General features: G+C 36.1%; 7 protein-coding genes across 11 annotated transcripts in view; 4 read left to right on the top strand and 3 right to left on the bottom strand.

The window, feature by feature from the left end:
• Window positions 1-12,631: 12,631 nt before the first annotated feature.
• Window positions 12,632-26,786, top strand: jam3a (junctional adhesion molecule 3a). Its single transcript, XM_048160102.1, has 9 exons — window positions 12,632-12,804; window positions 19,711-19,779; window positions 19,863-19,976; window positions 20,078-20,230; window positions 21,109-21,311; window positions 24,752-24,851; window positions 25,107-25,236; window positions 25,368-25,419; window positions 25,749-26,786. Exons 1-9 carry the CDS (start codon window positions 12,756-12,758, stop codon window positions 25,782-25,784), a joined length of 906 nt encoding a protein of 301 aa, XP_048016059.1. The 5' UTR covers window positions 12,632-12,755; the 3' UTR covers window positions 25,785-26,786.
• Window positions 26,787-28,230: 1,444 nt separating this feature from the next.
• On the top strand, window positions 28,231-33,031 carry vps26b (VPS26, retromer complex component B). The gene is made up of 6 exons (XM_048160101.1): window positions 28,231-28,802; window positions 28,886-29,042; window positions 29,254-29,418; window positions 31,450-31,625; window positions 31,752-31,894; window positions 31,991-33,031. The coding sequence occupies exons 1-6, from the start codon at window positions 28,580-28,582 to the stop codon at window positions 32,120-32,122; spliced, it is 996 nt and encodes a 331-aa protein (XP_048016058.1). The 5' UTR covers window positions 28,231-28,579; the 3' UTR covers window positions 32,123-33,031.
• Window positions 33,032-33,137: 106 nt separating this feature from the next.
• On the bottom strand, window positions 33,138-37,544 carry thyn1 (thymocyte nuclear protein 1). The gene is made up of 7 exons (XM_048160104.1): window positions 37,339-37,544; window positions 37,052-37,245; window positions 35,465-35,533; window positions 35,290-35,382; window positions 35,119-35,214; window positions 34,887-35,037; window positions 33,138-33,349 (listed from the first exon to the last, which is right to left on the bottom strand). The coding sequence occupies exons 1-7, from the start codon at window positions 37,385-37,387 to the stop codon at window positions 33,303-33,305; spliced, it is 699 nt and encodes a 232-aa protein (XP_048016061.1). The 5' UTR covers window positions 37,388-37,544; the 3' UTR covers window positions 33,138-33,302.
• A 146-nt stretch (window positions 37,545-37,690) lies between these two features.
• Window positions 37,691-42,442, top strand: acad8 (acyl-CoA dehydrogenase family, member 8). The gene is made up of 11 exons (XM_048160100.1): window positions 37,691-37,848; window positions 38,526-38,626; window positions 38,732-38,901; window positions 39,100-39,209; window positions 40,415-40,491; window positions 40,568-40,705; window positions 40,872-41,007; window positions 41,107-41,204; window positions 41,286-41,438; window positions 41,518-41,620; window positions 41,880-42,442. Exons 1-11 carry the CDS (start codon window positions 37,731-37,733, stop codon window positions 41,933-41,935), a joined length of 1,260 nt encoding a protein of 419 aa, XP_048016057.1. The 5' UTR covers window positions 37,691-37,730; the 3' UTR covers window positions 41,936-42,442.
• A 1,222-nt stretch (window positions 42,443-43,664) lies between these two features.
• Window positions 43,665-49,010, bottom strand: LOC125249265 (V-set and immunoglobulin domain-containing protein 2-like). The gene is made up of 7 exons (XM_048161524.1): window positions 48,794-49,010; window positions 48,006-48,169; window positions 47,727-47,931; window positions 46,755-46,913; window positions 44,237-44,356; window positions 44,024-44,162; window positions 43,665-43,947 (listed from the first exon to the last, which is right to left on the bottom strand). The coding sequence occupies exons 1-7, from the start codon at window positions 48,843-48,845 to the stop codon at window positions 43,830-43,832; spliced, it is 957 nt and encodes a 318-aa protein (XP_048017481.1). The 5' UTR covers window positions 48,846-49,010; the 3' UTR covers window positions 43,665-43,829.
• Window positions 49,011-51,304: 2,294 nt separating this feature from the next.
• On the bottom strand, window positions 51,305-95,896 carry esamb (endothelial cell adhesion molecule b). Of its 3 annotated transcripts, none has more exons than XM_048161860.1 (8): window positions 95,417-95,896; window positions 66,577-66,722; window positions 62,570-62,771; window positions 62,331-62,486; window positions 58,637-58,681; window positions 54,099-54,221; window positions 53,874-54,003; window positions 51,305-52,401 (listed from the first exon to the last, which is right to left on the bottom strand). In XM_048161860.1, exons 1-8 carry the CDS (start codon window positions 95,481-95,483, stop codon window positions 51,918-51,920), a joined length of 1,353 nt encoding a protein of 450 aa, XP_048017817.1. In that variant the 5' UTR covers window positions 95,484-95,896; the 3' UTR covers window positions 51,305-51,917. The 3 variants fall into 3 exon arrangements, with proteins under 3 accessions (XP_048017817.1, XP_048017818.1, XP_048017819.1); XM_048161861.1 differs by having other exon boundaries at window positions 62,609-62,771; XM_048161862.1 differs by lacking the exon at window positions 58,637-58,681.
• Window positions 95,897-104,899: 9,003 nt separating this feature from the next.
• zgc:77784 (uncharacterized protein LOC402947 homolog) overlaps window positions 104,900-115,518 on the top strand; it is an 83,298-nt gene continuing 72,679 nt past the window's right edge. The window contains exon 1 of one of the 3 annotated variants that reach the window (XM_048161475.1): window positions 104,900-105,312. In XM_048161475.1, coding sequence (XP_048017432.1) covers window positions 105,177-105,312 — 136 coding nt within the window. In that variant the 5' untranslated portion in view covers window positions 104,900-105,176. Of the gene's footprint in view, window positions 105,313-113,290; window positions 113,787-115,518 lie in introns of those variants that run through there. The other 2 variants (XM_048161474.1, XM_048161476.1) reach the window with 2 other exon arrangements.

Raw genomic sequence — 115,518 nt, 5'->3', positions numbered from 1 at the left:
ACTTTAATGTCAATTAATAGGTCATTTTCATTGCCATTAAAGTGAAATAACTGAACATAAACATACAAGCTTGATAAAAATGCTCATTTCTTCAATATATAAGAAGTCTTCAGATATATATATATATATATATATATATATATATATATATATATATATATATATATATATATATTTTTTTTTTTTTTTTTTTTTTTTTTTTTTTGACACTTCAGGAGGTCAGGCCTTTTTATTAATTTAATCTGACTTTTTTATTCACTATTCATTTGATATGACTCTTGTACTTAGGTATTATGCAATTTTCGCATATATTGTGCAATAAATGTTAAGATAAACACAAAAATGTTGATATCACTGTCTTTCCATCATACCCGTAGGAAGTTTAATATTATTTCTTGGTTGTCAAGAAAAAAGCAGTTAAAAAACAACTAAATCACAGAATAAAATCAACAAATGTTCATTATTTAAAAAAAAAAAGAAAATGTATATATATATATATATATATATATATATATATATATATATATATATATGCCAAAAAAAATATTACATTGTATGGTTTTATTTATTGTAATTTTCTGCTAGGTTAATTTTATGTATGATAATATTTTATCAATCATATCTAATAGGTCTCACAAAAAACAGGATTTTTGCTTTTAATGCTTTAAGACACATGGAAAGATACATGAACAGTCTCTGCAGTGATGTTCTTATGTCAGGCTGAGAAAATATACATGAGTTTATGATTATGGTCTAACATTATCAAAAAATAGAATTCTAACTCATGCCAGTCATTAAATCATGACATCATTAATCATCAGGACCCAGATTTTAGTTTTGATCTGTCTTGCCCTTGCCAATGTCACGTTTTCTATTGTCAGGGGACACTGACTGCAGGCAGAGAGTTAACAACCCACTTTTCATTTTTAAGCTGAACCAAAACTTTATGTACAGACAGAATGTAAACTTTTATTTTCTGAGACAGTTGTCCTTTGTGGTCTGCTCAGCTCACAAGGAAACAAAATTGTCCCATGAGAAAGCAATTATCTAGGATAATGAATGCTTTGAACCAGAAAATACAGCCTATAAACTGCCCTCTCTGCGCTTGTGTTTGACAATCATTCTGCTTGGAGGCACCACACGTATCTGCATGTGAGCCTTAACTACACATCAGATTAATCACTCCTAATTGCTGAGGTTTATTCAACAATATGAAGATTATATATTTGCCACAAACAAGTAACAAGATTTAAAAAAAAATCTCCATCATAACATACCTTATGTCTCTATTTTTTTAAGTCAATCATCTCTGACTTAACATAATGATACTTCTTCTCTTTATTGTTTTCAAAGCACGTTGATTGTAGGTTTATATTCCAAACAAGTGTACAAAAGTATCTGAAAATATTGGTATTCAACCAGATATGGTGTTATGAATATGGTTAGGACTGTATAATTTGATCCAGGGCTATGCAAATACAAAGTTCTGTCCTGAAACTCTAGATGGCGCAGGCTGATAGGTCCTTAACTTTTTACAGAGTTAAATTCTCCAAGCTTTAATGGATTCCATCAATGATTTTGCACCCAACAATAAAGTGCCACTTCTCACCCTATAGCCTATTCCTTAATCACTTTTTTGACTTTTGAAGAGCTGGCATCACCTAATCATTGCATTTTCACTGAGAGAAAACAAGTTATTGATAGATACATGCCTAATTTTTACTGTAGCCTATCCAAATTTATTCAGTCAGCTCTTTGGGACAGGAAATAATGCACAGTACTTCAAATTAGGTTAAAAAGACATCTTTAAACATGTTTGAATGGATGTGGCACTGCTGTCTTGGTCCAACTATCTGCTTTTGGGCTTCATCCGCCATGGATAAAGTGCCAAAATGCAATGGCTGTAATGTGCGTAATCCTTTCTCTCACGTGATTCCTACAAGAGGAATTAAACAGCCTTTCCTGAATGCTTACAGTGATGCTTTCCCAACAGATGCTTTTCCTAAGCAAGGACATGAAAATCCAACATGCTGCAATGAAGTTGAATCAGTTATCTATCGGATGGTTCAGTGACTTGATCATAATAAAGATACACAGCAATTAGTATAAGCCCTGATTTGGATATGCCCAATATTTTTGATATCACTCTTATAAATAAAGGTTCTTTATTGGCATTGATTGTTCCATGAAGAACATCCTTAGCACCTTTTCCATTACATCAAAAAAGGTTCTTGAAAAAAAATGTTTTTCAAATGTTCCAAACCTGTATGAATTTCTTTCTTCTGCTGAACACAAAAGAAGATATTTTGAAGAATGTCAGTAACCAAACAGTTTATGAGCCCCATTGACTTCCATAGTAATTTTTTTTTTATATATACTACGGAAGTCAATGGGGCCCATCAACTTTGTGGTCATCCATATTCTTCAAAATATCTTCTTTTGTGTTCAGCAGAAGAAAGAAATTCATACAGGTTTGGAACAACTTGAGAGTGAGTAAATGATGACAGAATTTTCTTTTTTGGGTGAACTGTCCCTTTAAGAACTGTTTACTGAAAGGTTCTTAGGGGAAACAAAAATGTTTTTTCTTTGGTGTCATTGCGAAACCCCCCTTTTGGAGCCTTTATTTTTTTAAGAGTGTATCAGAATATTTAAAGGTCAGATTGTTAGGAAAATTCCCCCCTAAAACAATCAAATTTAATTTAATTTTTGCCAATAAATACAGTTTTAATCAATTAAATAAAACAGTAAAACCTGCAATTATTATTATTTTTATTATTTTTTTTTAACATATATTTATAGTGTTCTGAATGAATGTGAAAAAAAAGAATATTAAATAAATATATTTTTTTATATTCATTATTTTATTATGTTGTCACATGACATGATTTCATTGTGAATCTGTCAAGTTCCATCAAGCTCCCTCAATCCATTTTTGGGAAAGATATAATAGGAATGTCATTTTGCCCTTAATGTCAGCAAAAATGGTTTAGTATTTTTACCCTAGTGTATTTATTGTTGAAGCTTGAGCCCTTGACGCATTCTGTTTCTATAGGAATGTGAGGTTGCCAAGTAATACCAAGAAAAGACTAACTCTTGGCAACTGCAATGTGTCATGGCCCTTGCTACTGATTCTGAGCAGAGCAGACATTTTTCCTTCAACTTCATTTGTCCATTTAAAAGAGTGGGTGTAAGTATGTAAGCGTGAACTGTGCATGGTGTACTTCCACTAATGTGGCAAGAGAGCATGTTTTCATGCTCCCAGTTCAGGCATGAAATTGCAATGATATGGCTGTTTTGTCAGAAAAATATGCATGATTTCAGACATGTAGCTGTTAAAAGGTTTTACATTAACTTCGCTGTGAATTTTTAAGCTGCTGAAAGTGCACTTGTATGCTGCATCTAAAACTATAGTGCACATGCTGTGCTGGAAATCACTGAAGCTATCAACAGTGTATTTTTGGATTGTTTCTGATATCACAGTGGAACAGAAAACAATGTTTTGCTGATACCTTATAAGGATATACAGTGGTGGTCAGAATTATTGGCACCCTAGGTAAATATGATTAAAGATGACTGTAAAAATAAATCTGCATTGTTTATCCTTTTGATGTTTAATTCATAAAATTAGCAAAAATCTAACCTTTCATTCAGGAAAAAGAATTGAAAGTGGGGGGGAAAATCACATTATGAAATGTTTTTCTCCAAAACATGTTGGCCACAATTATTGGCACCCTTTTATTCAATACTTTTTGCAACCTCCTTTTGCTAAGATAACAGCTTTGAGTCTTCACCTATAATGCCTGATGAGTTTGGAGATCACCTGACAAGAGATCAGAGACCATTCCTTCATGCAGAATCTCTCCAGATCCTTCAGATTCCAGCTCCATGTTGGTGCTGCTTCTTTTCAGTTCACTCCACTCATTTTCTTTAGGGTTTAGGTCTGGGATGGGATGGGACTGGGATGGTCATGGCAGAGGCTTCATTTTGTGCTCAGTGACACATTTTTGTGTTGGTTTTGATGTTTGTTTTGGATCATTGTCCTGATGGAAGATCCAACCACGGCCCATTATTGGATTTCTAGCAGAAGCAGTCAGGTTTTGAATTTTTATCTGTTGGTATTTGATAGAATCCATGATGCGATATATCTGAACAAGATGTCCAGGACCTCCAGCAGAAAAATAGGCCCACAACATTAAAGATCCAGCAGTATATTTAACAGTGGGCATCGGGTACTTTTTATCCATGTGTGCACCAAACCCATCTGGTGGGTTTGCTGCCAAAAAGCTCTTTTTTTAGTTTAATCTGACCATAGAAGCCGGTCCCGTTTGAAGTTCCAGTCTTGTCTGACAACTGAATATGCTGGAGATTGTTTCTGGATGAGAGAAGAGGATTTTTCTTGAAACCCTCCCGAACAACTTGTGGGGATGTAGGTGCTGTTTGATCAATTTTTTTATGAACCTAAGAATATGTTTATATTTATATTTATATATTTATATTATGATTTATATTCATATTTATATGCAGAACTATCTAAATATAGTTATACAGTTATGCTTATAATATATTTATATTACTATTCATAACCTTAATTGTATCCTTTGCTGAAACACTTTTTGACACACACAAAGCAAAAATAATTGGTGAATTAATTTCTTTATGAACAAAAAATTTAATCAATAGACGTGCTTCAAATATTATACACATTTTGTTGAGATCAATAAATTACCCCTAAGCCTTATTTATGAAATATGATACTTATACATATACACAACTTTACAATCTATTACTTCTATTAATCAGATCTAAATAGATTTTTAAGTGTGTGTGTGTGTGTGTGTGTGTGTGTGTATATATATATATATATATATATATATATATATATATATATATATATATATAATTATTTCTGAAGGATTGTGTGACACTGAAGACTGGATTAATGATGAAAATTCAGCTTTGCATCACAGAAATAAATTATATTTACGTATATTAAAATAGAAAACCATGATTTTAAATTGTAATATTTCACAATATTACTGTTTTTTTTTTTCTGTATTTTTGATCAAATAAGAGCAGGCTTGATGAGCATAAGAGACTTTTTTCAAAATCATTGAAAATAGTAATTTGTCAAAACTTTTGACCGGTACTGTATATATATATGCATTTAATATTTTTGTCTGTCTCAAAAAATACAAAAATATTGATCTTGTACTCAAGTGGTGAGTCCAAATGTTTGTCTAATCAAATGATCTCTAGGATGAGAATGTCCCTCTTACTATAATACCACCTGCAACTGACTAGCAATGAGAATATTTCCAACAGAAATCAGGAATAAAAGCCATTTGATATTTTAGCTATTCAGTGTTTTACAGTCAGGGCAAATCAATCAATCAATCAACCTAGTTCTATGATAAGCTGCTGACCAACCATCTCTTTGGTCTCTTTGGCAGTTCTCCATTATCATGCTACTGCCAGACTGATTCTGTTGGTTGGTTTTAGTGTATTCCCTAACACTCTGAGCTGCCATCTGTGTACTGAAATCTAGTTAAAAACCATTCAAGCCACCAATGTTATGAAAAATGCATATGGTGATAACTGTAATGCATCACAGTAGCTGCAAACAATATATATATATATATATATATATATATAATATAAACTGTTGCAGACTTCATGCTGTGTAATTACTGCTTATTACGTAATTATTAGAGTGCATCGTACTAATGATGTCAGAGATTGAACTCAAATGGGAACTGCCGCGTATCCACCACAATCAGAGAGAGCGCCATAAGTTGAGCCTTGGCGAAAATCCACTGTTACCAAGCAACCAAACACACCATGAAACATAAGAAACGTGCTGTCAGGAAGGTGTGTGAACTGCCTAATGCAATTGTAGTGTGATGGAGGTGACCTAATGGCATGACATTAGACGAAGACCATGAAAAGATTATATACATTTTTTATATATTAGATACAAATGTAAAAGCCAGACAAAGCGTCCATTTGTGAGGTATTTATATGTGTAATTCTGTCCACTGCAAAATCCTCCCATATAGGGATAGAAAAAAAAACAAATACCCATGACTAAATCTATAATCCACTTTATCCTGTAATGATGTGTTCATAATAAGCCAGCTATGGTAGTGGTACTGTCCAGACATGCTCAGGAGGTCCACACTAAAGCATCCGGCATGTGATTTAGGCAATATAAGCTGGAGCTACAGAATACTGAAGTTTTTTAAGTGTTGATTTTCTAGCTCCCTATTTAATCTTAGAGTTTTGAAAATATTTTTCAACCAAAATCTTTACCACAATGTAAATTTAAACCACAGTAATGACATAGTAATTCTGTCTGAAATCCGAGACGTTACTAATTGAAACTAAAGCCTTTATTTCTCAATAATGTCACTTAAATGGCTGCTAATTAAATTTGGAAGATATTAAAGTAACAGACTCTTTTACAACAAGCTATTTTTCACTTAAAGTCAGCATGAAATCAAAATTGATAATTCATTTTTATGGAAAATTGCAGTTCTGTCATGAAACTCTAGATGGCACAGGCTGATGTGTTCTTAACGCAATATGCTGACAGTTACATTGTTAAGTACTTGCCACAAGCTGATTTGTTCCTGTTGCATCCGCAGCCAATGAGCTTACTGCTCAACATTTAAATAGTTGGTCAGTGTTTGCTGTAGCAGTTTGCATGATGCTTTCATAGTTCCTCTGAAACCCTTCACCTTCCCCAGCTTCATCTGTATAGATCTGCTACAGGTAATTTCATATATGCTATTGCAGCAGCAATAACAGCAGCAGCAATAATCAGCAGCAGCAGCAGCAATAATCAACAGCAGCAACAATATCAGCAGCAGCAATAATCAACAGCAGCAATATCATCAGCAGCAGCAATAACAGCAGCAATATCAGCAGCAGCAGAAATAACGGCAGCAGTAATATCAGCAGTAGCAGCAATAAAAGCAGCAGCATTAATCAACAGCAGCAGCAACAATAGCAGCAGCAGGAATAACAGCAACAGTAATATCAGCAGTAGCAGCAATAATCAACAACAGCAACAATATCAGCAGCAGCAGGAATAACAGCAGCAGCAATAATCATCATCAGCAGCAACAATAACAGCAGGAGCAGCAATAATCAACAGCAGCAGCAATATCAGCAGCAGCAGAAATAACAGCAGCAATAAAAGCAGCAGCAATAACAGCAGCAGCAGCAGCAGCAGAAATAACAGCAGCAGCAACAAAACCAGCAGAAATAACAGCAGCAGCAGCAATAATCAACTGCAGCAGCAATAATAGCAGCACCAATAATCAACAGCAGCAGCAATATCAGCAGCAGCAGAAATAACAGCTGCAGCAGCAATAATCAACTGCAGCAGCAATAACAGCAGCAACAATAATCAACAGCAGGAAGCAATATCAGCAGCAGCAACAATACCAGCAGCAACAGCAATAATCAACAGCAGTAGCAATTTCAGTAGCAGCAACAATACCAGCAGCAATGATCGACAGCAGTAGCAATTTCAGCAGCAGCAATAACAGCAGCAACAATAATCAACAGCAGCAGCAGCAATATCAGCAGCAGCAGAAATAACAGCTGCAGCAGCAATAATCAACTGCAGCAGCAATTACAGCAGCAACAATCATCAACAGGAGGAAGCAATATCAGCAGCAGCAACAATAACAGCAGCAGCAGCAATAATCAACTGTATCAGCAATAATAGCAGCAACAATAATCAACAGCAGCAGCAATATCAGCAGCAGCAGAAATAACAGCTGCAGCACTAATAATCAACTGCAGCAGCAATAACAGCAGCAACAGTAATCAACAGCAGGAAGCAATATCAGCAGCAGCAACAATAACAGCAGCAGCAGCAATAATCAACAGCAGTAGCAATATCATCAGCAGCAATAATCAACAGCAGTAGCAATATCAGCAGCAGCAATAATCAACTGCAGCAGCAATAACAGCAGCAACAATAATCAACAGCAGCAGCAATATCAACAGCAGCAGAAATAACAGCTGCAGCAACAATAATCAACAGCAGCAGCAATATCAGCAGCAGCAGAAATAACAGCTGCAGAAGCAATAATCAACTGCAGCAGCAATAACAGCAGCAACAATAATCAACAGCAGCAATATCAGCAGCAGCAACAATAACTGCAGCAGCAGCAGCAGCAATAATCAACAGCAGTAGCAATATCAGCAGCAGCAGAAATAACAGCTGCAGCAGCAATAATCAACAGCAGTAGCAATATCAGCAGCAGCAATAATCAACTGCAGCAGCAATAACAGCAGCAACAATAATCAACAGCAGCAGCAATATCAACAGCAGCAGAAATAACAGCTGCAGCAACAATAATCAACAGCAGCAGCAATATCAGCAGCAGCAGAAATAACAGCTGCAGCAGCAATAATCAACTGCAGCAGCAATAACAGCAGCAACAATAATCAACAGCAGCAATATCAGCAGCAGCAACAATAACTGCAGCAGCAGCAGCAGCAGCAATAATCAACAGCAGTAGCAATATCAGCAGCAGCAGCAATAACAGCAGCAACAATAATCAACAGCAGCAGCAATATCAGCAGCAGCAGAAATAACAGCTGCAGCAGCAATAATCAACTGCAGCAGCAATAACAGCAGCAACAATAATCAACAGCAGCAGAAATAACAGCTGCAGCAGCAATAATCAACTGCAGCAGCAATAACAGCAGCAACAATAATCAACAGCAGCAGCAATATCAGCAGCAGCAGAAATAACAGCTGCAGCAGCAATAATCAACTGCAGCAGCAATAACAGCAGCAACAATAATCAACAGCAGCAATATCAGCAGCAGCAACAATAACTGCAGCAGCAGCAGCAATAATCAACAGCAGTAGCAATATCAGCAGCAGAAATAACAGCAGCAGCAGTAACAGCAGCAGCAGAAATAACAGCAGCAATAACAGCAGCAACAATAATCAACAGCAGCAGCAATATCAGCAGCAGCAGAAATAACAGCTGCATCAGCAATCAAGCATATCTATTCTGCAAAGACCAAATACATTAACAGTGTCATGTCCATTACCATGCTAAACTCTTCAGAGAGCTGTCATGATAGAAAAAATACTATCACAACTTCCGTTTCATGCAGACTGCAAGACAATGTACTGTATCTTCATTGATGCTGTTACGACCGTCTAGGGTCAGCCCAAACATCAACTTACAATAAAAGTAATAGATTTGTTTACTTTAAAAGAAGGGAGTCAGCTTTAGGAGTGAATCACAACAAACAAAAGCAGCTAAATCAAAACCCTCTAATTGACCTGAACAGAAAAAACACTACGAAAGAAAATAAAAATAAACTTCCTTAACTCCCTATACAAAAAAAAAAAAAAAAATTAGAACAAACAGTGAGAAAGAAAGGATGTCACCCTCCCTACTTCCCTTTTAACAATATTTACCGGCTGACCCACTGTGTTGAGTTTGCATGTTCTCCCTGTGTCTGCATGGGTTTCCTCTGGGTTATCTACATGCAGTATAGGTGAACTGGAGATGCTAAATCGTTCTTAGGTGTGAATGTGTGTGCCATGTAATGGGGAGGGTTGGGGAAAGTGACTATTATTTAAACCCCTTACTGGCGTGTAAATGAACATCAGACATTTCAGAATCTTTAGACTTTTCATCTGCGACAACCAATAATATTGTGATTAATAATTTTTGTGAATTGCTTACTCTTAGAACAAAATTAACCATCATTTAAATCCCTTAATAGAACAATACAGACCAATATTCTCTTAATATCTAATATCTGACTAATATCTCTTAATTACTTTTGAAGGATCAGAAGTGTGTCCAAGTCACTGCGGCATTGATGTATGTGCTCAGACAACACTATATATTGTGAAAAGAGCTTTACAAATAAATTTTACTCAACTTAACTTATCTTGCTAGGTGAGAAAATAGCACATATCACTTCAACACTTTATCTAAATGACCTTAGTATCTTCTCCACGCATCTCTCCACGTGTTTGCAAGGTGTAACACCATTTAACACTAATGCAGGCTTGTGAAATACATTCCTCTGGCCTTGTTTCCAGCTTGCCAGAGCACCTGAGATGGTTGCCATGGTTTCCTGGTCACGTATGTTCTGATGATGCAGATCAAGTAGCTGTTGAAATGATCTTCAGATTCATGTGCACCATTGGATGATTCCATCCAGGAAGGCATTTCATTGCACACACAAACATGCATGTGAATGTGTATTCAAGACATCATGCATCATATATAAATAAATATATACTTTACCAAGCCAAGAATAAATGAAGCTCTAAAGGTGCCGTTGTTCTCTAGAGGACTAAAGCGTTAGTGTTCAAACACTCTGAGCAAACGCAGCAGGCGCTGATAGAGCTGGACAGTTTGGTCGCAGTGTGTGCAAACATAGTGTAACAGTGGCAAGAGGGGGTGTGATTGCAGGCTGTCTATTCGGCTGTGCTCCAGTGGCACGAACGTGTCGCTAAATGCAAAAAGGGATCATTTAAGAATAAAATCCTTAATGTAGATAATGAAATAAAGCCTGCAATTTGGCACAAATGAATAAACATCCTATGTTTTTCTTTAATAAAGACTAATACAAAGTTCTGTCATGAAACTCTAGATGGCGCAGGCTGATAGGTCCTTGCAATCATATCTTTCTCTATAGGGCACGTTTGATTGGTTCCTGCTGTATCAGTAGCCAATGAGCTCGCTGCTCAACTTTCAAATAATTGGTCAGCATTTGCTATAGCAGTTGCAGCATGCTTTCAAAAACCCTCCCCCTTCCCCAGCTCCACCTGTATAGATCTGCTACAGGTAATTAAGTATGCTATACTGTACAGCAGCAGCATGTCTTACTTGCTCACAGCAGCGTGTCGTGTTTGTATTGGCAGTAGCAAGTGTAGCAGATCTATTCCACCAAGACCAAACATATCAGCATTGTCATCCATTACCATGCCAAACACGACAGAAATAAGATTCATTGCCTAATTAAAGAACCATTTAATTACTGATTATCTTAGTTTGCTTTTATGAACAGTATTGTACAACTAAGTCCCTTGTTGTACACAGTGTGATTCAAACCTAAAATATGTGAATAATGCATTTAAATTATAACATGATGTAAATTTGAAAAAAAATAATGCATTGACGAGGGAAATAATACATACAGTACATTCATACAAAAACAATACAAACATTGTTAAAGACATCCACTGCATTAAAAGCCAACATGGGTGATAACCTTTATAATCTGTAATCGCCATGTTAAATGTGTGTGTGTGTGTGTGTGTGTGTGTGTGTGTGTGTGTGTATCCCCACAAGGATGGCAATACCAGAAATCTTTGATCTTGTGGGGAAATTGTTTTGGTCCACATGAGGAAAACAGCTTATAAATCCTATTATATGATATTTTTTTCCCCCAGAAAGTTTAGAGGTAGGGTTAGAATATAGTTTGTATGGTATATAAATAATTGTCTATGGAAAGATCCCATAAAACATAAAAACCCAATGTGTGTGTGTGTGTGTGTGTGTGTGTGTGTGTGTGTGTGTGTGTGTGTGTGTGTGTGTTTAAGATAACATAACATAAATAACATAAATTAAAAGAGAATGATGAAATTGTTTTAATAAATATTTAATAAATATTTCTATCAGCAGTGTGCAGATTCTATTTCTTATCATTTTCTCTAAAAATAATTGGGAAAGTTTATATTCTTGATTTGAAGTTAAAAAAAAATTCATTGTAATTAAATATTTCATTAGCATTTAAGACAAAAAAAGGAAAATGGTGTAATCAGGTATGAGGTGAAGTTGCTCAGTTGGGTTGCAAGCAATATATTTTATGTTGATATTTTTATCAAGAATTTTTTTTTTAAATGCTTAAAATACTGTATCACACACTTCTTATACATTCTTGCTACAGTAATCACCACAACAATATATGAACCTTTTGGTAATTTAATTTTAGAAAGCATTTAAACAACTGATTTAGCAACTTGAATGAGAGGTGCAGTGTCTTACTATAATAAAAAATACAAATTTATATAATATGCAATTACAAAATATTTAGCATAATTATTACAAAATTTGAACAAACGGTGTTTGTACTGTGTGACATAAAAAAAGAACGATAAATTATACTCTTTTTTTTTTTTTTACCGATAAATAAATAAATTGAACTATGTGTCATAAAAATGACCAATTTGTTAATAAGTAAAGATATTTACATGTACTGGCCTAATATTCTCTTTATCCTTTCTAACACTGCCATCTGCTGTTGAGATTAGAAAATGATTCTAGACGCATTAACTCCTAGAAAACGGATAATTTTAATCTAAATATAATCGTTATGTGTTCACTCTGCCCACTGAATCCCCATTTAGCCTAAACTATTGAAAGCCCGAGTTGACATGTAATGAAAATACTTCTTATGCTAATTATCAAAAAAACAACAACAAAAAAATGGCATAGGAGCCTATATCTCGATTTAGAACTCAAAAACGCTTAAGTACAGATTAAAACCCTCTCTCATTTAATTCATATATGTGTTTTTATAATTAATGTTCATCATCAACCGGAAGTCAACGAGTGCTGTCTCAGCCCCTCCTCTCTCTTCCGCTCAGATGTCCTTGTAGCTATGGAAACTCATCAGCGGCAGCATCCTCCAGATTGTCCACCCCTTCGACTGGACAGCTAAGCGAAATTTGCACGTAAAACAATCGACTCAAAATGGCGATCTGGCGTCAAACGCTTTTCTTGGTGCTCTTTTCCTGTCTGAGTGAGTAACATTTCTTAAATCGCTGTGAATGAGTGAGTAGTTCTTGTTGAATAGGCAGTCGTGTATCCGTGTGATGGCATTCTCGCGCTGACCCCTGCTGCTGCTGCTTTACTACCGTTAGCCATTTAACGCCACGCTCAATTTTAGTGTAAACACTGTTCGCGGACTTCTAGTAAGGTGGTAATTTTATTCGCTATTGGAGTAATTGTTTTTATATCTCCCAGCAGTGGAGCACAACGGCTGTGTCTCAAAGCACAACGAGCTGCCTGCTCTGACAGCGTTTATGGGTGCGTTCGAATATGAAAATAATCTGTTTGAGAATGCTGTCTAAGTAGGCAGCTCACTAGGTGTTGAGACAGCTCTAGTTTGTATTCCTCAGCATGCTTCTCAAGCTTGTGTGATGTCTATTTATAGCCCAATAGAGTCGTTTTAATTTGATTATCCTTGTGAAAAAGAAGTACACTTTAGCATACTGAGTACTTATTGTGGAAATTACTTACTTTAAAAGAATTAAGTGCTAACTGAATGATATGTTTTCAGATACTATAGTAGTTTAAATGTATATTAAATGCAATTAGATGAACTTAAGAGTGCTTTTTGACATACTTTATCTTCTTTATATGTAATTTTACTTATTGAAATATGTGTACTGCCGAATGACAAGTATTTATGGTAAACTAAAATTTAATTTCTGTTGAAATGTGTAGGTGTAAATTTAAATGTATTTGTAATTCATTACACATTTGTAATTGTGAAGTTGCAATTAAGTAGATTTAAAATATATTTACTTTAAATGTAATAATGCTTTAGTCAACGAATCAAATTAAGTGTACCTCTTTAAACAGGACAAATGAGTATTAAATCAATGATTTAAAAGTAAAACTTTTAATTTGACATTACAAAGTGCACTCTTTAAAGGATTAGTCCATTTTTGAATAACATTTTCCTGATAATTTACTCACCCCCATGTCATCCAAGATGTGCATGTCTTTCTTTCGTCAGTTGAAAAGAAATTAAGGTTTTTGATGAAAACATTCCAGGATAATTCTCCTTATAGTGGACTTCAATGGACCCCAAATGGCTGAAGGTCGAAATTACAGTTTCAGTGCAGCTTCAAAGAGCTTTAAACGATACCAGACAAGGAATAACTGTCTTATCTTACGAAACGGTCATTTTCGAAAAAAATACAACTGTATATGCTTTATAAACACAAAATATCGGCTTGCACATACTTCCGCTTTCCGCATTCTTCAAAACGCTTACGCTGTATGTCCTACGCCTTCCCTATTCTACTTACGGAAAAAACGAAACTGGCGCTGCGTTCGTTCCGTAAGTAGAATTGGGAAGGCGTAGGACATAGTTGTATTTTTTCCGAAAATGACCAATCTTTTCGCTAGATAAGACCCTTATTACTCATCTGGTATCGTTTAAAGCCCTTTGAAGCTGCACTGAAACTGTAATTTTGACCTTCAACCGTCTGGAGGCCATTGAAGTCCACTATAAGGAGAATAATCCTGGAATGTTTTCATCAAAAACCTTAATTTCTTTGACGAAAGAAAGACATGAACATTTTGGATGACATGGGGGTGAGTAAATTATCAGGAAAATTGTATTTAAAAGTGGACTAATCCTTTAAGCCAGTGGCCTTTTATTTCATTAATATTATCTGCAAATTGTTTTTTTTTTAAATATACTTTTGAGATTTGAAGTACACCGCAAGTGCAAAATTAAGCACACTTCTTTTTCACAAGGGTAGCAAATAAACATTTTAAGTTTGGTTGAATTATTCATTGTTGAATTGTTTTGCTTTAGCTCATATGTTGTTGAGGTATTGCAGGTCACATTTTATACTGAACTCAACCAGATCTTTTTATTTTCATCTCAGCACAATGTGCCTTTATGTAAGATGTGTGAAGAGGTGTAGCTACATTCATCTGTTCTTTGAATTCTCAAAGCTGCAACTGTTGGCCAAAGTGCCCTGAATACCAAACTACTTTAAAAAAGCGCTCAACTTCAGCCTAATTTCACTTTGTCCAGTGACAGGGGTCTTTGTAAGTTAGTAAGTGCTGTCAGAACTGTGGAGAAGAGTTTTTGTAAACAGTCATGTGATAAAGAATGTCTCAAGTCAAAGATCACACCACCACCCCCTTCTCTCCAACTCTTTCATTTTAGTTCGCTTCTTTGTAAAGTCTGGAATAGCACTTTTAGTTAGCCCATACAGTATGTCATTTGAAATGCTATAACAATCAGCTATTGTTGTGTTGGAGTAATTAACCACAAAATATGCATTCAAAACAACGGTCATAATTAACAAAAATTTTAAAAAGGGGGCTTTTGTTATGTTGTTTAGAATAGGAAACACAGAAATGTGTGCATGATGATTTTGCATAGACGTCAAACATCAACAACACAACATATGCAATATATATTTAATGAAAACAAAACTAAATTTGTTTTGTACACTTACTTTTCCAAGCCTTAAAAGTTGTTGGTTGAAAAAAATAATCTTATATTTATGCATAAACATTCTTTTGTTTGATGTAAATAGGGACCTTTCTAAAATGTCGCTTCCATACAGTGACCGCATGCTTCTCAGTGGTAGATAATGTAGCTTGTCTGATCGGGAAATGTCAACAGCAGATGTAAAAATAGACTATGATGCATGCGATGGGAAAGTCAGACTTGGAAACGTCACCGGAAACCTTGAAGTCCTCCAGCTGTGGCAATATGACTCTTTGCTCTATAGTCTCCCATAAAGTGCCTCTTTAATGCGGCAGTATTCAGAACCGTCCCATGCTTAGCTATTCCTCGAGCTGACAGTCTAGGTGATGATAAAATGACACAGATGTTTGGCTTTGGTAACTGTTTCATGCTTTGTAGAAGTCCATATGGTAAGATTTTAATCTGATGCTAAAGCCACAGATTATCACATATGGATCACAGTAAATACACTCTGTGGATTTCATGAGATTATGCAAAAGTGGAAAATGCATCTGGAAATAGCAAATGCCCTAAACCCCAAATTGTTTTCTCATGAGTGAAGTCTATCGGGACTGTCAGGCTTTGCCAAATAGTTTGTTTCATATTTGCCTTTTCATTATGTCACATTGTCTGGCTTTTTTTTTTTTTTTTTGAGTTGGTGCGGACAGACTGACACTGAAAAAACACACAGGCTCTTCTAAATCTGTCCATAAACAGAAATTTGTTCAGATCTGGGTGGGTCATTCTCACGAAACCATCAAAGCACCATGGCGCTAATGATTTTAAATATTAAACATTTAATGAAGTAATATAAAAACCTTGCATAAATAGTAATTTCAACATAGGAATGAATTATTTTTGTATTTTACTGCATGAAATGAGAATAATTTCATGAATTAAAAAAAAAAGGATGTTCTACTAGATGTTTTCAAATGACAGAAAAATTATTAACTGAATATTCATCTATTATAATAATGAAAAAAATAGTTTTGTGAAACGATTCATTCGATTCATCTCCCCCAAAATACTTTCAGAGTTTATTCTTCCATTATGCTTTCCATAAACATTACAAAAAGTTCAAAAGATGATTCAGAGAAAGTATGTTGAAATTCAGAAGGTTTTTTCTTTGATGACATTAGAATGGAAGGAAAAATCAACTATCTTTGAAATATAATAAATTCAATTATTATAATAAGTTTATCTGGAGGAAAGCGGAGGAAGTGTAAATAAATCTCACAAAAACATGTCTGGGACTGGGTCATATCTGGTATTAATTCTCAATAATGATTCACATTATATTCTCATTACTGTAGTACAGTAATAAAATATTATCCTGTCCAATTGTATGTATTAAAATCAGCGTAAATTAAAGCCAGAACAATAAATATTACAATGGAAACAGTTTTATAGGGCTATCAATAATGTGGGAAAAATTCTCACAGTAATGTCTTTATTTACTTTTTTTTTTTACATAAATATTAATATATGTGATGTCAATGTGTAACAGTAGATGGCTGGATTAAAGCGCACGACAACAGAGTAGCAAAATAAACAGACTTTAATAAAGATTCCTGGAACACTCTGGGAATTTATAACCAAACAACCATGTAATACAAACACGACAATCAACACCGAACAAAGAACTGTGAGAACCGAAGGCTTAAAGTCCCCCTGAGGTGAAAATCAAGATTTTAATTTTGTTTATATGTATATGTGGTGTTTTTAATATGCTTTAAGACAAGCCATGTGCAAATTCATAAGTCAACACTATTGCTGAGTCTTTCCTCCTTAAAACTGCAGTGAAAAAAAGACAGTCTCAAAAAACGCAGTTTGAAATCGCTGGTGTTTCTGACATCATAAACTACCTTGTAACCAATCATGTCAACGAGTGGATCTCTGAACGAGTGGAGGCGGGGCTAATTTGCATATTCATAGAACCGCGTATACTAAATGAGGCAAGGGTGTAGAGTTACATTCAAGCTATTTTAAGGCATGAAGAAATTTTTTTCAAGGAAAAAACTTTTAAATATGTCATTTTGGTGATCAAAGATGAGTTTTAAGGGATACAATTATTGACTACGGGGGTAATACACAAGGGAACAGAAACTGAAATGGGTGCGTAACATAATCTGTAACCAAGAAAACTAACTAGTGGCAGGAAAAATGGGAACAAAAAAAACAGGTGCTAAACTAAAACAGAACATACACATGACACAATGCTGACGATTCATTATTTAGCATACTCTACATTTAATTTATGGGTTGTTTACAAGACGGAAAACTTTTTATGCGTTTTGGACAGTCATTTACATGGCAACAGCATTTTGGGGGCTTGGAAATGCAAGCTTTTGAAAACAGGTTTCAAAGTGCAATTTTTTGAAAACAATACCATTATCGTCACCATGTAAACAACAAAAACGCAAATTTGTTGAAACAGAGAAGTCATGCATATTACCCATTCAGACAATAGGTGTGTAGTATTTTTTTACAAAGTGACATTGCCAACTACTGGCCTGGCAGCATAATACAGCGTTTACGAATCCATGTGAATGGAGATCGTTTTGACATTGATAAACACAAAGGAAAAACTTTTCCATTTTTAGTACGTCGTTGTCGTGTAAACGTACCCTTAATTTTAATTTAAAATGTTTGTGATTGACAGCTGTACAATTTAAATAAGATATCATTTTTCCTGCATTGAATAGGAGGAGAAGAATTATCATAATGTCACAATGCAAAAAATCTTAATTTAACAAAAATAAGCTTAATTTACAGTACAAACCCGATTCCAAAAAAGTTGGGACAAATTGTGAATAAAAACAGAATGCAATGATGTGGAAGTTTCAAATTTCAATATTTTATTCAGAATACAACATAGATGAGATATCAAATGTTTAATCTGAGAAAATGTATCATTTTAAGGGAAAGATAAGTTGGTTTTAAATTTCATGGCATCAACACAGCTCAAAAAAGTTGGGACAAGGCCATGTTTACCACTGTGTGGCATCCCCTCTTCTTTTTATAACAGTCTGCAAACATCTGAGGACTGAGGAGACAAGTTGCTCAAGTTTAGGAATAGGAATGTTGTCCCATTCTTGTCTAATACAGGCTTCTAGTTGCTCAACTGTCTTAGGTCTTCTTTGTCGCATCTTCCTCTTTATGATGCGCCAAATGTTTTCTATGGGTGAAAGATCTGGACTTCAGTCTGGCCATTTCAGTACCCGGATCCTTCTTCTACGCAGTCATGAAGTTGTAATTGATGCAGTATGTGGTCTGGCATTGTCATGTTGAAAAATGCAAGGTCTTCCCTGAAAGAGAAGACGTCTGGATGGGAGCATATGTTGTTCTAGAACTTGGATATACCTTTCAGCATTGATGGTGCCTTTCCAGATGTGTAAGCTGCCCATGTCACACACACTCATGCAACCCCATATTATCAGAGATGCAGGCTTCTGAACTGAGCGCTGATAACAACTTGGGTTGTCCTTGTCCTCTTTAGTCCGGATGACATGGCGTCCCAGTTTTCCAAAAAGAACTTCAAATTTTGATTCGTCTGACCACAGAACAGTTTTCCACTTTGCCACAGTCCATTTTAAATGAGCCTTGGCCCAGAGAAAACGCCTGCGCTTCTGGATCATGTTTAGACATGGCTTCTTTTTTGACCTAATTTTAGCCAGCAACAGCAAATGGCAAGGTGGATTGTGTTCACCGACAATGTTTTCTGGAAGTATTCCTGAGCCCATGTTGTGATTTCCATTACAGTAACAGTATGTGATGCAGTGCCGTCTAAGGGCCCGAAGATCACGGGCATCCAGTATGGTATTCCGGCCTTGACCCTTACGCACAGAGATTGTTCCAGATTCTCTGAATCTTTGGATGATATTATGCACTGTACATGATGATAACTTCAAACTCTTTGCAGTTTTTCTCTGAGAAACTCCTTTCTGATATTGCTCCACTATTTTTCGCCGCAGCATTGGGGGAATTGGTGATCCTCTGCCCATCTTGGCTTCTGAGAGACACTGCCACTCTGAGAGGCTCTTTTTATACCCAATCATGTTGCCAGTTGACCTAATAAGTTGCAAATTGGTCCTCCAGCTGTTCCTTATATGTACATTTAACTTTTCCGGTCTCTCATTGCTACATGTCCCAACTTTTTTGGAATGTGTAGCTCTCATGAAATCCCAAATGAGCCAATATTTGGCATGACATTTCAAAATGTCTCACTTTCAACATTTGATATGTTATCTATATTCTATTGTGAATAAAATATAAGTTTATGAGATTTGTAAATTATTGCATTCCTTTTTTATTCACAATTTGTACAGTGTCCCAACTTTTTTGGAATCGGGTTTGTACATTTGTGCATATTAAAATTTCTTATTTTTTGACAGTTATTGACAGACTTTCTGTTTTCTGTTGCAGGTAACAGTACAGCTTTTGCTGTAATACTCCGAACAACTGAAAAATCTGTGTGGGCAAATGAATTTGAGTGTAAGTCTCATATGATGCGGTTTATTTAGATTCCATCATTAATGTGTGCATAAATTGATTATTTATATCTTGTTTCTTTAAAGCAATTGAATTGACCTGCTTGATAGAGTCCATTTCTACAAACAATCCCAGAATTGAATGGAAGAAAATTAAAAATGGTGTACCCAGCTATGTGTATTTCCAAAATAAAATTTCAGGTAACATATTACTTCCCTCATTTATTATCATTTATTTGTTGATAGCATTTAACCCTTCCGTAAGCTAAGTCAAACTGAACTAAGCTGCTTTATGTTCTCAGGTGACTTGGAGCACAGAGCTTTGCTGAGAGAGCCTGCAAACCTTCTGATCTTGAACACCAGCAGATCAGATACAGCACAGTATCGCTGTGAAGTGGCGGCCATCGACGACCAGAAGCCCTTTGATGAAATACTAATCAGTCTCGCTGTAAGAGGTACTGTTGGAAGAGTGTCTATTCCGAGTTTTAATCCATGGATATAGTTCTAAGTGATGTTGCATTGAAGTGCCTCTTGAAAACACTGATTGGACTGTCCAGACATAGAGGTTTCAGTGGACCTGAAGGCAGGATGAATCTGTTGAGCTGATCAAAATGATTTCTCTGGATTCACAGAAATGTCTGAGATTATAATCACGGTCTTGCTGTTTGGAACATAAAGCCGAGAGTGAATTTAATGCCATGCAGCATTAGGTTTAATGCGAATGCTGTTTTTGTTCTGCAGCTCTCTTAAACCTTACTTACAGTCAGCTTGAAATGAAAACTCACCCTATCTATTTTTTAAATGCATATTATAGATGTTATTGAAAACCTTTTTCAAGGTTTGACTTTATAATGTTATAAATAACTGGATCTGCCTTGGTGAAAATGTCAAATTTCTCTCAGGTGATGTATGCAGGACTTCTCCAATCATTTAGCCTGCTTAAGGTCTGTGGTTAACACAAGCTATTTTTCCATGGCATATGGCAAGTGATTTTTTTAAAGATTTGCTTGTCTTTAAAAAAGTGATTGCTATCAAGTGGTTAAATGAGACTACAGAGGTTGTCGGCGACATGCATTTAACCACAAACTTATTCAAAAAACCCATTGACTTGGAGAAGATGGAACCGGAAGTGCTAAAATGCTAACTCGTTTCCGTGGTTTGGCCTACAAAAATACGTCATCTCTGCAGCACTCTATACGGAAGAAAAGATCTGCTGCTACTACCGTTTCATTGCCACTTTTAGCCATTGGTCTCTCCCTTTCTTATTTTGGAAAGGGTTTTAGTAATGAAAAATGGAAAAAAAAGCTGCTGTTTTGTTGTGGATGTGTTGCAGTGAAGCCGGTGATGCCCAGGTGTAGTGTGCCAGAGGCAGTTACGGTGGGTTCAAGCCCTGAACTGCGCTGTATTGAGAACGAAGGCTTTCCGCAGTCACAGTACCAGTGGTTCAAAAACAACGAGGAGCTGCCAGAGGACCCAAAAACCAGCAGCAAGTTCTACAATTCTACATACACCATGAACACTGAGACTGGTTCGCTGGTAAGTGTTTTGTGCTGTCATGCTAGTAAAAACATCTCATATTTCATATTTCCTTTTTTCAAAACCAGAAGCTTAGATTATGCTCTGTGCAAACAGCATCGCCAAAAGGAATTGCAAAAATAATGATTGATTTCACTTCAGGTTCTGGAGCTCTTCCCCTTCAAAACTGATAGAGTCCATGCTATTGTTTGATATTGTTGCTATGTTGGGCTAGTCAGGATACAGACTGAGCACTTTTTTTATAGCATCAGAGAGTCTACACACTTTTTAAAGGGGTCATGATTTTTTAAAATTATTTTAATATGTTCCTTGAGGTTCACTTATAATGTTAATAAAGGTGTGGCACCTTTAAGTCTTGTCAGTAAACGACCACTGTTATGATTGGTTAACATCATTGCATAGGAAACAATGCCAACGGCCCACTCACTTGAAAACATTTTCTATATAAAACCATAATTTACAGACAAAGCATTATGAAATCATGTACTTGCGGTTTTGTGATGCAACTGCTGTCAGATCCAATACAGTTGACTGCTTTACATCTTCCAACAAAAGTTTCTTTACAAACTCTCTGTTACACTGTGCTCAAAAAAATGCTCTGAGCAAGGACATTAAAATACGCCATTCACTTGTTTCTGACACTGGGATGCTTCTGAAGTCTGGACAGAGCTGTTTAAACTGGACGCGTCAAAGCGAAGATTCTTCTTTCACTCTTCCATTTGTCCTGCTGTCAACAGACTCAAGTGGAGTACGTCAGAAACAGAACGGGCATCTGTATACTGTATCCAGTGTAGACAGCATCAGTGATTATTATGGGTTCTATTTGCTTTTGACGCAACACTTACATCCAGTGTAGGCAAATATCAGCAGTTAAGCGAATGAATGCCAGTGGGCGGGGCCTATGGTGCGATAATGTATAACAATTCGTTGATATTTTGCTTGTCATATGCAAATGGATTTGCCCGTGTGACGTCACAGATACCACGATATATAACAAGCCTTTTTTGGAGCTTGATTTAAAGGTGCTCTAGGTGATGTCACATGTTTCTAGGCCAAAACATTTTTTGTCACATACAGCAAACATCTCCTCACTATCCGCTAGCTCCCTGTCCCCTGAACACACTGTAAAAAAACGCGGTCTCTGTAGTCGCCACAAGCTCCGAAAACGGCAATAAAAACAAACTGGTGCAGCCTGGACCACGAAACATAATAAACATGCTCCAGCCAATAACCGACAAGAATGATTTTAAATGCGCGTTCATGACTGTTTCAGGAAGCACGGAGGGGAGGGGGAGGAGGAGGAGGAGGGAGGGTCTAGCTAGCCTCTGTTTTGTTTGACAACACTTCGAACGTCAACAGGAAGTTACTCCACCCAGGATCGCTTAGAGAACCTTTAAATAAATTCTTTGTTTATAATGAGGAGGACATTTTAAGCTATGAAACTTGCAGGATTTTTTTTATGTTACAAGGACATCTTATATTTACAAAGATCAAGACAAATTTGATTTCAAAAGTCATGATGCGTTTAAAGCCACAATATGTAATTTTTCGCCACTAGAGGTCACTTATTCAAAACAAAGGCATTGCTTGATTGATTTTGCGGAATCATGGGAGTTGTTGTCTTCAAGTCTAAGAATCCGACGGGACTCGGGAAGAAATCATTTTCATGGATCAGCTAATGTGTTAAAGATTTATTAACAGTACAGTAGTATGAAGCAGGGTGTGGCTGGAACCCGTTGGAGCGGAACGAGGCCGCTGGAGCGATTGCTAATGAGAGAAAAATGTGACACACGGCTCAAGAGCTGTGGAGCATTTATTATGCCGCAGATGAGCGCTTCCGTTTCTTCCGGTCATGTGTATGTGTGGTAACGCAGTGCTGTTTATCATATTAGATACATTTGTGTGTTAAAAGTTGTTATAATGCTATAATGCTCTGTGGGCCCTATTTTAACGCTCTAAACGCAAAGTGTAAAGCGCACGGCGCAGGTGCACTCAGGGCGTGTCCAAATACACTTTTGCTATTTTAACGACGGAAAAACGGTCCGTGCGCCGGGGCGCATTTTTGAAATGGGTTGTCCCTATTCTCTTAATGAGATATGGGCGTAACGTTCAATAAACCAATCAGAGTGTCATCTCCCATTCCCTTTAAGAACGAGATGCGCTCGCGCCATGGCGGATTGCTATTTACATGGCGGAATTTGTTGGTGGAAAAGCTGAATGCTTTTCAAGCGAAGAAACCGATCTGCTCGTGCGCGAAGTTAAACGTTTAGTTAGAAGTTAAACGAAGTTACATTTTTATATTTATGTAGCCTACACAATAATATTCTTTTACACTGTAATCCTTTTGTTTTTAATATTTGGCATGTTTGTGTGATGCTCATCCCTGTGTGTAATAAGCAAAGTCAATGCTCACTGTGGACGCGCCCAGAGGCGCAGTTTCTACCAACGCACTCTAACAAAAAAATATTGCGCCACTGACTTTAGACTTTAGACCAGGTTTGAGTTGGTCTATGGCGCAGTCTATTTTCATCTCCTTAAAATAGCAATGCGCCGGCAATGCGCCTGAACACACCTCTTTTTTAGACCAGCACGCCCCCGGGGGGGGAACTAACTGGCGCAAATGCATTTACTAATTTAAGGACGTGGCGCTGAACGGGAAAACGCGAACGGCGCCGGACGCAAACTAGCAAACACACTTGCACTGCGCCTTGCGTCGCATTGCGCCGGGTGTATTATAGGGCCCTGTGTGTTTGCTCAGCGGCTTTGTTGCATGCTGCAGTAGGCTAGATCGATATTAGGCATGGTAAAACATGGTATCCATGGTAAATCAAGAAAACGAGACTTACAGTTTTCTGTCGATGAATGTATCCAAACAGTTGCTCACATCATGCGTAATAAAACACAATATATATTAAAGCATCTTTGGTGTTTCAATGGTTTCTACAAAATAAAAATCAAGAAATCAAGGGTAACCTTGGTATGATGTTATTGACGGTCCGTGTCCTGGTTAAAATTGCTTATTTCTCTGGATTTAAACATTGACAAGAAAAAACATTGACAGCAAAATATATAACATTGTTCTAGTGTTTTTTTGGATATTTTAATCAAAAAATCTTTCATATTGTGCCTTTAAGAAAATCAGCCTGTGAATGACTTACATTTATTTAAAGCACCAAACTGGGGTAGGAGAAAGTAATTTAATACTTAAAAAAAATAAATAAATAAATAACTTTGGCTTTAAATAAAATAATTAAAAAAATAAATAAATAAATAAATATATTTTTTTTAAATAAATACAAGTAGCTTAGATTAATTGTTTTTGTGTGCAATTCATCAGATTTTTTAAAGGTTTGTTTTCTTTTTACAATTATGTTATATTTTACTAGTTTTTACATTTAACTGTGCTTTTGCTAATTATGTGACTCACGTTTGATCCACAGAAATTCCGGTCGGTGAAGAAAGAGGACGCGGGTGAATATTATTGCCAGGCTAGAAATGAGGCAGGATGGTCAAAATGCAGTCCACAGCCCATGGAAGTGTGTAAGTGTGGCCCTTTAAATATGCTGGTCAATAGTTGCACTAGTGATTGAGCTTTTAATAGTACAAATATTAATTCACAATAGCACAACTCTTTATATTATAGTGACTTTACAGTTATAGTGACTGTATCTATCAAGCTTTAAGTAAACATCAAGTATAAGCAAAATATGAAAGTTTTAAAAATAGTCAGCAATTTGCAGAAGACATTGAATTTAGCTCACAAGTAAGCTATTTAAGCACATAATTTCTTTCCAGATGATCTGGACATTGTGGGAATATTCCTGAAGGTGTTAGGTGGAGTGGCAGCATTTATTTTTGTCATTGTGGGGATCTGTCAAATTCAGAAAAGTGGCTACTGTTCCTGCAAGGATCACAGAGAAACCAAGTAAGTAAAAACCATAACCACAAAATGAATGCACCAGCATCACCATAAATGCACTAGAAAGATCATGCGCCATCTGATTTGATCTGGCATATCGTACATTTTTGTTAAGATTACTGCTCTGTTTCATACAGTTACAAAGTACCCCAACATGACAATAGGATGGACTACGCCAGTCCAGATGAGGTGAGTCTTTGTGGATTTGTGAGATAATAAACCATCGCATATATCATTTTCATGCATTAATGCATGTTTAGAAGCTGTACTTAACACTTTGTAGTGATCTTACAAGGATGGATGGAATATCATCCATGATTTGGTTGTGTCTATCTTCTCAGATTACACTGCAGCGTTTCTCTCACTGCAGATATTTTTGTTTTTTATTAATGCTAGCAAAGCTCAAAGTGATATTAGTGCAATCCTCAAAATAATCTCTACATGGAAAATATATTCGACTGGATTTATGGTTTTGCTTCTATAGTGCCACATTTTGACTGCTCACTGTTTTTCTTCAGGGACATTTTCGCCACAAGTCCTCCTTTGTCATATAAAATCAAAGATGAGGAGACGAGCGCTTCAGCTGTGAAGGCCCTGTGAGCTGACTTTGAACTGTCAAACTGTGCATTTTATGCAGAGGTGCGACTTGAGCTTCATGGCTTGCCAAAGTTATTACAAAATCGAAAACTACTGTGTTAAACAGGGAATTTTTACTCCCCTTATTTTGATTTAAACAGACAGGAATCAAACAGTTTTACTTACAACTCCACAGTTTATATATAAAAATTACATTTTCAACTGATCAGTGCTCAGATTTATAACTATTACATGCATCTTGTCAAGTAAGCAAATCAAAAAAGACTGAACTTAAAAGATGAGTTTGTTGAGTCTTTCCAAACACTTGTGAATTTCTGAATGTCAGTGACAGTCTTGAAATGAGGCTAATGAAGTTTTTCGTTATTGTAGCAAGGCCTAAATTGCATCCAGGTGCTGCTGTATGTTTGCCCAGAGTAGTCAACACATAATACCAGTGCAAGATTTACATGTCTTAAGGGTAAATATTATATTTCCCACTGGAAATATAGTGTGTGACTATATGAAAAACCCTGTCAGTGTAAATGTGTACAATGCCATGCCAAGACTGTTTTATCACTTTTGACAAGAGGATTTTATGTGTTAGTGTTTTAGTAGTAGTTATTTAGTTCATGAACTATACATTTGTAGCATTTTAGTTTGAGATTTAATCAAACATCTCTGTGAAGTCAGTAGACTTGGTTGTGCAAGATGATTCATTTACTTAGTTTCATTTTTGAAATATTCCTCTAGATACAGATTATGCACTTGTGGTTTTTTCAGAGTGCCATTTCTGTGTTTAAGTGACCTTCAATACTTTATAATTGTTTTATACATTTTGGACATATTGTCCAGGATTTTTGACTCAGTGTTATTGTTTTAATCTATTTATAATATCTGCGTACATTGTAGTTCACTCCAGAGTAGTAGTTAGTTAGACTGTGGGCCGTGTCACAAGAATAAAAATGATTATGTGGAAGCAATCAACATTGTCTTTCCTTTCATTTTTTTAAAACATGTAACTATATATATATATATATATATATATATATATATATATATATATATATATATGTATATATAATTGGACCATCAAATTTACTTTGTATTTTAATATTTGCAGTGGAACTGAGTTATTAGCTTGAATTAAACACATTATTTTCAGCTTTCTTCCACTTTTTATAAGTAATTTGAATTGACGCACTATGACACTATATATTAGTCTTCCTCATGGCATGTCCCACTGTCAAAAACAACAGACTGTTTATAGAAAAACAAACGAAAAAGAGAGCCTGGGTTCTATCATTGTACTTTATATGTGATGCAGATGAACTTAGTAAAATAGTCTAATTTAATGAATAGATAAAATGTAATGGATATGCCTATATGCAAATTATCTGTCCTGTCAGAGCTGATTGGTGCCAGATACTGTATATTCCAATATGTAAACCAATGTAAAGACAGTATCTCCTATCAAATTATTCAAAGTGTTTGATGGCAAGACATTTCAATGTACCTTTATTTTTAAGAACACTATTGTACTTCTTCTTCTTTTTTTTTTTTTAACGTATTCATACTATTGGGTGCCAGTCAATGGGCAGACAGAATCTGATTAGGTGGGTGTAGTTACTCGGTCAATAATAAACCCAGGTGATGCTCAGACACAGTGTTTCCAAATAATTCTGTATTTGACTTTATACTATAAAAAATAACATAGAATGAAATATCTGACATTCCAGCTATGATTAGATGTTGAATGTATATCCTTACTATTTAAAATTACACTGCAAAAAATAAAAATTCTTAATCAGTATTTTTAAAATAGTTTTTTTCTTGGCATTGGCTAAATGTCTTGTTTTAAACACGAAAGCGCAGGTTTATGCATAAAAAAGCCAAGAATTATTTGCAAATTGCAAATATAATTCAGGAAAACAAGTCTTACACAGTTTTGCTTGTCAAGTAAATGTATCTTGCTTTAAGGATGTTTACTGTGATTTTTTCTTATTGTAAAACAAGAGAAAAATACTGATTAAGATTATTTTTTTTTTCGCAGTGTATGTTATTATAAGAAAATTTGTCACGTTAAACTGGTGTCCAATTATTTTTGTAATGTGTGGTTTGTGTGATGTGAAATAATAACACATTATTAGAGATGAAATGCCATTTGAATAGCATTACCACTGAGATGTTTAATTCTCTATGCTAATACACTATTGTACTATCAATAATTAATCCATTATATAATGCTTAGATTATAATATTCTCAGGTACAGTTAAAGGAAGTGACCATGTATGTATACAGTTAATGTGGTCATGTTTCATTTTATTATTGTTATTTAATAATAAAGAAATTCTTATATTAATTAATCTCATCATTGTTGTTTCCCCTATTAGACTTTTATTATGAAATAAACCCAAACTTTTATTTTGAAAATACACCTAGAGGAAGATCCAGGAAGTGCGGGAGTTATTTTATGGCCAAATATCCTTCCTGACTGCTGTCCTGCTGTAAATTGAGCTATTATAATTAAACCAGGCGAAAATATGCGTCTGATTTTGAGCTCAGTATATTGATATTTGGATTTAATCGCGAAAATTAAACAGTCAAATAGCGTATGCACTTGTTTTTGAAGGCCACTTGGTAAAAGGTATCGGAGCGATAGAGAATCGCACAGCCACCTGTAGCTGAGCGCAGCAGCAGCAGCTGTCAATCAGGTGATCTATGATCGCACAGCAGTGACAGCAAACGCGCCTACCTGACACTCGTCCATCAGACATGAGCTTCTTCGGCTTCGGACAGACCGCTGAGATCGACATCGTGCTGAATGACGCCGAGACCAGGAAGAAAGCTGAGCACAAGACTGAAGATGGGAAAAAGGACAAATATTTCCTTTTCTATGACGGTGAAACTGTAAGTGGGAAAGTTAATGTGACTCTCAAAATTCCTGGAAAGAGGCTGGAGCACTATGGGATCAAAATCGAGTTTGTCGGGCAGATTGGTGAGTTTTTTCGGTTTGTGAATGGACGTTTAGAAACAGTCCTAGTGTTATGTATATGTGTCAACATGTCCTGTGATTCACAGAGCTGTACTATGACAGAGGGAACCACCATGAGTTTGTGTCATTGGTGAAGGATCTTGCACGACCTGGTGAGCTTTCACAGTCTCAGACCTTTGACTTTGAGTTCACCCATGTGGAAAAGCCCTATGAATCTTACACTGGCCAGAATGTCAAACTAAGGTAAATCTATCAATTGCTTCCTTACTAAAGTTACTGATCTATCAGAAACCCTTTGGTGATTCATATTGTGATCATGACAGTAAACACAAAACATTATGGAATATATTACCATACACAATATGAATGGTATATGTACATGTGTATGTGTGTGTAAAGCATAGTGTCCTGTTTGGAGGAACAGAATATACTTGAATTTCTTGGTTCTGTTTAGATACTTTCTGAGAGCGACAATCAGCAGAAGACTCAATGATATCAGTAAAGAGATGGATATTGTAGTGCAGACGCTGTGCACATACCCAGAGCTCAACTCCTCCATCAAGATGGAAGTTGGAATTGAAGATTGTCTCCATATTGAGTTTGAATACAACAAATCCAAGTAAGAATCCATGCCATCCATGCTTTGGTGAATTTCACTGATTCATATAACTAACCCCTAAAAATATAATATATATACAGTATGTATATATATATATATATATATATATATATATATATTACAGATAGATAGATAGATAATTATGATATATATATATATATATATATATATATATATATATATATATATATAAACATTGAAAATGAAGCTTGCACAATGTGCTTTATATAATATTTAGCACATTTTATTATAGAATTATGGTACAATTTACAATAGAATTATATTTTTATTATTGTATTTTGTAAAATAATAATATATGAGCGTCATCTATATTATATTTTGTCTAGCAATTAACCCTCTGGTTCTGCTTGCATGGTGGTCAAAAATGAATGATTTTTTATTATTATTTCAATTAAATGAATGTACTATTGGTGAGTTCAATAATGTTTTTTATTTAATATTTTATGGAATTTTATGGTACTAAATTATATTTATGGAATAGTTACGATCCATTTATTACCTGTTAATCACTTTTTTGAGCATAGACCAGAAAATCTAAATCTTGAATGCTTTAAGTTTGGTCCCTTTTTAAAGATACTTGGATTATTATTGCTGAAGTGAAAAAAAGTTTAAAAAAAAAAAGTGAAATTTAAAAAAAAAAAGTTATAGAAGTTTATGATGATAAATGCACAAAAATACTATTTTTAAATTTAATGTGAAATATATATTTTCCATAACATATTTTGTTCTAAAACCATGATAAAATCAAAGCCATAAATCTTAACAAGTTGTGTTCCAAATTTGAGGTTTATATCTCAAAAAATGAGCCATCAGTAAGATTTTGTTTGGGCGCAGTACCAAATGCTTCCACTAGATGAAATTCATCTCCCATTCATTTCCAATGCGGTCAATAGAGTACCTCAGGGATGACGTGTTTTGTATGCAAAACCCGGAAGTGAGTTAGCATTTAAGACTTCCGGTTCCATCGCTCTAAAGTCTATGGGTTTTTTGAATGGGGTTTTGCTAAATCGCCTGAAATAAGATCTGTGGTTAACAAAGCCTCTAAATATTTTCAGGTTTTTATCTATGACATAAAACACACCAGTTATAAACCGCTTGTGATTTTTTATTTTTTTAAACCTTTATTGTGTCTTAAAAATGGCGGTTGCGAACAAGTTGCTAAAAGGGACTACTTCCTTTGGATGTCATCATGACAAACAGGACATTTGAACAGCATTTCTCATGAAAAAGTGGATAAGTATTCATTCACAGCGCAGATCATAATCAGTGAGTATGTTTTTAAATAAAGTTTGAGGACGCTTGGTGGTGGCGACGTTGATCCGCGACCATGGTGTGCTGTAGTCCGTTTATAGCCTACTGTTAGCTTTTTATATTTTACGACTTTATTTAGGCTTCAAAATGTATAAATGTTGTGTTAACTTGTAAAGATTATCGTGACAGACAAAACGTGTAAGTGTCATAACCCTTTGTTAAACACAGAGCTTATTTTTTGTGATTTTCCAAAAGTCTATGGGAAAAATGCATAGGTTTTCGATCGAGGGAACCAGTGCACCGCTAACTTCCGGGTTGGCCTACAAAAACACGTCATCCCTGAGGTACTCTATTTTGACCGCGAACAATACATCTATTTTTTCAAATCATGTCCTTGAAGTGTGTGTGTGTGTGTGTGTGTGTGTGTGTGTGTGTGTGTGTGTGTGTGTGTGTGTGTTTACATAGCAAGTGCCAAAACCTTTACCAAGTTTAGTACTATTCCATTGAAGTAAAAACCAAACGTAAAATTTTTCGGTCAAAAATGACTGAACAGCACAATAGGGTTAAAATGAAGCTTAATATGTTCTTGTCACAATGCAAAAAAAAAAAAAAAAATGTCCTAAAAGGGGCTGTTTTTTATTCAAAATATATTAGTTTGTCTTTTATTTAATGAATATGTACAGAAATAATTAGAAAAGTCTTTCTTCACTGAATATGAAGGAATGTTCCAGTTCCATGTTCCAAATCTGTCCCGTTTAGGTACCACCTGAGGGATGTTATCGTAGGGAAGATTTATTTCCTTCTTGTGAGGATAAAGATTAAGCACATGGAAATCGATATAATAAAACGGGAAACAACTGGAACAGGACCCAGTGTGTACCATGAAAATGACACCATCGCCAAATATGAGATCATGGATGGGGCACCTGTGAGAGGTAAAGCTGAAGTTTTGATCTGTATTATGATAACATACAATCATCTTTTGTGTCTTCTATTCGAACACTTTTATCAAATGTATTACTTTCATATACACTAAGGCTTTACTCCCTTATTCTTTCCAGGCGAGTCGATCCCCATCCGCTTATTTCTCGCTGGATATGAGTTAACTCCCACCATGAGGGACATCAACAAGAAGTTCTCTGTGCGCTACTACCTGAACCTAGTCCTTATAGATGAAGAAGAGCGACGATACTTCAAACAACAGGTCCGGGGTTCCACATAATGTAACATATTACACATTTCTTCCATCCGTCCTGAAGGATGAGTAAAATATGATCACATTCCTGTTCATTCCCAACAGGAGATCACACTCTGGAGGAAAGGAGACATTGTGAGAAGAAGTATGTCCCAACAGGCCACCATTGCCGCCCAAAGGTTCGAGGGATCGAACTCTGAATCTGCATCAGCACAAGCCAAAGAGGAGAATAACTAAACACAAGACGCTGTACGTTCCCTCAACAATTCAAACGAACCTTGTTACGTCAAAATAATGTTTTATAAGTCTTGAAGGGATCAATGTGACGGGTGACATTTGTTGAAATATGAGAATCATGGCTTCATGAGATCAAAAATAAGAATTAAGCTTGTAAAAGGCAGTTTAACTACTTAAATGTGTATAGATTACAAAATATTTTTTTATTTCGATTTCCAATACTGCGTACATTTTTGTTACACAATAGTGACCAATAGTTTTGAAATGCCAGAAATGATCTTTTCATGTGTTTTCAGCCTCAATACATTCCTCTTGTTATGCTCAAATTTTGCTTAAGTCTAGTGCACTGAAGAGTCTGAATCTAGCTTCTATACTTTGTCCTGTTTAATGAGCCCAAAATGAGATTTACTGTGATCTTTTGTTGCAAATCTAGCGCTTCATCTAGAGCTCTGCACAGTATTATTCTGTCATTTAGGGTTTTACAAATGAAGGCCTCCATAGAAATGTGCAACAAGGGAACGTCTTGTCAACTACTAACTTATGCAAGGCAACACCTTTTGTCTTTTTCATGAATATTTTTATTGTTGAGATTTTTTTTGATCCGTGATCTTAAGTGTTTATTTCCTATTAAAATGAATCAATCATCATCACGGCAGCACGAGGTTCCAGTATTCTCGACATTGCATTCAAATGCAGTAATAGAGAAAGTCCTTTTTGTGATTGTTTGCTACGCATTTTTAAGGTGAATTTTCCATTATTACACGTGTATGTCATTGTATTATACTAAATATTTGTTTAAAAGCATATTAGCTGTTCAGGTGATGAGGTATGACTATTAACCGTAAATAAAACTTCTGCAAAAGGCTCATTTAATCAGCCCTATTGTAATAAAATTTACTAACCTCTGCATCCAAGGTGACTTCCTTTTTTTTTTTTTTTATTATTAAAATAACCTGTCATAACCAACCACTCAAAACTGTAACTAAATCTATTATTAATTGTTCTGTAGGAGACAAAAGAACAAATATTTTATTAACAAAATACTTGGAATGGTTTATTATTTACTCATTTGGTCACATTGAAATAGGTTACATAAAGAAATAACTGACTATAAAACTTTAAAGTTTTAAAGAAGTGAGAGAATCATAAGACTGGATGAAACAGACTTTCATGATGATCTTCATATTGGATCTTCATTCTCCAAACTCAGGACAAAGTCAAATTCCTCTGAAAATAAGGCAAAATTACATATAAATTATGAGCTAACAATTATATGAAAGCTACTTTCCACAAATCCATATAGCTCAACTACGGAAGAGGATTAGAGCCAAGCAATAATAAAAAAATAAAACCATCTCGAGATTAAAGTTGTTAAATTTAGAGAAAAAACTCGTTAAATTTCGAGAACAAAATCGTTAGATTATGAGAAAAATGTCGTTACATTTCGAGAAAAAAGTCGAGATAAAATGTTGAGAATAAAGTCATTAAATTATGAGAAAAATTTCGAGATAAAATGTTGAGAATAAACTCGTTAAATTACGAGAAAAAACTCGTTAAATTTCGAGAACAAATTCGTTAAATTATGAGAAAAATGTCGTTAAATTTCGAGAAAAAAGTCGAGATAAAATCTTGAGAATAAAGTCATTAAATTATGAGAAAAAAGTCGTTAAATTACGAGAACAAATTCATTAAATTTCGAGAAAAAAGTTGAGATAAAATTGAGAATAAACTCGTTAAATTACGAGAAAAAACTCGTTAAATTTCGAGAACAAATTCGTTAAATTATGAGAAAAATGTCGTTAAATTTCGAGAAAAAAGTCGAGATAAAATGTTGAGAATAAAGTCATTAAATTATGAGAAAAAAGTCGTTAAATTACGAGAACAAATTCATTAAATTTCGAGAAAAAAGTCGAGATAAAATGTTGAGAATAAACTCGTTAAATTACGAGAAAAAAATTAAATTTCGAGAAAAGTCGAGATAAAATGTTGAGAATAAACTCGTTAAATTACGAGAAAAAACTTGTTAAATTTCGAGAACAAATTCGTTAAATAATGAGAAAAATGTCGTTAAATTTCGAGAAAAAAGTCGAGATAAAATGTTGAGAATAAAGTCATTAAATTATGGGAAAAGTCGTTAAATTACGAGAACAAATTCGTTAAATTACGAATTTGTTCTCAAAATTTAACTACTTTTTTCTCATAATTTAATGACTTTATTCTCATAATTTAATGACTTTATTCTCAACATTTTATCTCGACTTTTTTCTCGAAATTTAACGAATTTGTTTTCGTAATTTAACTACTTTTTTCTCGTAATTTAACGAGTTTATTCTCAACATTTTATCTCGACTTTTTTCTCGAAATTTAACAAATTTGTTTTCGTAATTTAACAACTTTTTTCTCGTAATTTAACGAGTTTATTCTCAACATTTTATTTCGTCTTTTTTCTCGAAATTTAACGAGTTTTTTCTCGAAATTTAACAACTTTAATCTCGAGATGGTTTTATTTTTTTATTATTGCTTGGCCCTAATCCTCTTCCGTACTCAACAGCTGGAAATAATTTTAATTTTTTAATAATGTGGATTTAATATAAGTTGTATTTTAGATTATTGTTATTTTTTAACTGTTAGGATTAAATATATTTTTCATTTATAATGACATTTTAAACAATACTACACGAGATGAAAATGAGAATATACTGTATTTCACTTATGCATAACAATAGATGAGCTGGTTTGGTGTGTAATAATAAATATGAGTAACCTGCAGTGAGGGGCTGAACTGATAGTCTGGCCCTGGTGAAGAGGGCCATATCTTTCAGGGGGCCGCCCTTAGCTTTGTGCTGCAAGTGATATTTCTTCAGCTCAGCCAAAGAGATGAAACGCTTGGCCATCCTTTCAAACTGAACATCCACCTATACAGAGTTAATCTGTGGTCAGTTTTGATATCAAAAATAGAAATATTATGTCTTTTTGTGGTCTGTGTAAAGACACACCATACTCCATTTAGGGTTGTCTGCTTTGCTGGAGGGGTCATAATGAGCATCTTTCTTGTCAAATTGCGTATGGTCCACATAGGCCTCCTTTACGATCTGTGAAAAATAACTCATAAAATGATTCTCACTCTATGGTAAAAATATTAAGCTTCCATTGGAGAGACTCCTCACCTTCATGAGGCCAGCAATACCTGGCTCTTTGCAGTTACTGTGGTAAAAGAAAGCCTGCTGGCCCACCTTCATATCTCTCATGAAATTACGTGCCTGAGGGGAAAGTCTTCAACTTAAGTGATTGTTCTGCATATGCTTCTTGATAAACATTATTATGTTATTAATCACAGTCTACCTGATAATTCCTCACTCCATCCCAGCATCCTGTTTGATTGGGAAGGGCTTTTAAGTCCTCAATTCCAAACTGTAGTTGGAGTTGACAAGATATTATGTTATGTTATAGCATAACTTCACATTTGAGTTGTTTAATTAGGTTTACCTTCACCTATTAAAGGGTAAAAAATGAAAAAAATTGAAAATGAAAAAAAATGAAAATTCAGTCATTAATTACTCATCCTCATGTCGTTCCACACCCTTAAGACCTTCGTTTATCTTCAGAACACAAATTAAGATATTTTTGATAAAATCCGATGGCTCAGTAAGGCCTGCATCTCCAGCAAGATAATTAACACTTTCAGATGCCCAGAAAGCTACTAAAGATATATTTAAAACAGTTCATGTGACTACAGTGGTTCAACCTTAATGTTATGAAGTGATGAGAATACTTTTTGTGCGCCAAAAAAAACGAATAGCGACTTTATTCAACAATATCTAGTGATGGGCGATTTCAAAACACTGCTTCATGAAGCTTCGAAGCTTTACAGATCTTTTGTTTCGAATCAGTGGTTCGAAGCGTGTATCAAACTGACAAAGTCACGCCCCCCCAGTGGTGAACCATTGAAATTTCAAAACACATATGACGTAACGAAGCCTGGTTTACTGAAATCACATGACTTTGGCAGTTTTTTTTTTTTTTTTTGGCGCACAAAAAGTATTCTTGTCGCTTCATAACATTAAGGTTGAACCACTGTAGTCACATGGACTGTTTTAAATATGTATTTAGTAGCTTTCTGGGCATCTGAAAGTGTTAATTGTCTTGCTGTCAATGCAGACCTCACTGATCCATCGGATTTTATCAAAAATATCTTAATTTGTGTTCTGAAGATGAATGAAGGTGTGGAACGACATGAGGGTGAGTAATTAATGACTGAATTTTAATTTTTGGGTGAACTAACCCTTTAACATCTTTTCCAATAAAAAAGCTTTAAAAATATCCTCTTCATGTAATTATGAAATTATGACAAAGTTATAATTATGACTTTAGCCAAAAATATGAGGTCATAATTATTGAAATTATGATATACCAAGTCATAACTATGAGATTAAAAAGTCGATATTTTGAGATACATAAAAAGTTATAATTATTGGCAGTGTAACAATATATTATGTCATAATACACTGCAATACAAAAATGCAACAATCTGTATGGTGGATAGTATTGTATTGTATAAAGTACTGTATTGTCAGATCATATTGTGAGAATCATAACATGATTGATTATTAGTTGATTATTAGTTAAACCCCTAATAATTATGGCATAAAAAGTCTAAATGATACTACTAAGTCGTAATGAGATGTCATAATTATGCCATAAAACGTCAAAAACATGAGGTACTAAATCATAATCTTGATAGAAAGTCGAAATTATGAGATACTAAGTAATAATAAGTTAAAAAGTCGAGATGTTATGTCATAATTGACTTTTTAATGTCATAATTTTGATTTACCAAAGGAAAAATCACATTTTTGTAATGCTCTGTAATGTTGTATTGTTATTGCTGGAGTTAAGCTCTTGCAAATAATAATAATAATGATGATTTACCTTCACGTCCACTCCATTTTCAATCCGACTCTCAGGTTCAGACTTCATCAGCCAGTGGCTGTAGGATGCTTTGCATGTGTCATCATTTTTATTTTTCTCCACATCATTTTTTACTGCTGCTGACCTTTTTCTTTTGCCACTTTTGAGTTGTGCAGCATCATCAGACTCCTTATTGTGTTGGGCGTCTGCATCAGCTAAAACAAGAAGCAATTAATTATTTAAAGTGATGACTTATCGCGCATAAAACTATGAAACGATGCAACCCTTACATTAAGCAGATTACTTACTATGTTTATTAGATTTGGCGCTGCTTCGTGTTGTTTTCTTGGGTGGCATGTTTCACACTGGCAATGCGAGGAAATACAAGCAAGCACTCGTGATTAAACAGCGCCTTGGGAGATCGCATGCGGTCTGGAGAATCACAACTGGATTTAGTCTGCTTTTATTTAAACCCAGCCACAAATGTGGGGTATAAAAAAAGAGATTATTAATAACTATTTAACTGCTTGAAACTAAAATCTAATAACTCCATGTGCTAAAAAATAAAAATAAAACTGCGTTAATGCTGCGCATACATGATTCATATGAAGATATTTGTTGAAGCGGAACTACAAGTCCAGTCTGTTTAGAACTTCATTACCCATAATCGCGCGGTGATTGAACGCGTCACTGATCCAACATGGCGGCGACTAGGGCACTCGTAAGAGGTGTCCGATTGGGCACATATAGCATTGGTAGAAGTCGCAGTTTAATATTTAACCGTGTACAAAGACGAGGAATATCAGCGTGCATCGATCGTAAGTCAAATTATTTAAAGACCGTGATAATAATAATAATAACCACACAAGTAGAGAGAGACAACCACATAAAGAGTCAGTCATTTAGGATGTATGTTTGAAATAAATTGAGCTAGTATAGAACTGATGTAGATTTTAATCAATTTAATCACATTTTTGATTATATGTCAAATTTGGTGCAAATTTATGATTTTGAACATCTGTCAATGGCCTAATTTCTGTTGAAATGGAGTCCGTCCCTGTCACAGATTGAAAGTTTGGTCACTTTGGTGAAAAGGGGGTTAATTTTACTGTTAAAAATTATGCATTAAAATGTCATTTTAATTTACCATGTTGTTTAGTAAACTTAGTTGTGCTGGCTTGTTGAGTCAATATAATGCTTCATCGTTCCTGGTGTTTCAGCATTGACAGTACTGAAATTGTACAGTAAAATGTACAACCAAATGTTATTATATTAAGATATATTATAAAATTGTAATTGCATATAGATGCAAATTTATCTTTCTTATATCGTCGTTGGTTTGCTTTTCTTTTGATGAGCTCAACCAATCATATTTGGGGGTGTGTTTCCTTTGATCCTTGTTGTATGGCGTTATTTTGGTGCTGATACATACAGTACATAAACTACACAATTACCAATTACACATGTTCTAATACACACTGCATTATTTCCACAGCCTCTATAGGTCTCACAGATGAACAGAAAGAGTTTCAGAAGGTGGCATTTGACTTTGCTGCCAACGAGATGGCACCACATATGGCAGAATGGGACCAAAAGGTAGCCTGTAGATCTGACAGTAGTAGTTATTGTTTATATAGCATGCTGAAACATTTACCAGAGTTGAGTACTGTACATTCAAGCATAATTAACATTTTCACTTAGGAAATGTTCCCTGTGGAGGCCATGAGGAAAGCCGCCCAGCTAGGATTTGGTGGGATTTATGTGAACCCTGATGTTGGGGGCTCTGGACTCTCTCGTCTGGACACCTCTATCATATTTGAGGCTTTATCCACAGGCTGTGTCAGCACTACCGCTTATATCAGTATTCACAAGTCAGTCTCTCCTGCCACCCATTCCCTATAAATGTCTCTACTCGCTTACTTCTAAAGTACTTATTGCTGCATTGTAATTATACATAATGTAGGACTAAATCTATTTTCACATAAAGTCGCAAATGTGCTTGCATATTGTTTTCCTTCTTGTTTGTGGTTCATTGGGCTTCACATAGTGTTTATGGGTTGTGTTGTCAGCATGTGCGCCTGGATGATAGACACATTTGGAAACGAGGAGCAGAGGGAGAAATACTGTCCTGATCTCTGCTCTATGCAGAAATTTGCATCATACTGTCTCACAGAACCTGGTAATGTTTTTCTGTATTCCTTTGTGGGCTATATCAGTGTTATCCTTAAAGGGTTAGTTCACCCAAAAATTAAAATTCAGTCATTTATTACTCACCCTCATGTCGTTCCACACCTTCGTTCATCTTTGGAACACAAATTAAGATATTTTTGATAAAATCCGATGGCTCGGTGAGGTCTGCATTGCCAGCAAGACAATTAACACTTTCAGATGCCCAGAAAGCTACTAAAGGCATATTTAAAACAGTTAATGTGACTACAGTGGTTCAACCTTAATGTTATGAAGCGACAAGAATACCTTTTGTGCGCCAAAAAAACAAAATAATGACTTTATTCAACAATATCTAGTGATGGACGATTTCAAAACACTGCGTGTATCAAACTGACAAAGTTTTTATCAAAAATATCTTAATTTGTGTTCCGAAGATGAATGAAGGTCTTACAGGTGTGGAACGACATGAGGGTGAGTAATTAATGACATTATTTTCATTTTTGGGTGAACTAACCCTTTAACTAAAATGACTTGATTCAAAATAAAATAAAATAAAATATAAATATCAGATGAAAAGTTGCCTTTGCAGCTAACTGAAATTAAGTTGATGTACTAAAATGACTAAAACTAAAGATAAATTTAAAATAATAATAATAATAAAAAATGACAAAAGCACAAAATTACTTAAACTTAAACTAAAATTAATATGAAAATATAAAAATAAATGCTAATTGAAAATGCAAATAAATATATATGTATATATTATATATACACACAGCAGTAGCCAAAAGTGATGTACAGCCTAGGAAAAATTGACTTTTATTCAAATATTATTAAAATTTGTCCACTATATTTTTTATATATATAATATACAATAACAGTACTAAATTACTAAAACTAAAATAAAAAATGAAAAAAAAAATATATATATATATATATATAAAATTTTATTTTATTTTTTCATTTTTATTTTAGTTTAAGTTTTAGTAATTATGTTATATGCTTATGTTACTGTTTTATTTATATTTTTATTAGTTTTTGTGTGTATAGAAATAATGCTAAAATTACACTGGGATATTTTCAGTGCACATATGAATGAATGTTTATGTTGTTAAAGAAACATTTAGAAATGTCATTTTACACTTAATGCCCTAGATATTTAAGACATTGATGTCATATTTTTAATATACATATTTTTTTATTCCTTAACCCCAGGTAGCGGGAGTGATGCTGCTTCACTTATAACCAGTGCAAAGCTCCAAGGAGATCATTATGTTCTGAACGGCTCCAAGGTACATGTAGAGATGACTGAGACATTGACAAAGGTCTCCGTGCAGCTTCCCAACAGTTTTCCATGTTTTTAATCAGGCGTTCATCAGTGGAGGTGGAGACACAGATGTTTATGTGGTCATGTGCAGGACAGGTGGGAAGGGACCTAAGGGGATCTCCTGCCTGGTGGTTGAAAAAGGAACCCCTGGACTCAGCTTTGGCAAAAAAGAGAAGAAGGTAATGGACGTTTTCAGTCTAAACCGGGCTGTCCAGACTGCAGAGTTTCAGACACCCCTGGTCTAAACGCTTAATTTAGATCAAGAGACTTTCAAAAGAGTGTTAAAGTTTGTCCAGCAGGTGGCACAATTGAGTTATTTATAAACTGTCCACTAACATTCTGCAGGTAGGTTGGAATTCACAGCCAACCCGAGCCGTTATATTTGAGGACTGTGCTGTCCCAGTGACCAATCGGCTTGGAGCAGAAGGCGAGGGCTTCAGCATTGCCATGAAAGGCCTAAATGGAGGCAGAATTAATATTGGTGAATTGTTTCATAACATTGATTTGAAACCTTTTTGATATCCTATTTATTTTAAGCCTTTTTTGTGACTGTTTAATGCAAGTGCTCTTGTACCCACAGCTTCTTGCTCTCTTGGAGCAGCTCATGCATCTGTGCTTCTGGCTCGAGATCACATGTGTGTGCGTAAACAGTTTGGAGAAACACTATCGAACAGCCAGGTACCAGCTGAATTGTCTAGCACTGATCTTTCTAATAGGTCTCAGTCAAAATATGAAGGTGTAATTGTTGTCTGTGTTCAGTTCCTGCAGTTTAAGTTGGCTGAGATGGCCACTAAGCTGGTCGCCTCTCGGCTGCTGGTGCGTCAGGCGGCGTTGGCTCTGCAGGAGGGGCGACCGGACGCAGTCTCGCTCTGCTCGATGGCTAAGCTCTTCGTGACAGATGAATGTTTTTCAGTAAGTGTATATGTACACATTGCTCCATCACCTGAGTGATGTTGTAATATAAATATGTAAATGTGATCATCTCTTTCAGATATGTAACCAGGCCTTACAGATACATGGAGGTTATGGTTACCTAAAGGACTATGCAGTGCAGCAGTACGTCAGAGACATTAGAGTACATCAGATATTGGAGGGTAATGACTTTTTATTAAAAAAAAAAAAAAAAAAAAAAAAGTAACTTGGTTAGACTTTATGTTAAGATGCCCTTTTTACAGTGTAATTATATTGTATTATATTGCATATTAATACATATAAATCTTTTTTTTTTTTTTTTTTTTTCAAATTTTGAAATAATAAGAATTATAATTTTAATATAATTGTTCTATGTGGGTTTAGGTGGAATGCAGTATTATTTTCATGACATGTCATTTAACAGTTTTTTCTTTTGTTTAGGTACAAATGAAGTGATGAGGATGATCATTGCAAGAAGTTTGCTCACTGAATCATGATGTTCTTGTACACTCCAGAATCTGCTGATTTTGATTATGAGCTCTCAACTGAATTTTATGGAGAGTGTTCTGAAAGTTTATGCCTTAAACACATGAATTAGTAAATCCAGATTATAGTGTTTATTATAATAACAAACTGGGAAATTTAGTTTGTTTTGGGTAAAAAGTCTGGCAGGTTACAAGGTATTTGAAGAGAAAACACTGGGCACAACGTCAAAGCTTAAGGCATTTGCAAAAGTTAATGAAACACTAGTTTAGTTGAAATCATATAATTGTGATAAAGACTAATACATTATGTCAGTCTGTCAATTTATATACATGTGGATATCAGATTAATACAATATTCAACCATATTTTATCTCAGACAGCTTTCTTTGTGAGATCATTTTCAAAGCACAGAAGATCAAATCACAATTCAAGTGTCTTTATACTGTGTGTCCTCATTACAGAGTATATAAATCTGATCCTCATGTTATTTTTAAAATGAATGGTGTGATTTCTATCAAACTGTCTTATGTTCCCTGTGAAATTATTTAAAAAAAAAAAAAAAAATCAATTAAACTTTCAACATGAGTTTATAATGCTCTCATATTAGATAAGAGTTAAAATGCTGTTTATATCTATATTATAAAAGGTTATAATATCTTTAACTCATGATTAAAGGTGCCCTAGAATCAAAAATTGAATTTACCTTGGCATAGTTGAATATCAAGAGTTCAGTACATGGAAATGACAAACAGTGAGTCTCAAACTCCATTGTTTCCTCCTTCTTATATAAATCTCATTTGTTTAAAAGACCTCCGAAGAACAGGCGAATCTCAACATAACACCAACTGTTACGTAACAGTCGGGATCATTAATATGTATGACCCCAATATTTGCATTTGCCAGCCCATGTTCAAGGCATTAGACAAGGGCAGCCAGTATTAACGTCTGGATCTGTGCACAGCTGAATCATCAGACTAGGTAAGCAAGCAAGAACAATAGCGAAAAATGGCAGATGGAGCAATAATAACTGACATGATCCATGATAACATGATATTTTTAGTGACATTTGTGAATTGTCTTTCTAAATGTTTCGTTAGCATGTTGTTAATGTACTGTTAAATGTAGTTAAAGTTACCATCGTTTCTTACTGTATTTATGGAGACAAGAGAGCCGTCGCTATTTTCATTTTTAAACACTTGCAGTCTGTATAACTCATAAACACAACTTCATTCTTTATAAATCTCTCCAACGGTGTGTAATGTTAGCTTTAGCCACGAAGCATAGCCTCAAACTCATTCAGAATCAAATGTAAACATCCAAATAAATACTATACTCACATGATCCGACGCATACATGCAGTATGCATGACGAACTTGGTAAAGATCCATTTGAGGGTTATATTAGCTGTGTGAACATAGGACATACAGCATAAGCTTTTTGAAGAATATGAAAGTGCGGCTTTGGTGGAACCACTTGCAAGGATAATTTGTTTATATAAAGCATATACGTTTACATTTTTTTTAAAAATGACCGATTGTTTCGCTAGATAAGAACCTTATTCCTCGTCTGGTATCATTTAAAGCCCTTTGAAGCTGCACTGAAACTGTAATTTTGACCTTCAACCATTTGGAGCGCATTGAAGTCCATTATAAGGAGAATAATCCTGGAATGTTTTCATCAAAAACCTTAATTTCTTTTCGACTGAAGAAAGAAGGACATGGACATCTTGGATGACATGGGGGTGAGTAAATTATCAGGAAAATTTTATTTTAAAGTGAACTAATCCTTTAAGGTAGTATTGAATATAAAAAAGAAGTACCGAAGTATGCTTAAGTTTAAAAAAAGTTTTTATTGTTGACTTTGAAGTTAAACAAGCAGACGGATGCAAATGGAGTGTCTGAGGAGACTAAACAAGTGGACTGAAGTGAGACACTTTCAAGTCTGATTGGTCTTCAGTATCCAACTGAATGGGAAGTACTTTCCCTCCACTCTGCTGATGAGGTGCTGAATTGTTATTCACCTGACTTTTGAAGAGAAAACGATGAATGAAAAAATCTTGCTTGAACATCACATCTAGTTTGCAAAAGTTTAAATACACACCTAAGCTCATTTGCATATATTTTCTGGATGTGCTTCTTCGTGTTCCAGGTGACATAGGAAAATGTCACACCAATCAGCAGAAGAACAAAGAAGACTCCCATCAACACTCCACCAATTGCAGCTGCGCTTCTTCCCTCATCTAAGAATAGAGCGGCATGTCAAATTATCTTAGTATTCAGTGATGTCAGAGCATTGTGTGTGTGTGTTACTCACAGGTCATTCTGAGGGTTATGCTGCACACTGCCTGACCGAGTTCATTAGACGCTTTACATGTGTAGGTACTTGCAAAGGCTTCAGACAGGTTGCGCAATATCAGAGAGCCGGTGCGCTGATCTGAAGCACAAATGAGACATGAGTTTTAGTGATCATTTTAAACAATTGATACAATAACTAGAGAGAAGGGTGGCCGATGACATATGGCGACCTTATGCGCCAACAGGCTTGTAGCACCGAATCTTGGGCCCTATGCAAAGACAGTGTGTGGGGGTGAATCATACTTAAATAGAGCACCCCAATATCCCCTTTGATATAAAAATGACAGATTAACAGTGTTTAATTGGAAATGTCTTATTAACAGAAATTGTGCTTTGTATTCAAAACATTACAATCTTTCTAAACTATTTAACAGTGTAGGTACCTATACAAGTATGATGAACACAGGATTGATATTACCCTGAGCAATAAATTACATGTCTGATATTTATGCTACCATCAGTGTATAGATTAAGAATAATAGCTGCTGAATATTATACATAGTAATGATGGCACTTGTGATATTACTTTAATATATATTTTAAATATTTTTTATCATTTCTGTAAAATGTTGTGTATTGGATTTGTAAACAATATTTGCCTGACTACACTCTATCTTTACTCATTTTTAGGAACATTAATAGGAGCTGCAGAATTTTGTTTAGCATTTTTAATCGTCCCCGTAACTTAATTTTACGTTCCTCTAACATTCCCTTAACATTAGAATAACGTTAAAGGAATGTTAAAATATTGTTAGGCGAACGTTAGAATAACTTTATAGGAACGTTAAAATAACATTGGGGGGACGTAAGAATAATGTTGGGGGACGTAAGAATAATGTTAGGGGAACGTTAGAATAATGTGAGAGGAACGTTAAAGTAACGTTAGGGGAAAATGATAGGAACGTTCAAATAACATTAGGGGAACGTTAGAATAACATTAAATGTTATTTTAACGTTCCTATAAAATTATTTTAACGCACCCCAACGTTATTTTAACATTCATCTAGCGTTCCCCTAACGTTATTTTAAAGTTAGAATAATGTTGAAGGAACGTTAAAATAACATTAGAATAACATTATTAGGAAAATTAGAATAATGTTAGGAAAACGTTAAAATAATGTTAAAGGGACGTTAAATTAACATTAGGGAAACGTTAGAATAATGTGAGAAGAACATTCAAATAATGTTAGGGAAACATTAGAATAACGTTATACAAATGTTAAAATAACGTGATAGGAACGTTAAAATAATGTTAGAGGAATGTTAGGAAAACGTTAGAATAACGTTAAAGGGACATTAAATTAACATTAGGGAAACGTTAAAATAATGTTAGGAGAATGTTAGAATAACGTGAGAAGAACATTCAAATAATGTTAGGGAAACGTTAGAATAACGTTATACAATTGTTAAAATAATGTGATAGGAACGTTAAAATAATGTTAGAGGAATGTTAGAATAATGTTAGGAAAACATTAGAATAACGTTATAGGTAATATACGTTAGAATGACGTTATACGAACGTTAAAATAATGTTAGAATAACGTGATAGGAATGTAAAAATAATGTCAGGGGAACGTTAGAGAAATTTTAATATAACGTTAGAATAAAATTATAGGAATGTTAGAATAATGTTAGGAGAAAGTTAGAGGAATGTTAGAATAATGTTAGGAAAACATTAGAATAATGTTATAGGAACGTTAAAGTAATGTTAGGGAAACATTAGAATAACATGAGAAGAACGTTCAAATAACGTTAGGGAAACGTTAGAATAACGTTATACGAACGTTAAAATAATGTTAGAATAACGTGATAGGAATGTTAAAATAACGTCGGGAACATTAGAGGAATGTTAATGTTAGGGGAATGTTAGAATAACATGAGAAGAACGTTCAAATAACGTTAGGGAAACGTTAGAATAACGTTATACGAATGTTAAAATAATGTTAGAATAACGTGATAGGAACGTTAAGATAACGTCAGGGGAAGGTTAGAGGAATGTTAATATAACGTTAGAATAACATTATAGGAATGTTAGAATAATGTTAGGGGAATGTTAGAGGAATGTTAGAATAATGTTAGGAAAACATTAGAACAATGTTATAGGAACATTAAAGTAATGTTAGGGGAATGTTAGAATAACGTGATAGGAATGTTAAAATAACGTTAGGGAAACGTTATAGAGGAATGTTAAAAATAACCTTAGAGGAACATTAGAATAATGTTAAAAAAATGTTATTTTGATGTTCCTCTAACGTTAGAATAACAACATCATAACAAATGTCAGTAACCCGGGAAAATTTTAAATCTAGCGGTTCATTTATAAATCTAATATCGTACCTTCATGCTGTGGAAACACAAAGGGATAGAACACAATGAGTGCAGTGCTGAAAAGGGGCAGGGCTACATAAGGTCTATTTTCAGGTGGTGGAATCATGTAGTTAGAGAGTGCTGGGCTGCAGTGTTATTGCAGCAGGTACCTTCAATGAAACTGTCTGCTGGCAGAGCAGCTACATTCTGCTCTCTGTGCCATGAATAGATGGGTGTGGGGAGACCCTGAGAGGACTGACAAATCAGAGTGATATAATTTCCCACGTAAGTGTTTCCCTGCAGCTGACAAACTGGCACGGATGGAGGAACTGATGATGGAGAGAACAACATATGAACATACATACAGCACCATCCATGAGTGGATAATCAGTAGTTCAGTCATCAGGCAAAAGAATGCTAGGAGGTTTGCAGAAAAGCTTAGAGAAAAGTTGTGAAATGTAGTAAATAAATAAATATTATCAGGTAAAATTAGTTCAAATGTACCACATTAACATTATTACTGGTGTATTATGAATACTAAAGATAAAAATAGTAATAAGATTAGTCACATTTATTTATTGTAATACAGTATGTTTCTCTCAGTAAAAATAAAGCTGTTAAAAATGATTTGTTAATTGTAATAAAGCTGAAAATAAAATTTAAATCTTAAAACAAAAAGTTCAAATGTTGCCTTGGCAATTAACTGAATGAAGTTGAAGTACTAAAAAATAAAACTGAAATAGAAATATATATATATATTAAAAAAAATAATAAAAATGACACAAGCACAACAAAAAATTAAACTAATATTAAAATATAAAAATAAAGGCTAATTCAAAATATTAATAAATAATAGTATAAAAATAATACTAAAATAACACTTGCGCTTCAGATTTTAAATTTATAAGTACTCTAATGACAGAGAAAAAAATACCATTTCAATTTAATAGAAACAAAGTACATAGTTTAATAAATATTAATAATCATTAAAAAAAAAAAAAAAAAAAAAAAAAAAAACTTTTCCTGATTGTATTTTATACATTTTGTGTCTTTACACAGGAAAATGGATATATATTTGGGGAATATATTTGGGGGTCGGTGGCATCAAAACATTTGAAAACCCACGATATAGGCCATTTTACCTAGCACAGTGAGATTGATTAGACCTTGTCCGCTGCCGGACCAGTCGTTTGGGTTGGTGACCTCGCAAATATACAGCCCAGCATCAGATGTTTGGGCACTGACAATCCTGATGGAAGCGACTCCTGACACTGGAGGGTTCTGCACGAGAGCCATCCTTCCATCCCAAGAGTTCACCCAGAACACCCTCCCATTGTAGTACAGCAGCTGTGTCAAAAATTACATTGAGATCAACAGACTGCTGGTTTATTCTAACTAAATTGGAATATTGCAATTCTCACCCTCTTGGCTTGGACAGCAGGAGTTCCCGGAGAAGCGTAACGCCATTCCAGGGTGAAGCCCTCTGAGACGTGTGTATTATATGTGCAGGTCAGCTCAGCCGATGAACCCGACCGTACAAACACCGCGGGCTTTACCACAACTGCCTGCCATGACCTCACTACATCTGGACAAAGGAAATGTCTGGAGGTTATGCTCTGTGCCTTGACAAACCTTAATACTTTTTAATCATAACTTCATAATGAAATTAAAAATAGGACAACATACACTACAAAAGTTTTTGGTCAGTAAGATTTTTTTTTTTTTAAGAAATTAATACTTTTATTCATCACAAGTAACAAGACATTAATAATGTCACAAAATATATCTATATCAAATAAATGCTGTTTTTTTTTTCAATTCTATTCATGAAAGAAAAAAAAATGCAGCACAACTCTTTTCAACATTGATAATAATAATAATAAATGTTTCTTGAGCAGCAATTCAGCATATTAGAATGATTTCTGAAGGATCATGTGACTCTGAAGACTGGAGCAATGATACTGAAAATTCAGCTTAGCCATCCCAACAATAAATATATATATAAAACTGAAATGGAAAAGTTATTTTTAAATTGTAATATTTCACAATATTACAGTTCTTACTGTATTTTTGATCAAATAAATGCAGCCTTGGTGAGCATAAGAGATTTCTTTTAAAAACAAATTAAAAACTAAATTTTCTATAAACTAATAATAAACCTATTTCATTTCAATATGTAATGACTGAAAAGGGTGATGGAATTACTCACCAAAGTACTGGAATAAAATCCATGTTGTGAGGACAGTGCGTCCAAATGCCATTATGTTTTTAATATTTTGTTGTCCTTGCACTGAGATAAGGAAGGGCTTATAACTGACTAACAGAATGCACAACAATGTCCAGACTGTGCTTGCGAAAAAGGAAGGCAGGTGTGGCTAAACATTTCTTATTGCCCCTTGTAGCAACTCATAATGTAGTAACTGCACATAATGTAAAACCTGTACATAATGTAATAAGCATTATTATTGTAATACAATGTTCATAATGTAATAATTTTCTCAAAACATAATAAAATCTTGATCACATTATGAACTCACCAAAAACATGTCCTATTTTCATAATTGTAATAGCTTTTAAAACATAAAAGCATAGTATTCTCTTACAGTATTTTTAAATATTAATGCAATTACTATTTTTATTCTCATATATTTATTAAACATAAAGCATTGGTATTCCTTTACAGTAAATTTTAAAAATCCAGATTTAACTCGCCTACAAAATCCACCAGATTACTATTACTACTACTACTACTATTATTATAACTACTACTACTACCATTACTACTACTTATACTTTTACTTATACTTCTTGTATACATATGGTATACATACTGTTAAATGTCAAACAGTGTTAAATACCAACACTGTGTAAAAATGTTGTAAAAATGAGGAGTGTGTGTGTATGTGTGTCAGTCTTTCATTTGAAAGCCACATTTCTAGCATTTGTAAAACTGCATTCTTCCATCTTAAAAATATATCTAAACTAAGACATATGCTCTCAATTACAAATGTGGAACAACTAGATGGAACTGGAATAAATAATTTGACTGTTGCAATCCCAATCGGACTTATGACCTGTAACGCTGCCTGAATCATAATCACACACTGTTCGCTGATGGCCAGAGGAGAACTGGCCCCCCGACTAAGCCTGGTTTCTCCAAAGGTTTTTTTTCTCCATTTTTATCACCTGTTTGTCACCTGATGTCACCTGTTGAAGTTTGGGTTCCTTGCCGCTGTCGCCTTTGGCTTGCTTAGTTGGGGACACTTGACATTTGACATTCAACAATGTTTTTGATCTGCCTGCATTGACACCCTTGTATGAGAACTGAACTGAGCTGGACGATGACATCATTGTTTTCTCCAGTGCTGATATATAGATAAATTAACTAATTATTGATTTTACAACAGAATGAATCAATACTGAATTTACTTAAGATGGATACTGACACCATTTTCTTTAAGAGCTGCTGTGCAGCCAAATTATTTACCAGTTATCACTGTAAAGCTGCTTTGACACAATCTGCATTGTAAAAATTGCTATATAAATAAAGGTGACTTGACTATGTGTGTTGCATTTCTGCATTTTACAGGTAGTTTAAGACTGGATTTAGATTTTTAAAAATGTACTGTAAGGGAATAAAATTTTTTATGTTTTAAAAGCTATTACAATTATGAAAATATGACATGTTTTTGGTGAGTTTATAATGTAATAAATTTCTCATAATGTAAAAATTATTACATTATGAGCTCAAGATTTTATTACGTTTTGAGAAAGTTATAACATTATGAACATTTTCATACAATAATAATGTACTTATTACATTATGTGCAGTTTTTACATTATGAGCAGTTATTACATTATGAGTTGCTACACACACCTTTTTTCTTAAAAATGGTTAGAAAAACCACCTATTCCATTGTTAAGACAACTGATATTATTCTGAACAAAGGAATTAATTTAATACTTACTCCTAAAGAAATGTTGGTTTCGATGGTGTTAACAAGAAAAAGACATTTTTGTTATGGCCATTGTAGAAATTGGGGGCTCGTCCGGGATCTCAACCGAGTTAAAAAAGAAAAATGCTGCAGCCAAAATAAAATTTCTGATTCTATTATTTAAGATACTGGTTTGTTTAATGACAGGGTCAATCAAATGCCACATGAAAGAACTATGCTTGTTCTAATCAACTGTAATATAAAATTTTGAGCAATGTTTTACAATGCAATTTTGTATTGGTTTAATAAGCCGAACGTTATGGTAAGTGATCAAAACAAGTACTACCACTTGAAAACTTGAACCTCACAGGCATTTTCCACCTCCAAGACTTTTTCTTGCCTCTCTGCTTCCATCATGTGGACACTTTCAGCATGTTTTCAATTCTATATGATGCCAATTTTAAAATAACAAAATGAGTGAAAAAGACCTAATTACAGAGTAGACAACCGCATTATTCACTGCACAGAGAATAACATTCTGCGTTAACACAAATATCAAACTATCAAAAATCTTAAAACATTGCTTCCAATATTCAAGTCATTAAACCAAAAGGCTAGTTTTTCATATATTGTCATGAAAACATGAATGAATAAATGTACACTTCCATGTAACTTGCATGATCAAATCTTTTACAAACTAAGTCCTACCTGCTCCAGTAAACAAGCACGGCAGTTTCTTGCATTTATGTTATATACTCTAAATCATAAGACATTTTAAGACAGCATTTTCATGGGCATTCATTTTATTTTCTACTTTAAAATCATCCCTTTTCTCTCATTGAAACTATAAATTCCTCTGAATGGCCAGAAAATGTTAATTTTGAAAATAAAAGCACTGCTCATCTTTAGAAATCTGTCAACTGCTTGACAGAAAAAAAAGAGAAAACTCCTGAGAGAAACGGAGGCACAAGAGGCACAAGAACAGCCTATGTAAAATATTTGTGAACTATTGAACTAATCCCATAAATTTAAATGAAGGACTAAATAACTGGATAAATCTGAATCCATAAACAGTAAACATCATCAGTGACGTCTGCATCCCTTCATATCATCTGGTCTTATAAATGTACAACACTGTAAAGTTGACAAAATAAATTAAAAATACTGTTCTCGGTCAGTGTAACAATTTGATGATGAGAACACATCAAAACACAAATTACGCTCAGTAAAAAAAACACATAGAATACTTTATAAAACAAAGGTGTTTTTGACAGATAACTATATTTTACTGTACTTTAATCTGTATAAAAACTAAGCCAAATTTTATATTTATAGCTTTGTCAAACTCTTCCTCATAAGTTGTGTAAGTCTTTAGCACATTATTTGACTTTAGTGATGTTACACCAATGAGCCGGCGTGGTTCTGGGTGGGCACCATGACTGGCACCGCCCCCATGCGGGACAGAGTAGCAGTGTTTATAGGCATGTTGAGCGGGAACGGGGCCTGTGGCTGCGGCCCCTCAGTCCTGTGTGTGGAGCAGCTGTTGGGGTTGAGGCCTGCAGGACTGTGATGGCGATGGTGGTGAGGGTGTCGAAGTGTGTGATTGGGTGTGCTGCTGGCGTTGTATCCGGGCAGGCCGTGTAGTGGGTTGGGATCCCCTGGGCGTAGGCGGTAAGTGGTTGTGCTACCGGAGGTAGTGAGGATGGAGGCGGTGTCCAAGGCACCTGGGGGGTATGGGTAATGGTTGTTTTGGAGTGGATTGTGAGGGTCCTGTGCAGGAGGGCTGGTGGTTATGGAGGACAATGTGCCGTTCTTTGATATGATGTCCGATCCTGTGCCACTTTTAGCCCAGGAGACGCGTTTTGGGGCCTGTGCGTCTTCCCTAAAGCAACGGAAAGCAAATACTGTAATACACACATCTAATCCGCAGCAATATGACAGTGGCGGACAAAGTACACAAATCAAATACAGATACCCTAATATAAAAAAATATTACTCCAGTAAAAGAACTTTTGAAATTTACTTAAAATTTCATCGGTCATTTTCAAAAAAAAAAAAAAAAATACAACTGCACTGTAAAACCCAATAAGTTCAGAATACTCAAAACATTTGAGGAAACTTATTACCTCAAAACATTTAAGTAAACTAACTCATTTTTTTAAAGTTGGTAGAACAATTTTTGTGACAAGTGGGGCGGGGCTGAGAGCCATGGAAGTGGATCAAGGCCAGTGTGGTGCACAGGTGTCTCTCACTAACAATCCCGTCACCAGCATCCCTTTCCCAACTCATCATAATGTTAATTACATACAGTTAATTTACATAAACATCACATTCAGATCTTGGTTAAATGTTACATAGCAAGTAACACATGCTATTATAACTATCAGAGAGACATTGTCATAGAGTCATTACATACTTGCATATATGTAATCAAACAACATATGTGGTCTTAAATGTTTTGCAGCTCATCCTCAACCTAACCACAGGCTCTACTCTTCACCACAGTGGTAACCCTACAAAACTAACATAACAGAACTCCCCTGAATCCCAACATAACACAACATTAAACATTAACTTATATCTCCATATGTTAATCTTGTGCAAAAACATACAAAATAACACTTAATTTCAACAGTTATTTATATGGTTTGACGCAAGCTGGGAATTAGAAATCTGCTGCAGCTCAACTCAATCACATTAAGTTCAGCTTACTACAATGAAATTTTGAGTTCATGCAACTTTTTTCTATTAAGTACAATGAACTTTCATTATTATTTGAGTGAAACAAACTGTTCGGTTTTACAGTGTGTATATGCTTTATAAACACAAATGATCGCCTTGCACGTGCTTCCGCTTTCCGCATTCTTCAAAAAGCTTACGCTGTATGTCCTACGCCTTCCCTATTCTACTTACGGAACGAACGTGGCGCCAGTTTCCATTTTTTTCATAAGTAGAATAGGGAAGGCGTAGGACATGCAGCGTAAGCTTTTTGAAGAATACGGAAAGCGGAAGCACGTGCAAGGCGATCATTTGTGTTTATAAAGCATATTCAGTTGTTGTTGTTTTTTTTAAATGACCAATTGTTTCGCTAGATAAGACCCTTATTCCTCATCTGGTATCATTTAAAGTCCTTTGAAGCTGCATTGAAACTGTAATTTTGACCTTCAACCGTTTGGAGGCCATTGAAGTCCACTATAAGTAGAATAAGTAGTTTGATTTAATGCTTTGGAATGTAGTGAAGTAAAAGTTTCCCAAAATAAAAATACTCTAATAAAGTACTGATTATTTAAAAATGTACTTATGTACAGTAATGAAGTAAAAGTATTTCGTTATGATGAAATAGAAGACTCTCACTTGATATCATTGGCCATTTCATCCTCAGTGTCACGATTTCTCCTCAGGATAAAGATCAGGAATAAGACCAGAGCCATCAGACCCACCACAGACCCCACCGTGGCCCCCGCGATGACCCAGGCATTGTTAGCTGCGGCCACATGGGGAACAATTCAGTTACAAATATAGTGAATGTGGAAATTGACCATTTAAAATATGACATCAACCTTTGTGACTGATACTTACGGGTGGAGACCTCTAGATTGATGTGGCAACTGTCAGTTCCAGCCGTGTTACTGGCACGGCAAATATACTTGCCGGACATGCTTTTGGTGAGGTTGCTAAGTCGAAGGGTGCCCTGCCTCTCATCTGAAAACAGAATCCAACATTCATACTGTCATCACTGAACATCAAATAAGTGTTTCCAATAGAGTTCACCACTCCATATCTTGCTTTCGGCTGTTGTGACCTCTATGTGCAAGGCATTGCAGTGCATGACTGCTTATTCTACATCTATGGGTGTTTGTTCAATTATAGGCACTTTTCATCCTGAGGACTTTTAGAAATTAAATTCTATTTTCATACAATCACTCATTTGTTTAGTAACATTGTTAAACAGTATATACACTACTGTTCAAAATGTGGGGTTAGTAAGATTTTTTTTTTCGTGAAAGAATATGTTTATACTCACAACAAGGCCAAAATATGATCAAAATATGATAAAAACGGTAATATTGAAAAATATTATTAGAATTTAAAAGAATTTTCAGTCACACTTTATATTAGGGTTCAATTCTCACTATTAACTATGATTTTTGACTCAAACTCCTAATTACTGCTTATTAATAGTTAATAAGGTAGTTGTTAAGTTTAGGTTTGGGTAGGATGGGATGTACAATATGGTCATGCAGAGTAAGGCATTAATATGTGCTTTATAAGTACTAATAAACAGCTCATATCCTAGGAATATGCATGCTAATAAGCAACTAGTTAATAGTGAGAATTGGACCCTAAACTGAATTGTTACTGAATTTTCTATTTGAATATATTTTAAAATGTAATTTATTCCTGTGACAGCAAAGCTGGATTTTCAGCATCCTTACTTCAGTCTTCAGTGTCACATGATCCTTCAAAAATCATTCTAATACGCTGATTTGCTGCTCAAGAAACATTTCTTATTATCAATGTTGAAAAAAGCTTACTTGTTGAAAAAACTGATGTTGAAATGTTGAAAAAACTTTCATAAACTTTACCAAAACTTTACAAGTTAATGTGTCCTTGCTGAATAATACTGGAAAAAAAAAAAATCTTACTAACCCCAAACTTTTGAACATTAGGAGATAATAATGAAAATGTCCACCACATCTCAAATGTTTTCTTCTTAATAAACAAATACACTAACCTTATTAAACAGGTGCAAAATTGTTTGATTTGGTGGAAAGGATACCACAATTGAGAGAGATATTGCATTTGATATGCATTTGAAAAGTAAGAAAAGTAAATGTTGAAGGCATTTTAAAAAGATTTATGTGACCTTTTTATAAGAAAAAGCAGAAATCTGTTATTTAAAAAACAACCTTTGGACATAAGAGTGCCTTAAAGAACTTGAAGAAACGCCCCTTTAACAACAAAGACAGAAAATACAAGTAAGATCCTTTGAAAATCCCTATAGAGAGCGCTTTGTCATGACTCTAAAGGACACAAATATAGGACATACGTGTTAAAGATTCGGCTACAATTATGTTGACAAAATACTATTCCTATTTTCACTGCATAACAGTGCGGCAAGAAGGATGGAAAGTTAAAACCATAAACACAGAGAACAAACATTACATTTTGGCCATTATTATAGTGTTGGCAGAGACTGCAGTCGGACCATCTGCTGCTGTAGCTTCTGTCCACACTGATTGGCCTGCAGCAACGAGCAGCCAAACTCAAATTCCTCAGTGACCCAAAGCCGAGGCCAGACGCCCAGGGACCGGTGTCTGGGCTTTACAGATTTCACAGGCACTTTTATACTAATGAAGTGTCACTTAAAATGATTGGCTTCATAAAATGTACTCTTCAATGGTATGTTCATAAAAACCATGCGACGATGACTGATTCAGGATGTGATGTTTCTACATTGAACAAACAACAAGACACAGGACTGATTTTAGCTCTCTAACAAAATACACAAATAGTACAGATCCACATGATTCATAATTTCAAAAATGGGAGGGAACAAAAAAGATAAAAGGGGTAGGATGACATTTGATATGCTTTTAGACTGATATGTTTGGGATATTGAATGACACTAATCTCACTGACACACACTGATACAAATGGCTGATTGCTGAAAATGCTTATGTATATCAAGCTAAGCTTTTTAGTTGTTTTTGTCCTTTTTGCAGTCTTTGTTGACAGATTTTGTGCAGTTGGTAAACCTGGTAACACTTTAGTACAGCGAACACATATTCACCATTAACTATGACTTTTCCCTCAATAAACTCCTAATTTACTGCTTATTAATAGTTAGTAAGGTAACTTTTTAGGTAAGTAAGTAAGTTTAGGTATTGAGTTGGATTAAGAATGTAGAATAAGGTCAAGCAGAATGAGGCATTAATATATGCTTAATAAGTACTAATAAACAGTTAATAATCTAGTAATATGCATGCTAATAAGCAACTAGTTAAAAGACCCTAAAATAAAGTGTACCTCATTCTGTGAAGGTTAAGGGTGCTGTGGGACTCAAAATAGTGTAAGAGCGCTGCATGTTTTTCACAGAATGATGATCAGCCACTGTCGTGACTGGAGGAGACAGGAAATGAAATGAAGAATATGGCAGACAGGATTGGGAAATAACCCTAGCCAGATTAAAACATTGCCAGGCCACATTTCCAACACATGTATATTTATATCTGAAAATATAGTGTTGTCAAAAGTACCGACTTCGGTACCAATTTGGTACTGAAATTTAAAAATTGTGAGGATACCAGCATATCCCCCTAGCATTTTGAGCTCTGTTCTTAAACACCTCTGATTGGCCATTGTGTTCACGCGCTCAACAGATATGTCTGTGATTGGTTACAATGATCAACGCTTCAAAAACATGTTATAAACAGACATCTTTGATGCTCTTCACATAGCGTCTATCAGTGGATATATTAGGGATAGACGCCTGCTTTCTAACGCTACTGTGTATCTGTGTAAGCATTGATCATTGTTGCCAATCACAGACATATCTGTTGAGCGCGTGAACACAATGGCCAATCAGAGGTGTTTAAGAACAGCGCTCAAAATGCTAGGGGGAAATGCTGGTATCCTCACATTTTTTAAATTTCAGTTCCAAATTGGTACTGAAGTCGGTACTTTTGACAACTCTATATCATATATTATATCATTATAACATTATATTTAAAGGTGGACTCAGCATTTTGTCGTGCTTTTCGTCTTTGACTTAAAATAACAGAATCACATATGTGAAATTAGTTTTCAGTTATCGACAGCATTTTGTTCACAGTCAGCCACGATTCATTTATACTACAAGTGAAAATGTCCCATAACAGGGAGGTTACAGAATTTTAATCATTCCTCTGAAGTACCATTATTTTTTATGTGTAAAAAGTGTACCTTTAAAAATAAAAAACAATTACGCTATTGTTTAAAAGTTTGGGTTCAGTAATATTTTTCATGTTTTTGAAAGAAGTCTTTTATGCTCACAATGGCTGCATTAATTTGATCAAAAATACAGTGAAAACAGCAATATTCCGAAATATTAAAATAAAAATGTAAAATAACCGTTTTATTCCTGTGATGCAAAATTAAATATTTATTTGAATCATTACTCCAGTCTTCAGTGTCACATGATCCTTGAGAAATCATTATAATATGCTGATTTGCTGCTCAAGAAACATTTCTTATTATTTTCTAAGTTGAAAACAGTTGTGCTGCTTAATATGTTTGTGAAAACCAACATTTTCTTTTGATTAACAGAACATTCAAAACAACTGCATATATTTGAAAAAGAATTTTTCGTTATAATATAAATGTCTTTACTGTCACTTTTGATCAATTTAAAGGGATAGTTCACCCAAAAATGAAAATTTGATGTTTATCTGCTTACCCCCAGCGCATCCAAGATGTAAGTGATGTCTCGCACACTTTAAGTTATGTATAGCACTCATTGAAGTCTATGCGCGAGACATCACTGCCGTTGTCAGAGTTCGATCAGACCTCACTAAGCGAGTGCTGAACGCAGTTGGACATAGTTGTGTTTTAGAGGTAAAAAATGATATAAATACTGTTCGGTTTCTCACACAAACCGATCGTTTCGTGTCTTAGGACATCAATGTGTCGTCATGAGCCACAGGGTTTAATTTGGACTTGTCTATGCAAGGTTTTCGACTCTTATTGATCCAAGTTCCCATTCACTCACATTATTTGACTGACAGACGGCAGCGGTTGGAGTTAAAAATCATAATTTGTGTTCTACTGAAGAAACAAAGTCACCTACATCTTGGATGCGCTGGGGGTAAGCAGATAAACATCTAATTTTCATTTTTGGGTGAACTATCCCTTTAATGCATCCTTGCTGAATAAAAGTATTACTCTATTATTTAAAAACAAAACAAAAAAACATACTTACCCCAAACTTTTTGAATGGTATTTCAAGTAGTTTATAATTAGTTTTTCTTCCAGGAAAAAAACTGAGCAACACTGCAAGAGTGAACTGCACATTTAATGTGGCTCTAAAGAGTGTATCTAAAGGAGCTCTCTCTCTATCCTAGGGTCTGTTCCCTTACCCAGGTATCCCAGTACAAGCACAGGCTGGGGGCAGGACCTCCACTCTGTGAATGCGCAGATGAGAGTAACAGAGAGAGGATGAGAGGAAGACAGATGACCAGGAGAACACTATACACAATGTCTTTCCTGGGGGGAGAATTACTGAGCACCTCGCCTCCCTCGGGACTCTCATGTCAGGAGAAAACCCGGGAGACTCACGTGCCTAGGATCAAGGAGGAAATTTGCTGCATGGTTGATAAGTATAAGCCTGCTTTAATGAACAGCTGGCACTGCAGTGTATTTCGACTAAAGATTTGTGCTGATAAAAACTGACATGTCAACAAAAATCATCATGATATACTTTTGGAAAAACACATTGGATACTTAATGCATGTTTCTAGTTATGTAGCTGTAGTATGTCATGCATGCTTTGGACTTGAGAGAATGTGCCAGTACTGCAGAAATGTTGAAAGACGTTCCTGGCACTCAGTCAAGGTCAAACCTGCCGTGTTCAGAAGCTGATGGGAAAGTGTCTCTCTGGCTGCTCTGAGGGTAATGGAGCTATTTTCACTTCTCCTTAGGCCAAAGAGAGGAAGACATGCTAAATCAGTGATAAATGATGCCTGTGCTCTTCCAGCATCTAACCAATCTCATCGAGATAATAAACTGCCTGAGTACAGAGAAAAAAAGATGATACTAGAATAATAACCAAAAATAAAACCAATATAACACAGTCATGTACTACTGTCCACACATTTGGGGTCAGTACAATTAAAAAAAAAGAAAAAAAAAGAAGTCTCTTAAGCTCACCAAAGCTGCAATAATTTGATCCAAAATACAGTAAAAACAGTAAAATTGTAAAATATAATTAAAATTTAAAATAGCTGTTTTCTATGTTAATATATTTACAATGTAATTTATTCATGTGATTGCAAAGCTGAAGTCTTCAGAGTCATATAATCCTTCAGAAATCATTCCAATATGCTGATTTAAGTAACATTTCTTATTATTACACATTTTGCAAACAGCTGTGCTGCTTAATATTTTTGTGGAAACTATGATACTTTTTTCAGGATTCTTTTATGAATAGAATGTTTTGTAACATAAATGTCCTTACTGTAACTTTTGATCAATTTAATTCAAAACAAATATTGATTTCTTTAAATTAAAAAAATCATACTGACTACATACTTTTGAAATAGCTTTTAAAAATAGCATTTTGTTCTACAACATGACAAATAACATAAACAACATAAATAACATGAATTTTGAAACTGTTGTTTGACTTAAAATGTCTGCTGCTAACAAGTAGCTACATTTAAAGGGTTAGTTCACCCAAAAATTAAAATCCTGTCATTAATGACTCACCCTCATGTCGTTCCAAACCCGTAAGACCTTTGTTTATCTTCAGAACACAAATTAAGATATTTTTGATGAAATCCGAGAGCTTTCTGACCTCCCTATAGACAGCAACGTCATAACCAATTTCAAGGCCCAGAAAGGTTGTAAAGACATCGTTAAAATAGTCCATGTGACTACAGTGGTTCAACCTTCAAGCGACAAGAATACTTTTATAAAATACAGACTTTAATGAACAATTTCTTCTCTTCCCTGTCTGTCTCTGACGTTCCATCGGCCAATACTGAGCCGGCGGTCTGACGTAGAGCCCAAAACCCTGTGTTTACTACGTGAACAGCGTAGGAGACTGCTCAGATAAATATCTTAATTTGTGTTCTGAAGATGAACAAAGGTCTTATGGGTTTGGAATGACATGAGGGTGAGTAATTAATGACAGAAATTTCATTTTTGGGTGAACTAACCCTTTAAGTTAAAGGGTTAGTTCACCCAAAAATGGTTGACTGTCTAAAACGGTTGACTGATTTGTACACCATTTAAATTCCCAAACTCACAGAGGAAAGTCCTGGGGGAACCCATGGTGAATTAGCCTCCTGGGTTGGTCTACATATTGATGTCAAAACTTAACAGCATTATAATCATATTCTAATTCTGTTTTTCGACCTAGATATAGATATAAACCAGTTAAAGGTGCCATCGAACGTTTTTTTACAAGATACAATATAAGTCTAAGGTGTCCCCTGAATGTGTCTGTGAAGTTTCAGCTCAAAATACCCCATAGATTTTTTTTTTATTAATTTTTTTAACTGCCTATTTTGGGGCATCATTAAATATGAGCTGATTTATGCTGCGGCCCCTTTAAATCTCGTGCTCCCCGCCCCCGGAGCTCGCGCTTGCCTTAAACACCGTAAACAAAGTTCACACAGCTAATATAACCCTCAAAATGGATCTTTACAAAGTGTTCATGCATGCTGCATGCATACAGTACATCGGATTATGTGAGTATTGTATTTATTTTGATGTTTACATTTGATTCTGAATGAGTTTGAGGCTGTGCTCCGTGGCTAACGGCTAATGCTACACTGTTGGAGAGATTTATAAAGAATGAAGTTGTGTTTATGAATTATACAGACTGCAAGTGTTTAAAAATAAAAATAACGGCTCTTGTCTCTGTGAATACAGTAAGAAACGATGGTAACTTTAACCACATTTAACAGTACATTAGCAACATACTAACGAAACATTTAGAAAGACAATTTACAAATATCACTAAAAATATCATGATATCATGGATCATGTCAGTTATTATTGCTCCATCTGCCATTTTTCGCTATTGTGTAATGCCTTGAACATGGGCTGGCATATGCAAATATTGGGGGCGTACATATTAATGATCCCGACTGTTACGTAACAGTCGGTGTTATGTTGAGATTCGCCTGTTTTCCGGGGGTCTTTTAAACAAATGAGATTTATATAAGAAGGAGGAAACAATGGAGTTTGAGACTGTCCATGTACTGAACTCTTGTTATTCAACTATGCCATGGTAAATTCAATTTTTCATTCAGTGGCACCTTTAAAAATATAGAAAAGCAGTTAAAAACAATTTTAAAAAGAAAAGAAAAAAGAAGTACTTATATATGTATATACAGTAAGAAGAACCTGATTATTGATAAATCATTTTAATGCAGTATAGCAAATAATTTGTAGCCTGACTGGGTTTTTTTTTTTATTAACATCTTCTTTAGCTTTGCAACAAGATATAATTGCATATTAATTGCTAAATTAAATAATTGTTGACAGGATGACCTTGAGATGACAAGATTATCAGTGTTAATTCTTCAATTTAACCAGTTTTTAATTGTATTTTTGCCATACAATTATGCTATTTGAGCACTTAATAGTTATCTAAATATCTTTAGTTTGCTAAAGTATAGTGAGTTTTAATGCCAGTGTATCTCTTTAACTAAACTAACATTCAAACAAAGAAAATTAATACTTTTATTCAGCAAGGACACATTCATTTTAAATACATTAAAATATTTTAAATTGTAATAATGTTTCACAATATTACTATATTTTTGATCAAATAAATGCAGCCTTGGTGAGCATAAGAGACTTTCATTAAACAATCTTACCAGCCCCAAACTTTTGAATGGTATAGTGTACCTTCTAAATTAACCACCTTACAACCATTCAAATATATTTCAACCCATACAGCAAATTCAACACATTTCAGTGAAATTATCATTAGTGGACGAAAAATAAAATCCAAAAATCTTTTAAATGAATCCACAGAAGCTCCTGAATTTGTTCTTAGATAAAGAAAGAGAAGCAAACATACAGATGCAGGAGACTCACTTTGCATGGGAGAGAAGAAGACCTCAGAAAGAGGAGCTGCTTTGGTCCATTTGTACTGAGGAACAGGTTTGCCATAGCTGGATTTACAGCTCAGTGTTACATTTCCACTCAGTACAGGATTTCCTGTCATAGAGCATATGGGTGCAGATGGAGGAACTAGAACAAACAGAGAAAGAAATCATGAGATAGACAGTTAAAGGCCATAAATATGTTAATATAAGCACATTTTGTCAATGTACCTTTAACATTGAGGTTTAGTTCCCCTAACAGGCCTATACCTCCTGGGATGATGACATTGCAGATGTAGCGCCCGGAGTCAGACTCCTGCGTGTTATTTATGTAGATGGACAGATTGGCAGAAGGCATAGACATGGCAAAACCCACCCGCTTCCGAAAGTCAGCACTACCGATGCCAATCTGTCCTGAGGAGTAGGAGATGACCTGCAGTGCGAAAGCACACAGAGACACCTTAACACGCAATAGTGGTGTTTTGGGTCCAAGAGGAGAAGACGGACCAGAGGGGCCCAAAGGTAAATCAGTGCTTTATAAGTACTAATAAACAGCCAATATGCAAGCTAATAAGCAACTAGTTAAAAGTGAGAATTGTTCCCCATACTAAAGTGTATTCGACCACATGAGCGTTTACACTATGAAAGCAATCTGGAAGAGGTCAAAAATGGACAAGTTTAAAATGTTTTAGACCCTGTTTACACCTGTATTTAGCGTTGTCCACATGTAATCTGATCGACCAAAATGCATCTTAATACCAGGTGTAAACAGGGTCTTTGATGAATAGAAAGTTCAAAAGCACAGCATGTATTTTCAATAGATTTTTTTTTGTAACAATGAAAACGTCTTTAGCCTGTTCACTTTTGCTGAATAAAAGTTAAAAAAAAATTTACTGATCCATAACTTTGAATAGTGTACATAAACCTATACAGGTGCTGGTCATATAATTGGAATATCATGAAAAAGTTAATTTTTTTTATTGTAAATTATTTTTAAAAATGAAACTTTCCTATATTCTAGATTCCCTACATGTAAAGTAAAACATTTCAAAAGTTTTTTTATTTTTTTTATTTTGATGATTAGAGCGTACAGCTCATGAAAGTCCAAAATCCAGTATCTCAAAATATTAGAATATTTCCTAAGATCAATCAAAACATGGATTTTCAAAACAGTAAAGTTCAAGTTCTTTAAAGTATGTTCATTTGTGCACTCAATATTTGGTCGGCAGCACATATTACAGCAAATGACTTGCTCCTAGCACAAATTACAGCATCAGTGAAGTGTGGCATCGAAGTGATCAGCCTGTGGCACTGATGAGGCACTATTGAGCCTTCAGATGATCTGTATATTGTTGGATCGACTGTTTCTCATCTTTCTCTTGAAAATATCCCATAGATTCAGGGGTCAGGCATGTTGGCTGGCCAATAAAACACAGTAATATCATGGTCAGCAAACCACTTGGAGGAGGTTTTTGCACTGTGGGCAGGTGCTAAAGTCCTGCTGGAAAAGGAAATCAGCATCTCCATAAATCTTGTCAGCAGATGGAAGCATAAAAGTGCTCCAAAATCTCCTAGAAGGTGGCTGCATTGACTTTGCACTTGATAAAACACAATGGACCAACACCAGCAGACGTCACGGCCCCCCAAATCATTACTGACTTCAGAAACTTCCCCCTAGACTTCAAGCAGCTTGGATTCTGTGCCTCTCCAGTCTTCCTTCAGACTCTGGGACCATGATTTCAACATGAAATGCAAAATGTACTTTTATCTGAAAAGAGGACTTTCGACCACTGTTCACTGTCCAGTTCTTTTTCTCCTTAGCCCAGGTAAGATGCTTCTGACGTTGTTTCTGTTTCAGAAGTGGCTTGGTAGTCCTTTTCCTGAAGATGTCCGAGGGTGGTGACTCTTGATGCGCTGACTCCAGCTTCATTTGACTCATTGTGAAGCTCTCCCAAGTGTTTGAATCGGCTTTACTTGACAGTATTCTCAAGCTTGCGGTCATCCCTGTTGCTTGTGCACCTTTGCCTACCCAATTTCTTCCTTCTAGTCAACTTTGCATTTAATATGCTTTGATATTTCACTCTGTAAACAGCCACCCCATTCAGTAATGACCTTCTGTGACTTACTCTCTTTGTGGAGGGTGTCAATGATTGTCTCCTGGACCATTGCCAAGTCAGCAGTCTTCCCCATTAGTGTGGTTTCAAAGAACAAGAGATACCCGAAATTTATACTGTAGGGGTGGTCATTTAATGAAACTCAAATGTAAATATTCTAATATTTTGAGATACTGGATTTTGGACTTTCATTAGCTGTACGCTCTAAGCAACAAATAAAAAAAAAATAAAAAAACTTTCGAAATGTTTTACTTTACATGTAGGGAATCTAGTATAAATGAAAGTTTCATTTTTTTAAATAATTTACAATAAAAAAAATGAACTTTTTCACAATATTCTAATTATATGACCAGCACCTGTATACAGTATATATCAAAAGGTTATAAAAATTGGAAAAAAAGCACCACTAAGAATATGGAGCAAAAAAATGAAATAAAATCTACAGTATAGATAAACTAATAGGCTAGTAGGCTGTTGGACTTCTAGATATCATTGCATATCAGTAGATTCATATGGTCAAGAACATTAAAATGAGAGGCTTTTGGCACTGGTGAGCGAGTGATTGATGTTAATGATGGAGGTGAACTGTCAAGCTAAAGATAATCCTCAGATGCAAGTGCAGATTTTAGGCTGATTTTCCATTTATTTATGATAATCTAGCAGGCAAAGGAAAACAAGTGAAACTACAGATTATGACAAGCACCACAAATATCATTTGAACACATACAAACTTTGCATGTGATAGATGGCTCGCATGTACAGTAAATCCTTACACATTATCACACTCTGAAGGTGTATTAGCTGACATTTACGTCGCAATCTAAAACCTTCAGTAATAGCGGCTTCAGTTAATCCACTTCTTGCCCATCCATCAAATTCATCACGTGCGTTTTCATAGATTTGACCTTTCAAGTGTTCTATACTCTTTCTGTGACATTAAAGTGAAACCCATCTGTTGAGTGAGCCTGTGATAGAGGGGATGCAGAGGGGAGGTTAGTCTGACATGACAGGTTCATGTAATTTATTAGTCTGCTGATGGAGGACACGTAATCCGCCTCTCTTATTTTCACAATGACAGAAAAAGGAGGACAGATAAAATAAAAGTGACATTAAGATATTGGGTTTCATATATGTATTATATATATTAAATTATTCATAATTCATTGATTTTCTGCACTACTTCTTTTATATTTTCCTTTCTAAAAAAAGCCTGCTTATACTGTATACATTCAGAAGGTCTTCCAGGTTTGTGGAATTGCACGCTGAAATCTGAAACCCTCAGAGCATTTGATCACTGCATTTACAGAATTTACTTTACTTTTAACAAGCGTTTTACTTTTAACAAGCGTTTTCTCAACATTGCAAATCTAATCCTTACCAACACATTAATTATTATTTGAATTGTCACTCAGTGAGTCATTTAAACCATTTACTGTCTTTGGAAGGCTTTTGTCTTTCAAACATATTACAATAGACAAATTCAAGTCATTTCATATTTATATGCAATGCAGGGATTCCCAAACTTGAAATTCCAAATTTGATTCCCAAATTATGTTCATGGTTCTTTGATGTCAGTTAATGGTCACATGACATGCAGGTAAACAAATAAAATATTTTTTTACACCTTTTTTAGTAAGTTTTTGATTTTGAATGTTTTTATTTTAAAATTCTTTATGTTAATTTGACATTTTTATGATTTAATTACTTAGTAGCTTTTCATTAAACTCACAAACCTCAACAGTTCCATCATAAAAAACCCTGACATAATGTAATATTTTAATGCACTTCATGTTGTTGATAACAAAGAATGCAATATAATGTCGTTCTCTTTGCATTTTTATATGAATTTGAATTTTTACAAGATTCTCCTATTGAAATCAATGTGATAAATGAGTTTGGTCAAAAGTAATCTAAAAAGAATCAAAAAGTAGTCAGATTATATTACCTTAAATGTGTAATGTAATTGATTACATTGTGTATATTATATATGGACTTGTAAGTAACACTTATTTGTATATTTTATAATGGGTAAAATATATATATATATATATATATATATATATATATATATATATACATTTTTAGTAAAAATATATTTATAATACTATTTCCAATCATACTCACTTGTTTGGAGTCATTGGCCATGAAGCTCCAGATGACTGTGTTCTTCTCGATGGAGGTGGTGGGGGTGTACCAGGCCTCCAGAACAACCATTTGTCCCATGATTACCTCCATGTCTTTCCGTGGCACCTCGACCCGCTGAGAATCACCTGTGATAGCAGTGAAACAGCCATTGATGGGACTTATCCTGGAGATCAGAGGGCAGGTTCGGCAACAGTGTTTGACTTTTAGGTGACATTATTAAATTGTACGTTTAAAAAGAAAAATCATAATCCTACACAGGCAAAAATTCCTAATCCATCCAAAAACACACACAAAGGGAACCTTTACAGCCCATCGGGTCCCAAAAAAATCATGTACTGAAAAAATGAATAAGGTGATATGAGGCAACTCTTTCAGCAAACTCTGCAGAAAAAAATTCATATTCTTCCAGTAGCAAAGTGCTTCCAAATTCTCAGAGCATAGCTGTGATATGACTTAATTTGATGGATTTAGCAGAGCAATTCTCAAAAACTATTTAATGTAATTGAAGTATTTGATGAGCTCCCATTAAACAACAAAAAACCACAACGAATTGCCAAGCTAGTTTGAGCAAAGAGCAAGAAAAATGCACACAAAAACACAAAATTAACTGGTTAATAAGAAAGAAAACAATCTCCTAAGAACATCTATTGCCTACACATTCAACGGTTCCTCTGATGGAAACATGCTAAATGATACCCTGAAGTGACTAATTAAGCAGGGATCACTCACAGGGCATGAAGTCTCCTGAGCTGCTCAGTTGGAGTTGGATCAACTGATCCCAGCATTCCCAACTGTCCTGGTCAGCCAGTTTGGCGGTGGATCCCTCACTCACAGATAAACGTGGTGGTGAAGCTCCGCTGAGCTGCGCTGCGCTGCACTGCTGCTATATTCCCTTTAATTTCAGCTTTAAACTGAATCCGTCTGTGACGTAAAGATGTCGGTTTCTTGCTTTAGACTGAACGTTGCCCTCAAGCTGTTTTGTTATTGCTCATGAGACTGCGCCTCCATTTTTTAATTTCTGTTGTGAATCTGGACTAGTAATCCTCCAACAATCCGCGGCTCAATCTCGCAACGCTTTCTCCTGGCTCACGTGAAACAAGTCGAGCTCAGCTGGACTTAAAGATGATGTAACCGACGGCTCCTTTGACAACCGCTTTAACTGCTGGACTGTTTTCATTCATATTCTCACAGAAAGATAAATCTCCCAGATTAAAGGATCTGATGGGTAACTGATCTAAAACACATCTATATTTCTTATCATTTATCCTTATTTCACCTCACAGGGGGAGCTATGCATTAGTATATGATCTCCAAATATCATCCAAATATTACTATGTTTATTATTATTATTATATTATTATTAAATGTTTTTGAGCAGCAAATCAGCACATTGGAATGATTTCTGAAGGATCATGTGACACTGAAGACTAGAGTAATGGCTATTATATATTTTTTTTTCTTCAATATAACAGTTCTTACTGTATTTTTGATCAAATATATGCAGTCTTAGTGACCATAAAAGACTTTGTTCAAAAATCTTACCAACCCCAAAATTTGTACAATACATTAAACATACATATCTAACTAAAGACGAGCATAAAGGTGTATTTAAAGCTTTCCTTTGATATTTAGAGGAACAAAATTTACCTCTGATTCAATCATAGTATTACCCAAAACAGTATTGTACTTGTTTCTGTCTGCCAGATTTGTTTTGCACTTTGTCAACCCCTAATCTTTTTAGTGGTAAAAGCTCAATCTTCCCCTTCGTCCCGCCCTGGGACTTTGGAGGGAGTGTAAGTAGGACATGCGTCGCCTGGGCTCATGAAAGCGCTGCGCCGATGTGTGGCGGCTCTCTGATGTGCCTCTGTGTGCCCAGGTTTATCCCTTACATTTCTGAGCCATAGTTGTTTATTAAATCAAGGAAAATCTTCCCTAATCCTGTCACTGGCTCCATCTGTGCAGCTCTACACAGCACCAAGGTGAGGAGCCTGACATGGACACCTTGATTCGAGGATTAGCACGTGGACACATCGCACACACAAATACATGCATGTGTATTTATACAAAATATAGGACCCGTTGGACATGTATAAAAGTTTAGATCTTCATCCTGATTTAAGTAAACAAGCTATGCATTGTTTGTAATGCTAAAATCAGTTGCTGTTGACAGACAACAACACAGATATTGATCTCTGGGATTGATATTCACATCAGTCTTACATGTGCACCGTAGTATTTTATACATTCAAAAAGCAATGGGTGAGGAACATCTTTTGGAACTGCGTGGGACAAATAACCCTAAATCATCCTAATCACTCCTAAATTTAAAAACCAAACTAATGGATGGAAAAAATGATCACGCAGTGAAGTGCAGACTATTGCAGTTACAGAAGGCCACCTAGTGAGGGCAGCACAATACTGCAAGATGCAAGAAATTAAAGATGATAGATGAGTGTAGATAAACAGATTTAACAGGGTATATATCAATGCCACTGAGTCTCATGTGCATTCAAAGGAATCAGATATCCAGAACAGGCAACGATCTATAAAGCAGATTTTAATGTAGTGTACTTAGAATTTGTCTCAAAGGACAAATTCTATATAATATTATTTAAAAAAGAAAATGTTTAGATATAAATTAATTATATGACCAATAAGAATATCATTTTATTCAAAAATAATATAAATTATAATAAACTGTATATTGAAAAGTCATTATTCACTGACAATCTTCCCATCCAGTAAGCTGTCAGCTCAAGAACTATTGTGACCAGATCACCAAGTCAGTAAGTTTAAAGGGATAGTTCACCCAAAAAAGAAAATTCTGTCATCAATTACTCACCCTTATATTGTTTCACACCTGTATGAGTTTCTTCTTTTGCTGAACTAAAAAGAAGGTATTTTGAAGAATGTCTTTAACCAGATACTTGGCGGTAGCCAATAGGGGCTTTTGCATCAAATAGTTCAAGGAACGCAGTTATAGGAACTAGCCTCTAGGATAGTTCCCCTGAGAACTAATTTCTCCACCGGGCCATGTTCCTGGTTGCATTTGCACCGAGAATAGGAACTCTGAATTGGCCGACAGTGCCGTCTTTAAGCGCAGCATTTACAAACGCTAAAAACTGGTGAATGGAGGATGCCGTGAACAGAGCTGTGCTTGTTGTGTGCCGTAGGTTTCCTGATAATCAAGATGGAATGTAAATATCTAATTTATGCGACTGAAAAAGCAAAAAGTGGGGCTAAGAGATGAAATCTCCTATGACAACTTTCAGTAGTACATATCATCAGGACGGAGAAAAGAACACAACACTGCAGACAACAGGTAAATGCCGTTATCGCTGTTTTCCATGTTTATGAAGTAAATATGTTTACACGGCTTTTTAAAAATGCCGGGTGCCGGAGTTTGACATGCGATTGACCAATCAACGTACATTTATGTCACTGATAGTTCCTATAGTGCTCGTTTAGACCCTACTCTGAAGTAGGAGCTAATTTAGTTCCCCCAAAAGAAGTTCCTAGAACGAAAATCGTTCCTAGTTCCTGCGGTGTGAACATGACAAAATCCGGGTACTTCAGCCGATAATTATAGAAAAGGTTCCCCTATTGACTTCCATAGTAGGAAAAATAAATACTATGGAATTCAATGGCTGCAGTCAACTGTCTGGTTATCAACATCTTCTTTTGTGTTCAGCAGAAGAAAGAAACTCATACAGGTTTGAAACAACATAAGGGTTAGTAAAAGATGACAGAATCTTCAATTTTGGGTAACCTATCCTTTTAACTGAGCGCTGACTATATAATAGTCATATAATATCATATAATAGCATTCAGATTTGGACTGACAAAAGGGTAAGTAAATAAGGATGATGTTACAAGAAAGTGTCACAAATAGAATACAAGTAACTAACTTCATCTAAAGGTTCATTGTCAACTTGTAGGCCTATCTAAACTCAAAAACTGGCAAGCAGCTTTTATCAAATGTCCTTCCTGAAAAGAAAAAAACCCTTGAGCCGGGTGTAGATAGGAGCCTACTCTCGTTAAACAGAGACCCATTGTCTTCTAATATAATCTCCTCTTTTGCTTGTCTCCGGCTCACAAGGGTTGTCTGATAAAGCTTTAGCATGAGCGATCTGAGCCAGCCTTAAAATACCTGCTAATCTTGGGCAGCTGCACATTAGAAAGCACTTTATTGAGGTATGAGTGATGTGGCTCAGGTCTGATGAGTACGACTAACCCTTCCCATTTGATTTTAGAATCCATTGTTAGGGGAACGCTGGGTTTAATTATCAGAGTTTACCTTGAGTGCTGAGAGTGAAGTCTGCGGTATATGGTGACACTGAGTGAAGTCTGCAAGGGCTCATACTGTATGTGCAAATATAAATGCTCTCTTCTAAAGGAGTTTGTGGGTTAAGCAAGAGTTTTCTGGCAGATGGCAACTGAACAATAAACATCTAGCGAAGGTTCCTTTAAAAAGGATTACATCAGTTTAATCTTTAGTGCTATTTTAAGCAATTGTCAGTGTGTTTTCACATCAAAGAGCCTCTAAATTCTTTTAAGTTTAGATCGATTCTTCATGCATACATAGACACAAACAAGCTGTCGTCAGGGGAGGACAATCAGGAACACTGTCCTGGGCCTACCAAGGTCTTTTAGGTTCTCAGGCCCTGTAAATTTTAGCAATGGTCCGGACAGAGCACAGTAGCTACTACCTACATAGGCAGCACTCTAACCACAATGTAACCTTTTAAGGCCCTGTTTCCACCCGATATTAGTATGCATTTTGGTCGATCGGATCACAAGTGGACCAGGGAGACACATACCCGTTTACACCTTTAATCCTTCTCTTTTGTCCACTTTCAACCACGTCTGTCCTGACTTCTTCGAGGGGAGGGTCTATGGGTGGGTAAATGTATGGTTTTTTTTTCAGACTCTTACATCTAATGGATAAAATAAGCTCATGCAATTTACATATGAATGCGACCGGAGACGACGGACATACATACAGAGAGTAACAGCTTTCGTTTCAGCCGCAAGATACAGTGAGTGCTTGTTAGAAAACAGGAATGGTGAGAAAACTTGGTATGTTTTGTGCTTGGTATGTTTTTGTCTTCAAACCAAACTTGGGTCTTTAGCCGACAAAGTTTAAATCCCAGAATGATTTCTGAAGGATACAATTGAATGCATTTTCGACTACCTCTGGAAGTGGTCGAAAATGGACAAGCTCAAAACGTTATACACCTGTATTTAGTGTTGTCCACTTGTGATCCGATCGAACAAAACAGATCTTAGGACCATGGAAACAGGGCCAAAATGTCTCACTCGGAACACTTTATATAGGCAGCAACTCTACATGCCACTAAAATAATGCTTCAAATGCAAAGGGTATGGGCATGTTGCTAAGCTAACAATGTCATATAGTAATAAGAATAAAAAAAAAAAAAAAAACAAGCACTTTATAATTTACACTTTGTTCAAAAGTATGGGGTTGGTGACATTTTTTAAAATATTTTTGAAATAAGTCTCTTATGCTCACCAAGGCTGAGTTTATTTAATCAAAAATACAATTGTAATAATTTTTTCAGTTTGAAAATATTTTAAAATGTAATTTATTCCTGTGATGGCAAAGCTGAATTTTCAGCAGCCATTACTCCAGTCTTCAGTGTCACATGATCCTTGTCCATGAAAGATGAATGTCATGCTGCCAAACATGACTAAAATGAAGGATATTGGAAGCTTCCTATCTTTTGGAACCGCCTTCAGGTCAGCAGTTTGCCTATGATGATTTAAAATCCTGTCTAGACAGTCAGCGCACTAGTTTTGAGCAGAGCCTTTTACCTTTTCTCATCTCAGCAATTCACCCTTCCACTCTCTTTTTGCACACATACACCACTATAATAACTAATATTAATCTTAAAAGAGAATAAATTGTACAATGGAGGCCATACATTGTGACATGACATTATGGGAGAAGGTAAAATAGAATGACTGCCGGGCTTGAGAAAAACTTATCGGACATAAATATGGTCTTAAATCAATGTGACTCTTTTTTGCTCTCAGTCATCATGACCCAAGCTGTCAGCTGGCCTTTCAAAGAAACTGAAAGAACAGAAATAATACCTCAATATATAGAGAGTTAATAGACTCTACAAGTTCAATCAATAACCGATCATAAAAACACGAGCAGACGCTGTGGTGCAGACAGATATATAGATTTTCAATAAACGCCTTTAGGGGACATTACAACTGGTTTTGAATAATCTGAGCGGCAACCAAGATCATTATATTGTTTACATGTCTGGCTGCTCTTAAATTGGCGCACATGATTTGTTTTGATTGCTATGTTGGTCTGGGAGAGTTCTATAAATCTAAAGAGTGCTGCCTAGAGTGTGGAGAGCATCAATCAGCCTGAATGTGACGGGCTTGAAGTGCTCTCCATCTCTGCCACTCAGGTCCACGGGAAGAAAATTATGCCGTTCCACAAAGCTACTCTCTCCGTAGCCTCCAGCATATGGACACAATCTCCTCCTACAAATCTGTGCAGAAAATATTAATCCATGCAACAGGCAGATGGATCGTGCATAAATTATGTATAGAGTGCAAACTCAAACTGAGGAATTACTCCAGCAGTCTAGCGACACGTCTGACGTTCAACATCAAAATCATGCTCATCAGGTTCTCGTGAAGGAAAGTCAGGAGAGAAGATCATTACAGACTCTGTGGATGGAATGTGATTCACAGAGATGTGATTAGGGTTGGAGTCAGAGGAAATTTAATGGCCATAAAAGGCTATCAGAAGAAATGATGCTGCATGTTGCCTCGGGTCTTGTAGATAAGTATGGATGGAAAACAGTTCACACTTTCTTTCTGTAAAAGATTGCAGAGACAGTTTTATCAAAGGCCCTGTTTATACCTGGTATTAAGATGCGTTTTGGTCGATCGGATCACAAGTAGACGAGGGAGACACGCTCCCGTTTACACCTGCCTCTTTTGTCCACTTTCAAACACTTCTGTCCTGATTTCTTTGAGGGGGAAGTCAATGGGCAGGTAAATGTATGGGTTTTTTCAGATCTTTCAGTCTAATGGACAAAATAAGCTCACGCAATTTATATATGAACACGCACAGATGGCGAAAAAACATAAGGAGAGCATCAGCTTTCGTTTCTGCTCTGACGGCCACAAGACAACGCCGAACGCTTTGAGTGTGTGTTAGAAATCAGGAATGGTGAGAGAACATTGTGCTTGGTACATTTTTCATCTTTAAACCAAACTTGGGTCTTCTGCCGAGAAAGTTTAAATCCCATCTGGCTAGTGTGCTTCTCATAATGTTTATGCATTAGGTCAGTAGGCGGAGAGTAGGCGGTCTTTTGTGGCTGTTCGAACACAGTTGAATGCGTTTTTGACTACCTCTGAAAGTGGTCTAAAGGGGACAAGCTCAAAACATTTTAGACCCTGTTTACACCTGTATTTAGCGTCATCCACTTGTGATCCAATTGACCAAAACAGGATAAAAAAGGGATAGTTCACCCAAAAATGAAAATTTGATGTTTATCTGCGTTCAGCGCTCGCTTAGTGAGGTCTGATCGCGCTCTGACAGCGGAAGTGATGTCTAGCACTCATTGAAGTATATGCACGAGACATCACTGAACGCAGTTGGACATAGTGGTGTTTTAGAGGTAAAAAATGATATAAATACTGTTCGGTTTCTCGCACAAGCCGATCGTTTCGTGTCTTAGGACATCAATGTGTCGTCACGAGCCGCAGGGTTTCTTTTGGATTTGTCTGTGCATGCTTTTTTGACTCCTATAGTCCAAGTTCCCGCTGACTTGCATTATACCACTGACAGACGGCAACGGTTGGAGTTAAAAATCATCATTTGTGTTCTACTGAAGAAACAAAGTCACCTACATCTTGGATGCGCTGGGGGTAAGCAGATAAACATCAAATTTTCATTTTTGGGTGAACTATCCCTTTAAACACAAGGTGTAAACAGGGCCAAAGAGTGCTCACAGTAAACTGTTGTACTTACAGGTTCTGGGTTTGTTTGCTTCACATTTATCATTTTGTTTAAATAAACCCAAAAGCTTTGAATCATGGGAAGTCAGTCATAGCATAGTAGGTTCACAGATCAAAGAATCACAGCTGACATCCTGCAGAATCTTCATTAAAACAAGGAGAGAAAAACGTAAAATACAGAGAAGAATTCTTATCAGCAAATACTAATACTAGAGATGATATACTGGGATCAGAATGTATCCAGTAATGAAATTGGCTTTATTAGACACCCTCCATCTGCACACACTTAACAGATGTCCATCATCTAATCATACGCAGGTCTGTGAAGCTCGGCTTCAGGGTGGGCTGTCTGGATTATAAAAAGAACAGAAATGAAATCTAAACTAAATCATTGAGACCTTAAATCTGACTCTCCAGCCATGGGCTGTGGGATAAATATTTAGATGTCAGCGAGGGGAAAGGATGCACTGTCTTTTCATCTCTTGGATGTATCATTTCCAGGGAGATCAGACAGCTGCTATGGCAACCTCAGAGCTGACATCATCTTTGAAAGTTTCATTGGGAGGTTAATTAGGCCGTTGTTCAATCGAACATAAGTATACAAAAATATATACAATATACACTGGTAAGACTTTTAATGTTTTAGAAAGAAGTCGCTTGTGCTTGCCAAGGCTGCATTTATTTGATCAAAACTATGGTAAAACAGTAATACTGTGAAATATTATTACAACTAAAAATATCACTTTCTATTTGAATTAATGTAATTTATTCTTGTGATGCAAAGCTGAATTTTCAGCATCATTACTCCAGTCTTCAGTGTCACATGATCCTTCAGAAATCATTGTAATATGCTGATTTGCTGCTCAAGAAACATTTATTATTATTATCAATGCTGAAAACAGTTGTACTATTTTCCAAACAGATGGTCCAATGTGGGTACAGCGTAACATCAAACAGGTATAAATTCATTTCTAATTGAAAATAAATCTTTTCATTACTACTGGAGCTGCTAGTTTGCTAAGTAACAAATGATTAATAAACAGCAAGCACAAACTATGCAAAAGCGGCAGCCCTTCGGGTGCACTCAGTGTCCCAAGTCACTCGCTCCTTTTCATTCACTCCTTCAGTGGACTATATTAGTGGAGTAATGTAGGGAATAGTGAATGAGGGTATAGGGGCCAATTTTGAACACGGCTCACGCAAGTTACGTAAGAAACATAAACCAAGGGATGGTGCAGTTTTTATACAAGTACATGTCTGACATAAGGCTCAAAAATAGAACTAAAAAGCTTGATCTGACCTAGACAAATTAGAGGGCCATTGGGAGCTGGGATGAATGCAAGAGGTCTGTGCCAAAATCCCACAGGGCTGCCCCGTACAGCTGTGGGACAGAGTGGACCCCGTGCTGAGGCTCAGGTGTTTCATACAGTTGCCAAGCAAGAGCAAAGGAGCTCAAAGCTAGCAAACAGAAACATGGAGCATTTCGTCATGCGCTCCAGTGGAGAGCTGGAAAAGCTTCAATATATGGGTCACATCCAAATCAACCATCGGGCCTTCATTTAGTGCCATTACTAGAATACCCTCCTGGGATGGGAATTTAGACGAAATTGTCCATATTAAATGAACAATACCATTCAAAAGTTTGCTGTCTGTAAGTTTTTTTTTTTTTTTTTTATGTTTTTGAAAGAAGTTTCAAAGGCTGCATTTATTTGATCAAAAAAATACAGCAAAACATTAATATTCTGAAATATTATTACAATATAAAATAACTGTTTTCTACTATTTAGAATGTATTTTGCTCCTGAATTTTCAGCATCATTACTCCAGTCTTCAGTGTCACATGATCCTTTTAGAAATCATTCTAATATGCTGAATTGGTGCTCAAGAAACATTTCTTCTTATTATCAATGTTGAAAACAGTTGTGCTTCTTAAAGCTGCTGTCCGTAAGTTTTGCCTCTTTGTCGCCATCTCTGTTTGAAACCTGCAATTGCAGTTATACGCGGAATTATTATCTTTTTGCGTGTTGTGCATCGGCAAGGCTCCTCGGCACGGATAAATCTTATGTTTGCTGTCAGTCACCATACCGGTGTGGATACTGTACTTCGAAATCACAGATTGTAGTCTTGGAAGTATGAACAAAGTAGGAATTTTCACCAGAAAATGTCTGAACAAGTAAGTAACATGTCTGCCATTTTTGTTCTGACCAACTGAGGGAAAAAAACATTAGGCCTACAATAAATCGCGCTACCAATGGTGATTAAATCTAACGATCGCTTAGCTCATATCGCATCAAACCGTGCAAATTATTATTGTGGTTATACTTTGTTCTCAAATCATTAATGTTAACAACATCAGCATTGTGTGACTATGTGTACTTAGTGTATATTAGCGTTACCTGTAGATTTCAATTTCTGTAGTCACTCCGCAGTCCAAAGTCTTTTGCATTTTGACCATGACAATCTCCAGTTGTCACTGATGATTGTTTTTTGAACCTTTCTGGATTACAATCCGCCATAGAAATGATAAGTTTAATTATTCCAGCTGCTGTGAGAAAAGGGTATAAATGATCCGCTAACAGCAGCATCCTATATGCATAGTCTAGCTGGGACTCCTTCCTTTCTGTTTACAGATGTGACGTAATGACGCAAAGACAAACTGCTGCTTTTTGTTTATAATTTTGTTATAAAACATTATAACAACCGTACTGTTGTGAATCGGGCTAAGGTAAGGAGATAGTTTTGAACACTGGCTGGTTATGTGCTTGCTCAAAAATTGATTTTGGATAATTTTTAACCCAAAAAAGTTATGGACTGCAGTTTTAATATTTTGTGTATTTGTATTAGTGATAATTTTTTTCAGGATTTCTATTCTATTTGATGAATAGAAAGAACAGCACATATTTGAAATATAAATATTTTTGTATTATTGTATTTACTTGTATTATTATCAGTAGTAGAAGTAGCAGTTAAAAGTAAAAGTAGTATAAGTATATATTTTATAAGTATTATATAAGCATTATTTTTATTCACGAATACTGTTCACCTATTTGTTTGGTTCAGCATCTGTTCTGATCTGTGTATAACACAAGGACGCTTCACTTGACTGGAGAACTGGGATGGTTGACTCATGGTAGATGATGAGTCACTGTGAATCCATATCATCATTTGCGTCATTGACCGAAACCATTAGTCTGACCTGATCATGTGGATTGTTTTAAGACTGTAGACGTTTTAAGATTCTTGAAGTTTAAAGTGACTCATATGTGGTTTAAATGGCCATTAGCTCAGTTTAGAAATAAAACTGGTAAATTCTAAGTGGAAATCTCCAATCCAACTTTAGAATATAAAGTAATTTAACTGCTTAGGGACATTTCCCCCAGAGAAACCTGTGGTAAAAGGTGTCCTTGCTCAAGCAGGTACCTTCTGGCTACCAACTCTGACTTTAACCACCAAACCTCACCACCCTCATAATAGCTTTTATTCCACATCATGATGTCTCTTTACACATTGCCGTTTCATGACTTGTGTCAGTGCTGCAATGCACCTCAACATACACCACACAAATTGTCTAGACGGTAATTATTTAAAAGGTCAGCGGCAAGCAGGGTCAAAGTTGACTACATTGGGGAACACAGACGCAAATCAGATGAAGAGGCTTTTACAGGAGTTGAGAAACACATTAATGCAAGGATCCTAAATCTTTTGTTTTGCTCCCAGAGACACATGCTGCCTGTTGATGATAAACCATAGGAACGAGCTAGGAAGATGAATGAATCTTATTAAATGCTTGACATGTTTATGACTCTGCTGAAAGGACAGGTTAGGACACCCAGAGGGAGGCATAATAATGTCACAGTGCTTTGCAGTTATACAAACAAAACAAAGTATAAAACTAACAGACCATTTTTACACACCACATATGCTAGTACATAGACAATACAATTGAGAAATTAAATGCATTTCTGTGGTCGTGAGAGGGTGGGCACAATTAGCAGACTGGTGCCACTAAGACCTCAAATGAAGGATACTAGTTTGCTTGTCTAATCTATTAATTTACGCTTGCACTTGTGAATGTATTATGGGTAAAATTGTACCAAATGTCACTTAGGGCTCTCATGTGTAGCCTCCGGTATTGCAGGAGTACCCTACACAAACTTTTGAACGGTATTGTAAATATGTCATATACATAACATGAAACATGTTAATCTTTTGTTGAATCCTAAGCAACTATTAGTCATGATCTGGTGACATGTTTCTTATTAAGCTGTTGCTATCCGTGTAACCCATGAAATTCAAGTCATTAGATGTCACAGATTTCTGTATCCTGTCACATTATCCATAATACATTACTGCAAGACATTCACAACATGCACACATTTAAACAAAACAGCCTTCAGTCTTCACACTGTTGGAGCCACACAACTGTCACACTGAGCTGTGTTTTAATCTGTCAGCAGATACCAGCACTTGCAAAGACTGAATCAGGACAGAACGGCACAGGAAACGTCTCCCTCCTCTAACTATGACACACATACACTATTTAGTTAGTTACTAGACATTCAGCAACACACAGTAGACCAATCACAGTCTCCCTGGAGCAAACCTGAGGTTAAATGCTTTGCTCAAGGGCATAACAGTAATAGGTTTTCTCTCAAGTACATATGTTGCCTCTGTTGCCTCTGCCTCCAAACCTGGGACTAAAGTATTCCATGTGTAGAAAATGGTCATATTAGGACCATGAGCTTATTCAAACTTAAAAATGGCTGTACAAATACTGTTTAAATGCTTACCTTACACTGTAAAAAATGACTGTAAATTTAACAGTAAAAGACTGCAAAAATGCTACAATTGATTAAGAGTAAGATTCTTTACTATATGTTGAAAAATTTTATTAAGTAAATATTGTTACAATATATTTTTTTAACAGTCAAATTAATTTACTGTAAATTTTACCATAAATTTCAAATTTTCATTTTTTTTTTTTACAGTGTAGAAATATGAACTATTGCCCTAAATTATATTCACACACAAGACTATTTATTCTTTGTATGCAACATTGTCTCAAAGGGGAGGAATCTGGTGAAATCTGCAGGTGTTCATTCACTGACGCAGACGGACATCAAGGACGTTAGACAGAGCTCCTTTTAGACGGAGTTCTGAGTCAAAGCTATGAATGTACAATATGTTTATATGTCCTGCAAGAGACCTTGGTCAGAGGAAACACTATTTAATTTGATGAAAACAAAACTCTGAGGGATGGTGGCACACTGTACTGCAGTTTGACATATTGACCTAGGTCAAGTCTAATTTTCACAACCTATGCCATGCAAAGTGTTTTGTTTATTTTCAATCCTTTCTGTGAGCCTTGTTTTCGTTCATGTCAAATAACGTATGGCGTCTACCCCTAACTAAAATCTATAACAGACAATAACAGACATAAAAAATGGATATTTTGACGCTAATAAAAATACTGCTTAAACAGAAACTGAGTCCAATAAAATGAGGAGGATAAATATGGAGGCAAATTTATAATGATGCCGCTTCACCACTGCATCATGGATTTAAGAACCGTAAATACTAAAACAGATGCAAACACACTGACTCATTAACCTTGTCTCATTAGACATGCTTAGTCCACTTTGAGCATTTGTGTTGTATTCTAAATGAAAGCAGCAAAAAATGAAATGTAAAAAAAAATAAAAAATGAAAAACCCAATTTATTAGTTTTTATAATGCAGTGCTGGCGTCTTGCTCAACATGATTCAATATAAGAGTGCAAGACTGGTGGCTTCTGTAAGCCTTTATATCAAGCCAACATATCAAATATTCATTGGTACAGTGTGGATTTCAGACCATTTGTGGCCTTCCATGACTTCCATTAAAAATCATTTTCACTAACTGAAATAAAGCTGGAATAAAATCAAATATAAGCATTAGATAAAATCGTAAAATTAAAATAAGAAATGCTGCCTTGGCAACAAACTGTACTAAATGAAAATTACCTCATGATTTACTCACTCTCTGTATATGACTTTCTTCTTTCAGACGAATACAGTCAGAGATATAATAAATAATGTCCTAACTCTACCAAGGTTTATATTTACAGTGAATAGAGGATGAGATTTTGAAGCCCAAAAAAGTGCAACCATCCATCATAAATATATCCACACAGCTCCAGGGGTTAATAAAGGGTTAATAAAGGCCTTCTGAATTTGAATTTGTGCATTTGTGTAAGAAAAATATCCATATTTAAAACTTTAAAAACTAAAATAACTAGCTTTGGCCGTACGCACAGCGAGAGTAACCTCTGACGCGGTGTAGGAGTGGCATAAGCTTACACGCATCTCGCTGTTCAAATAAATAGGGCTGTGCAACAAACTCAAGCTCCTCTTCTCTTATATCGAAATCCTCTGACCTTTCTTTTAAAAAATTCTTGTTTTAGACTTTAATTCGTGACCGGTGTTTTGTTTTGCTCTCTCCTCTCCGCATTTATCGATATGTCATGCGTCGGGTCAGAGTTCACTCTTTCGCCGTACATCAATGCGTACGGCCATCTGTCGGAAGCTAGTTATTTTAGTTTTTCAAGTTTTATATATGGATATTTTTCTTACAAAAATGCATCGCTTCGCTTTATTAACCCCCCGGAGCCGTGTGGATATCTGCACATGCACGGGATGGATGCACTTTTTTGGGCTTCAAAATCTCATCCTCTATTTACTGCCATTATAAAGCTTGGAAGAGCCAGGACATTATTTAATATAACTCCGATTGTATTTGTGTGAAAGAATAAAGTCATATACACCTAGGATGGCTTGAGGGTGAGTAAATCATGGGGTAATTTTCATTTTTGGGTGAACTAACCCTTTAATACATAAATAAGGCTGGTCAAGCCAGTTCATAAAGCTGTCAAGTGTCTGGAAAGTATCATTTCAAGGAGCTGTTGTCATTCTGTGGTGTGAAAGATAATTAGCATCCAGTACGATTACAGTAAAAGGGTTATATTATGCAAGTGTGTGAGAGGAAGAACGATGACCGTTCCCTCGACTACTTTTTCCAGGGGCATTTTGTGGATCCTTAGGGGATTGGACTATGCTCCTTAGGCCATGTAGCTAAGCTGCCTCTTCACACTATAATCCCATTACCAGCCCAAGCTGTCTTTACGGGGAAGAAGACAGGCCGATTCTGGCCTTAACGAACAACATTTCTTAATCTGTGACTTTTCAATTCTCTGTACAATTGCATTAGACATTGCTATTAATTCAGAGTGGGTGGAAACCCCTTTTCACATGCTACATGGAGGATTTAAGCAGATCTACTCTTGGTTATCTAGGTTACCAGCCAACATTTTAAAATAAGACATATTATGTGGAACTATTACAATAAAAATGCAATATTTAAATGGATCAGGAAGAGGAAAACACATAAGATGTTAAGTCTGAGGCAAGCTTCCTGTCAACTGAACTGCCATCTGTACTGAAATGAATGGAAATTTGTCACACCAGCTATGATGGATAGATGTCCTCAAGGAAATCATTTAAAAGGGCTATGGATCCTTTGCCCTATTTTTTGGACAGAAAACCTATTTTATATACCTGATGGTCATTTTTTATTTTAATTGAAAAAAAGAATAACACACTTCCTCTCTGACAACCAAATTCCTCACAGGCCTGGTCTGATGAGGCAACATGTTCCCCTAAATAATTGATCACACCATCAGTTCGCTTTAACTTCCACAATGTTTTCTCAGTGCATGAGAGACGTACTAGCTTGAGCTAGTTATTTGCATGAGACATGTTCACCTTAACTAAACAATGACACATTTGAGCTACTGTCAGTAAGGGAAAAGTGGGGTTTTGCTATAATTGAATGCCCTAGTGAGCATTTACTGAAGTCACACATTTTTCAAAACATATTCCTAATGGTCCTTTCCATCATGCTTCTCTATTTGACAGTAACAGTCTGCTGCTCAGAAATAATAGATGCTCACCAAAATACTACTTCTTTTGCCACAAAGATAGTCCATGTTAAGTGTATGAGGGAAGCCTGAGGAGAAATGCATTTCAATCTTAAAATGACACTCACTTAAGGATGGAAATCACAAAGAATTTAGCTATTCTGTTTCAGATTCCTGAACGATTCTTTTTAAAGTTTTCTTTGAGGAATAAATCATACAAAAACTTTTTACACAAAAGAACAGATATAATGTATTCCATAATGATTTTGTATTATATAAAATAAATTGTATTACACAACTCTGGGGCATGCCTGTGAAAAAAAAAAAGTCTACGTTTTACCACTGCAAAAATGGCACACACTTGATGGTATATGGATGTCTCATATTATCTAATTGAATGATAATAAACACCATAATCAATATTAAAGGGGTACTTCACCACTGGCTGTCTATGCAGTAGAAAGGCGAAAAGAAATTGAAATCAGTGCTACATGTAACCTGACTAGAGAAAACAGGCTGCCTAGCCTTTTGCCAAATAGGTAGGAAAACCTCAACACCAATAATGCACTGGGCATGTGCCATCCATGGTCTGCCATGGATATGCTTACCAGAGTCATGGATATGCTTACCGCCTAGTCTTGCGTAACCAGACCTTTAGACTGATGGCAGAAGGTCTGGACTCTACTGCAGTTTTCATTGACCAAAGACCACCCAAGAGGACCTTTGACTGACATGTCACGCAACCAATCACAGTTCGCTTTGTTCCGCGTCATGTTTAGGGGCGTGAAAATGTAAAGTCAATGTCCCTACAATAACAGACCGGCATGCATCTAATCAATTATTTATTCGAGAACATTATGTAAGTTTACTGGAAAAATGGAGCCGCAAACTTCACATACTTTTGAAAATCCAGTGTTAAGTTAACCCTGGTAAGTGCTCATTGTCACAGTTGTAAACACCACGGCATTCTTCTTCCACGAGGGGGGTTTGGCGTCACAGCATTTGATTCCAGGCGGACCATTAAAGAACGCGACACGCACGTCTCCTGGACATCCTGTACAATTCAACCAACCAGATGACGACTTCGTAAATCCTGAAGTGTTTCCAGTTAAGTGTGCCAGATGCATCAGACGTTCAGCCAAGGGTCCGTGGGTGTGACGTCTGAGGCTGAGTCTAAATACCACCTTGCTTTAGTAGGAAATACTTCTTAGCAAACTTTTAATTATAATGATGTCGACTTGTATTGTTCCAGGGGGCAAGAATTCAAAGAGTTAATGTTTAGCGGGAGTGAGTTACTTTCGGTTTCCAGAGGAGGATCTAGCGCGTTGTAGGTAGTGGCTAAAAGCTGCAAAGAAACGTAAATAGGCTACAGAGAGAACGCCACAGCGGAAAATCTGACAAACCTCTGTGTGGTCAACATTTCAAACTATGAACACAGTGTTTTATGCCAAACAGAGAAACTGCCATTCTGTCAGTTCAGCCTAAGAAAGCTGTTGCCATAGTGTTCCATTTTTACCATAAGTAGACAAAGTACGATACAATATTCAGTTATAAACCTACCCTTACAATAACTGTTCTGTTAGTAACCCTGTGTTGATCTGATTGTCCGTGGTAGGGGATACAAAAATGTAGTTTTCACGAAAGCCCTAGAGCTGTTTTGCATCACCTGCCATAATTTTGCTGACAGAAAAACAGGAATTTCTCTGTCCAGGCAACAAGGAGAAGGAGTAAGTTGGCAAAGTTACACCTTAACAGAAATTATGAATGTACAAGAGGAAAAGATCCAGGGTACTTCATGTTTATGTGAAAGCTGTTTATATAGGCAAGATAAATGAAATGCACTCTCTAGAAAAAAATAAATAAATCACTACCCAAGTAGTCTGCTTCTCATTTGTAAAGCACAATAGAGAGCCACTCTTTACCATAACAGAAGCTCTTATCTGCTCAAAACTGCTCTGCTTATGGAACATATTGTAACTATGGAAACTGATGGTGGCTTTTACTGCTCTTTATCAGGCTTTGTTACAAACTTTGACAATCAAATTATTAAGGGCAAATGGTTAATAAACAGCACTGAGCCCAATGTACACAGCACAATTTCCACAGCAGAATGTAGAGCACTCCAAACCTCCACAGACTAGGATGCCGGGCTTATCAGGTCCAAGCAGGTTTCACAGATGCTGCTCTGTGCGTGGAACTGGGACTACATCAATTTAGCAACCAAGCTGGGGAAAATTGAGGCCTGACATAGAAATGAGAAGGTAACACAACTTTGAAGATGACAACAAATTTCCAGCTGGACACATTTGCTATGGTGCCCAAATTAATTTTATTCAGACTGTACTTTTGAGTAGTTTATAACTTTAAAATTTGCTTTATGTCTAACAAAATATTAATACACACATAACACATACATACATACTGTACATACCGAAGGGGTGGATTCTGGAATCCACTGCCGCTTCAATATATATCTTTTAAGTTATTAATCAACATTTATATTTCTGTTAAAATATTTGAATGCCTTCTTCAATGTATGTTAAAGCATCTATTTTCCTCTGTACCTCTCACTGAGAGAAAAGAACATGTTATCAGTATGTTTTGGGAAAGTTTCCTGCTCAGAGCAGATCTCAGATCAACTTCAGCCTTGAAGAAGCTGTGAATCGTGTATGTGCGCTAAGTGTTCTGTGCAGGTCCCTTTGTACTGGACAACTGGCATTCTGCTTGAGACCAGCAGACACCATGTCATGACCCCAAAAGGACATCCGGTACCTAAATCCAGGGTCCCCCTCGTCATCAACGTGACAAAGGGAGATATGCTTCTTACTATCTGTCCACGTGTGGAAAATTTCTAATCTTGTCTATTTTTCTTAGCCAATCAGAATCATTCAACCTGAAGTAATGACGTAGTTAGTTGACTCTGTTAGAGTATAATTGTTGTGGGAATGTGAATATACGCAGAGCGGCCTACGAACTCCTTGTGAGACTTGAAGCTGGCTTCTGCTGATGAAACTGCAAACTATTCTTCATTAAATTTTTCTTCAATTTATTATTTTTTTTGACTCCGGGTCTTTATTCAACATATCTGGTCTCAAGGGTCCTAAACTGTTTATCCCCAACATACCTACATACACAAATGCATCTGTTTGGGATCAGTAAGAAGTTTTAAGGTTTTTGAAAGAAGTCTCTTATGTTCATTAAGGATGAATTTATTTGATTAAAAATACAGCAAAAAAACAGTACTATTGTGAAATATTATCATTTAAAATAAAATTTTTCTATTTTAATATATTTTAAAATGTAATTTATTCCTGTGATTGCAAAGCTGAATTTTCAGCATCATTACTCCAGTCTTCAGTGTCACATGATCCTACAGAAATCATTCTAATATACTGATTTGCTGCTTAAGAAACATTTCTTATTATTATCAATGTTGAAAACTTGTGCTCATTATACTTTTTTCAGCATTATTTGATGAACAGCATTCATGATGTTCAACAGCATTTATTTAAAAAAAGAAAGTATTAATTTCTTTTGAATTATCCCAAGCTTTACTCACCCTCAAGCCATCCTAAGTGTATATGCCTTTCTTCTTTCTGATGAACACAATTGGAGTTATATTAATAAATATCCTGACACGTCCAAGCTTTATAATGGCAGTGAATGGTGGCAACGAGTTTGAAGCTCAAGAAAGTGCATCTATCCATCATAAACATACTCCGGGGGGTTAATAAAGGCCTTCTGAAGTAAAACGATGCATTTGTGTAAGCAAAATATCCATATTTAACAAGTTATAAAGTAAAATATCTATCTTCCGCCAGACTGCATTCCATATTCAACATACGAAAAAAAACGTAACTGACGCAAGCGTTTTGAACCGCAAGAGGCATTACACTTTCTTCGTAAGTTGAATACGGAAGGTGGTCTGGTGGAAGCTAGATATTTTACTTTATAACTTGTTTAATATGGATATTTTTACACAAACTTACACAAACACATCGCTTCTCTTCAGAAGGAAGATATTTAGAAGAATGTTTGTAACCAAGCAGATCTCGCCACCCATTGACTACCATAGTATTTTTTTTCCTACTATGGTAGTCAATGGGGGGCGAGATTTGCTTGGTTACAAACATTCTTCCAAATATCTTCTTTTGTGTTCAGCAGAACAAAGAAATTTATACAGATTTGGAACAACTTGAGGGGGAGTAAATGATGACAGAATTTTCATTTTTGGGTGAACTATCCCTTTAACCCACCGGAGCCGTGTGGAGTAGGTTTATGGATGCACTTTCTTGAGCTTCAAACTCATTACCCCCATTCACTGCCATTATAAAGCTTGGATATTTTTTTATATAACTCCGATTGTGTTCATCAGAAAGAAGAAAGTCATATACACCTAGGATGGCTTGAGGGTGAGTAAATCTTGAGGTAAGTGAACTAATCCTTTAACTGCTATTTAGGGGATCCAAAATTAAGTCATTGCTGTGATTCATGCTGCAGGTGCTGACTGCTGCCCCACACAGATGACTGCGAGCTCAGCCCCATCATGGCTGATTATTTTCTCTAATTACTTTTGCAGGTGATGGGTGCACAGCATGGCCAACCTCTCCCACCTCAGATATTATCTCACATGGCCATTCCTCATCCTTGGGCACATCAGAGTAATTGCTACTACTGCCAGAGAGATGCCGTAATAAAAAGCCCTCATAGATAAGAGTTAAACACATGCGGCCCCCCTCGCAAGTTGTCACGTAGAGTCACTGCGATGAAGGACGGGCGGATGGATGTGGATCAGCTGCACAGATGTAGCGGGAGGGCAGGGGGAGGTTTAATAAGAGCTCAGGAGAGATGGGGGAAAGATGTTATGCTCCACCATGATAAGAGAGAAGAGAACGGACGTCTCTGTGGCAGTCCATGGCAGATCAGGGAGAGTGAGAGCAGGGGGGGAAAAGCAGATGAAAGCTTAAAACAATCAGCGGCGTTAATCTGCAAGGTGTAACAGCTGCTCCTGGTGTATTCTGAGGTGGCTGGCCCGGATCGGATCCTTTAGGCCCTTATTAGCCTCGCTCGACCAGGTCTAGCATGCCTAAATCCAGGTCACACCTCCTAAAAAAAACAAGATTCCTGCCGTTCCCCTCGGACTATCCAGGGTAATGAGGATTACGTGCCTCTAGGACCAATCTTGCCTCTAAACCATCTTTTTAGGATTATAACGAACAGCATTGACTAAAATCAATATATTTTACTATGTTTACTTACAATTTCACTACATTAGTCCTACAAAGCACAGGCTACAAAATAACATGTAGTATCATGTTATATTATAGCGCTTAGATCAAGGGACTCTTTTCATTTTTCCGGAGTTGGGTAAACTCAAAGACTACAGATATAGAAAGATGGTTTACTCCTATTACTTATGAATAGGAGAAACTGCAACGCGCAATATGGGGGAATACGTCCCACCTTCTAAAGTAAAAGAGGCAATCGCTGATTGGTAAATTCATTGCGTCACTGCAGCTACCGTCAGAAGCTTCGGTTCCCATAGAAACCTGAGATTCATGCTTAGGACTGCACATGCGCATTGGCTCATCTAGCCTGAAAAAAGCTTTTTTAACGGCATTTGAGCATAAGAAAAAATTATGGGATGGTTCATGTCAGATTTTGTCGCTCATTTGAAATACGTTAATTGTGAGTTTGGCAAGCAGTTTTTGAGATTCCAGGATTCCCCCATTCAAATAGATAGGACTTGGTCTTGTATACCCCGAAATAGCTGCTCGGAGGTGTTGCAAATATGGCCGCCAAGTCAACAGACTTTCATTGAAAGGGATTTTGGTAAACTTCAATAGTGGTGAATAATAAATAAATACTGAAATAAATACTTTGATTGTTGCGATCCTATCATATTTATGATAGCAACCTGATTGTAACAAAGCACTGTTCGCCAGAGGAGAACCGGCCCCCCGACTAAGCCTGGTTTCTCCCAAGGTTTTTTTTCCCTCCATTTTAACACCTATTTGCTACTTGTTTGCCACCTGATGTCACCTGATGGAGTTTGGGTTCCTTGCCGCTGTCGCCTTTGGCTTGCTTAGTTGGGGACACTTGATATTTGATATTCAATAGTATTCTTGACATTTATTCAACAGTGATTCTGATCTGCCTGCATTGACACTATTATTTAAGAGCTGCTGTGCAGCCAAATTATGTACCAGTTATCAATGTAATGCTGCTTTGACACAATCTGCATTGTAAAAAGCGCTATATAAATAAAGGTGACTTGACTGACTTGACTTGAATGGAAATTAAGTATAGTATAATAGAGTATAGTGTTATAAATTAAGAATATATATATAAAAACATTGCTGGATTTACAATGTTAGTAACTGTGGAAACATATCATCACAGTCTGTGAAAAGGGTCCATATAGCCCTTGACAGCTGATTTAACAGCCAGGAATCCGTCCATCCTAATGAAAGGATAAGCTTATCTGTGTCTAATCCAACTGAAATAGCTATTTCTCCTCAATAATCCCCATAAAATATACTATGAGCATACAATGATGCTATAGAAGTGACTATGGCATATATTGTGAAGCACTGGAGTGTATGGTCAGCTAGTTTGCAGTTTCCAGGTGTCTCTGAAGCCCACACAGGCGCACAGCAGTGTGCCCAGAGGAGCCATGGCCTCATTTAGATGGCTGAGATCCTCATTACTGTATCCACTTTCCCAACTTACACCTGCTGTAAAACAGCGCGACCCTCGCCTACACTTCGGAAAGCGACACAACGGCACCTTTGAACACGCAGCAGGCTCTCGAGGGAAAATGCAACTATGATGCCATGTTGATCCGCTGTTGAAACTGTATGCAAGTTTATAAACAGATTGCAATTATAATTATTTGAAAATCATGTTGAGAAAACTGTATGACAGAGGCGTCAGTCCTTTTGCTGCACTACTTCCCGCAGGTGGCAGAGAGAGGGGGAGAGCAACAGGGCTGCAGGTGTGATATGGCAGCACTTACATGAGATGCTGTGTCTCTTCTAAAGCATTAATGAGAGCTGAATCTGTCTCTTGTCTCAGATCTGTCTGGATATTTCTTGACAGTTGAATGTGAGCATAATGGTTGTCAGCCATATAGTTTCCTGGTAAATCCTGGAGTTAATAAGGACTGCAAATATAGAGTAAAAGACACTGTAGCGTAAGTAACATTTGAAGCAAAAACAGCAGGCCATATAGCGAATTCAAAATATATGTGAATAGGACTGGGTGACATAACAGCAGAAATATGCCATCCAATAGAGTTTTTGCAATATAGTTTATCATATGTATATATGCACAGCAAGTGGGAAGGACCTTATCACATGTAAAGCAATGGATAAACACGGAGTAATGCAAAAAAACATGTTGAGATGTCTTCTGCAATGAAATGTTATTAGGCACCACGCAAAGTAGAGCAATTTATATCAATCACAATTTAAAGTCAGAATTATTTTTTATAATATTAGAGTCATAAATTGAGAAATCAAATTCTCCTTGATCTTTTAACATGCAAGATGTCATTGTACTATAAAAACATTCTATAAGTTACAGAACTCAAACCTTGTCAGTCCAAAAACAGCTTTTATTGAAACCAAGCTCCAAAAACGACTTATCACATTTTGTCACATTATGATGTAAATAGTGCAACGAAAGACCGCCTCTGCAGAATCAGATTAATGCCTACATCTACATAATCAAATCTTTGGCCACGCCCACTGCTGCATTAGTGAGAAGGAGAAAATAGAGATACAGGATCACTGGACTAAAAGTAACATTTCCTTCCAAAGGATCCTAAAAGTGGTTATTCATTTTCAATTATGTGAATGTCGCAGTAGAGCATTACTTGTTTCTTCGGTACATTTCACTGTGGATTCTTTGGTAAATCAGTTGCAATTTCGGTGCAGGATTTTACTGTAAGATATGGACCCGAAATTAATGCCACAACATGTAGCCTAAGTAACCGTGTTAATTCTAAAGCATAATCTGAGATCAGTGATTTCTGATATGTAATGATGTATGTTCTTTGTCTCAAAATTGTTTATTGCTGTCAGAAAATCAAGCCAGTGACTAAACGGTCAACTTCACATTGTTTCTCTTAGTAGCATGAAAATAATGTTATTTAAATTGCGATTAAATTATATATACATTAGAAAGCGATCAAAGAACCCTCTCTTTATATTCACTGGATCTGTCAATTACACAGAGCAAGTTTATCAGTGGCTGAGTTCTGGACTCTTGCCAAAACTCCTGTTACAATCAATGATGCTGTCTACACTGCACAATATATCTCTTATTTACATCGTGTTTGTACTGTTAGTTATGATGAAAGCATTTGTGAGTGTAGAAATTGAGTTCATGCACTCAGCAGACATGTCTGTAATCAGCTACAATGCTGCAACCTTTCATGCAATGGTATTAGATCTAAATATAATGCTATAATCGACACTTTTCACCCTTAGTTAAAGGTGCCATCGAACGTTTTTTCACAAGATGTAATATAAGTCTAAGGTGTCCCCTGAATGTGTCTGTGAAGTTGTAGCTCAAAATACCCATTAGATTTTTTTAAATAAATTTTTTTAACTGCCTATTTTGAGGCATAATTAGAAATGCGCCGATTCATGCTGTGGCCCCTTTAAATTGCACATTCAGACATTAATACTGGCTGCCCTTGTGTAATGCCTCGATCATGGGCTGGCATATGCAAATATTGGGGGCGTACACCCCGACTGTTACGTAACAGTCGTTGTTATGTTGAGATTCGTCTGTTCTTCGGAGGTCTTTTAAACAAATGAGATTTACATAAGAAGGAGGAAACAATGGAGTTTGAGACTCACTGTATGTCATTTCCATGTACTGAAATCTTGTTATTCAACTATGCCGAGGTAAATTAAATTTTCAATTCGATGGCACCTTTAATCTTGACAGCTGTAATAGTAAGAACATAGAAAAGATTTCAAGAGAGTTCCACATGTAATACTTACTTCATATACAATGATGTTAGCCAATCACAGCAGTAGGCATTTACACGGAAGTAGGGATGTGACAGTGAGGAAATTTTCCCACCGGTTAATCAACGTGTGTCAACACTGGTAATACTGGTATCACCGGGGTGGAGCAGGGCGGATCTTTTATCCCCTCTTTTTCCACCTTGCTTTTAAATTGCTTACGGTGTGTGTCCACGGGCGCAGAGCAGAGCGAAAGTTGAGCTTCCATAGGAATGAACTGAAAACATTTGCTTTGCTCCACCCCAGTGGACACACACCATTATGAATGCCCGTGCTGCCGTGTGCATTTTAATTTCGCTTTAGAATTATCGCCAATTTGGGTGTGGCAATTGCTTGAATGGTGGGTTCATTATTATTCTTGAAATCTGACTCTTGCTGCTGATCTGTGCTGCGCGTCTTGTTCGGCTCATTCAGTTTTTAATTGAAGTGTCTGTTCTCTAACTGAACTAAATGATTTTTATTACTATAAAAAAATCAAAACGACGGTGGGGGCGGTGCCGCAGCTGAACATTGGTAATGCGGCTGAACACAGGTAACACCATTAACACCGACTATCGCAGCAAGCCTACACTGAAGTCTCACAGCAGACGCCCCTTCCAACAGAGCTTTCAAATCAGAGGGCTAAAATCAGAGTAGAAAATGGTCTTTTATTTCTAAATTATGACAATTTTGATGTAAAAAAAAAGAAACATATACATTATAAGTGCACCTCAGGAAACATTATAAAAGAATTTTAAAAATGACCCCTTTAAATCTTTAAGCTCAAATGTTACATAAATTGAAGCTGATCTTACAGTGTCAGACTTTAATTTATTTGTTATAAATAATCTAATGTTTTAGTTTGCTTTCCTCCAACCTCCAAGTTAAAAACAAGAGAAAATAATCAAATGATTATGTTTCATTTGTAAAGTATTTAATTCACTAGATCCAAAAATAAGCATTGCCACAAGGTTACTTAAATTTGACCTTTTTTCAACCAAATTATACAGTGATATATATATTGTTCTTGTTATACTTGTTTACCATCACATAAGATCTTCACCCAAGCGCCCACTCCTATCTTATAATGATTTGTATCAGTACAAATCAAAAGATTGATTCCAACAATAGATTGGTGGCAGGGTTAGTGAATTGAAACATGGATTTTTTTTGCCATTATTGAATGTTCTTTGCTGTGCAGGGGGCAAACATAATTGCCTCTGGTAGGTGAGCATTACTGTTTCTAATGATCTCTGTTGTGAAGGCCCAGTGATCCGCACTCAATTACAGCTATTGATTATCCACCTCCGGCTTTTCAGAGGATGAAACAGTTTGTTTAAACATCCTGCAATTTGCTACAGGTGGTTTCATGCTTAGAGAATCCAAATATTTTAACCTATTTTTGATAGCTAAGGATGACAATTCTGGAGAGTATTAAAGGGTTAGCTCACCCAAAAATGAAAATTATGTCATTAATGACTCACCCTCATGTCGTTCCAAACTCGTAAGACCTTTGTTCATCTTCGGAACACAGTTTAAGATATTTTAGATTTAGTCCGAGAGCTTTCTGTCCCTCCATTGAAATTGTATGTACGGTAGACTGTCCATGTCCAGAAAGGTAATAAAAACATCATCAAAGTAGTCCATGTGACATCAGTGGGTTAGTTAGAATTTGTTGAAGCATCGAAAATACATTTTGGTCCAAAAATAACAAAAACTACGACTTTATTCAGCATTGTATTCTCTTCCGGGTCTGTTGTCAATCCGCGTTCACGACTCCACAGTGACGCTGCTGACGTGTTATCTGGTGCGCCCGAGCTTCGTTTACAGTCTGTGGGAGACACACGCTGTAAACAAAACAACCTTCGCAAACATGTCTAAGGATTTCGACACAGAGGAAGACTTGCATTTTTTTGCTCAGCCATATTTATTTGAACCCGAATACACGGACAAAGAACTAAGAGCGATGGAAGAAGCTCATACACAGCAGCAACCGCTGTCACAAGCAGCGTCACTGCGGAGTCGTGAACGCGGATTGACAACAGACCCGGAAGAGAATACAATGCTGAATAAAGTCATAGTTTTTGTTATTTTTGGACCAAAATGTATTTTCGATGCTTCAACAAACTCTAACTGACCCTCTGATGTCACATGGACTACTTTGATGATGTTTTTATTACCTTTCTGGACATGGACAGTATACCGTACATACACTTTCAATGGAGGGACAGAAAGCTCTCGGACTAAATCTAAAATATCTTAAACTGTGTTCCGAAGATGAACGGAGGTCTTACGGGTTTGGAACGACATTATTAATGACATAATTTTCATTTTTGGGTGAACTAACCCTTTAAATCTTAGACTTGTTTCAAATTATCTTTTCTAAATATTAACACAATTGACCTACATTCTAGGAAAGGATATAAGCTATTTGCACAAAGGTTGTATAATCACAAGTTGATGTTACCCATGGAACTAGAGAGCCACACTGACTTGATCAAGGGACTTAAGCCATCTCCTGTGGGGCTTTTCCTTTAAATCGATGTGGAGTGTATTTAAGCTGGTGTGGATTAAAAAAGGCTGGATAAATGGCATATAAATCCTGGGCATTTTCATAAAATTTTAAGATGACAGCAGGCACTAATAAGCCAAACTGAAGTTTTATTGTTATTAATAAATAAGGGGTTATGCAACCTTCTGACCACGTTAAAACCTTGAGGTTTGTCAAAAAACAAAATCATTTCTTAATCAGGCATAATATTCTACATGCTTCCACAAGGAAGTGCATGTGCAGTCAGTGCTGTACTTTTGCAAGCATATATGGTTGCAATATTCTTTTTCGGGGTCATCAAGACAGGTCACACAAAACAACTAAAGATTTGCAGGCTGCAGCAATGTCATATGGCAGTTTCCCCATTATATGGCACATTCTCCGTATAATGCGATAATGGTGCCTCCCTGGAGGTACAGAAAACACCACCACATCAGCAACTTGCCATGTTGGAAACACAGACCAAAACCCTGACAAAGCAACCAATACCATTTTAATAAGGCTCCCTACATTTCAAAACATCCAAAAGGTTATGAGGGCATCTGAATGCAATTTTGATACATTCAACCTTGTCAATGAAACTAGAATTGTGAGTTTGAAAAAGAAAAACTGCAGCACAATGACACAGTTTAATCTCGTCAGCCAGTACTGAGAGTGAATTCGTACCTTGTTCTTGCGTGTAAAAACACCAGGGTAATTCAACAGATTACAAGCTCCTCTGACTTGTGGCTTGGTGGAGATTAGTCAGGACAGTGGTCATATCACAGGGCCATAAATCACTGTCACTACTTTCAGGTGTTGGCTACAAATGGTTCTATCATGTCAATCTTCATTTTACCATCTTATTTAAGTACTGTATAAGGCAATTTCAGGATTTAAGTCATTAAGGGTTAATGTGATGACTTCCCATAAGCAATGAATAGCATGGCTTTATACATCTGGGTATAATATAAATGTTGGTAAGAAGTAATTATCCATTTAAAAAATCTAAAATAATATTTCATAAGTACAAAAATATTATAGCCTAACGAGTCTTTCTATCAACTTATTTGAAAATTTGCTTGAATGTTAACACATTATAAAATAGTACAATATTAAACAGTTATCTTATTAAAAAATAAACAAAACAGAGAAATAAATATGATTTGAGAGTTCAGTAATGACAGTCCCTTTTAACTTTCTCAGTTAGACCAGCAGCATCAACGGACGTAAGCGTTGCCCATTTAGTAGCTATTTATATTGTATATAGTAAACTGATATTTCTCTTCTCATTTCTCTTACCTGGAAACACCCACAGTAAGGTGAGAAGCAGAAATGTTGGAGGTCTCCAGTCCATCAGCCTCTCCATCGCCCCTCATGAAGCGCCCGCTCGCGCGACACCTCATATAGCATCTAGTGACAGTCACTCTCGTGCTCTTCTTATTCTGACCCGAGCTGTCTTCTGCCTTCCCTCGGTCGTTAAAATGTATAATTTGTTTGAGTATATCAATTCATTCAACCCCGACAGAAGAACCCGAGTCTAGCTTGTAAATTTCCTCCTCTTCTCTCATCCGCGCAGCGGACGGTAGGCTACTTGGAGAAGAGCTCTTTGTAAAGCTTCGGTGCTTCCTTCTTTAAAATAAACTCTCTGTGGATAGTTAGTCAAGTATTGTCATTCATAACTGAAGTTTTTAGTAGTTCTTGGGCGGTACGAAGCGCGTCTGTGAACTGAGCGCGATTCCACTACCAAGTCTAGATCAGATGTATGTGTGAAGCCACGCCCCTTTCAGTCTACAGGTGTTACGAGCTCCTTGATCATTCCCTCTCTGTGTTATCCTGAATAGCCTATTAATCCAAAAATATTTTACAATACATATAAAATTAATATTATAATATATATTATATTATGACTTAATATTGTACTGCAAAAAAAAAAAAAAAGCATTCTTTGGTTCTGACCGAAATCTGAACGAATGCACGCACACACACGGAGACTTTCCATAGACATTATGCTTTTTATACTGTACAAACCGTATATTCTATCCCCTAACCCTAACGTTACCCTAGCCCTAAACACGACCATCACAAAACCTCCTGCATTAAAAACCAAACAAACAAAAAAAAAACATAATTTAGATTGAATTTATAAGATTTTTTCCTCAAAAGATGTCAAAAATGACAGGCATTACCATCTTTGTGGGGACATTTGGTCCTCACAATGTCGGGTTTACCAGGACCACACAAACGCACACACACAAAACTACTAATTTATAAGCTAACAACAAAACATGCAACAAAACCAAAGTGCAAGCACGTTAATAACTCATTCTGCAAAGCATCCTAGGACAGTTGTGAATGGGTCTAAACCACGAAACAATTTCTTTCCTACTGTAGGTTCATTGAACTAGAAAAAAAACACTGCATTAATCCTCACCTGATCTGCTTGTTGGTTGCAATTGAAAAATCTGAGCATACAGCATCATAATAAAAAAAGCTGCATTGGGATTTTTCTATGGTTATTCAACCTATAACAATAACTTTCAGTGTACATTTCCTTCAGACTGAACTGGTGCAACCAATTACTGTATGCATTGTGACATGAGTTGATCTGTGATATTAAGCTAATCAGTAGGCTACAGGATAAGGCATATACAGACCCCGAGCAAAGCTCATTCTCACCTTCTCCGATTGTCCGGTTGCCATAGAAACACATCAGAAGTTCATGCATTAGGGCTGCTCAATTATTGGGGACTGGTGAACTCAGGTCTTCGATGGTCTTGTCTGAGCTTTACGTCTAACTTGAACTACAGGTATACAACATGTCTGGAACAAAGACTGTGATTAATTTAATATGGTCAACTAAGTCTTGGTGGTAGGTCAAACCTGTGGTGTATGCTTCAGTAATTCGGTTTGAAATTACAGCCTGCTGTACAAATGAGCTGGATTTCCTGACAGCAATTTTCAAGTGACATATATATTTTGAAATTATGAAATAAATTCATAAAACATTAACTAGTTCAAGTAACTAAATCTAATCAAGTAGGCCTAACTAAATTGACGCATTACTTTAAAAGTTACAACAAAATACCTGAGTTACTTTTTCAAAAAAGTAATGCAAGTTACTTTGTTCTCCCATTTATTGTCTGACAACTCTCCTTTTTCCATGTTGAGAGAAATGCAGAGGCGTTGTATAAACATGATGCTTATTCTAGAGTCGTTCTAAATGTGAGCACACATTTACTCATTTACTTCTCCTGCGTCCTATTCTTCTGTAATCCAGAATAGCAGCACAGCTGAAAGGCTTTTGAATTGCGCCCTCTACGCCCTTTGAAATGTACATACAGGTGTGAATTTGTATTTTCTTCAGCCTGAGGCTTAAAATGAAGTTCGTTTTGTGAGTTTGAAACGGCTTGCCAAAGCGAGCTTTCAGGAAAAGTTCACTCCAGCTGCAAAACACCTTCATACTACCACTGGTCCTTGACGCTGAGGCTCACCCTTCATTCACGTGGAACTATTCTCTGTCTCATTTCGTCTGTTGAGTTCGCTGAGGTAAGATATCCACGGTTGAAAACATGAACACACTAGATAGCCGCTTTATAGTACAAAATGAAGTATTACTTCTGGTGAAATGAGGCACTGACACTGTTTTTCATGTTTGATACTGAAAAGCTGCTTGCTATTAAGCAATCTATTGAATAAAGTGCTATATAAATAAACGTGACGTGACTGGAGTGCTAATTTGCGGAGCTTGTGCTAACATACCAATGTTGTTATGATCAGACGCTTTGTGCTTTCTATAAATGCTTTCTATAAAAATGCTTGCCGTTTTCTCGTTTTAGTTGTTTATTTTGTTACTGAGAAGAAAGTGCGCAGTACATATTTACATATTCATCTAAACGCCGCTCTCAGCAGTGTGGGCGGTGTCAGATGTTCGATAACAGTATATCGCTGCTCGCTTATTTCTAACTTCGTTTTAACCCTAAACGAAGAATGAAAAAGAATTTCGTTTTAAGTATCCTGGGGTCTTTATTCATTTCACATTTGATGTGAAAGGGCCTTAACATTTGCCAAAAATAGAACTTCTTGTTGTTATAAAAACAAACAAACAGCCCAGCCCAGATGAGAAAAAGTAACGCAAAAGTAACGTAACACATTACTTTCCATAAAAAGTAACTAACGCAATTAGTTACTTTTTTAGGGAGTACCACAATATTGTAATGCAGAGTTGTCAGAAGTACCGAATTTGGTACCAGTCGGTAATGACATTTTAAAAATGTGACGCTTTGACTGCTTTTGAGCAGATTCATAAACACCTCTGATAGCCTTTGTATTCACGCGCTCAACAGATATGCCTGTGATTGGCTACAATGATCAACGCACTAGAGCGTTTGAAAGCACACAGAAGTGTTTGAATTGAAAGTGTTTTGAAAGCGGAAGCGTTTGAACGTAGGTGTCTATCACCGGACTGGTCAACGCTTCCCTGTGTATCTGTGTAAGCACTCCTCATTGATGATTTACAACGTTTTTGAAGTGTTGATCATTGAAGCCAATCAAAGACATGTGATGAGCACGTGAACACAATGGCCAATCAGAGGTGTTTACGAATCCTCTCCACAGCGCTCAAAGCATCACATTTTTAAAATTGGTCATTTTGACAACTCCATTGTAATGCATTGCTTTTAAAAGTAACTTTCCCCAACACTGTTCAAATATGATATTATATGCATATAAATATAGTCTTATAAATATAGACAAGTAGCAGTCCAGGAAAAATATTTTAGGTGTCTGTGGGCGCCACCAATAAAAACAGAAAATACAGAGTGGCAGCTGCTGTCACCACTGCTACTTCAGAGAGAGGAGCAAAAGTGATCAGATCTTAGGGTTGTTGATTGATGAAGCAGTGACAATATATAAAAACATTTTACAGGCTGTCAATGTTGTGTATGCAACACAGAGGGAGACAGCATAACCTGCACATAATGTGAGTGCAAAACAAAATTTAACAGAAACATATTGCACCATGACTTTTCTATTCAATTTTATATCCAGTTGGATTTCCAATGCATTGAACATTAAGGCCATGGTTAAGACCATTGTGTGTCAGTCATATTGCAACCTCTTTTAGGGTCCATTTTCTGCATTATGTATTGTTTTATATTATATAATTGTATGCAGCAATGCTTGTCTTTTCTCTTGTCTGGGGTTGGTTATTGTTAGCCAGTTTCTGTTCTGGCCATAGAGAATTCAATTAATAATAAAAATAATAAAAACCATATGCTAGTTGAAGCAACAAAACATAAGCTTTCTTCTCACCATGAAGCTAACCATTACACACAGCTTGAGCTTTAAGTCTACCCATCCTGGCTTGAGCATAGCCACTTTAGAAATATTTTTTTCAAAGCCATTTGCAGATTACAGGTTACTTCCACACAAATGGACTGGAACTGCTTTCTGATGACAAAAGCAAATTCAATATATGTGCCTAAATGATTATAGGCGAATAAGGTTATACATTATCATCCTGGTGACCAGGTGTTTAGGAATTAGGTTAATAATTTACTTTGAAACACCTGAAATTTTCACTGAACTGGCTGGTTTGCACGGTTATTAAGCCAATTGCCATTCAGTGGGCACTGTAGTTGCATTTATAATGCATTTATGCAGTTAAGATGAGAACGTAATACATGATATGAGAACAAAATATTTTTTTAATAATACTTAGGATATAACATATACAATATTTTGCTTCTATAGAATTTACTTTGGTGGTACTTTTGTTTTAAAGGTTGACGATTATTTATAGCTTTTAACCAAAAATTAAAAAAATGAAGTAATATATTTTATTTAATTTGAACCTTTGCATTTCTAAACATAAAATATTTGATGAGTCTTCTCTGCCACCTAGTGGTCAAGAAAGGCTCTCGAAGAATTCAATTTACTGCACAAAATTTTTAATTTTCCAAAGAGGAATCTCTTATTAGGAAAGATGGTCATATAAGTGCAGTTCACAGAGAGATATTTCAAAAAGACTTAATATAAATGTTTGCAACTGGGATACTGTGTACAATTTCAATCTGTACATAGCCTATAATAGTAAATGGTTTTAAATCCGTTTAGACTCTAAGCCAAACATATACAGATTTGCTGACATTTAACCATCCCCATACTAGAACACTCTGCTGATATAAAACTATAGATGTCAGTGGTATTACACAACCATTAATCCAGACACTTCACTCAGTGAGGTTTTGACCCAGTACAGCTCATGCACACAAAAGACATATGGGGCATAAAAGCCATAGCAAATGACCCTGCTTAAGACAGCAGCACTGCACAATGAGCAAGTCAGTCTCAATAAATACAGCCTACTAATATATTAAAATAACATAATAATAACAACAACAACAATAATAACAATTAATTATTAGTATTAATATAATTATTTATCAATTATATAAAGGTTATTAATTATTATTATTATTATTGTTATTATCAATATCATTATTATATTTTAATATGTACTATAAAATATAGGCTATTTTACAAAAAGTTTGGAATCACTAAGAAATGTTTACGTTTTTCCAGAGTCGCCATGTCAGTATTACGGAAGAGGATTAGGGCCAAGCAATAATAAAAAAATAAAACCATCTCGAGATTAAAGTTGTTAAATTTCGAGAAAAAAAGTCGAGAAAAATGTTGAGAATAAAGTCATTAAATTACGAGAAAAAAAGTCGTTAAATTACGAGAACAAATTCGTTAAATTACGAATTTGTTATCATAATTTAACGACTTTTTTCTCGTAATTTAATGACTTTATTCTCATAATTTAATGAGTTTATTCTCAACATTTTATCTCGACTTTTTTCTCTAAATTTAACGACATTTTTCTCATAATTTAACGAATTTGTTCTCGTAATTTAATGAGTTTATTCTCAACATTTTATCTCGACCTTTTTTTCGAAATTTAACGAGTTTTTTCTCGTAATTTAACGAGTTTATTCTCAACATTTTATTTCGACTTTTTTCTCGAAATTTAACAACTTTAATCTCGAGATGGTTTTATTTTTTATTATTGCTTGGCCCTAATCCTCTTCCGTATACAGTTGCATGTGACCATGGCGATTTTACAGAAATTTTGTAGCTCATTCTTGTAGTAGATAAATCGTCCCCGACATGTTTTGCAACTCGGACCGAAAAAAATCTGCATTCCCTTTCATAGCAATGATAGTAACCTGGCTTTAATGGCCGTCGTTATATCCAAGTCACTGCAGGCACACACTTGGGCTGAAAACAGCGGGGCCGCTGTTGAGGTGTCGACACATTACCGCCATGGTTTAATAGGCTCTATGAGTCGTGATAGGCTATTTCTTAAGAAAAATCATATTTAAAGTACACGTGGACCCTGTATAGTAAATAAAAATGTGCCAAAATCTTCGTATTGATACAAAAATCATTTTAAATTCCAAAGTTAGGTAGGCGGCCTACTTCTGGTCAGTGGTCACCATCTACTTACCTGCAGCCCCCAGCAGCTTCGTTGGCCTTCAGGACTGGAACACTTCGAGTCTGTCGCCACCTGGTGGTTCCATAACATCGAGGTACAAAATCCAATATGATCTGCCTGCAATACCGGAAGCTGCACTTTTAGGACCGCAGCAGTTTCAGGACTGAATTTCTAGGACCCTAGTTTTTGTGACAGAGCCATGTTTAGGACAATATGGACCAGTTTCACACACAGGTCTTAGGCTAAGCCAGGATTAAGCCTTATTTTAAATTAGGGTATTTAAGTAGCTTTTATAAACATACCCTAGAAAAAAACATCACTTTTGTGCATCTTGAGACAAAACAATGGCTCTGACATATTTTAAGGTATGTCAGTGCATGTTGCTTTCAGTTAAAACAGCTCAAACTTCCATTTTAGTCTAGGACTACCTTAAAGGATTAGTTCACTTTCAAATAAAAACTTCCTGATAATTAACCCACCCCCATGTCATCAAGAATGTTCATGTCTTTCTTTCGTCAGTCGAAAAGAAATGAAGGTTTTTGATGAAAACATTCCAGGATTATTCTCCTTATAGTGGACTTCAATGGCCTCCAGACGGTTGAAGGTCAAAATTACAGTTTCAGTGCAGCTTTCCATATTCTTCAAAAAGCTTATGCTGTATGTCAGGGGTCATCAACTATATTTGTCCAAGGGCCAGAATTTTTCACTGCAGACACTGTAAGGGCCAGATACTCGTAATATAAAATAAAATTTGAATTGTATCCTAATATGTTATTATTTGATATACTAATTCTAATTCCAAATTTATGTTATTTTTTACATATTACCTACTGCAGCAAGCCACCAGGGGGCGATAGCGATATTTTAGGCTTCATATTTGTGAGGCTGTCAAGCTGTCCATCACTGTCACGCAATTGTGCGAAAATCCCAGGCAAGGAAAATTTTGACATTTGTGAAAAAATGAGCACGTGAAACAATAAAAGATGTCCAATGAGAGAACGCGTTTATCGTCATTCTTGACTGAAGGCAGGCTATGGCACAAGCTACTTTTCAGAAGGCTTTTTTTTTCGTTAGATTTAAAACTAAAAAACGGTTCTCATTCCCCTTGAATAAGGCCGGCGACACACTGGCTGCGTGAGCGTCTCACCTGCGTGGCGTGTCCGTTTTTTTTCCGGCTCCCATATTTAACAGGTTGGAGTTTGCACACTGAGACGCGCGTCTCAGGCGCGCTAGAGCCACGCAGAAAACGCGTGCATGCTAGAAATAGAACCGACGCGTGTTCCAGCCCTATGGTTCCAGCAACGGGAGTGTTCTCTGGCTAGAGCGCAGAACAGTGGAGTTTGTATGGACCTAAGTGCATGTCTGAACTTGTGTTTTGTTGCTTTGACATTGTGTAAAATAGAATAATAGAAACAAAATGTATTAGCATTTTTACCCGTTATTATCAATCTAAATTGATCTCGTTTTTAATTTAACTTAATTTCGTTTTTCTTTATTTAAATTTCGTTTTTTCTTTATTTAAATTTCGTTTTTTCTTTATTTAAATTTCGTTTTTTCTTTATTTAAATTTCGTTTTTTCTTTATTTAAATTTCGTTTTTCTTTATTTAAATCTACCCTTACTGTGCCAATTTGTTAGTCAGAAAAATATTAGACTACCTTAAAAGTATTGCTTAATTTAACAGACCTGTGTGTGCGTTTTATATCACTAGTGCAGTGTCCGTTCACGGAGCATAAGCCCTGCCCGCGTGAGGTGCGCCGCTTCCCGCTGTCTCGCGTGTCCATCTATATTGCACCAAATTCGACACTGCACTCCCTTGTGAAGTCGATTGGATGAACGGTTCTCGAAATAATATAAATGCAAACGGACATACAGACACAGATTCCTGCCTTTATTAGAGAGAAAAATATGTTCAGCCCCTCTCTCCGAAGCTTCGAATAGTCGATGTTCATCAAAAATGGTATTCGGACAAGCCCTAAACTTTTTCCTCTTACAAGGCTATTCCTGATTTCAGTATTATTCTGGGGGCCGGATGGAAATCTCTGGCGGGCCGGATTTGGCCCGCGGGCCGCCAGTTGACGTTGCATGCTGTATGTCCTACGCCTTCCCTATTCAATTTATGGAACGAACGCAGCGACAGTTCTGTTTTTTTCCGTAAGTAGAATAGGGAAGGCGTAGGACATACAGCGTAAGCTTTTTGAAGAATACGGAAAGCGGAAGTACATGCAAGCCGATCATTTGTGTTTATAAAGCATATACAGGTTGTTAGTTTCGCTAGATAAGACCCTTATTCCTCGTCTGGTATCGTTTAAAGCCCTTTGAAACTGCACTGAAACTGTAATTTTGACCTTCAACCGTTTGGGGTCCGTTGAAGTCCACTATAAGGAGAATAATCCAGGAATGTTTTCATCAAAAACATTCATTTCTTTTCGACTGAAGAAAGAAAGACATGGACATCTTGGATGACATGATGGGGGTAAGTAAATTATCAGGAAAATTTTATTTAAAAGTGGACTAATCCTTTAAGCCTTGTCTGTGAAACCAGGGGTATATCAATTAAATTTAATCAACAGCATTACCAATGGGGTATGCTAATTTAGCGCCTGTGAAATAGGCTATGTATGGATAAAAATGTACAGTCAATGTAGATTGTTTAATATGTATATTTTTGTATATCTGATATTTGACTTTTGAGGAGTAGCCTATCGCAAAATACACACATTGGGTAGGCCTATATGTGCATCTCTTAGTGTCAGCTTTAGGCTTTTCCAAAGTACTACAAAATAAAATCTGTTTTACAGCAACCTTATTTTGGATGCTTAATAACAACAGTGAGAAGTTATCTTCTAATTAAACATCTGTTAAACTCAGAGATCCATGTATCTGAAATCAATAAGTGGAGTGGACTGATTTCAGGGGTCAACAGTGTTCTGTTAACTGCCCCTTGGCCATTCAGACTCAACAAAACTAACAATAGGGAGGGTAAAGAAACAATGAGGTGAACCTCAGCTGTGAGAATGTACCTCATCACAGGGACAATAGACTTCTATATTCTGCCTTCATAAACACATTCCTTGGTTTTATTTTTGTTAGTTAATTGTACAGCACTCTTTTTTTGCCAGAGGTACTGGTTTAATTGCATAGAGTGCGAAAAGAAGCGATCTGTTGGTAAGCATGTTTTGTATAGATTCTTTGGTACAATCTGTTGAACAGGTTCTCAAGGGAATCTTTGGAATCAAATGATGCAGATGGGCAGAAAAAGAGACAGAGAGAGAGAGAGAGAGAGAGAGAGAGAAAGACAGATAGAGAGACTTGGAGATCCAGTGGCACTAGTCATTTCCAATAGCCACATAGCTGGAACTGATGGATTTGTTTCACCTCTGCTTTCAGACCAAGATAAGTTAATCCAAATTGTATTTCAACAGAATATCTTAAATATCTTGGATTTACTTGAATGGATTTATTTTGATGCTAGATATATATATATATTTTTTTACTGAATACAACTGGGCATTGAAGAATAGAAGACTGAAGCAAAAAGTTTCTGTGCACAAGAAGAAAGATGCTTCTCCATCTACTCAGAGCACTTCTTCAGCTAAACATATATACACAATCCAAAGACACAGATATCACTCCCACCTCCATCACTGCGAAGAGTCTGTCACACCTGGATTTGGAGCGAGCCGTTGATGTCATTGGTGAGTTAATTTTTTCCGAAAAGTTTTAGAAAGTGTTTAAAAGATTTGATTGTCAGTCTAAAATATAAAATGCACTTAATGATAGATATTTATTATTTATTAAATGGACTGCATTTAGGAAGTATTCACAAAAACTATCAACCAACAAATGACTTTTATTCACCTGACTGCTAAAACAGGTGCAGCCTCAAGGGGCTTCTCAGGTGTTGCCATGACAACAGCTGAGGAGACCCCAAATACAGTTGTACATTTGCAGATTATAAGACCCTGGGGAAATAGAGATATGACTTTTCCCTGCATCTTTAACCTTCATCTTCAACTTTGTCTGGTGCTTATAATATCTTGGAGTCTAGAGTTGAAAGATCATCATTCATTTGTTGAATTATAACAAATAGGTTTCATAGCAAAAGGCCTAAACTTCAGTTTAGTTTTTTTTTTTTTTTGAATAACATAAGATTCATTTTAGTCTCAGTATATATTGTTCTTCCCATCCAGATTTTTAGCCTGTATACTCTTCACTTTGCATAATTATTCATTAAGAATGAGAATTAAGCCTAAGTATTAGTTGATGTAGGCCCTATGTATTTGATTTACTAAAAAGAACCAAGTAGTTCTTTCGGAAATCACACAACACAGGTTGCAATCAGTCACTATACAGTTAATTCCCTAAAAAGAATCTGATGTGTTTGATTCACTAAAAAGAATTGGTTCATAGGAGTCATTCATTTGGGAGTCGGACTGCACTTGTTGCGCTGTATGTGTTTTACTACTAAAAAGAACTGGTTCATAGAGGACATTCGTTCAGGAGTCGGACTTCACTGGTTGCGCTGGATTTATTTACCATATGGAACCGATTTATAGGGCTATCGGACAGGTATCAGACTACACTGGGTCTGTTTTCGTGCTGTAAATTCAGTCGATGTTGCAGCCCTGCTGAATAAATACTTAAGGAATCTCTTTTTAGTATTTTTTTTTTACGTAGGAAACATATTTTAGTACATAATTTGGTTGCTTTTTTAACCAAGTGCTTCATTTATAAAATGCATGTATGATCGGATTTGATATTCTACTAAATTCCATGGATTTCATCCTACGTCAAAAGTGAGGAACTCATACAGTAGTGGCCAAAAGTGATTTATCCGCACACGATTTGGCAAAAAGGCTGCGATTATTTTATGCGCAGCTTGTCAGAGCTGTACGGCTCTGTAATCAGTAGTAAATGCTTCTGCATTGGAAAGCCAGAGGGCGCTCTTGCGCAGAAACTCCAAATATGCCCTGCCGCAGGAGAAGATATCACTCGTCATATCGCTATAGCAGAATAAACAGAAGATTGAAACGTTTTGATTGTTTAAACATGACTAATAAACACACAACTGCGATAATCAAGTTTAAGTTCAATGTTATTTTGCGATAAATTGTGCATCCCTATGCCTGACCTATAGGAAGACTGGCTTCTTTGCAATTTTTTCAAACTTTTTATCAAATGTTTATTAAATATTTTGTATGTATGTTGTGAAGTTGTGAAGGTAGGCCTGTTAGCTATATTATTAGATGTAATGTTGTGGGTTGTAGTGAAAATGGCCAGATGGAAGGAGCTGCCTTCTGCAACCAATGAAGATATTGTTGAAATGGCTAAATCTGGTCAATCGGTTTTGGATATTGCTCATATGCAGAATGTGAAAGGTCACAACATCCACAGAATTATTTCAAAGCACAGTGAGACCAATATCATGTAGTACATAAAGTGCTGTGGCTGGTCAGGGAATGTAGGACCACCTCAAAACAGCTACTAAAGACCTGGATGAGACCTTCAACCTCCAATTTCATCTTGAACTGTAAACCAACGGCTATAACGGCTGGATTGAGAGGTTGTGTACCAGTAAAGAAACCATTTAGGCTATTAGTTTTATATACTGCACAAAAAAAAAGAAACAGCCAAAGAACATAAGGACGGGACTGTGGAAGATTGGAGCTGTGTTCTGCAGTCTGACAAGTCCAAATTTAACAACCTAGCATTGGATGGTGTCAGGTATATTCATAGAAGACGACTGGATCTGCAAAGTTGCTGGCACTCTGAAAATGGACCAATACTTGGGAATCCTGCTGAACACAATGTAGCCGAGTATGGAGGATTTGTTTGGAGAGCAAATGTGTATTTTCCAACACGATACCAATCCCAAACACACCATGAATGCAATCAGGCTGCGCACAATGAAAGTGTTCATGCTCAGCAGTGGCCTTAAAGCCAATAAAAACATTTGGGAAATTTTAAACCTGAATTTTGATAAGTCATGTAGGTCTTCCATTGAAGCTCAACTTTGGGAAGGACTTAAGGAGGTTAAGCACAAAATAGATGCAAAGTATGAGTCAATGCCCAGGAGAATGGCTACTGTAATCAAAGACAAGGGAGAAAAATTAATAACTGATTACATTGTAGACAATATATACTTTATTTCCTGTGAGCTTATTGCATAATACAATAAAACCCATATTTAATTATATGCTAGAGTTTGCCTTTCTTGGCATATAATTGTCATTTTAATACCTCAACCAAGTTTAATGTATTATTCTTCCCATTATAACATACTCATCATATTTTGATTGTTTAATAGAACTTGACGTGTCATTAAAAGCAAATATTGTGCAAATACCCTCTCCGGACATGACTTTTGGACACTACTGTACACTAGTAGCTCAATTAAAATAATACAACATAGGCCTACACACACACACACTGATGCCTTGATGCACGTGTTCACATTGTGCTTGAATTGAATGAACTGCATTTTAAAGACATTTTTTGTGCATACGGATGTTGTATAAATCATTCATACTGTAGGAACATTTTCATTCGTTCACATAGAGTTAGAGTTAGAGTATACTTTATTGTGCTTTTTCAGGAAATTTGTTTTGGACTCAGAGCTGCAATAATACATAATCATACACACACAACACAATAATAAAAAAAAAAACCTAATACTAATAATTACATCTTACTATTTAAAATATCAATAGATACGGGTAAAAAAGATTTTTTGTAACGATTGCTTTTACAGAGTGGGACTCTAACGTTTCCCTGATGGAAAAGTTAATACATTGGGAATAAAACATGATTAGGATCACTAACTATTGTCTGTGCATTCTTAAAGACCAATGATTCATAAATTGATTGAAGTGATGTGTACTCTCTAGTTTTAACAAGACGTGCAAGCACATAGGATCATTCTACATGTCTTTATAAATGAGGCCTTGATTTTGATTCCCAACCCTTTTATTCACTCAAGGCACTGATATCTCCAGTAGGTGGCAGTAAATACATATATTTGATGCACTACTGTCAACTTTCAGTAACTATCAGTTTCTTAGACCATTTTCATCCCAATTCAGAAAACCTCAAGAGTTTGTACTCATATGAAAAAACACTCCATCCTCAAGTGAATTAATAAAGAAAAGCATCTGTACCATAACAGTCATGCTATTCCCACGGGTCACGGTTGTTTCTACCAGAGGTCATACTGTGAAGTTTTATTGATGTTGCCAGGCAGGTGTACGGTCTGCTCTTTTTATCCCAACTGACCCCAGGCCCCCTCCCAAATCACTCCTCATCACTATATCCTCATCCCAAACCCGTGCATTTATCATCAGATTAACGCCCTCACTTCTGTCACTGAGCTGTTATAGTTGTGCCAGACCACAGGAAATAATCACAAGGCTATTGTGTCCTCACAGTACGCATATATTGAGCACACGTCCCGGGAGCAAGCCCTTTGTTATGAAAAGCTCACCCTGCCCCAGAGTGACCCGCAGTCTGTGCCTCCGTCCCCCACCTCTCCCACCCCTTTCCTGAATCCGAGAGAAACTCTGAGCCAGGGCCATATGGCACTGCCATGCCATTGACAGGAACTGCAGACAGCAGAAACAGAAACATGGGCTATAGGCCAACTTAGGCCATTAAGAATCCAAATACATGTCTGTGGTTCGCAGCAATTATGTTATTTTTAGCTTCGTGCTGTTGTTTTTTCTGTTTACATGGAATACACGGAAACATATCTGCAGGTGCTTGGCCTAATCAAAAGTACTCAAATGTATTTGCGTCAAGAGTTCTCGTTAAGCATCAACTACCTTTTTTTGTAAAAGAGCACGGATGAGTCAATGTTTACTATCACGTGCCATTGCGCTGAAAGAACAGGAAGCCACCGGAGGAGGCGAGCGATAAGCTGGGTCACCTTTGAGCTTTGCTTTTTCTTTTCTTTCCATTTATTTGTACCATGCATCGCTTTGGTGAAAACAGTGTTGTGTGAATCTAAACAGTATTTACAGCTGAAGAAAATTGGTGATGCGTAGTCATGCTTTTTCCAAGAGAAAATACTTTGCTGCCTGGCTGGGTGTTCCTTTGAGAAAGCATATGGATTAATAGCCAATTTTCAAAGGGAAAATATACTTTATTTCACTAAGAACTAACAGCTTATGGAGGAAAGCGTATAGAATTGTAGTTCAAAAGGTCTTCTGCAATTTAAATAGACACGTCAATAAAATCCTTCGAGGAGATAAAAATGTCGTAAAACACATTGTTTGTTTGTGCTGTCAAGTTTTTTTGAAATGTGCCACACATTGTTAAGGGACCATAGTTTCTGTGGCAGAAAGAAATTATGAGTCATCCGCTTTGTGATTACAGGATAGCAACATGATAATTTGTTTGTGGCAGCACTAGTCTGAATATGTCTAAACACATAATTGTGTGTCATCTGCAAGGCAATCACAGCTGACATGCTCCTTTGACATGTAGGTGCATGTTGATGACAAACATGACACTGAGAGTAAGTAAATGTCATTTCATCTCAGTTTGAGGGAGTTATTATATTAATTAACTTTTTTTATTTGGGGAACCAGATAAAACATTGCTTTTAGAATATTGACAGGGCCGTTGTTTCTGATGTGAGCAAAGAAGCGTGAACCCGCCGTGCTTGGACAGCAAATTCATGCTTTCAAAATACTTGTTATTGATGTACTGAGATCTTGATGAAGGTTTTCATTCGGACCTCTCAGACATTGTTTACTATTACTCAGAGCAATTTCTCAACCGAGGTGAGGAGAATTTCAATTTGTTGCACAGTTGGTTTCCTTAGAGCTCAAAACTGTTGTCTGTCCTCTGATTCTCGGCCCATTTTGGGCTTCAAAGAAAGACAAATGTTCGCTTCTCACTTCAATAATGGTGGTCTTTCACAACAGACACAAAGTCAATGCAGTAAAGAAAAACGGCACATGGCTTAAGGAAAGCCCTAGAGAAGAGCAACAGTAAATCTCAAGAAGGCCGATCAATGAGGGGTCTGATTGCATTGGAAATAATGGCCACACTTAATGGGTTGCTGTAAAATATAGCTGCATATCTATTCATCAAAATGCATCACTAAAAAGATAGCCAGACTGTCTAAACAAAGATCATTTTTGCTTCGGAAAACGGACATTTGTTAAAGTGCGTCCCTGCTGATGTGAGGTGAAACAAAATGGGTTACAATTACATAAATGCTTTTTGATCTTAATATGCATCTTATTGTCTTATTTGAGAAAACCATCAACCAAAGAAATATTTATGTAGAAATATTAGAAAATCTCTCTCTCTCTCTCTCATATATATATATATATATATATATATATATATATATATATATATATATATATATATATATATATAATGAGCAATATCACACTCGTAGCCATGCAATATGGCTGTATATCAGCACGGCTGTGATTCGTCCGTAGGCTATGATTCGTCCGTAGGCACGAGGCCGCAGGTAATCACAGCGTGTTGATATACAGCCATATCGCACGGCTACGAGTGTGATATTGCGTTTATACAACAGTTAGATGGCACGAGTGTGTAAATAAATAAGAAATAACAACAGTTTCTTTAAAACCCTCTTATGTGAAGCACTACTTCCTTTCGCCTGTATGTGGGTTTTTACAAATATTTAACGAATTAAAAGGATTTTAAAGAGCTTGTGACAAAACCTCATAACTCCATTGGATCCTCAAACTGTCAGTCAAAGCTCATAAATCCGCCTCACCTCGTGAATGAAGTGCGCGCTCAGTTTGGACATCTCGTCTGTGCAATGCAAAGGTAAATAAAGATCTGATGTTTGAAAAAAAAAAAGCGTTAAAGCGTTTTCTTTACTCAAAAAACACTGTCTATAAAGTTTAATGTTTTACGTATTTGAAGAGCGGAGAAGAGTCTTCCTCTGATATGACCCATCTAGTTGAAGCCAATATGCTATGCTATATAAAAGATGTAAGTTAATTATTATCAAATTTAACATAGCACAATTCGACTTGCTCTGGAACAAGTAATAGATTAATAAGACCAAAGATTGCCTGTTTAATACTCAAATTGAATTATGTCTCATGTTTAACCACTATAAGAGCCAGCGGTAAATCCCCGAAGCACTGGCCGAGATGAAGCCATTCTCGGCGCGTACGTTACACAAGCACTGAACGGCCGCTGACGCACTCGAGCTCGCATCTCCGAAAACGTCAAAACAAATTGTAAAATAGGCGCTATTATTAAATATGAGTCACATATTTTAGGTCTAAACAACTACATTCTCGTCTAAAAAAAACTATTACAACAACAGTTCGTGGTACAACAAGTAGTATTCTCAAAAATCACGGTTGATTTGATCGGCCGCCATGACGGTCGAGTGATACAAACGGTGAAAAGGTGTGCTGTTATCACTGAAATATCGCACGGCTATCAGCCAATCAGATTTGAGAACCAGACAGAACTGTTGTATATATATATATATTAGTGACGTTTTAGAATTAGTAAGGGTCCAACTGTCAACTTGAGATTTGAATCCGTGGCGGAAGGAAGTAGTGCTGCACAAAAGAGGGTTTTAAAGACACTCCATTGTTGATCTTATTTGTTTACACACTCGTGCCGTCAAACTGTTGTATAAACACAATATCACACTCGTAGCCGTGCGATATGGCTGTATATCAGCACGCTGTGATTACCAAAACATAAATATATAACAATATTTAATATGGGTGTAATTAATTACCAAGTAATCTAGTTATCTAATTACTGTAATTTAATTACTTTCCCCTTGAAAATGTAAAGGGATTACTCTTAATTTCTCTCTAATTTAATTACAGTTACTTCTGATGTTATTGCATTAAATACTAGACTATAGAATAATTGTATATAAAACAATAGTGAATTTAACACCAAATTCAATGTTAAAATGTATGTTTTTAATGTAACCTTCTCCATTTACACACTTAGGTCAGTTCAAGAATAATTTATGCAATTGAATTATTTATTTGAAAGAATCAAAAGTGCAGTTTCTTGTCCATCCTTATATTGTTCAGTGGGTCAAGGTTGATGTGGGATTTATAAAGTAATTAGTAATAAGTAGCCTAATCAACTACTTTTTAGAGAGATTAATTAGTACAGTAATCCAATTACACTGTTGAAGATGTAATTAGTAGCTAGTAATTACTTTTTTAGAATAACTTACCCAATGCTGTATGTTTTGGTAACGCTTTATTTTAGTGCCATTGTTACACATGTTACATGTAATTAGTAATAACTAGAAATTATGCATAATTACATGCAATGAACCCTAAACCAAACCCTCCTCCTAGGCTACATGAAGTTAATTATTATTACTCAGTACTTAAATGTAGGCTATATTTACACTGTAATACTGACACCTTAAAATAATAAAGTGTAACCTTTATTTTCAATATATATATATATATATATATATATATATATATATATATATATATATATACACACACACACACACACACACACACACAGTATACACACACATACACACATACATATATGATTTATACTTTATATATATATGATTTACTAAAAAATCATCAGGCTAAATACCTATGGGCAGCGACAGCGAACAAAGCTGTCGCTTTAAGATTTCTTTGGGAAACGCGCTCGGATCTCTCGCGGACTCTCTCTCAGCTCCACGCGCTTCATTCTGCAGAGCGCTGCCACACTCGAGCATCTTATTCAAACGCCATGCAGTGAGCTGAATGGACGAACAGCCTGTGAAGTCTGTGTACCGCATCAGCGCTTCAGCGGACCGACATTTACAGCCAAATGAGTGACAGAGGGAGTGAACAAACTAGTTAGACATCAGAGTCGTCATGCAGTTCCTCATACAAAGATCCGCGCGTTTCAGGTTAGGCATCACTCAGACTTTATCGTAATGCGCCTCTGTGAATTTCTTCGAGAGAGCAGCTGAAGTGCTTTTTCCGCGCTCAGTTTATTTCATGAGTTAAAATTGTTTCGCTTGGGATATTCCAGTGAGAATGAATTTAGTTTAGAAACGATACTTAGGCTATGCTGTAGAGAACAGCGAAAGTCTTGTTGGAAGCCAGACAAATGGCTTTTGTTGTCATAGGAACCCTGTTACTGATGCTCTCCAACATCTACAGCTCTTCAGGTGAGTTAAACACTCGTTTATTGATCTAAGTCTTTTTTATGTTAGTATATGATCACTATAAATACAGCCAGATGGCAGGCGTTCAGTTGGATATTTAACTTATTATATGTGAAGCAACAAAAATTAACACAAATCAAAACAATTCCATTTATTTTGCACTAGAAAATCTTCCATTTACTACCAAGGTTGAGTAACATTAGGTCACATCTTGTTCCAAAACTGCTGGCAACTGACTGCACATTGTATAAAATGTACATAAATTCATTATTATTAGTTCATTGCACGTTTCCAACCACTTTAAATGTAATTACTGATGAAATAAATTAAGTTGAAACTCTAAATAAATGAATGTTTTTATAACATAATGATGGTTTTTATAGTTAAATGTGAGACAATAATAAGAAAAAGTTTCCATTAAAACATTAAAAAGATCTTAATCACTCTGGATTTAACACAAGACAGCTGTGTTATAAAATATTCATGTTCAGGCACTTATCAAAGCGTATTACAAGAAAGACTACTGTGTTTGATTTCTTCATTTGGTAGCTAATGATACAGCAGTGCAAATACAAATTTTGTACAGAAAGGCATTTCTAGTTGATAGAAATGGTGATTATTTTGTTTCTCGTCCATTATGACAGTACTCACAGAGGATGTGTCTATGGACATGACACCAACTGTTACGCTACTATGAGCTGTTTCCGTGATCTCCTGTAGCCTGGAGTATGTTTACTGTGTTTGATTGTGGTGAAATGACCTGTAAGAGACTGACCTAATGTTTGGCAGGTGCAAAGAGAGATGCCACTGCTGTATCATCAGTCTGCAGGGCGGCATGATGTGTCCTCCTGCTGAGGCCAGCTTAATGGCCTTCTGCATTAAAGGAGACAGCGGCTGCTGTACACGGCGAGCTTTTGAAATAGACTTTATGAGTTATGCATCTGTCTAACCCATTGTGGGGGTGCCCGAGCTGAAAGGATGCTTAAAATAGAGCAACGCTTGTATTAATATGCAGTGGGTTTATCAATTTGACAGTCAGCTGTGAATATGAAAAGCATTATGTGTACTTAGAGAAAGTTCTGAGTTAAAGCATACTATGAAAGATGATAGATAATAGCAGAAATAGTCTGGTTGCTAAGAGACGGCAGATCTGTTCACAAATTGTTTTTGAAGGTATCCTTAGTCTAAACCTGACCAAATATAATAATAATCCAATACATTGTCCGTTTGTCTCATCTAGTGTATACTTGGATTAACTGAAGGTCTTATTAATCCAATGATTATTTTAAGAAATGTTGACAGTAACAACATCACCGCTTTGCTTAATTTCTCTATAGACCAATGATTCATTCGGCTTGTTGCTTTTCACTTAGCAAACAAGTGTGATTTAATTTTCCTAAGTAAATGTGCTTGTTCCTTAAATAGTGGTCATGTGGGTGTGTTTGTGTTTATATTTATTAGCAGAAAACTGTAAAATCTCCCGCAGCTGTCATTAATGTAAGAGGTCTGAGGCTTAGAACTGACATAACAAAAGCTGTTCAGTTTGTGTTACTAGCAGTTGCAGTCACGTTAGGGCAAATGCCGGCTACGAGAGGTTGAATGGGGTTGACAGAGATAATGGCGTTTCTGAAACGATGACAAATGGTCTGAGATGGATCACCCAGCTGAGATCTAAGCTGTCACAGTTAGTCGATAAAAAACAGTTTTTGTGACGCTGTGAAAAGCGTTGAGCCTG

The sequence above is a fragment of the Megalobrama amblycephala genome, linkage group LG16 (genome assembly GCF_018812025.1).
Source record: "Megalobrama amblycephala isolate DHTTF-2021 linkage group LG16, ASM1881202v1, whole genome shotgun sequence".
Taxonomy (NCBI): domain Eukaryota; kingdom Metazoa; phylum Chordata; class Actinopteri; order Cypriniformes; family Xenocyprididae; genus Megalobrama; species Megalobrama amblycephala.
The sequence above is the reverse complement of the archived record's forward strand: the minus strand, read 5'-3'. Positions and strand labels throughout refer to the sequence as shown.

Bases quoted from the DNA above. Each gene is read 5' to 3' on its own strand.
- jam3a (XM_048160102.1), top strand. From the start codon at position 12,756: ATGGCGATCTGGCGTCAAACGCTTTTCTTGGTGCTCTTTTCCTGTCTG. The intron at 20,231-21,108 runs GTACTGTTGGAA...GATGTGTTGCAG, and splicing joins AATCAGTCTCGCTGTAAGAG to TGAAGCCGGTGATGCCCAGG. The intron at 25,420-25,748 runs GTGAGTCTTTGT...GTTTTTCTTCAG, and splicing joins ACTACGCCAGTCCAGATGAG to GGACATTTTCGCCACAAGTC.
- vps26b (XM_048160101.1), top strand. From the start codon at position 28,580: ATGAGCTTCTTCGGCTTCGGACAGACCGCTGAGATCGACATCGTGCTG. The intron at 28,803-28,885 runs GTGAGTTTTTTC...TGTGATTCACAG, and splicing joins CGAGTTTGTCGGGCAGATTG to AGCTGTACTATGACAGAGGG. The intron at 31,626-31,751 runs GTAAAGCTGAAG...TATTCTTTCCAG, and splicing joins GGATGGGGCACCTGTGAGAG to GCGAGTCGATCCCCATCCGC.
- thyn1 (XM_048160104.1), bottom strand. From the start codon at position 37,387: ATGCCACCCAAGAAAACAACACGAAGCAGCGCCAAATCTAATAAACAT. The intron at 37,246-37,338 runs GTAAGTAATCTG...TTCTTGTTTTAG, and splicing joins CGCCAAATCTAATAAACATA to CTGATGCAGACGCCCAACAC. The intron at 33,350-34,886 runs GTTACTCATATT...CCTTATTTTCAG, and splicing joins AGTTCAGCCCCTCACTGCAG to AGGAATTTGACTTTGTCCTG.
- acad8 (XM_048160100.1), top strand. From the start codon at position 37,731: ATGGCGGCGACTAGGGCACTCGTAAGAGGTGTCCGATTGGGCACATAT. The intron at 37,849-38,525 runs GTAAGTCAAATT...TTATTTCCACAG, and splicing joins AATATCAGCGTGCATCGATC to CCTCTATAGGTCTCACAGAT. The intron at 38,902-39,099 runs GTCAGTCTCTCC...TTGTGTTGTCAG, and splicing joins GCTTATATCAGTATTCACAA to CATGTGCGCCTGGATGATAG.
- LOC125249265 (XM_048161524.1), bottom strand. From the start codon at position 48,845: ATGGCATTTGGACGCACTGTCCTCACAACATGGATTTTATTCCAGTAC. The intron at 46,914-47,726 runs GTAAAATGGCCT...CTCCATCATCAG, and splicing joins AATCAATCTCACTGTGCTAG to TTCCTCCATCCGTGCCAGTT. The intron at 44,163-44,236 runs GTGAGTAACACA...CTCTATTCTTAG, and splicing joins CATAACCCTCAGAATGACCT to ATGAGGGAAGAAGCGCAGCT.
- esamb (XM_048161860.1), bottom strand. From the start codon at position 95,483: ATGGAGAGGCTGATGGACTGGAGACCTCCAACATTTCTGCTTCTCACC. The intron at 62,772-66,576 runs GTGAGTATGATT...TTCGCACTGCAG, and splicing joins TGGCCAATGACTCCAAACAA to GTCATCTCCTACTCCTCAGG. The intron at 54,222-58,636 runs GTAAGGGAACAG...TTCTGTTTTCAG, and splicing joins GCTTGTACTGGGATACCTGG to ATGAGAGGCAGGGCACCCTT.